Source organism: Anolis sagrei, chromosome 5, assembly GCF_037176765.1.
Source record: "Anolis sagrei isolate rAnoSag1 chromosome 5, rAnoSag1.mat, whole genome shotgun sequence".
NCBI classification, from domain to species: Eukaryota; Metazoa; Chordata; class Lepidosauria; order Squamata; family Dactyloidae; genus Anolis; species Anolis sagrei.
Window position 1 is genome coordinate 41303434 of NC_090025.1, and position 144179 is coordinate 41447612.

General features: G+C 39.5%; 1 protein-coding gene across 7 annotated transcripts; it reads left to right on the forward strand.

Moving 5' to 3' along the window:
* The first annotated feature begins 11690 nt into the window (after positions 1-11690).
* On the forward strand, positions 11691-82845 carry PCDH10 (protocadherin 10). 7 transcript variants are annotated; one of them, XM_060778937.2, is made up of 6 exons: positions 11694-14456; positions 19603-19661; positions 20294-20400; positions 34976-35281; positions 72429-72505; positions 82053-82845. In XM_060778937.2, the coding sequence occupies exons 1-5, from the start codon at positions 11748-11750 to the stop codon at positions 72461-72463; spliced, it is 3216 nt and encodes a 1071-aa protein (XP_060634920.2). In that variant the 5' UTR covers positions 11694-11747; the 3' UTR covers positions 72464-72505; positions 82053-82845. The 7 variants fall into 7 exon arrangements, 4 of the variants coding, with proteins under 4 accessions (XP_060634922.2, XP_060634920.2, XP_060634921.2 ...); XR_010909999.1 differs by lacking the exon at positions 72429-72505 and having other exon boundaries at positions 34976-35715; XR_010910000.1 differs by lacking the exon at positions 82053-82845 and having other exon boundaries at positions 34976-35715.
* The last annotated feature ends 61334 nt before the right edge of the window (positions 82846-144179 follow it).

A 144179-nucleotide genomic window follows, 5' to 3' on the forward strand; every position in this document is an offset into this window, starting at 1 on the left:
ATCAATGTACAGGCAGTCCCCTAGTTACAAACATCTGACTTACAGATAACTCATAGTTACAAACGGGGGTGAGATGACAGGGAGTGAGAGAAAGCTATCCTTAGGAAGGGAATTAAATTCCTGAAAAAGTTATCATGGTGAAAAGGTGTCTCAACTGAAGTTTCTACAACAAGCCAAATGTTTCAACAAGCCAAATGTTTCACAGGGACAAAAAGGGAGGTGAAATATTCAACAGGGACACATACGGCAAAACAAATACTACATGGGGTGTTCACCCTTCCTTTTGCTATCTCAATATAAACAATGTATATTCTTGGCTGGAGTTACACTTAAAATGTGCCTGTTCTGACTTACAAACAAATTCAACTTAAAAATAAACCTACAGAATCTATCTTGTTCGTAACTTGGGGATTGCCTGTTCTTACATTACTACTGTGCAGATGTCTCATGACTGATTAGGTTAACACTGATTCATTGTGATAGTGTTGTTGCATTTTTATTTCAAAAACTGTAAATTGTGTGTAAGTTTAAAGAATTAAGAAATGTAACGGAAATAGTTTGTTTGCTAAACAAAATGAGCCATCTCCAATGGAGGGATGAAGAAGAGAAGCAAGAAACAAAGAAAGGGACGTGAATAAAATGCACATTGTTTTTCAATACATGTGTGTTTGAACACACATAAACACAGAGAAAGGAGAACTATGAAGTTTTTTCTTTTAAAAAAATTAATCACATTGAGAAAGCAATCAGACACTGAAAAATGGCAGTGTGGGGAGAGAAAAAAATATTCCTACCTAAAACATGCAGAGATTCCTAAGCAGTTTGTTGTTTAAGTTAACCAAAGAAATATGACAGAAAACTTAGAAAAGATATTCAACAATTCTAAACTGAAAAAGAATAAAAAATCAAATTTAGATAATAATTAACAACTGATCATCACAACAGCTCTTTGAACATTCTGCTGCTAACAGCTAAATCTAGCAACAAACAAAAAGATGTGAAAGATAATTGACTATATATAATTTCTATGACATTTCATAATCCAGTCCTATAATTAGAGAGATTTCATATTAGAGTTGCCAGTGAGGAAACAGAGTTTCTTTCTTCTCTTTCTGCAACTCTCCTTTCCTATATGCCAGATTTGTGTGTGTGTGTGTGTGTATGTCAGGAGTGACTTGAGAAACTGCAAGTTGCTTCTGGTGTAATAGAATTGGCCATCTACAAGGACGTTGCCCAGGAGAGGCCCGGGTGTTTTGATGTTTTACCATACTTGTGGGAGGCTTCTCTCATGTCCCCACATGGGGAGTTGGAGAAGACAGAGGAAGCTCATCCATGCTCTTCTCGGATTCGAACCTGCAACCTGTCAACCTTCAGTCCTGCCGGCACAAGGGTTTAACTCACTGTGTCACCAGGGGTTTCCATATGCCAGCAATTCCCAACCTTTTTTTGACCAGGGAGCACTTTGACCAGGGATCACTCTCCAACATGAGTACCAAATGGATTACAAATCGGTTTTTGCTAAACTTTAGATTTGATTTGGTTATTTGGAGTGCTGATTCCTGAAATCACATTGGATACACCACATCAGTTCTAGTTTCTGATACAGAACATATGCCATCCAGAAGTCACCATCTGCTCACCCCCCCCCCCCCCAAAAAATATTAATAAATCTCAGCACTATAAAAGGGCTTTGGAAGACAATTCACTCTTGTTGCTATGGTGTTGTAACAGTGAGGCTGCCAACCATATTTTAGTTCTTGGGGACCACTAGTGGTCCACAGTCAACAGGTTGGGAACCACTGCTCAGGGAGGAAACATATGGGTTGGTTTTTCTCTCCTTTTTGAAACCTAAATCCCCAGATCAAATAGTTTCAGATGGCACCCAGCCACACTAGAATTAAATTGGACTGAATTTAAATTATCAAGAGGTACTATAAATTGACCCAGAGACCATACAACCTCTGAGGATGCCTGTTATAGATGCAAAAGATGTCAAGAGAGAATGCTTCTGGAACATGGCCATGCAGCCCAGAAAACTCACAACAACCCAGTGGTTCCGGCCATGAAAGCCTTTGACAATACATTGGCACATTTTTCTTGAGGATTTTGACTGACCCAAATTGTAACCATGTTTATCAGAGCATCGTCCACTAAGTGTTATCTAGAATTTCTTCACAAAACTCCATTGATCTGAGAAAGTGGGAAAAAGTCTTCCAATGCTCATGCCACGATTCTATTCTTCCTACCACTAAGACTTATACATTGACAAGTATGCCAGATACTTAGAAGCTGAACAAATGATGAAGTCCTCTTCATTCTCAAAGCTGTTGTGAAGTGATAAGCCCCATTCTGTTTAAATGACAGAATGTTTTCTAATTCTTTTCCTCTTTTACTTGAGTCATCCTTCTCCTTCTCTCAGTGATTTTTTTTCCTGAAGTAACATTTTTTTCATCCTTTGCCCCCTGTTCCTCATTGTTTATTGGTTAATTATCCTAGCTGGGCGGCCTTTGTGTTTTCTTCGTCTTCTTTAGGATGCCTTTTTATTACCCCATCTGGATTTCCTTTTTCTCCTCAATTACTAGGAAAAATGCCTCTCGCCAAGCTCCAAGCATGCCACAATAATAAGAGGATTTAGAAACAGATTGCTTTCAAGTCATATTAAATCACCACAAGCAGACATTTATCCAGATGTTAACAAACGACCATCCCTTTCTCTTTCCCCCCCAGGGGTACTTAAGATAGAAAGTCCAATCCCCTCTCCCATACACACACTTCTCCTTTATTGAGTTTCTGAAAAGGAGAATATGGGCAATTGCTTTTTTTTAATGAAAAGGAGATTTTTAACATAGTTTATTTCTCATTCTCAAGCCTTTGAGATGTGATAGTTGACCGACCATTCCAGTCATTAGCAATCAGCACAGCCAGTGGAGCATCAGGTTGGAAAAGACCATTTTCCAAAGCAAGAATACAGCTGCTACAGAACTGCAAATGCATGAAGAAAGCAATGGGTTAAAACAATAATAAAAATCATTAGATGATATGACAGCCCACTCAAAGAAAAAAATCTTGGGGTCTTAGTTTTTAGGCCTGTTCCGGGGGTTATTTGGGGGATTAATTGAGAAACTTGCATTGGGTAGACCACATCAGCTTTAGATTTTTAGATATAGTTATCATGAATTTCTATGGATGAGTAGATGGCAAGTGGTACTACATGGTGTATGTTCTATATCTCAAAAACTAGAGCTTATAGGGAAAAACTGGTGCTGTTTTTGGAATCACCAGAAACCAATCTAACATTTTAGGCATCCAAATTTGATTGTCCAGTGTTGGACTAAATATCCCATCAATCCTTATTTATTATTTATTTAAAGCATTCATATTCTGCCCTTCTCACCCCAAAGGGGATTCAGGGCGGAGCACAACATATAAAAGGCAAACATTCAATGCCAAAACATACTAGACCATACACATGCATACATCCTTGCCACCACAGGAATTGGACTGGAATTGGAATTGGAAGCAGTGTTTTGGACTGCAATCCCACAATATCTGGAAAGCCATGTGAGTCCAACCTGTGAAATAAACACAACTACTTATGGCACTGGAATGAGTGAATTGGGAAGATAACATTAGTGTACATTGGTTGGGCATTAACAATTGGATTTAGGCCAACCTGTGACCCTGATCTGAAACCTTCATCACCAGAAGGATGGAAGACAGACCTACCTCTGTTTTTGTAGGCACCTTCACATAATGTAATGCAGGAACCTCATCACACTAGAGCAGTGGTTCTCAACCTGTGGATCCCCAGGTGTTTTGGCCTACAACTCCCAGAAATCCCAATCAGTTTACCAGCTGTTAAGATTTCTGGGAGTTGAAGGCCAAAACATCTGGAGAACCACTGCACTAGAGCATGGATCCACTTTAAATCCAGTTTCTGTCTCCTGAAGAATTCTGGGGCTTGTAGTTTAGGGAGGGGACTTTAAACTGCTCAGCCAGGCATGTCCTGGGCCTCACTAAACTACAAACCCCAGAATTCTCTAGAAAGCAGAAACTGGATTTAAAGTGGATCCATGCTGTGGTGTAATGAGGCTGTAGGTGTAACTTACATGGGAGCAAAATGAGCACATTTTCCCCCAAATAGGAATTCTCTCCCCCATCTGGGTGAAATTTTCCTTCAGATCTCAAATGCCATGTATGCAATAGTTCAGATGTGCAACTGAACAAGAAGGCACCCAAAGACAGTGCAATACTGGATGTTGCTCATTTTTCAATGCCTCACTCTCTTCAATGCGAGGAATTTGTGGACTGAAGAAAAACGTAAATGTAGGGGGAGCACGCATGTTTTATTGGGAAGCTTTACCCATCCCAGCGAGCTACTCCAATCATGACAACTACGGGAGTGATATTGATGGACGTTGAGAAGAGACCGCCGTTGTGCTACACTTTCAGCTGTTGCCTTCCAAAAGCGACGCGCTGTTTATTTTGTCCCTGGCGCTTCATGCGAGCCTTTCTCCCCCTCAAGCCAGTTGTTTATGTAATGCGGCTTCCCCATAAACCAACAACAACGGCGGCGGCGTGAACGTTGCCTGGGAAAAGGGGGGAAAGGGAGGAAGACGAACACGGCTTCTGGGGGGAGGTGTAAGGCAGGAGCTTTTGAGGCAGGAGGGAGACATGCGTGAGGAAAGAATGGCGGGGAGGAAGACTCCGGCTCTTCTGAAGGAAACGGCGAGGAAGTTGTGACAGAAAAGAGGGCGGTTTAAACTGGAAGGACTGGGGTGTTTGTTTGCTTGTTTGTTTGTTGACGAGCTCCCTCCCCTGAACGAATCAATGCCATCCCCGCGACAGGCGAGGCTTTGCTGCAGTTTGGAGACGCTTCAACAAGACCGGCTGAGGAAAGAGAAGAAGACCATGAAGGGGGAAAGAAGGCGCAGCAATTCACAACTGTGGCGACGTTGGAAGAGAAAAGGGCCGGTTTTGGCGACTCGGAGAGAGATTGAGAGAGCCGTGACACACTCACATCACACACACGCTTTCTCTATAGTGGCACGACCCTCGCAATGGCTTTGTATCGCCGCCAGGAGGAGCCTGCTGCCTACATTTGCGAACTCTCTTTCTCCGTCCTCAGGCTTTGGGCAGCCGAGGAGGAGGAGGAGGAGGAGGAGGCTGTGCCGGGCTTGACGTTGGGATGGATACAGTGGGTTATTTACTAGCCGAGCCGTCCATCTTTCCAAGTAGCCAGCCCTCCGCCCCTCCCTCCCTCCTTCCCCCCTCCCTCTTTCCTTTGAAGCGTTCTCATTTTCAGTGTGAACCTGACCACGAATGGATGAAGTTTCCTTTCTAGGAATTTAATAAAAAGGAAAGGGAAAAGAAAAAGGAGGGGGTGGAGGAGAGACAGCGAGCGAAATGGCCTCAGGTTGTTCTCCACCAGACAATCTGTTCAGCCATCCAGACGGCGTTGGAGAGAGGCATAGATCAAATGGGAGAGGATTGGGCACGAAGGCTTCGCCCTCCCTCGCGTAGTTTTACATACACACACACACACGCAAGGCACGAGCTGTTGGGATGGAGTGTTTTATGATTACTAAAAAGAGAAAATGAAATAAATGCAGCCTCTACGGGTGGAACACACGCACACGTATTACACACACGCTTTCTCCAAAGTGGCACGTCCCTCGCAGTGGCTCGGTACGCTTTCGCAAGGCTCTTGATGCCCCCCCCCCCCCCGCCGCCGCCTCCCCCCTATCGGGTGAGCCACAGGTCTCTCGTCGATTCCTCCGCCTCGTCCTCTCTCTCCCATTGCGCTTGCCGCTTCTCCGCTCCGCCTGCCCGTGAATGGACTGCAGCTGGGAGAAGACTAGCCATTTCCCCTTCTCCGCTCGCCCGCTCTCTTCCCACCTCCCTCCCTCCCGTGTCTCTGACAGCCGTGTCTCTTCCTCCTCCCGCCTCTCCTCCCCGCTCCGCTCAAGAGAGGACCCATTCACAGGAGGAGGAGGAGGAGGAGGAGGAGAGACGCCCGTAACTGAGGCGAAGGAGGCACTGGGGAGGGCGGGGAAAGAGGCTGAGGGAGGGAGGGAGAGTGTGAGGCAGGGAGGCAGCGGGGCTCAAAGAAGCGCATTCTCTCTCCCGCCTGGCAAGGGAGGGAGCCTAAATAGGGATGCCGAGGCTTGTTTCAAGAGGCTCTGAGGTGGCACTGGGGAGGGCAAGGAAAGAAGCTGAGGGAGAGAAATTGAGAGGCAGGCGTGCAGCAGAGCTCAAAGAAACACATTCTCTTTCCTGCCCGGCAAGGGAGGGAGCCTAAATAGGGGGTGCAGATGCTTGTTTTAGGAGGCTCTGAGGTGAAGGGGACACTGGGGAGGGCAAGGAAAGAGGCTGAGGGAGAGAGCCTGAGAGGCAGGCAGGCAGCCAAGCTCAAAGAAGCACATTCTACCGCCTGGCAAGTGAGGGAGCCTAAATAGGGGTGCCGATGCATGTTTTGGGAGGCTCTGCTTCAACTGAGGCGAAGGAGGCACTGGGGAGGGCAGGGAAAGAGGCTGAGGGAGAGAGATTGAGAGAGGCAGTGGGGCTCAAAGAAGCTCATTCTCTCACGCCTGGCAAGGGAAGGAGCCTAAATAGGGATGCCCAGGCTCGTTTTGGGCTGCTCTGAGGCGAAGTAGAGACTGGGGCGGGCAAAGAAAGAGCCTGAGGGAGAGAGGTTGCGAATCAAGCAGGCAGTGGGGCTCAAAGAAGCATATTCTCTCCTCCGCCTGACAAGGGAGGGAGCCTAAATAGGGATGCCCAGGCTCGTTTTAGGGGGCTCTGAGGCGAAGAAGGCACTGGGGAGGGCAAGAACAGAGGCTGAGGGAGAGAGATTGAGAATCAGGCAGGCAGCGGGGCTCAAAGAAGCACATTCTCTCCCCCGCCTGGCGAGGAAAGGGAGCCTAAATAGGGATGTTTGCGGAGGCTCTGCTGTACTAAGCGTTGTCCCCCCTCCCCAATTTTTATTTTATTGCACACACTCCTGGTGAATTCCCCACATCAATAGCCTCTGCGGGAACCTTGGTGTACGCTGGGCGGCGAAAGTGGGCGAATAATGGAAAGCCCAGGAAAAATAAATGAATGGGATTCGAGGCAAGACAATAAAGGGATTGAGATTATTTATTTAAGCGACGCTCCAAGGAAAGACTAGCGATTCCAACAGGAGCGCTGCGCTTGACTGAAGAGGTTTAAGCGATCGGCGCTGAATGAATCAATAGGGAAAGGGGGAAAATGAGAGAGAGAGAGAGCCGTCCTCAGCCTTGGCGAGTGGGGCGCCTGAGAGGCAAGGCTGCCATGCATCCTACATGGCGTTTGCTTCTGAGTAGACTCGTAAAGGATGGCACAGGAGCTCGCCTATCAGTGTGCACGGACACCTTGCCTCCCCGCCTGTGCCCAGAGATGGAAAGGTCGTGTAAGGAGCACTTGAGCTCGGGAGTGACCGCTCCTCACGTCCCGCTGGCTCTCCAGTGCCAAGTAAAACCGTGCCCGGGTTGCCATGCTAGGCACGTTTGACCTCCGGAGGAGGAGACCCGCTCAGCATCGCCCTCTTGGCGCTGGTTTGGAAAGGATCCCAGGGAGCCCCCTGACACCCCCTCCCACAGAGTGTGCTTATTGAATCAGCAGGCAGAGGATCGCACTGCGCCACGCCTTGGGGAGGATCTGAATGCGGAGCTGCAGTAGAGACTCCCCCCCCCCGCCCCCGCCCAAACTTTGACTATCAGACGGTGCTCTTCTCGGGGACATCACCCTCCTCGATTATGACCCGCGAGGGGGGATTTGGGGACCCGAAAGGATGCATTCCCTTCGCACATTATCAGAGGAAAGGGAGCCTTCTGTCCTCAGGTGTCTGGCTTCTCCAGCAACTTGAGGAAGGAATACATCTGAAGTGGCGCCTTCGCCCAGGGAGCGCCTCCCTTCAGTTGCCATAGCGCCTTTCCTCAGAAGACCGGCGCTTGGAGTCACCGGAGGGAGGGAGGAGGGAGGAAGAGAGGGAGGCGAAGCTATCCGAGGGTGGGTTTCGAAAGCAGGCTTTCACCAGCCGAACTGGTCCCCTGACTTCTCCTCCCCCTCCCCTCCCTAGGGATGAAAACACAAACCATCTGGGAGTGGAAGCCTGGTGTGTATTGCTATTCTTGTGAGCCTTCAAGTCTTTCCTGACTTACTAAGAGTGTGTGACTCACTCAAGGCCACCCAGTGGGTTTCATGGCCGAGGTGGTTCCCAAACCCTGGTCTCTGGAGTCGTGGTTCAACACTCCAACCACCTCACCACGACGGCTTTCTACTCATTCACTTCTGACTAAACGTGTTTGGAGAAGAGCTACTCAGGCAGTGTTTTGAATGGAAAAAATGCAAGGTACAAACTTGGCTTCTGGAAAGCTTTCATAGCCGGAATCATAGGGTTGCTGTGAGTTATCCAGGCTGTATGGTCATGTTCCAGAAGCATTCTCTCTTGACGTTTTGTCTGCATCTATGGCAGGCATCCTCAGAGGATGCCTCAACCTCTGAGGATGTCTACCATAGATGCATGCGAAACGTCAAGAGAAAATGCTTCTGGAAGGTTGCTGTGAGTTTTCCGGGCTGTATGGCCATTTTCCAGAAGCATTCTCTCCTGACGTTTAGCCTACATCTATGGCAGGCATCTTCAGAGGTTGATGCATGCCTGCCATAGTTGCAGATCTTTATTTTTATTTTTTTGGTCGTGTCAGGAGCGACTTGAGAAACTGCAAGTCACTTCTGTTGTGAGAGAATTGGCAGTCTGCAAGGACGTTGCCCAGGGGACGCCTGGATGTTTTGATGTTTTAACATCCTTCTGGGAGGCTTCTCTCATGTCCCCGCATGAGGAGGTGGAGCTGATAGAAGGAGCTCAGCTGCCTCTCCCCGGATTTGAACCTGCGACCTGTCGTCTTCAGTCCTGCCGGCACAGGGGGTTTAACCCACTGTGCCACCGGGGGCTCTATAGATGCAGATGAAACATAAGGAGAGAATGTATCTGGAACCTGGGCAATACAGCTGGAAAACTCAGAGCAACCCACAAACTTGGCATTTTTTTCTGTTTCAGCCAAATTCCAGACATGAAACAATCAGGGCTACCCAACACCTTCCTAAAACAGGATCCCCCCAGACAGGAACCAGCTAGGCCTTGAAGCTGCAAGGCTTTGCAATGCTAATCAAGGTGATCAATTGCAGTTTCACACTGGCCGCCAGTAGGCGGTAGTTCTTTCTTCCACCCTGGCCCTTCCACAGATGTATGCTTAGTTTCCAATATGCCTCACAACCTCTACGGATGCCTGCCATAGATGTAGGTGAAACGTCAGGAGAGAATGCTTCTGGGACATGGCTATGCAGCCCGGAAAACTCACAGCAACCCAATGCCATTATCCCACCAAAAAATTGTCCTACCCACAACCACTTTGTTTTCTATTCATTTATTTCTGAATAAACGTGTTTGGAAAAGAATTATGTATGCCAGGAATAGGCAAACTTGGGTCTTCCAGGTGTTTTGGACTTCAACTCAGCTTATGCGGCTGAGGGGGAAAAGGAAGTGTCCCGAGGCTGTTAGGAATAGTGGAAGTCCAAAACAGCTGGAAGGCCCAAGTTTGCCCATGCTTGGTGTAGACAGTGCTTTGAATGGGGAAAGGAGGCAAAGAATGGTATCTATCCACAAGCCTGGCCTTCTCCTCCCCAGTTTGAACCAAATAATGCCATTTTTTCCCTCATCCAAGGGAACTATGGTAAAATATAGCTCCCTCCTCTCTCTTTGTGATTCAAGAGTTGGCTGCTGAATGTCACCAAAACGTGTGCGAGCTGAGCACATTGAAACTCATCCTTTGAACCTCAGCATCCTGCTTTCCAACCGATGAGGCGGGCTGTGATTCAGGAAAGCTGGGAAAGAACCCATATTTGCCAGCCTTGAAGGCTCCACAATGCTCATGGTCGTCGAGAACACAACCTTCCATCTTCATTACCAGCCTGTTTTCTTTCCATTCTCTGCCCAGGTGTTTGTTCAGTGTTGGAAACCGACTCCGGAGCCAAGCGTTTGTAACTGAGACAAGCACTCCAAAACATTGAGCTCCAGGCCCTGCGGAGAGAGGGGAAAGGAAACAAAACAGTCCATTTTGATCTTTCCATAGGCCTAAGGACAATCAGACGCAAGTAGGAGCATCTGCCTCAAGTTTTCCCTTGTTTACGATTTCCCTAAATAGCCTCCCTTTTGGAGAAAGGGTAAAAATAAAGGGAGGTTGCAAAGACGGAAGGGAAAGCCGTCGCCAGGTGGAAATTCCATCTCCACGGAGCAGTTTGTTTATTAGCGTCACGGTTTGCATTGATGACGGGAGGTGATCTCCTCTCTCAGGAACGGCAACAAGGGAATAGCAACTTTCCCTCCTCGGCAGAGATTCCCCGGCAAGCGCTTCGGGAGTGGCAGGGTTATTCTCTCCGCCAGAGACACAGCAACACACACACACACACAGACACACACACGAACTCGCACTGAGATAGAACGGGTTCTCCCGCGCTCCGCTCCTTCCCTCCTCCTCTTCCCCCCTCCCTTTTCCCATCTCCATGACGCAAGTTGCCGGACGTGCTGCGCATCCAATGGGCAGCCGCCCTGGGGCTGTCCCTTGGAGCGGATTGGTTGGCAGGAGCAGGTCGCTGCGCAAAAACAGAAAAGCCGAGCGCTCCGAGCTCAGAAACTGCCAGCAGAGATCACAGGAGCGGAGCTGGGACGAGAAGAGGAGCCGGCAAGGAAGCGAGCAAAGCAAGAGACTCAGTCAGGCAGGGATTGTGTTGGAAAGCGAGACGAGAGAGAGAGAGAGAGAGAGAGGAGAAGGACTGGAAGAAAACCGACATGGACCTTCACGAGCCAGGGGAACAATACTAATGAGGGTGCTCGGGCATGAACAGAAGATTCAGCAAGGATGGAGATTTCAGGGAATCTCCGACAAATGCAGGGAAATTAAAGTTTGGGCTTCCCAGTCGTTCTCTGCCTCTCCCGGCTCCCATTGGCTGTCACATTCGGTGGCTGGGTGCATTTGATTTTTAATCTTTCCATCCCTTTTTCCAAAGGTGCTCTTTTTTTCCCCATCCGGAGAGGGCATATGCCCATTGGTCTATTCCGGCATCCTTTCCCAGCTCTTGTTCCGACCAGAAAGCCAAACCGAGGCCAATCTCGAAAGAGACCACTGCCTGCCCCGGGATTGCTGCTGCTGCTGCTTCCTCTTCTTCCTCTTCCTCCTCCTCCTCCTCTCCAGCTGCCGCGGTGCAGTGCCAGGACGCTGGGAATAAATTAAGCCACCTACCTCTTTGCCTAGAGAGTTGGCCATTGCTTGGGAAGAAGATCGCCGATGAGGAGGGAGCTCTGCCTGGCGCTTTCCCTCACCCGCCGGGGCTGACTGCTCCGCTCTCTAGACCCTCGCCAACCACCTCCTCCTCCTCTTCCTCCTCTTCTGTGTGTGTTTGTGTGAATTTTCTTTTCTTTTCGAAAGGAAGGCGACGAGGGAGAGAAGAGAAAATGAAGGAGAAGGAATAGCCCTCGATCTTCCCCCCGCTCGCTCGCCCGCTCTCTCGCCCGCTCTCTCTCTCTCTCTCGCCCACCCCTCCCTCCCTCTCCCTCCCTCCCTCCCTCTCCCTCCCCTCCGAGACGGTGCTTCTGGAAGGAGGCGGGGGAAGGAGGGGGCGGCTGCGGGGGGCTTCGGGGTGGAAGGAGGGGGGATCTCTTTCCCCGCTTGGAGATGGTGGTGCTATTCCTCCCCTTGGCCTTCATCTGGATGGTGGCGGGGGCCCTGGCGCAGCTTCACTACACCGTGCAGGAGGAGCAGGAGCATGGCGCCTTCGTGGGGAATATCGCCGAAGACCTGGGCTTGGACATCACCAAACTTTCCGCGCGGCGCTTCCAGACGGTGCCCAACTCGCGCAGCCCTTACCTGGACCTCAACCTGGAGACCGGGGTGCTGTACGTGAGCGAGAAGATCGACCGCGAGCAGATCTGCCGGCAGAGCCCCTCCTGCCAGCTCCACCTGGAGGTCTTCCTGGAGAACCCGCTGGAGCTCTTCCGCGTGGAGGTGGAGGTGCTGGACCTCAACGACAACCCGCCGGCCTTCCCGGAGCCCGACCTGACGGTGGAGATCTCCGAGAGCGCCACGCCGGGCACGCGCTTCCCGCTGGAGAGCGCCTTCGACCCGGACGTGGGCACCAACGCGCTCCGCACCTACGAGATCACCCCCAACGCCTTCTTCTCGCTCGACGTGCAGACGCAGCCCGACGGCAACCGCTTCGCCGAGCTGGTGCTCTCCAAGCCGCTGGACCGCGAGCAGCAGGCCCTGCACCGCTACGTGCTGACGGCGGTGGACGGCGGGCAGCCCTCGCAGCGCACCGGCACCGCGCTGCTCACCGTCCGCGTCCTCGACTCCAACGACAACGTGCCGGCCTTCGAGCAGCCCGTCTACACGGTGGCGCTGCCGGAGAACTCCCCGCCGGGCACGCTGGTCCTGCAGCTCAACGCCAGCGACCCGGACGAGGGCCAGAACGGCGAGATCATCTACTCCTTCAGCAGCCACATCTCGGCCCGCGCCCGCGAGCTCTTCGGCATTTCCCCGCGGACGGGCCGGCTGGAGGTCAACGGCGAGCTGGACTACGAGGAGAGCGCCGTCTACCAGGTGTACGTGCAGGCCAAGGACCTGGGCCCCAACGCCGTGCCGGCCCACTGCAAGGTGCTGGTCCGCGTCCTGGACGCCAACGACAACGCGCCCGAGATCAGCTTCTCCACCGTCAAGGAGGCGGTCAGCGAGGCGGCGGCGCCGGGCACGGTGGTGGCGCTCTTCAGCGTCTCGGACCGCGACTCGGAGGAGAACGGGCAGGTGCAGTGCGAGCTGCTCCAAGGGGACGCCCCGTTCCGGCTCAAGAGCTCCTTCAAGAACTACTACACCATCGTCACGGAGGCGCCGCTGGACCGCGAGCAGCCCGGCGGAGAGGCCTACACGCTGACGGTGGTGGCGCGCGACATGGGCCGCCCCTCGCTCAGCGCCTCCAAGTCCATCCAGGTGCGCGTCAGCGACGTCAACGACAACGCGCCCCGCTTCTCGCAGCCCCTCTACCAGGTCTACGTGAGCGAGAACAACGTGCCCGGCGCCTACATCTACGCCGTCAGCGCCGCCGACCGCGACCAGGGCGCCAACGCGCAGCTGGCCTACGCCATCCTCGAGAGCCAGATCCAGGGCATGTCGGTCTTCACCTACGTCTCCATCAACGCCGAGAACGGCTTCCTCTACGCGCTCCGCTCCTTCGACTACGAGCAGCTCAAGGAGTTCAGCTTCCAGGTGGAGGCCCGCGACGCCCCGCGGCGGCGAGGACGGCAGCCCGAGGGAGAGGACGGAGGCCCGCCGGGGGCGGAGGATGAGCAGCAGCAGGAGGAGGAAGAGGCCGCGCTCTCCGGCAACGCCACCGTCCACATCGTGGTGGTGGACCAGAACGACAACGCCCCCGCCATCGTCAGCCCGCTGCCCGGGCGCAACGGCACCCCGGCCAGGGAGGTCCTGCCCCGCGGCGCCGAGCCGGGCTACCTGGTGACCCGCGTGGCCGCCGTGGACGCGGACGACGGCGAGAACGCGCGCCTGACCTACAGCATCGCGCGCGGCAACGAGGCCAGCCTCTTCCGCATGGACTGGCGCACCGGGGAGCTGCGCACGGCCCGCAAAGTGCCCGCCAAGCGCGACCCGCAGCGCCCCTACGAGCTGGTCATCGAGGTCCGCGACCACGGCCAGCCGCCGCTCTCCTCCACCGCGGCGCTCCACGTGGTCTTGGTGGACGGCGCGGTGGAGCGGCAAGGGGCCGGCGGGGCGGGCGGAGGCGGGGTGGCCGCGCCGGGACCCGGGGGCTCCGGGGCGGGAGGAGCCGGCCCCGGCGGAGAGCACCGGCCCAGCCGCGCCGGGGGCGCCTCGGCGGGCGAGAGCTCGCTGGACCTCACCCTCATCCTCATCATCGCCCTGGGCTCCGTCTCCTTCATCTTCCTCCTGGCCATGATCGTCCTGGCCGTGCGCTGCCAGAAGGAGAAGAAGCTCAACATCTACACCTGCCTGGCCAGCGACTGCTGCCTCACCTGCTGCTGCTGCTGCCCGTGCTGTAGCCGCCAGGCCCGCGCCCGCAAGAAGAAGCTCAGCAAGTCCGACATCATGCTGGTGCAGAGCTCCAATGTGCCCAGCAACCCGGTCCAAGGCGTCCCCGCCGAGGAGCCGGCCGGCTTCGGGTCCCACCACCACAACCAGAACTACTGCTACCAGGTCTGCCTCACGCCCGAGTCGGCCAAGACCGACCTGATGTTCCTCAAGCCCTGCAGCCCCTCCCGGAGCACCGACGCCGAGCACAACCCCTGCGGAGCCATCGTCACCGGCTACGCTGACCAGCAGCCCGACATCATCTCCAACGGAAGCATCTTGTCCAGCGAGGTAAGGCTGGTCCTTGCCCTGGAGACTCTCCCTGATGTAGGGCCCTTCCCCATCCGCCTCACGTCTATCTTCCTGCAGAAGAAAAGACTCAAAGTTCTAGGTTGCTTTGAGTTTTCCAGGCTGTATTGTCATGTCCCAGAAGCATTATCTCCTCACCTTTCATCTGCATCTATGGTTGAGGCATCCTCTGAGGATGCTTGCCAGAGATGCAGGTGAAATATCAGGAGAGAATGCTTCTGAACATGGCCATACAGCCCAGAAAACTCACAGCAACCCACATGCTTGGCTTTTGTCCCATTTGAGCCAAATAATGCCATTCCACACATGAAACACCTCCCAACAGTGGATTCCCCCCAGGCAGGGATCAGCCAGGCCTAGAGGCTGCAAAACTTTGCAATTCTAATTGAGGTGATTAATTGCAGCCTTCACACTGGCCTCCAGCACCCAAGAGTTCTTTCTCCTACCCTGGACCTTCCACAGATGTATACTTAGCTTCCAATATGCCTCACAACCTCTGAGGATGTCTACCATAGAAGTGGGTGAAATGTCAGGAGAGAATGCTTCTGGAATGTGGCCATACAGCCAGGAAAACTCACAACAACCCACAAGTTTGGCCTTTTTCCCATTTGAGCCAAATAATGCCATTCCAGACATGAAACAATCAGGGCCAGCTAACATCTCCCAACAGTGGATTCCCCCCAGGCAGGAATTAGCGATGCCTTGAGGCTGCAAGGCTTTACAATGCTAATTGAGGTGATTAATTATAGCCTTCACACTGGCCTCCAGCACCCAGGAGTTCTTTCTCCCACCCTGGACCTTCCACAAATGTATGCTTAACAACCTCTGAGGATGCCTGCCAAGAAGTGGGCGAAACGTCAGAAGAGAATGCTTCTGGAACATAGCCATACATCCCTCAAAACTCACAGCAAGCCACACACTTTGGCTTTTGTCCTGTATGAGCCAAATAATGCCATTCCAGACAAGAAACAATCAGGGCCAGCTAACACCTGCCAACAAAGGATCCCCCCCCCCTCAGGCAGGAATCAGCCAGGCCTTGAGGCTGCAAGGCTTTGCAATGCTAATTGAGGTGATTTATTGCAGCATTCACACTTGCCTCCAGCAGATGGGAGTTCTTTTTCCAACCCTCAGGTCTATCCTTCTCCAGAAGAAGGGACTCCATTCTAAGTTGTTTTCTGGGCTGTATGGCCATGTTCCAGAAGCATTCTCTCCTAATGTTTTACCCACATCTATGGCAGGCATCCTGAGAGTTTGTGATGTCTGTTGGAAACTAGGCAAGTGGGGTTTATATATGTATGGAATATTCAGGGTGGGAGAAAGAACTCTTGTCTGCTGGAGGCAATTGTGAATGTTGCAGTTGACCACCTTGATTAGCATTGAATGGACGTGTAGCTTCAAAGCCTTGGAGTTTCAAAGATTCATTCCAAACGTCAGGAGAGAATGCTTATGGAGCATGGCCATACAGCCTGGAAAACTCACAGTAAACGAGTAATTCTGGCTATGAAAGCCTTCATCAACACATTGGGCTCTAATGTCCCACCATAGATGAAGAAAGTCCCACTGGGTTCAGCTGTCAATTTCAGCCCAACAGGTGTATGTTCAAAAGAATAGCATTAAAGGGAGTGGGCTTGGCTGTGAAAGGGCACATCTACATTGTAGAATTAAAACAAGTGGGCACCTCTTTAACTCCCATGGCTCTGTGGTATGGAATCCTGAGAGTTGTAGTTTTACATGGTCTTTCACCTTCTCTGCCAAAGAGTGTTGGTGCCTCATCAAACTCCTGACCCCCATGACTCCACTTGTATTAAATGAGCCATAGTAGTTAAAGTGGCCTCCATCAAGCTGCACTAATCCTACAGTGTAGACCAGGCATGGGCAAACTTGGGGCCCTCCAGGTGTTTTGGACTTCAACTCCCGCCATTCCTAACAGCCTCAGGCCCCTTCCACTTAAGTGGCTGAGGGGGAAAAGGAAAGGACCTGAATGGTGGGAGTTGAAGTCCAAAACACCTGGAGGGCCCCAAGTTTGCTCATGCCTGGTGTAGATGCATATGTATCCTGGCTCTATTTTTCTGTAAGATGACCTCCCATCTCAGATGGAGAAAGTCCCATGGTGTTCAACTATACATTCCACCTTCATAGGCCAATCATAGAGGTGTTTATTAAAAGCAATTGCATTAAAGGGAGTGGGATTGGTTTTGTCACAGAGAAGTGTAACTGTTCTACATTACTTTTACACATTGTAGAATTATTGCAATTATGCTTTAGCTGCCATCACTCAATGCCATGGGATCATGGGAAATGTAGTTTGGAGATGCACCAACACTCTTTGGCAGAGAAAGCTAATGACCTTGCAAAACTACAACCCTCAAGGTTCCATAGCATCTAGCCATGGTAGGTAAGGTGATGGTAAACTGCATTAATTTGACAGTGTAGACTCACATTTGGTTCAACTATAAATGTCAGCCCATTAGGCCAATCGCAGATGTGTTTATTCAAACATACTACATTAAAGGAAGCAGGGTGATTTGATCCCATGGAATTTTAATTAGCACGGTGGTTGTAATTTACTACTTAAAGTAAACCCACTACTAACCGTAGATGTACCTGAATGCAGAAGAGAATAGGTAGTAGGCCAGTTGCCTTGCAATTTTGTGTCCTGGCAATCCTTATGATATCGTAGCTTGAATCTTTCTTTATTGATATCATCTATACACTGAAACTGTTGATTGCTATAGTAAACCCACTACCAATAGCAGATGTGCCTGAATGCAGAAGAGAATAGGTAGTAGGCCAGTTGCCTTGCAATTTTGCCTCCTGGCTATCCTTATGATATCCTAGCTTGAATCTGTCTTTTCTGATATCATCTATACACTGAAACTGTTGATTGCTGTAGTAAACACACTACCAATAGTAAATGTACCTGAACACAGAAGAGAATAGGTAATAGGCCAGTTGCAAAACTGATTATTATTATTATTATTATTATTATTATTATTATTAGTAGTAGTAGTAGTAGTGGTGGTGGTGGTGGTGGTGGTGGTGGTAGTAGTAGTATTTATTATTTATTGCTACTACTATGTTACTAAAAGTAGTAGCAGATGACTACATTACTCATCTTTGTTATTCCTCTAGCAGCCCATGCTCTTAATAGCATATCCAAATAGCACTGCATTGCTGTTCTTTCCAAGCTCCATTGAACACTGAGTCTTCTGGGTGAATATGCATAGGATGTATTGCCCATCTTTTAATGCAAACACAGGCCAGTAACTCATTCTTTATCATTCCCTTCCTCTATTTAATTATGATGCAGAACCTGCAGGCTAGTTGAACCTAAGCTACCTTTTGGTTCAATACACTCAGTAGCTTTTTGTCGAAAATAGAATGATTTGTGCATGGGAGAGCATTTTCAAAATGGTTGCAGCCAAATGACCATCCTATGCCCATTTGAATGAAGCTAGTACTAGGAGGAGAGAGTACCAATGAATGTCAGCTGCTGGAGGCTTATATTTCAGAGGAGGGAACCATCTCTGAGTATTCCTTGCATGAGAAAACCCTATGAAATTCATGTTGTCGCCATAAGTCCACAGGCGACTTGAAGGCACACACACACACAGAGAGCTAACCTAGCTTCTTCTACAACATAGCCTTGGGCAAGGTGCCAGCATTTATCTTCATATTGTTCAAACCAGTTGATGCCTGGGAATCTGAATGCCACTTCAAATAAGACCAAAAAAGAGGCAAAAACCCACCCCAAAACCTTTCATTCTATTTTATTGCTGCTTTCGGGAACAAACACAGCAAATCCAAATGTGTCTTTTAAAATACTTGCTCTATTAAGTACAGTATTTTTTTTAAATACATCTAGAAATCCCTGCATTTATGATTAAGGTGGCGGAGGAAAATTCTCTTGTGGTATTTGTGAAGATCTTAACTATCAGGCAGAACTGTTAATTAATTTGCGAATTAAGGATTTATTAATTAACTTTTAACAACTCTCGCCGAGTTGTTCCATACGAAGCAATGTGTTGTTGCAAGCATCTCAAAAGAATGCACAGGCTATTTACACTTTGCCCCGTTACGCAGATCTCATTATCCTGGTGTGTGTAAAGAATGATTTCAGATCACATAAACTGGATTTAATATACTGATGTGGAAAAAGTGGGTTGCTGGAGATTAAATTGTGTCTATACTCTTGCTAGTGGAAAAACTGCTTTGAGCCCTGTTAAGTCAATTTCTAGTGGAGCAAGTCCTGTTAAATTCACTTGGATTTATTTCTATGTAAGCATATATAGCAAGCATGGGCAAACTTCGGCCCTCCAGGTGTTTTTCCCACAATTCCTAACAGCCTCAGGCCATTTCCTTTCCCCCCTCAGCTGCTTATGAATGTTAGAAAGTTGAAGCTGGCCAATCAGAAACCATATGCAAATTAGTAAGTCAAGATAGCTCATGCATGGGCCAACTTGGGCCCTCCAGGTGTTTGGACTTCAACTCCCACAATTCCTAACAGCCTCAGGTCCTTTCCTTTTTCCCCTCAGCCGCTTAAGCTTGAGGCTATTAGGAATTGTGGGAGTTGAAGTCCAAAACACCTGGAGGGCCAAAGTTTGCCCATGCCTACTAGATAGGATTCCAGTCTTTTAATTCCATCCCCCATGTTGACTTTGAAAAAAAATTAAGCACTGCCTCACTGAGAACTCTGAAAATGTGTCTTCCTTATCTTATTTATTATCCTTTCCCCATTTTCAATATGTTGCATTATAATAGAGTTTTTCCCCCAGCCTGTAGATCTACTATTCAGAAAAAATAGCACTGACTTCATACTTTCCATTTAAGTATGAAAATTAAATTATATTGTGACATATAAATTGCCATTTGCAAATAAAAATTTTAATCCAGTGACAACTATTCCTGTTTATTGGCCTTAGAGACAACACACTACTCCTTATTTTTATGAGCAAAGGTGAAAGGGAGAGGTAGATAAGAGTCTAGCAATATTCCTTACATCATGTTTGATGCCTTAACTATAGATGCTCTTACATCCATTTACAACAACTGCAGATACACAAACTAGCTGCCTTTAAAACAAATCACCGGGAGTTAATTTTTTTTCTTTTCTGCATCATTTTTCTAGACTAAACACCAGCGTGCTGAGCTCAGTTATCTAGTTGATAGACCACGGCGAGTAAACAGGTAGGACCTCCTCTGTTTCTAAATGATGACCCTAATTTTGAACAAAACAAGATATATTTCAGCAAGCATGAAAGGAGAATATGGAAATGTGTTTACCGCAGAAGTCGAATAATAGCGGAGGGGTATGAAAATGAATTTGTTCAGACAGTACCATTAAGCAAAAATAAATCGGCGCTGAATGAACATCTTTGAATTATGGCTTTTGGTGAAGCTCTCTGAGATTACCTGAAAAGAGAGTGGAATCTCATTTTGTGCTGGTCTGAAACGTGCCTCACATACTCATGAGCCCCTCTGCGAGAATAAGCAGAGAATATTGACTTTTCTCTGAAAATCCAGCTTCCCAGGTTAAGCAAATTCAGTCTGGCTGTTTAGAACAATTGTGCGTAACACAGGGGAGTGTAATAAGGGCTGGTGTCTGTTCTGGTTGACTTATTAATGTTAAAAAGTGCAAGTCCTGCTTGTGATGGAAACAGGAGCTGAACAGAAACAGTGTTGTGAGCAGGTCTAGCTGCGTGCAGCACCGTGTGTAGCCATGTGATGGCAGAAGAATGTTTTATGAGTATCTCTATTCCTGAGTGTTCAAATATCAACCCCCCCTTCTTTTTCTTTTTCTTTTTTTTAAACGTTTCTAGTTCTGCATTCCAGGAAGCAGACATAGTAAGCTCTAAGGACAGTGGTCATGGAGACAGCGAGCAAGGAGACAGCGATCATGACGCCACTAATCGAGGTCAATCCTCTGGTAAGTCTGATAAGGGGAAATCTAAATATTTGATCTTTTAATAAGAGAGGCAGCAAGGGCAATTACAGATAGATAAATAAATAATAGCCCAGAAGTAATGAGATACTGAGTGTTTATCCTCTTACATGCATATAAGACTGAATGGGCTCAGGGTGATCGACTGCCTAGTTTACAGAGTGTGGTTTTTTTGTCTTTATTTATTCAGTTATTTTTGATTTCTTTTAAATGTGGCTTGTTTTTGAAAGCTAGAATTTTACTGTGTGAAGCCTGCAGGATTGCTTCTCCTTGCATATTTGTGGTACAAAGGCACTGTCAAGTTTGGATGTCTGGCTAAAGGTCCCACTGCAAAAAACTGTTGAGAAGAGTTGAGAGCATTTTGCAACTGCTGGAGAGCTGGCTGAGAAAAGTGATGCTTAAGAGGTGTGCCACTAGGGGAGGAAGAAGGGAGAGTCAGAATTGAGTGGCAGCTGGATGGTGAAAGCTTCCTGCAGGGCAGCTCTTTTCCAGTGTTTTTTTTTTTTTGGTGGAGATCACAGACAGTCTTGTATAGCCTTGTTTCTCAGGGATTCTACTTCCTAGTTGGAGACTCAGCATTTTTATATTATGAAAGGAATTATTTATCATATAATGGAGGGGATGTTTATGTTTAATCAAGAAATATATTTGATTATTTGACCTTCGTTTTCTAAAAACGGAAAATAATTTATTTATATATTTAATTATTTATCTACCCTATTTATACCCTGCCTTTCTCTACTCCAAAGGGGACTCAAGGTGGCTTACATATGGCAATTATTCAACACATAAAAAACTTTAAGCTTAAAAACAAATTCCATTTACAATTATTATATGTTAAACATTTAAAGCATTACATTCAATATTAAAATCACGCCATCTAGAAATCGTAGTCTAATAATAACAATAATAACTATAATAATAATTTATTTATACCCCACCAACATCTCCCCAAAGGGGACTCGGGGCAGCTTACATGAGGCCCAGCCTGGAAATACATTACAGCAAAATACATAATAAAACCAAAATAACTTAGGAATACAATAAAACAAAGCAAAGTAAAACAAAACAAAATAATGCAATGAGAAATCCATCACAATGTACAACATAAAATGATAAAACTGGAGGAGAAAATAAAAAAGAAATGTTTGTAACATCCCGTTGTCATTGTTCATATTCCAGGTCTATTATTGCACTGCACTATTCTCCGAAATCTTGATCCCAGATTCAGGTTTTTTACTTTCCTTCTGAAGACTAGAAGGGAGGGGGCTGATCTAAAGTCACTAGGGAGGGAGTTCCACAGCCAAGGGGCCACTACTGAGAAGGCCCTGTCTCTCGTCCCTGCCAGTCACACTTGCGAAGCAGGCAAGACCAAAAGCAGGGACTACCCAGATGATCTTAATCTCCGAAGTGGTTCATACATTCAGACGGGTAAGCTGGGCTGGAACCATTTCTGCTACACCTATTTGAGAAGGCCATTGATGCCTTTTTTGTATTTATATGACTGTAGTGCACCCTGCAGGTAAACAGGTTTCCATGACAGTTGTTAACCAATTTTGAAATGCAGTATTAGCTGTAAAAGCCTCTCTTCTTCTCCACTGTATGCCTATTCCAGAGACTTACTGTTCCTGTAAAAGTGCCTTCTAAATGGGGTCTCAAAGGTGAATGCTTTTCCTCCCCCTCATTTCCATTCTTCCTCCTTTAAAGCATCTTCTAAAACATGACTTGAACATGCCCAGGATCACTTAGAGACAAGGTGGAAGCAACCTAAAGATGTTGTTTTCTTTGCTGTAGGAAGCCTAGGCACGTTTCAGGGTGTTTGGTGGGGGGTGGTGGTGGTGGTGAAAGGAGCGGGAAGTCCATTCAAGGGCTGCTTTATATTACTGCAAGTCATTAATATGCAGACCTAATGAGACTTGAGGAGCGCCAAGAGCCTTTGAGCTTCCCCCGTTCTTTGCAGAGCTTCATGCTTACTGAACACAGTATTTATTTTGTGTCTGGGAACCTGACAACAGAACAGCTCTTGCCAGACGTTTGAATCAAAAGATGGCACCACTATATTTATTTGTTTCTGCCCTATATTTGGTGTATGATTTATGGTTGTCTTCCATTTAGCTTCCTTCCATCCTCCATTCTCTTCTCAGTTTCTTTGCACCATTTCTGAGGCGGCAGTCAATATTCAGAAGGTTATAAAATCCTTTGCCTCGTGTTCTTGTCTGTCTTTTCCTCCCCTCCACCCCTTTTCAGTTTGCCTTTTTTTTTTACACATTTTATTGCTGTACTCATCTCCATGAATGTTTCAATCAGCTTATTCCGTCAGCATAATGAACCATAATAACCAAATAGGAGAGAAAGAATAAACATCTGTACAAGGGCCTGAAATGGAAAAGCAAAATGCAGGAATATAATCATTGTGACGCACATCAAGCAAAAACCCATTTGCTTCTACAAATGTTACTAAATTTAGGGTTCTCGTGTGGGGTTTTTTATGATTTGTCTGAAATGAGGTTATTGATGATATTCTCAAGTTTGGTGGCTATGCTCACATTGGGATAATTCACAGATACATTTCATTTCACAACATAGAAACTCAGCTTTCTTTTGCTTGACTCTAGTTCTTTCCTGATTGAGCAACAAGTCTAGAAAGCTATCTGGGACCCACTTACTTTATATACAAGGTTTGTGGAATGACTGGTTGCCAATTACACTGAATTACAGATTTCTGCAAATAAAACAGAGATTTGAAAAATTTCATTTAACTCTAATGGGAATTAACATTTTGAATTGAAACTTCAATTTAAATTAATAAATGTGCTAACCAATTTTGATAAATTACTACTGGACAGGCATGTAGCCAGGGGGGAGGCTTGGGGGGCTTCATCCCCCCCCAAAAAAAATTCTCATGGTGGTTCGCGAAAAGGCCTTACTGGTGCATTATTTAAACTGTTATGTTTATTCATATCATGATCTGATAACCATACTCAATATATCCCATATGCATGAGGGTACTGGGGTAATTATACAAAAGGTTTGCTAGGGTAGACCCTCTTTCACTCAGACTCAGCCCCCTCGAAACTCAGCCCCCCCAAACCCCCCCTTGAAAAAAATTCACCCCCCCCCCCCGAAACGAAATCCTGGCTACGGGCCTGCTACTGGACATTCAGAACAGTTATTTTGCATAAAGGTTTTTGCATGTTGTGAATATGTTTTCATGGTTAAGTACTGTAGAAGATCTGTGATATTGGGATATATAGGCAGTACTCTCTGTCCCTCTCTTTCTCTATAATCATATTTATTCTTGTTCTTGTTCATTTTGTACAGAAAAAGTGGGAGCTAGAGTACATTGAATCTGAGGAGCTTGGAAAAATGTAGAACAGGCATGGGCAATTTTTCTAACTTGAGGGCCGCATGGTGAGCTGGAGCAGGGTGGGCGGGTTGGAAGGGAGGGAGTTCTCCCCAAGTCTCTTCCCTGCCCTTTCCTCCCCTTCCTTTTCTTTTTTGGAGGCAGAAAGTGAAGGAAAGATGGGAAACATTTGAATCTCAAAAGAGTTGGTCTTGGTCAGGATGAGGTGGTGAGAAAAAAATGCATCCATTAGACACCATATTGCCTACTCTTGCTATAGAATCCTAGAATCTTACAGTTGGAAGAGACCTCCAAGGGCCACCCAGTCCAACCCCCTGCCATGCAGGAAGGCACAATCAAAACACTCCCAATAAGCCTCTGCGGAAAAGCCTCCAGAGAAGGAGACTCCACAACACTCTGAGGTATCCCATGCCACTCTCCAGGAAGTTCTTCCTAATCTTTGCAGTCGAATCTCTTTCCCTACCATTTGAAACAATTGCTCCCTTGGATGCTGGTCTCAAAAGCAGCAGAAAATCAGTGTTTTCCCTCCTCCTCAATGGGGCACCCTTTTAAATCTTGAAACATGGTTCTCATGTCCCCTTTCTACCTTTTCTTCTCCTAGCTAAACATCCCCCCGGGAGGAAAGGAGGAAGAAAAAAAAAGAGAAGGAAGGAAGGAAGGGTGTAAGAGAAGGATGGATAGAAGAAAGGAAGGAAGGGAATAGAGGGAGGGAGGGAGGAAAGAGAGAAGGAAGGAAAGACAAAAAAGGAAAGAAGGAGGAAAGGGTGGAAAGGAATACAGGAAGGGAGAAAGAGGGAGGGAGGGGAGGGAGGAAAGAGAGAAAGAAGGAAAGATTAAAGGGAAGGATGGAAGGTAGGAAGGAAGGGAAAAGGGAGAGAGGGAAGAAGGGAGGAAATGATGAATGGATGGAAGGGAAGGAAGGGGAGAAGGAGAAAGAGGGAGGAAAAGAAGGGAGGGAAGAAGGAAGGAAGGAAGGAAGGAAGGAAGGAAGGAAGGAAGGAAAGACAGAAGGAAAGAATGATAGGATTGTGTGAGGCAGGCACACACACAAACACACACACATTTCCATGAACAATCTCTTGCATACAGACATAAATATATGCTCAGATCTATGGATGTATATTTAAATATATAGAAATAATTTGAATAATCACTGGAAAATATTCAAGTGGGATGCTATATGATGCTCAAATAAATTATAATCTGTTCATAATTTAGTTATTTCAGCTTCTAGCGTCACCAGTAGTCTTAATTCTGTTACTGCTGAAATGACCTAGTACGTTAAATAGTGCTTTTAAGCATATCTCCGTTTTCTCAGTTATTAACTTCCATATGTACATGCTTGTGCTTTATGAAGGTATATAGCTAATTTTACAGTCATAACAAATGACCACAGTACTTCTTTCCAACTCTCCAGCCATTCTTATTTTTAAAATAAGCTACTTTATTTGTAGGACATTATTATGCCTTGTCCTTCAACATTTTTCTATCTGTTTTCTCTTAGGTTTTGTCAGTATCACTCATTGTCAGCAAATACTTCTGTGTTTCAGTCCTGAATTTTTTTCATAATCGGACTCTGTTAGCACTCCAAAATTATCAATAGGTGAAGTCGCCATTTCAAAATTACTCTAAGGATGTGATCCTATATTTGCTGTACTGGAGTAAGACTCACTGAATGCATTGGCACTTCAAAACAAATGTAGATGGGATCATGCTATAGCTATCCTGCACTTATATTGGAAACTAACCTTCTTCATGAAACCAACATACAATCTAAATAAAATAAAATACATTTAAATAGTCATTTAAACATTAATGCAATGCCAGCAGCCAGTGACAACAAGAGTACAAATAAAAAACATAAGAGCCACAAATCCTATTTAAAATAGAAAAATGAAATATATGCTTCAAAGTCACAACATGTGAACCTTGCTTGGGATGGACAGCCCAAACTGATTCAGTCTCTCAAATGGTCAGGTAAATATTTCTTTTAGGTGGATTAATTACAGCCCATTTAAAGAATCCAATTCATTGAATTTTTAGGATTTGAAAATAACATTTCAAGAAGGAAAAGAGAGGAAAGATAAACCTCTAGAAAAGATGAAAGCAAAATCAGTAAATGAGTTCTCAAATGGAGTTCTCAAATAAGCTTGCGTGTTAGTGTGCTTTATCCATAGGTAGTAAAAGCTTTGGCTTTTCTTCTGAGACTTCCAGCATAGGTGCTAAGCATCTCTTTGTGTGTTTGTTTGTTTTTCATGCTGTATGATGTGAACACCTGTCTTCCAGGACTAAATCATTAGCTCATTTCATCTACACTGTAGAATTAATGCAGTTTGATACCACTTTAACTGTCATGGCTCATGCTATGGGAGTTGTGGTTTTGCAAGATTGTTAGCTTTCTCTGCCAAAGAGTGTTGGTGCCTCAACAGACTACATTTCTCAGGATTCCACTGACTTTTTGGTCAGCAAGTTCAGCAGCTCAGCGGTTTAACTAGCTGCGCCACTGGGGACTCCAAACTGCATTAAATCTGCAGAGTAGATGCACTCTAGGCCTTCATGAATTAAGAACCTAAAGATGACGATGGTGTGAAAATACTGAATTTCTACAGGACAAAGAAGGAGGAAGGACTCTTTTTAATCTAAGGCATACTTACAGTACAGAGTAAATGGCTTCTGGACTTAGATTATAAACTAGATTGGTTGGTTTGCTTAGGAATGCAAATAAAAATGGTACATTGCCATACACAAATTTCTCATATATGACTGGGTGTTTGATACTTTTTTTGTTTATGTTTGAGCACCTATAAAAATAATCATTATCAACACATCACATAGAGGTTTTTAAAAAAGGTATTGTGTCTGTGTGGATATATATGTACAGGTGTGTGTGTATACACACACATACACAGTTGTGAAAACTGTCAGTGCTTCTAAAATGAAATAGTGTGATTCAGTTATAGATAGTAGGAGTTTTCTATATTGTAGTTCCTGGCAGGAAAGAGGCAAATGCAAAGATAATTTCCAAAGGGACAGAGATTATGTCCTTCCGGAGCCCTGCTTTAAATATCCTATCATTAAAGCAGGCTGTGGGGCTGCGGGATGAAATTTCACAGGTGGGAACCATTTCAGGCAGTCTTTTATTTGTATTTATTGTATCCAAGTATTTATTTGTTTTTGTTATTAGTTGCTATCCCTGACTTTATTCACAATTCTAGAATTTGACACAAAGTTCATTTTTGGAAAATGTATGGGGAGAAAAGGTTGGATGGGAATGACACACCTATAGACTGCTGAAGGCTAACTTGTTAAGACCACTTTTACAAGTGAAGCCATAAAAATATAATCTGCTTCAGAAAATGGGTACAATTGGAAAATAAATCTGATAGATTTATTACTTACAATTGCATTTTTAATTGGATAATTAGAGAATGATCCTTTGAAGATTATTCAAAACCTCTAGAGGTCTTTACGCATAGGTTTTCCCCTTCTTCTGCTTAATTTAATCAAGAATTAATGAAGAATTAATAAATCTCAAATGAGGAAAATATGCGGTTTTTATGTAAACTCTGATACATCATAAAAGCCAAATCCTTTGACATTTGTGGTGTTTTAGCCCAGGATTGGGTACATTTAGGTGGGTCTAGAGACTCATTTTGTGCTTCTGGGACCTGCCAGAGGTTACATGGGCTACCAAAAATTGTGGAAGAGTACATCTAGGACTTCATCAGATGGAACTAGTGAAGATGGGGGGAAAGTGGGGAAAATTGCCTTCTTTGCATGGCATTTCATTCGGTTCTGTCTTAAAAGAATTTACTCACCCCCATTACACAAGATCACCTCCTCCAGCTTCTAACTCAACTATCTGTTTAATTCACCTCACATGGGTAGGCGATGACTCCTCCTATTTCAAGGATACCAGCACACTTTTTAAAACAGGCATCCTTTTTGAGACACCACTTTCCCTGGGATCCTTTCCCCTCAAGATCCTTCTACTGAAACAGGGTTAAGGCACCTTTTTAAGGCACCACTTTCCCTGGGATCTTTTCTCCTTCCATTAAAGGAGAGTTAAGACACCCCTTTTAAACACTTCTTTCAGTGGGACCCACACCATCTGAAGGAGCATTTGCAGACCACCCACCCATTGCTTTGAACCACGTCACTGACCCGAAACAACCCAAGAAATCTTACAGATCCAATCCCATATGTTTTCCCTCTCTTTCTCCCATTTCCACCTGCATCAGGAACTCAGAAGATGATTTCTCCCCCTCTAACCCATTTTTCTACACTTCTACTACATTTCAGGATGAAAGGCAACAAATGGCAAGTAGTTTTACATCGTGTGAAGTGCTCCATAGCATTTCATCCCTGAAATGCCTTAGAAATATGTGGAAATGGGAGAGGACCTGTGTCTGATGAGGTCCTAAGTAGTGAAAAACCCACTTCCAATTGGGTGAAAAGGCATTTTTCTCTTAAGCAGTGAAGGAGGACTCTGTGATCTGTATAAAAATAGAAATTTCTGGCAACTGGGATAGAAATGGGATGCTGCGATATCACTGCCTACATGTGGCTCCTGTGTGTGCTTTTCTCACCTCACTTTAATCTTCTGAAATTTGCATACCCATATTTTTTCATATGATTGCTGCCAATTTCTGTGTTTTACTCTTGCAGAAATGTCAGTATAGTGGATAGCTGTTTTTAACTTTATCTCATAGCTTTTGTATTGCAACTGTTATTATTCATTATAACGTTTAATTCATAACAATCTTCAAATGCATCATGTGGCCTATGATAGTAGATGCTATTCAGGGGAAGGTTAATAGTAGAAGCTATGCTGGGCTGAAAATGAGGAAATTGTTTTTTTTAATGGTCTATAATGCCATACATCATCTTCATTTTGATCTCATAGGGGCTTTTTAAAGTTTCAAATTCAAATTCTATTAGTGTTTTTAATTTCCAACCACTTTTGGTAATCAGAAAGAATAATGGATTATCTGAGAGCATGCATATCATATTATATATATGAAAGAGTGAAGACATAAATAGGGAATGGGATAGCTAGTTCAGTGAGCCAGTGTGGTGTAGTGTTTTAAATGTTGGATTTTAACTCTGGAGATCAGAGTTCAAATCCCACTTCTGCATGGAAACCAGTTGAGTGGCTATGGGAAAGCTACACTCTTTTAGCTCCAGAAGAAAACAGAGTCAACACCTCTCAGACACCTTTCTTGCCAAAGAAACACCATGATAGATTTACTTTAGGATCACCATCACTTTCAAGGTACACACCAACAAAATGAAGTGAGCAGCCATCTTCTCACTGTCCTTTTTGGCAGGGCTGTTTTTCAGAGCCAAAAGGTTTGCCAAATAGAAAGGGTAGTTATAACATCAATCAATGAGTATTTGTTTCTTTCTACAAATTATTTAGCACTACAAGATCAGAGACTTGCCTCAGTGAGCAATGACTCTGTAGCACACATGGATTTATTTTCTTTTGCTATTGTTTGTATGAATGTGTTTTGGAGGAGGTGGGGTTAATGGACTGCCTACAACGTTTGGATGTTTGGAATGAAACTCCTACATAAATAGCCTTTGAAACTAAATTCTGCAGATACTGATGACCATATTCTACTCTAAATATATTTTCCGGCATGCAAAGCTATAAATAAGATCATGATGCTTGCTTGCATTAATAGGTAACCCAGCAGGTGAGAAAAAATGCTGTGAGTAATTTGGGATATTTTCTGAACTCAATAAGAAATTGTGTGTGTCACAGCAAACTTGTATACCTTGTAAATATGGTAGTGTTTTTGAGCATTTTTAAAATACATGAGTTTTTGTCCAAAAACTGTGTGTTTATGAGGCTGACACTTAGGGACTTTTTTTTTACAACCTTTCATGTAACAATGCCATAATATTCTATTGTGTAAGTCTAGTTTTGTATTTGTTTTGCTGTAAAATGTGATTCTGGGAGACTGAAATGTCCTTTCTGTCTGAATGAGGAATAAATCAGTAGATGCTGATGATTAAAATATTTAATTTTACTTTACTGATTTTTAAAGCAATTGAAGAGCAAAGAAATATTCAAAAGCAACAATAAAAAAGAAGAAAAACCAGATTCCTCCAAACTGAGGACTTTCGTTTGATGTTATAGGCATGAATATCAATCCAGGTAAAATGAGTAAGATTGCTGCCTAAATCTTGTGGCAATAGAGCAGTGAGATCTCCAAAAATTTGGAACCAATTAAATTCCCAGCCGCTAAGCCATACACAGTCTGTTTACTGAATCTATGCATCACCAGCTGTGCTTCTACTGCTTCAATTTTAAGCCATTATGACACCATCAAGAAACACCTGTTAGAAACCATTTGGTAAAATGTCACAGTATTATAGACTTTTGGAACATAGAGAATGCAAAACTGGAATTAAAGTCTGCATATGTACCAGTGCAATTTTCAAAACAGATTCTCAATTTCTGTTTATTGTATTATGAGATATAACAGTCTGATAACCAGAAACTACAGGCATGACCAACTGTTTGTATTAACAGAAACAATTTCCAAAATTACTCAGACATTCTATATTCCTTCTAAAGATCTCTTTGTTTGCCTTCTCTTCACTTCTATGAAATAATCTTTTGATTTTTGCCCTTCACAGATGGAAAAAGTGAGGTAAACAGACAGAAACAATTGCTGTGAGGCATGTGACAAATTGCTTCCTAGATTTTATAAATATTTTGCTACTATCTCCTAAGAGAGCAATCCAGAACATGTCTTCTCAAAAGTAAATATTCTTGAATTCTAGGAAGGCACCACCAAGGATAGTCAGTACAAGACAGAACTGTAGCCTTATTCTGCTTTTTCCCCTCACCACCTCCCTGGAAATTTGCTTCACATATCTAGATTTTTGTTCCAAGTGATACAGCTGAGTTTAAAGTAATCCAGGTTTCAGAGCTTTCCCATTATTTTGACAGAAACTAGACTGATTGTGCAAATTACAGTATAGAAGTCCCTATACTGTAATTTGTCATCCTAGCATCTGTTTATTTTGTTTAAACAGATGCTAGGATGGCATTCAGAATATTTCAGCACTTTGGCTAAGATATAGTATCCAAGGCCCAGAATAAAGACTTTGTTTCACCTTCTGTTCCTGCTACAGTCTCTATAGCTGGTTTCCAAGTCATCCCAAGCAAGGTTTTGACATATACTGGATAGTGAAGGTACAAGAGGGTGGTAGAAATCTATAGTCCCATCTACACTGCCATATAATCCAGTTTGAAATGGCATTATATGGTCAGTGTAGACTCAAATGATGCAGTTTAATTGTATTTAACTGCCATATAATCCAGTTTCAAACTGGATTATATCAGTGTAGGTGGGGCCAATGATTCTATCATAAGGAATTGGATGCATGGACCTTAGCTTTATATTCAAACACATGGGATTAAATTCCACTGAATTAAATGAGGCTTAATTCTGAGAAGTCGGATATAGCATTCTGCTCTGGTGTTTGTTTTACCCTAGAGTTCAACCAATGTAATTTATCAGTACAATTCCATACATGTCTAATCAGACATAAAGCACATTGTTTTCAGTATTAATTTCCTCCCAGGTGAAGGTGTAGATTACAGCATTGAAGTGCTTAACTGGAGCTGAATCACACCTTTAATTTATAGTAGTACATTTGTACATTTACATATATTGAATTACGCTATTATTTAATTTGTTTGGTTCACTGCAGTTGGCAACAAAAATCAAAGGACTCTGCAGTTTAAAACCTCACATGAACTTGTAAACAGCAGGTAGTTTCAACTAAAAAAGCTCAGTTGGGAAATAGAGCTTTGTTCTTGCATATTAATTTTTTTTTCTCTAGAAGAGAAAAATATCCTTGTTTTTTTATTCCAAATGTTTTGGCATCCAGAAATTGATTTCATTTTTATTGAGGTTTTAATGAAACTTTGAATCCTTGATAATATGATTTTTTTCTTTACATTTGAGTCATTCTTCTGAGCCATCAATGTTGATGCTGTAATATCAAATATTTTAAACAGTAATATCTGCTAAAATTGACTGGGAAAATGTATAGATGAAGAAGTGTTGAAATTATTCTAGAATACTTTTTATTTTTTAACAAAACTCTCTTGTTCCAAACATTAAGTTGTCCATTTATTTTCCAAACTATTTGTGTATCTTCCATGACATTCTTCCCATAAAACTTGAATCTTAGCTATAATTTATTTCCAGACTTCTGAATGCTAGTTATTAGGGGTGTGAAAATCTTCATTTTTAAATTGAAGTTATATCCAATTAATAAGTTTTATATATACAAACAGATTTTAAGAAACATGGGGGGATGGGGGCACCCACATGAAATCTTAAGAATCAAAACTCACCCAATACTTTTTATTTGAATTCAATAATGCTTGGAAGTCAGTGTTATTTTCAGCACAAGTAAGGTAAGGCCAAAAAGGCTGCAATTCCCCTTTAAATTAAAAAGAGATAGGCTGCCTCTCACTATGAGGAGAGGAGAGCAGCAGGGCGGAATGAGCTGAGTGAGCTGGGACAGAGACTGAGAGAGCACAGAATTATGGGAAATGTAGTTTGGGAAGGCAAGGAGGCCTATGGCAAAGAATTCAAAAGGCTCTGCCTAAACTACATTTCCCAGAATTCTGCTCTGGCTCAGAATGTCCCAATCAGGATAAAAGAGAGATTTATCCATCTGTAGCAGCCATCCAGAGTTTCAAAAATTGTGGAGTATGCAAAGAGGAGGACTGACTGATACTTCTAGTAGGTAAATCTGTGCTGGGCTGGGAAGAAATCCCTGAATGGAAGTTCTATTGGTTAATATGAGAGACATTAAATGACATAGCAGGTGTGGCTTTAAAAATGTTTTTGTCATTTTTTTAAAAAAAACCTCCCAAATCAGTAGATGTATGAATATTTCTGAAAGTTGTGTGTGTGTGTGTGTGTGGGGGGGGGGGGGATCCTCTATTACCTTGTGTCATTGCATAGAAAATTCAAAGTGATATCTTTTGATAGTTTTTTTTTAAAAAAATGTTGTTTGTAAAATCTGTGGATGAGTGAAATGTTCTGAAACCTGATGGGCCAACAGTGGTAAATGTGTTCTATAATCATAGCAAGTTTCATGTCAAATAGATCTAACAGTGAAGGAGAAAGGAGCCTCTGAAGTTTCTCCATTGGCACAATTACGTAACAAAAAGTAACAAAAAGTAGTTAACTTGTTATAGTTACGATATGGACCCCGTCCAATTTTGGAAACACTTTAGAAATGATTTTTACCCTACCTCCTAATTTCGTAATGAGTATTAAAACATTTTTTTTCATTGATTGCACAGGCCTACTAATTATCAACAGAAGGTTACATTCAAAGCCACACTTTATATTTTACCTAACTTAATTTAAAAGAAAATTGTTAGTATAGCATGAGATTAATATGGGACAAATCCCATTGTTTATCTGGATTCTCAAGCACTTGTTGATAACTTTGTTGGATTTCTTATCTCCAGAAAATTTACTTACATGCTTCTTCTTCTTATATGCACCAAATTAAAATGGAAAGCCACACAGAACAGTAATCTTTGCTTCAGGGATAAATCTAATGACCGACCAGAAAATGTATCTCTCTTTCATTTTCCAATCCTCACAGAGAAGAACCACATAATTTAAAGGAAGTGTGGCAAATAACTCCTAATCCGTACAATTAGTGCTGTCTCAACTGAATGGCAAGACTTCCATAGGGCATTACCAGTGAGGCTTGGCCTATAGTTTTACAAATTGGCAAAATATAGTTTGTGGCAGTTTTTATTTAATTTTCCCCTGGAAGAGTTACTGAAATAATTTTCAAGTAACTCCTCCATAAAAATATTTTCATCTATCTATCTATCTATCTATCTATCTATCTATCTATCTATCTACACACACACACGTACATACACATGTACACACACACACATATTTCACGATCTCTTGTGGAACCCTTGGTGACTTCTTGGTTGAGAAACCCAGGTATATGGTGTTGAAAAACTGATGGCAGCTTGATCATATAGGGCTCAGTGTTTGGAGCTCAGATGATGGGCATATATGTGGAAATAAACTGAAAGTCATTATTGTTAGGCTAGATCAATATATTCTTCATCTTCTGAATGTCATATTCTACTGTAAAATGTTTCCTACCAGCAAAGCCATGAGAAAGATCTTTCTTTCCTCCCACAAAATTCTTAATTTATTCTTCTTCACATCATCTGACTAAACAAGGCCATTCTATTCTTCTTTAAAGATTTCCAGACATTGCTTCTTCTTCAAGAAATCTGACTCAGTTGTTTAAATATTCAGTCAGGCTATTGAAATGCCAATCCGAAGGTAGTCAATACAGGTCTTGTCTGTCATTCGAAAACTTAATAGTTTAAAGGATTTGTAAGCAAGCTGTTTCATACTGACAAGAACCTGTGTTTGTTGGTATAGAGTAAACATTAACACATTTGTCAATAGTATCTGGATCTGTGTCACATCGGACTTGAGCTATCCCCAGTGCCACTAATTACAGTTACACCATAGGATTTCTACAGCTCCAAATGTGGGTTACAAGGATGATAGAGAGATGGTGGCAAAAATCAACTTGAAATAAATGTCAATGAGAATTGGCTCTTTCAGGGGCTGGTCCTTACTACAAATTCTTGCTTTGTAGTCTGTCTGTGTAAGAAGATTTTCAGGGACATTTTTTTACATCCCTCCGCACTGGTAAAATCTGGGTGGAGAAGAGGACTTAGTTATAGACATTTCTTTCACAATAAGATTTTTCCCCCACATTGTGTGCCCCCCTTCCTGTCATAGTAATCCCTTGTTAACAATGACTGGGCCTCAAACCGATGGTGACAATTCCTACTATGACTTGTTCCTTGATGGAGGATGTTCACAAGAACATTTTTAGTAACAACAGTCTAACGTGTCATCTTACTATTATTTTGCTAGCTGTGGAGATCTGTAGCACATCTCTTTTTGAATGATGCTGCTGCCACTTTTCCTCCCTCTTTTTTTGGAAGACTAAATGATCAAATTTCTTTATTGATAGGATGGTGATTGGAAAATAAAACACTTTTGCCCACCATGCTCATATAAATCTATCAGCAGCTAGTGATGACGCTGAAGATTATATCTGCAGTTTTTCTCTCTTTCCTGCTTGTAGGCATGGATCTCTTCTCTAATTGCACGGAGGAATGTAAAGCTTTGGGCCACTCGGATCGGTGCTGGATGCCCTCTTTTGTCCCTTCTGATGGACGCCAGGCTGCGGATTACCGCAGCAATCTTCATGTACCCGGTATGGACTCTGTTCCAGACACTGAAGTGTTTGAAACACCAGAAGCCCAGCCAGGGGCAGAGAGGTCCTTCTCCACCTTTGGCAAAGAGAAGGCCCTTCACGGCACTTTGGAGAGGAAGGAACTGGACGGACTGCTGTCTAATACACGAGCGCCTTACAAACCACCATATTTGAGTAAGTACTGTTCCAAAGGCTGCTAAAGTGTATTCCGTTGGTGGGAATCAAGCTCCATTCCCCAGTGTGCTTGCTAGGAGTAGAGAAGTATGCCAGAGGCAATAGGGGGGAAAACCCTGAATCCCTTTGGATTGAGAATCACTGAAGAGAGCAATGTTGATTTTTTTAAAAAAACAAAACACCTATGGCATTTTAAATTTACCACTTCTAGGACCTTGTTGAAGATGGATCTGTAAAAACGAAATACCTGTGCTGATTTTTCCTGGAACTGATGCCTTAGTGATTTTTTTCCAAGTAAATAATTAGCAAGACAAGTATTTCTTCATATTTGTAGCTATCTGTGGTGCCTCTTGATTGAAACTTCTTGCTGCACCAAACTGTTTTATACCACGGATGGTTTGTTCCCCTTGAACAAGGCTTGGAGATCATCCTATGTGAGTCATATTTTCCTGCTCTTCCATCTACCTTTTGTTCCCTTGCCCATCTTTCAAAGGATGGAGCTGAATATTCTGTTTTAATGCTTGTTGACAGTGATTGGTATGGTGGTATTTATGTGTGACTAAGGGGAAAAGGTTGGGAAAGTTATTTCATTATTCATTTTAGATTCTTTGCCAAGTGGAATCTGTTGAAGTAATTCTTTGGTCCAAGAAGATATATCATTATCTTTACCAGCATATTTATTTTATTGCAAAACTATAAAAAGCCTTCTTTTGATTACAAGTGTGTGTGGTGATTCTTATAATCTGTGTGACTAGATCTTTGGAGATCTACATAAAACCAGCCAAACCAATGCCTTCATTTAGAAAGTTGCGGTGGCTGCAAATGTTAAAGGGATCCTTCTGAAGTCAAAATGAAAGCAGTGGTTATATCTTTATTCAAGTACATATTCACATGTTCCAGACTTCATTTTGCTTTTTTAGGGTTTTCATTTCATTGCTCTTTCAGTGTTCTTTCTTGGAGACAATCCATTGCAAAGTAGTAGTTTAGTTGCCTGGTCTGTTTCAGTCTATTTCAACTTTTAGACTGAAAGGTTGAGTAGAACAGAAGCTTCTAATTTCAACTTTGTGGTTTATATATTTAGTTACCACCTCCTCATGTTGAAACACATAACTAGTTACAAAACAGCCATCTGGGCTGCCTTTGAAACTTAATGATCTAGAGGAGAAAAGGCATTTTGGAAATATTCAGCTCATGAACCATCCCAAGTACATCCTTGATTCTGAAGCTGCTTTTTAAGCCAAGTGTCCTTTTCACAACTTGAATTCAAATGCTTCAGACCCATTGCATTGGATATTTTTTATGTGATTGCACCTAGACTTGTTTGTTTTATGGAACAATCAAATACTTCTCTTGAGAAGTATCGCAGTTGAAGAGGCATCTGTACACTGACAAATCGATATCAGAGTGTATTTTAAAAGGAGTTTGGAATTAGAAACCATCACTTTCATACAGCTTAGTATTTTTCATATGCCGCATACTGCAAGTCAACTCCTTCTAGTTTATTTTCTTACAAGCTGTGCCTTGTGCCTTTGAAGCTTTTAAACACATCCTAGCTGTATTGGTAATGTGTGTATGTATGGTGTAGATTGTGGCAAGTAGAAGTCAGTTTGGTTTGTGATAATGGGTTTGCACTGCATTTTGTCCTCTAGTTTAAATCTATATCTAATCTAGTAATACATGGCTGGTTTTGTTATATTTATTTGCAGTTTCTATAGCCTTGGCTTTCATATTTTTTAAAGTAGGAAAGAAGAGAAAGCAGTTAAAGAGTACAGTATTTTGCAAGGCTGAGAAAATATTTCACAGTGAATAGGTTGTTGACTGAATGCAACAAGGGGAGAGACCATTCTCAGTTTAATACAGCAGAATTCATACAAGTGGTAACCATAGCAGAGCTAGCAGCTGAGTAATAGTGACCACAGTATGATTAAGTTTCCATTCCCTTGGGGCAGATTGCAGGAAAAATGGTTTAAGAGACATTGAAAGCTACAAAAGGAATTCAGCAAACCCATAATTGAGAATATTGTAAAAGAGTGAAATCTGCAGTTAAAGCATTAATCACACCACTGGCTAGGTTCATGGGAAAACTGTGGGAGAGATGGAGAACTGTTGCATTTTGAAACAAAATACTTTTTATTTCAGTCTTTGTCTTGTTTTTAATTTATGGAAGAATGAGCAGCACGTTTGCTTTATTTGTCAGAACGAATATGTAATGACTATGGAAACGTAACTATAGTCTTCTTTCTCATTTAAAGAAAATGCTAATGATGGAATGAGGTAAATCTAGAATTTGCCTTAAACCCAATTCCTGTGTTCATATCTAATCTTTCGATCCAATTTGTTCCCAAATAAGCCAGTTCTTTTTGTGTTGCGAGAGGTAGGTCTCAGAAACATCTTGCAGAGCACTGGAAAGGGGCAGTGAAAAAACTACAAAGCATAAGCACAACCCACATGTTAAATATGTATTCAGTATAAGAAGCAAGCACCGGTGGGAAGGTGTGAGAAAGAAGTAGGCACTGGAAGTTATTTTCAAAAGAATTTTACTGCATTTAAAAAGGAAAGTTAATTTGGGGGGGGGGGGGGGGTTGAAAAAAAAGCAAGTTATTTTAGTTCCTTTCTTTTGGAAAAGAAATAAGTTGAAAACAGTGCAAAGGTAGAATATTCTGTGCTCTCTCTCTCTCTCTCTCTCTCTATATATATATATATTAGGCTTGGGTAACCACGGAAAAATTTGGTTCTAAACTTGTTTTGTTTTTAGGGGGCTCTTGCATTTCGTTTTTTTAAATAATTCCTAATTATTAAATTATTAATAATTTTCCTTTTAAAAATTTCGAAATATACGAAATTTCATATAATTACAAATCGATTCGTTGATGGCGGATGCGATTGCGCAATATGCTAAAAAAACCTCCAAATGGGACAGGGGGAACTTCTGAAGCTTCCCTCTCCCTCTGTTGTTGACTGTTGGTGTGATAAAACAAACAACAACTATAAAACTTGCACCAGACATGCGAAAATAATTACGAAATAATTACGAAATAATTACAAAATAATTACAAAATAATTATGAAATAAATTGAAAAAAATGTTTCGAATCTAATTTACTCCTCACACTATTCCTGCATGGCTCAATATTGGATCGTAAGCTAATTTAAATACGAATTTAAATTCACCTCTGAGGATGCTTGCCATAGATGCAGGCGAAACGTCATGCCTCTAGAACATGGCCATATAGCCCGAAAAAACCCACAAGAACTGAGTAAATACGAATTAATAATGAATTACGAAATTAACGAACGAAACCGCCCAAGCCTAATATATATATATATATATATATATATATATATCCATGTACGCACACATGCACACATACATACACACACACACACACACACACACACACACACAAATAGCCACAAAATAATGTATGCCTTCTCATAATGTGCAACTTTTTTCTCAGCATGCCGACAAGGGAAAAAAGATAGCAATATTATCAGTAATTATGGTATATTACTTTTAAAATAGTGTTTGTTCCTTATCACCTCAAAGTAATGTATACAGACAATTTGTTACTAGTACCAGTCTGTTGTTGTAGTTTGAATGTTAAACTGGGAGGCTAAGGTTTGAATCCCAATTTGACTATGGAAACACATTGCGTGGTCTTCAGCAAAACACACTTTCTCCACCTGAGACTTCCTCTGAACAAATTTTGCCAGGAAATTCCACAATAAGCCTGGATTAGGATCACTATAAGTCAGAAAGCATTTGAAGACACACAACAACTTTCCCTTGGGTATTTGGTGAAGTTTGCTTCCAGGACTCTCTGGAAGCAAACAAAAAACCCCATTATATACAGTGATGTAGTAAAATGATGTCCCTTAATTAAAAACATGGCAAAACCAAATTTTCTTTCTGGTTTTTTTTTTTGAGAGGGAGGAATATTTTCAAGCCATGGAAGAATCCATGGATATAGAATCTGTGGATATAAGGGGCCAACTGTATTTTGCTTCCAAGATCTGGAAAGATGATACAGTAAGTGGATGACTGCTCTGCTATCACTAGTAGCTGCGGGTTTAATTTCATCATGTTAACCACAAAATACATATATAGCAACATGTATTCCACATAGCAAGACTGCAAGATATATAACAGATGAATAACTTTACTAAGTAAATAGGAAACATAAAGTAAATTGGTAAAATGACCATTAATTGAAGAAAGTCCAGATTATAATTTGTTAGCATCTGAAAAATGAATATGTGTTCTGCATTATTTGAAAGGTTTGGTAAGTGCATTGAATTAATCTGTTTTACTATGGATCAGATCAGAGGGTTAAGTACTTCCTGAAGAAGTTCATAGGACAAATGTATGTATTTTATTATTTCTTATCAGGTAAGAATGAAGAGGCTGTATCTGAGAATGAGAAGTCAAGTGACAGATTGCTAGAACAAATTGACACATTAAATAAAAATAAGTTGCTGCTTATGCCAGATGGTATTCATCCAACAGATGAAAAAATGTTCATCAGAAAAGTTGACTTGGTTTCCAAGTAAACCCAGTCCAAAGTGTACAACATCCATGCTATAGCTAAAATTAAATTTAGAAAAAAACCACTTTAAAATACTTTACAATTTTGCAACCATAGAAAATGCAAAGAGCTTTATGCAACCAATTGAAAAATACAGGATAATGCTAGAGAGAAAAACAGAGAGTTCACCTCACATATTTATATATGGCCATCATGCCTCCTCTCAGCCTTCTCTTCTGAAGGCTAAACATGCCCAGGATTACCATTTGTGTTGTGATAGCTCCCTCCACAGCCATTCTATTGCTGGTGGAAAGTGGAAGGATCAAAGAAGCATTAGTCCTAGTTATCAAGACAAAATATGAGAAGAGGAGCTATGTGTTATCAAGGCACAGTCTCTTCACTGGTGTGGAATACAATTCTGTCTACATAGAGGATGTTCTGAACTGGTGGATCTCAACCTTTTATTAAACCAGGGACTACCTGACCAGTGATCACTTGACCAGGGACTACTTGACCTGAGACCACTTTGACCAGGGACCACTCTCCAACATTAGTACCAAAAGGGTTACAAATCAGTTTTTGATCAACTTTAGATTTGGTTTGGAGTGCTGATTCAGAAAATTGCATTGGATAGACCACATCAGCTCTAGTTTCTGTTACAGAACATATGCCATGGTCATCAACAGGGAAGGAATGGCAGGTGACATGAAAGGAGTTGAAATGAAATAAATAAAATAAATAAATAAAGAGGAAGGAGGCTTGCGAAATAGATTTTCATCCTCGCGACCTACTGGTGGTCGCAGCCCACATGCTAAGAACCACTGTTCTGGAAAAAATAATATCTTTTTCTTATCAGTGGAACCCCTCCACTATGTTTGTGGGCAGAAATGGGAGAGGAATTTAAAATAACAGCAAGTACATAAATGAGTCACACACTGACTGAGTTCCTATATGGCTGGGTGTAGCGTTAGTTCTCCATATGGAAATGCATTATGGCTTTTCTGTTATCAGCCTGAGTCAGGATCATAGAATCATAGAATCAATGAGTTGAACCCCCTGCCAAGAAGCAAGAAATTCTCATTCAAATTACCCCCAATAGATGGCCATCCAGCTTCTGTTTAAACGCCTCCAAAGAGAGTTCCTGCTGAACAGCTCTCACAGGAAGTTCTTCCTAATGTTCAGGTGAAATCTTTTCTGAAGTTTGAAACCATTGTTCCATGTCCTAGTCTCCAGGGCAGCAGAAAACAAGCTTGCTCCCCTCTCCCTATGACGTCACCTCACATATTTATATATGGCCATCATGCCTCCTCTCAGCCTTCTCTTCTGAAGGCTAAACATGCCCAGGATTACCATTTGTGTTGTGATAGCTCCCTCCACAGCCATTCTATTGCTGGTGGAAAGTGGAAGGATCAAAGAAGCATTTGGTATCTCTTTTACCATAAATCAACTGGCATCTTCCAGAGATTTCAGTAGATGATGGCTATGGGTATTGTGGGAACATACCCATGTGCTTTTCCAACCCTGTTTGCTCTTCACTATTGATGGAGGAACAGATTTCTGACCTCTCAGATTTATGTATGGGAGTGGGGATACACAAATGTAATGGGTTTATGTTTGCATATATAGCTAACAGGATGCCAGACACTTGTGTATTACAGTTTTAATTTCAGTCTGAAGAAGTCTAGATAACAGAATCATATAGCTTATTGAAAGCTGATTGATGCAATTCTTTAAAGTAGAAATGTGATATTCTTTCTGTTTCACTTCTTTAGTTCACTATCAACCAAGATTTGGAATAAGTTGGTTCTAAGAATGTTGAACCACAAGACCAATAACCTAGCCCTAGAGTTTTCTTAATGGTCAAACCCACTAGATGGGACTTTATAGATTAGGAAAATAATAGAACAATTTCAGTCATAAATCACTGTAAGACTTTGCTGTGTAAGGGAAAAGCACAATTGGTTCCCTTAAAGTGCTTGGCTAGCTTTTGGTAACCAAATCATTGCTTACTGTATTTTATTCAACACAACTTAGTGTCTTTAATGTCTATGTGAGGAGCAGTTACCATCTTTATATATAACCTTGGCTCTCATGCATACAAACTAGTTAAAATTCAACTACACACTGAACAAAACTTTACCTTTCAGTTCATGAGAGAAAAGATTATTCAATACTAACCAAGTTTAGTGAACTGCCAATACACTGAGTCTTCTCTATCCCATAGCTGTCTTTTGCTCAACTTGATTTTAAAAAATTCATTAATGAGGTCAGGAAACCCTCAAGAGTACTATTCAGTGCAATGCAAAAGTCAGCGGCTAAAAGTAAAATTGAAGAAAATCATTTAGCATTTGTGTTAGTGCTATAGGGGCTCTTTGACCTTATGTGAGAGGTGAAGAAAATGTGTCTTGGGGGTTCGATGTGATCCCAGTCCCATCCTGAAGACCCCAGAGCCCCATAATACAGCAGAGATGAAACCAAAGCTACCACCAAAATTCTGTGTAACCTGCAGCTATAGATTGTAGAACTATTTCCCTCTGTTTCTGGAAATACAACTTCATTACTTCTATATTTACTCTGTCCTCTTTCCTTTTAAAGGTAGCACCAACTGGAGGAAATGGGGAGGCTAAAAGCTTCCAGGGAGAAACAGGGAGCAGGAATTATATCATTCCAAGGCTATAAAAAGGTTTCTATCTCCTTTAATGGCAGTGCTGGCAGCACTGGTGGGAATAAACAAAAGCTGCCAATTCACTGATCCTAAAGCTGCTCCTGTGATGTGCTCAAAGCCAAATCAACTCTGACATGCTCAAAACAAAATCAACTCTATCTGAAGACAAGAAAGGACTGAAACACAGATCTCAGACTCCATGTGCACTTCCATGCAGCCATATAACCCAGAATATCAAGACAGATAATCCACAATATCTGCTTTGAACTGGATTATTTTAGTACACTGCCAGATAATCCAGTTCAATGTAGATTTTATACAACTATGCGGAAGGGGCCCATATTTTCTGTGCTCTGCAAGCAGTGCTTATATATTTGCCCACCAAGAGTGGGTTCTGGATTTATATTTAGTGTGGATAGCAAAATACTTACAACCCTATCTGTAAAACCATTGTAAAACATTCCTATCCCTTTTACACTTCAAGAATCAGTATCCGCAGAACTCCTTGCCAACTTTCTATTCCCACGGTATAATATCTGCCTCCTTCCAACTCTTACTCCTCTTCTGATAGCAACATTTATTCCATTGTGCTACAAGTGGAGAGAAGTTACCTATTATCATTGTCAATGGAGGAGGTCGCTATTTTTTATTTTAAAATTTAACATTCAAAATTAAAATTAAAAGTAGTGAGTAGCGGGCCCAGCAGAGGAGTCCAGATCCTCCAAAATCTCATGGGTTTTTTTGTTTGTTTTTTGTGGTGGTGGTTGGGGGGGGGGGGAGGGCTTCTAATCCTCTGGCTGTTACCCATCCCTGACATATTTGCTGTCTAAATCCCAATGATCACAACAGAATGTGATGTTTATTCACAAATGTGGGCTCTTCCACATAGTCATATAACCCAGGATATCAAGGCAGATAATCCACAATATCTGCTTTTAACTGGGTTATCTGAGTCCACATTGCCAGATAATCCAGTTCAATGCAAATTTCATAAAACTGTGTGGAAGGGACCTGAATTAATAGTTACTTGTTCTTAGAAGATTAAAACAAGAGGAATGTTTCATTTATTGGGGGCAGGGGAAAATATGTTGTAGGGATAGATTTAGACCATGTATTGAATATTAAACTTTAAAAATTTGGAATGAAGTTATTAAACAATTTAGAAGAAGAGCACCACTATGTAATGTGAATCAGGAAAGTTCTCTAAATGTTGAAAGAAACACTGCTTAAATAATTAGACATAGGACAAAGCTAGCAACCTGAACATTGTGTTCTTTTTTTTATTACAAATCAATAATATTGTCTGATAAAAGTCTGAATTGTGATTTAGTAATAAAAATAATCTATCAAGAAAAAATAAAATTAAAATAAAATAAAAAAATAATAAAAAGGAAGATATCACCCTACGTTTCTAATTTTAGCCATATGATTTACAAAAAACTACTGTGTACAGTAATTGACTCTATTTCTTTGTGTGGTAAGGGCAGTGGAGAGAGCTTGGCAATATGCCTCAATACTATATAATAACGACATAGATGATTCAGTGCCATTGATTTACATTTGCACAGTACTTTCCATCGAGAATGATTAGAAAGCTCTTAACAAAACTAAGAATAGGTAACATTAGCTCATTACTGTATGAACATCACTTCTATAAATGCTATATGTTGCTAACAGCTCAGGGCTAGACTTTGTCGCATTGAGAAGCTGATGATTTGCAGCTTGGCTTATAATTGCCAGCTTCTGAAAGTGATTTTATACTGTTATGGAATTTTATAGTTTGATTTGTAGGATTTTTTCTTGACTGAAAGATGGCATTATAATCTCATTGATTTTGGATATGGAATGTGGCGTCTGAATCATGGAAGATGGGTGGGAATTGTATGGCCCTCTAGATGTTGTTGAGCTATAGTTCCCAGCATTCTTCTTCATTCTACCTACCATCTTGAAGTTCAACTGCATCTTGAGTATCATAAAACATAAGAAAAATATCATTTACTCAAACTCATAGAGCAGAGCTCTTGTCTTCAACATACAGAAGACACAAAGGGGCTATTAGAATTTTTTGAGAATTCTATCGACAATATAACAATTTTAAATGTTTGCATTGTTAGTTCCATAATCACCCACATAATATATTTGCCATTTTTAGTGGAGATGAAATATGTTTCATTAATATTTTTTCTGGGTAGTCTACTGCAACTTGCTTATATTTTTGCTTCTACTCTGATACTGCTATCTTAAGGTCCCTGGTTCCAAAACATCCATCTTGACTTACGAAGACTTTCTTTCAAGTGCCTTCATTCTCCACAAGAAGAAATGATATGAAGACCAGAAAATTAAACCAGATCTCTGAGAAGCCCTGTCTACTTCTACATCAGCAGCTAGACCTATACAGAAACAAAAGCAACTGATAACTATTACATAACTTATTTCTGTTGTGTTTTTGTAGATATTTGTAGTGCCCACAATGAAGGTTATTCATTGTAATTCCCTTGTTTTTAAAGTTCTATTTCTTTTGATGATGATGATGATGATGATGATTGTGATGGTGATTATGATAATAATTGCATCAGTAACAACAATATAAAGCCTGTCTGTCTTGATAAGACACTTCAGTTCAGGTCTAGAACACAGGTTTTCATAAGAGTTAAAAGGACAATCTTGTTCAACCTATTGCCATGCAGGACTTCACAATGAAGCACTTCTGAAAGAAGACCTTCCAACCTCTGTTTAAAGACCACCAAAGAAAGAAGAGTTTACAACTCTCTAAGACAGTCTATTCCACTGCCAAACAGTTCTTCCTAATGTTTAGATGGAATTTGAATCCATCAGATTGGGTTCTTATTGTCTCGGAGCAGCAGAAAGCAAGATCATTCTATATTTTACATGACATACCTTTGGATATTTAAAGATGCCTATTGTCATGCCACAGTCAAGAGGTCCTAGTTTAACTAAGTGGCATTTTCTTTTTAGTTAGGATCAGGTAACGGACAATGTGAAAGACCCCAGAAAGTTGTTGGTAATCAAAATTTATAATAATATGGGATTAAATGGACAAATAGCTTGAGATAGTGTAGAGCAGCATACAATGTTCATGAAAACACAAATAATCAAGACTATTGTTGTTAATGTTATGTGATCAATGGTATAGTGTGTCTTGTTACATTGGGGTAGAAAACTAGAAGAATGGAAGGAAGCAGGAATGAAAGAAATGTTAATGTATCAGTACAAATGAAGGTTTATTAAGTAAGATGGATAGTATACATGGAAATAGCATTGATTTTACCACAGACATTTCTTATTCATATGAATGAACCTCTCACAAAATGAAGAGAATGTATGTAAGTTTCAGAATTGAAGAGGAGTGAATGAAGCTTATCCAACAAACTACTAGAATCATTTTAATAAGAATTTACCACAGTACTGCATTTTGTAATGAAGAACATAATTTTTAAATGCGACTCTGTAACACAATTGTTAGAATTATTATCTATTATAGTCTGCACACATCTACCATGTGCTTACTGTTTTTAGCTTGATTCTGATGTACATTAAACCTCCATACACCTCTAATATGTGAACTCGTGTTCTTCAGACTTATCTGCCATGTTCCTGAAAGGTTTGTATTGTACTTAGGCAGTGAATACAATTAGTTCTTGGTATCTGCTGGGATTTGGTCTCAGGACCCCCTGTAGATATCAAAATCCAAGGGTGTCAAGTCCCATTATATACCATGGTGTAGTAAAATGGCCTTTAATATAGAATGGCAAAAATCAAGGTAAGAGCTGTTCAACAGTGGAACTTACTGCTTCAGAGTGTGGTGGAGCTCTTTCTCTGGAGGCTTTTAAACAGAGGCTAGGTGGCTATCTATCGGGGATACTCTGATCTTTTCCTTCATGGTAAGGGGTTGGACTGGATGTCCTGTGTGATCTCTTCCAACTGTTTCTATGATTCTAAGGTTTGCCTGTTGGAATTTCTTTTATTAAAAAATCAAGCAATTATTGTTCAGTTCATCAATGCAGGATCTGTGCATATGGACTATATATGTCTCACAGTCAGGCCCGTAGCCAGGATTTCGTTTTGGGGGGGGGGGGGGCTGAATTTTTTTTGGGGGGGGAGGGTTGGGGGGGCTGAGTTTCAGGGGGGGGGGGCTGAGTCTGAATGAAAGAGGGTCTACCCTAGCAAACCTTTTGTATCATTACCCCAATACCCCCATGCATATGGGATATATTGAGTATGGTGATCAGATCATGATATGAATAAACATAACAGTTTAAATAATGCACCAGTAAGGCCTTTTCGCGAACCACCATGAGAATTTCGGGGGGGGGGGGGGGCTGAAGCCCCTTGAGCCTCCCCCCCCCCCCGCCTACATGCCTGCTCACAGTATATTGTCCATATCACTGCTTCTTAAACTGTGGGTCCTGGCCCCAAATGGGATCCCCTTTGTTAATATTGGGATCCTGAGAAATGTTGCAACAGTAAAACTTTTCTGAATATCACTTAATGGCTGCTTTAGACATTTACATTGATGATGATGATGATGATGATAAACTTTATTTAAATTCAGCTCTATCTCCCCGAGAGGACTCAGAACGGATCACAGTATACACATATTATATAGGCAAACATTCAGTGCCTTTTGTACAGTGAATAATGACATGCAATAAACAAACAAGGCAAAGCTTTCGCTTTCCATCTCTGGTATCTAGAGGCGATGCTCAACTCTGCCCATGGGGAGGTGCTCTTGTTCCATTTTCCATGCCAAGAAGCCTGTTGTCTGGTCATGTTTCCAGCATGGCTGCATAAGTGCCTTTTACCTTCCCGCTGAGACGGTACCTATTGATATACTCACATGCCATGTTTTTTACCTGGTAGGTTGGTAGAAACTAGGACTAACAGCAGGAGCTCATCTTGACCCGCAGCTTCCAGCTGCCAACCTTCCAGTCAGCAAGTTTTTCTGCAGCTAATGGTTTAACCCGCTGTGCTACTGTGGCTTCTTAATTATGTTAATTTGTTGTACAGTTACTGTAGACTTTGCAGAAGATGCTTCAGTAGTACTTTATAAGAAGGGAAATCAGCCTGTTCAGCAAGCCTTTCAAATGCCGATTTTTTTTTTTGCTAGTAAACTTATGGTTATTATTATTATTATTATTATTATTATTATTATATAAATCTATGTGGCTGAAGGGGGTTTTGAGTGGAAAAGTTTAAGTATCCCTAGCCCATACCACCATAAAATTATAGAATTATAGAATTCAGGGCCATCCAGTCCAACCATCTGCCATTCAGGACTACTCAATCAAAGCATCCAAAGAAGTCTACAACCCATGTACTTTGTGCATATGCAAGCACCAGGCATTGATTTATTACTGATGATAACAGCTTTAGTTAAGAGCTACCACCTAGCATACCTTGATAGGTGTAGAAGTTCCCACGGTCCTTTCAGTACCTGGCCCTAAGTTTTAGATGCACTACTAAAAATTGTGATGAGAACTGGACCCAGAATTAATGTAATTGTTGCAATACAAGTTAATATCATTCTCCGCAAAGTTAGCTTAGGATAGAACTCTGCAACTCTTTGGCACTTCTCAAATAGCTTCACATAGTGTGCATTGTAGTGATCTAGTCCTGATGTAGTTAAGTCTTATGTTGCCAAGGCGAGATTTCACTTCTTAAAAACAATCTTCATTTTTTCCACTCTTCTAGAATAGATGCAAAGGTTGCCAGTCAGCTCTTTTTAAAGTCTCTCCCCTCCTTCCCAACGAAACCAGACAAAAATGTCTGCAGGAGGAAAATAAAGCTGGCAGCAGTTGCATCTCATTCAGTCCAAGGTTTTCCTGACTGAAAGCCCCCATGAATATTTTATATATACCCTCATGTTTAATCAGTAACATGATTCTTTTTAAAATAAAAATACAATAGCTCTTTCTAGAGTCTTCTTTTGCTCTAGAATAAATCAGTTCTTAGGCTAAAGGATGTATTCTGCATGCATTGTTGAAGAGGTCAAAATATTCAGTACACTGGAAGCAATGTAATCCAGTGATCTTTTCAAAAGAAGTGAAATAATTTGCAGACCTTTCCCAAGGCTGTTCTGAGCTCTTGTATTATACTGTAAAATGAGTCAAAATTCTTTCCTTTTTAATAAATGGAGATTTTACGATACATTAAGATTTATAGCAGATACATTAAAAAGTATATGTAGAACAAAGAAAAACCAAGAATAAGATAAAAAGAGAAATAAAGAAAAGAGAGAAGAGGCTGAAAAGGTGACTGCTCATCTTCTTTTCAGTAATTATTTAAATATATAATCAATGTATACCTCTCTTATAGCTACTATTCTCCTCTCTATAACATTTACAAGTAAAATTTTTAAAATGTAAATGTCTACTTATTTTGTACAGATAGCCAATGAAGGGTTAATAATTCTATTGGCTCACTGTAGAATTAAAGATCCCTTTACTTGTAATAAATAAAATTCAGGTGTTGAGCAAAAATATAATTGAAAAAATGTGGTGACATGATCTACAGAATTTTGAGAACTGTAGTTTAGGGTGGGTCATTTAGAATTTTCAGCTACAGAGGTCCTCGCCATCTCAAACTACATTTCCCAGAATTCTACCCTGGTGTGATAACGCTGTATTAACTTCTTCTGGTAATTACTTGTGATGATCTGTGAAGCTCAGTTACCCTTCCCATGATTTTTATGTCCGTCCCTGGAAGAAACCAGTGACTTGTACATCCAAACTTGGCTAAAGCATATCTTTGGCATGAATCCATTGTTGTGGAGATTGTTTCTTTTTTTGCTGCATATCAACAGCTGAGAAGTTGTGAAGCTGACAGTTTGTGCAGAACGTAGCATTGGTAACCTGTAACAGAGAAGAAAGAACAGAGTTTAAATTTACGATTGAGTGCTAAAAGCTCACAGACTCCAAGCAAGGCTTTGGTAACTTTTCCAAGATCTGGGAACAGTGAATCACTGCTGTTCTGAACACTTAAGAGATGCTACTGAGGATGGATTGACAAGGAAAGGGGATAACTCATCCAACAGCACTAGTGTGATTTTGATGGGTTCCTCTATATGTAAACATTTTTCAAAATGTCACATTTGCATCAGACCAAGGATATGCTAGATTAAGCAAGCAATGTTCTTTCTATGATAAGAATATAAGTGTAAATTAAGTTTCAGATCATGGCTTAATGAGAGAAATGTATGCAATTTTGCAAGGAAGAAACTAAAATTTGAAGTTTGTAACATATATAGAGAAATATGTTGCACGTTAGTGTTAGCATCTGCTTAAATCTGAATTTGAAATTGAAATACAGACCCCAAGTTTGTTAAGGATTTTGGTTTGAAATCACATGAAAACCCATTCTTCATGTTAGTCCTTATTCCATGCAATTTAAATGGGAAATTGGTCACAGGGAGGAAGCTGTCACTCGGATATCCATGTGGATTCTATATCTGCACCATGTGAAACCATCTCACTTAAGTTGTTTGTTTGTCTCAGTGTTAGGTTTGACATTGAACATGTGTGCAGCAGGTGTTTATAACTGCTGTGTAGAAAGCTTTCTGGTTGCATTTCCCCCCAGAAAGATACTCTGCATTGATTGGACTGCCTGGGCTCTGCTCCTGCTGTATAAACAGCTCCCCTGAATTCGGCATTGGTCTACATGGGGCTGCCCTTGAAAACGGCCCGGAAGCTTCAGCTAGTCCAGCGCGCGGCAGCCATGTTACTAACAGGAGCGGGATGCAGGGAGCATACAACGCCCTTGTTGTTCCAGCTCCACTGGCTGCCGATCTGCTACCGGGCCCAATTCAAGGTGCTGGTGTTGGCCTACAAAGCCCTAAACGGTTCCGGCCCAAAATACCTTTCTGACCACATCTCGGCCTATGAGCCCACGAGGACCTTGAGATCGTCTGGGGAGGCCCTTCTCTCGATCCCGCCTGCCTCACAGGCACGTCTGGCGGGGACGAGAGATAGGGCCTTCTCGGTGGTGGCCCCCCGGCTGTGGAACGCCCTCCCTGTAGATATCAGACAGGCGCCCTCCCTTATGGCATTCCGCAAGAGCCTAAAAACATGGTTATTTGAGAAGGCGTTTGACTAAGTGCTACAACTATTGGCAATGATGATCGGAACGGAATATGGATAATGAGTTTGGTTATGATTCTACGATGAGACGACGCGGATGATTTAGTGTAATTGTATTATTGATTGTTTATGTTGATTTTGCTGTGATATTGTCTATTGTAAACTGTTTTTATAATATGTTGTACACCGCCGTGAGTCGCCCTAGGGCTGAGAACGGCGGTCAACAAATGAAGTAAATAAATAAAATAAATAAAAGTTAATGATTGAAACAAATTATTTTAAAAGAAGTTATCATTTGTGTTAGAAATGCTCAAAGAGGTATGTGCAACTTAATTAAATTTATTTTTAACTTGATTGATTTGATTGGAATTTCAGCTCTAACTTAATTCCAGAATTAATTTATTAATTAAGTTATTTGTTTGATGGAGAGTAGCATTCTCAATCTGATTTTTAATAAATCCAAATTGCTATAGGAATCCTTGTTTTTGGTCAGGTCTAATGGTGTACTTAATGTCAAAATTTGTTTTAAGTCGATTGGATTTCTGTATTGGCTCTCGGTGATGCCCACATATATAGTTGCTGCTTTACTGCTTGAAGAATGTGTTAGTGATTAACAAAGTCTTAACTGCACAAATTTGAGTCAGTCACTGGGTCCTGGGCCAAGTTTTGCTATATTCTTTCATTCTGTACTATTTCCTACTTTAGCTTCCAGTTGCCTATGACTAATAAGTCTGGTTTGGATTTTCTCCTGAATTTCAACACATAATATTTCAATTTCTCCTTCTTCTGCCTCTGCAGTTCAAGCTTTAATCGGGGTTATGATTATATTAATGGGTTTTCTATGAGGTTTTATTGATATGATTCAGTCAGCCTTCATATCCTTTAACTGCTTTTTCTACATCTTTGCTCATTATCAGTTATACCCTATTTCTTCAATAGAACTATTATCGAAAGGTAATGCCATTAGTGGAATGCCTAGTACCAATCAAAAAATTTTCCACGAGAAGGGATCATTTTATTCTTATTAAAATAACATCTCTGCTAGTAGTGGGTCTGTGTCTTTTTAAAATAATGAGACCAGTAATGTTTGTGCAAAGCCTGTTGAATCCTTTAAGTAACAACATTCATTCTTGTTGTGATTTCAGCTTGGCAGGTTTTCTAAATAAAGAAATATTTTTCTTGTCTTTAACCTGTGTACTAATACTTTGGTTTATTCCATCTCTGAAACATTTTCTGGGCTATCTCATATTATGAATTAATATAGTGCTAACATAACAGATTAAATGGTAGAAAATTAGATGCCTATAGCATGGCAATAAAAGGTGCAGCTTTAGTGTAATTCATACAATTATTTCTTAAGTTGGAATAAAATTGGAGAAAGTGGACATAATGTGGTTATAAATGGTGTGATATTGCTTCATTGTCATCATTTTCTTTGTCTAACTCTGTTTGAAGAAAAGGCAAAAGAAAAAACCCTAAGATCCAAGATTGCTTACTTAGGCCGGTTCCACACAGGCCTTTAACCCACGCACTATTAGGTTTAAGAAACCTAATTACACACGGATTAAAGTCCACATGCGTTTCCCCAAAACCCATGCTTTCCTGGGATGTGTGTGGCTAGATACAGACATTCAGACACTAAAGAAAAGCCCCCAGAAAAGCCTTATTTTTTTTTTAAAAAAATAACATACCTGGCTTCCATTATCCTGGTGACAGAGTCCTGGTACATTTAAATGATGTGCAAGGAGAAGGGGGCCATGAGCAATTTTGCTCTTGGTCCCCTTCTCCTGGTACATCATTTCTACACGCCAGGAGAGCTTTGCCACTAGGATAATGGCAGCCAGGTAAATTGTTTTTAATTTTAAGGGGTTTGGGGGAGGGGGTTACAGTCTTCTGGGTTTTCCTGGCTGATTCATCCCTGAAAACACGAAAGGGCTGTGCAGACTGCCCCCTCAGAAGTACCAGGACTTTCGAGGAGGCAGCCCACACAGGGCCCATATTGGATGAGACCTAGTCTTTCAGGAAGATCTGGGTCTAATCCAGTACCTAATTAATTTGGGCAAATCAGGATTTTCCTGGTTTGTTCCGAATTACTTTGCTTTTCAGTAAAAAATACACAAGCTCACATATCTTTTGGATGTTGTGTGGATGGGTCCTCAGTTATAAATGCACAATCCTTCTTTGAACTCACCCAATCCTACCATAATAACCAATAGCCACAGCAAGCAATGGAGATCTAATCAAGTAGTGTTTGAGGTGCAGCAGATTCACATTTCCAGTGAGCAAGGTTGTAATGATAGATTGTGATGGGCTCCTCCTTCTGATTGTTACAGCCTCGCTCACTGCTAGAAAAGGGCTGATAATCTCATTCTGTAGTATTATCAATTAAACAGACCTTAATGTAGTGATTGGGTCTTAGGGTAGGCTCTGGAACATTTATGATTGTGGTAATCATGAATACATAGCGTTACTAATTATGGAGAAGTTATTGGTCTGTAACTTTTTAATGGCAATACATGATGCCAGCCAGTAATTTCATTATGTTAGTCATTTTTCAGTAAATAAAGCTAATATATGAGTTTGGTTTTGCTGTAGCTGTTGCTTTAGTTCACAACCCCAAATTATGGTGCCTGTTTTACCTTTTTTACCATCTCTAAAGTGAGATGGTGATAAATATTTTCTTTAGATGTACCAACAAGGGACAAAGAAATGCATGACATCAGGTTTAATCGATTCAGGATTAAACACATTTTGCCATTACCTTTTCGCAGCTCACTGTAATAATGCTCTATAATTGTTGTTATGATGGCCTAATGTCAGTGATGAAGAGGATAACAAGTGGCCTATTTCAGGCATAATATGACCCATCACTGACATGGAAATTGCAGTGAAGAATATGCTAACCATATATTTAAACAATACAACCTTGAAAAGGATAGTGAATGTTGTGCAGAATGCAATTAAGTACTTTGTAATCTTGATAAATTGGAAGGACAGACTGAAAAGTGATAGGATAGCACTTCAAAGCAACATATAATTGGCTTGCTTTTACACACAAAAGAATTAAGTAGATAAAGAATCTTTTTTATAGAAAAAAGACTAAAGCAAAAAATAAATATGACTTGAAGAAGTCAAAGGAAATGCCAGCTAAATTACAGTGAGTATCTGATTGTTTGTATTAAAGTTAATAATAGCAAAGAAGATTGAAGACATCATTGTACAAAAATATGCAAAATCATCAATTTATTTTCTACATTTATGCCACACAAATACTGAGCTAAGAGCTGAGCTGCACAGTAGGAAGAAGCATGCCATGTTTCCCCAAGATGTATCACTTTAAAGTGCAGTAGCAGTTGACATACATCAATGTTTCCATTACATTAAAATATAAATAATCTTTTTTCTGTTCATGGAGGACTGAGATACCAGTGATACTTTAACATTTCCTTGGACTACCAATATTTGAGTGTTTTTAAATTAAAAACAAAATCAAATATGTGTATCCATGAACATCTGAATTTTAAAGTGATATACTTCTAAGTAGGGATAGTTCACCTATTCCTCAAAACCTGTGCTAGTCAGTAGGGATGTGATCAAAGTATATTTAAATATCGTTAGGGGATTAGGTTGCTTAGCTAACTAGACATCATTGCCTCAACTTCTGACAATCCCTCCTTCTACCCTACTGGCCCCAGTAGGCATCAACCACCATCACTTCTACACGGAAGTGATCTCCCCAAATATGTACATCTGCTCAGGCTGCACCTTTCATTCACCAATGGTTTAAGTATTTGATTATTTAAAATTAAAAACTTTTAAAATTTGACTATTTCAGGAATTTCTTTTAAAGATAGATTTGCAGTATGTTTTAAATATATTCATTCATTTGAATTTCTAGATACTTAAAGAGTTGGAGCAAGATTTTTCACCTCTGAGGACCCTTCTGCGGAAATTACCAGATTAAAAGGGGGATCAGGTGGGGTGGCTACATGATGCTAGCAGTAAATCTGAACTGATTTGCTGCAATGGACAAAAAGCAGGGTCCCCTTTATCCCCATTCTGGCTGGAATATTTTCAGCACTGTATATCCCTGCACTCAAGAAAATGGGATTTCCTTCCTTCCCTTCTGTGGAGACTGCTCCAGCACACGTCTACATTTAAGAATCCCCAAACAGCTCATCAGCTGGACTGTGAAAAAGACACACAATTGCTTTAAAGGAAGCACAAATGGAGAGCAACTAGAGCTCTCTCAAACCCTTTATTTTAAACTTTATAATATTAAACAGAGCTTGAATAAACAATTAAGGGAAAAAGAAATCTGGCAGAAGTTTTTTTTTTAAATCAATCTGTTATGTGCTGAATCTCATACGCACACATTAAAATCTGCTTATATTTATAGTACGTTATTCACATGTGTGCATATAAATTCCAGTGCATAAGTTTCTTTTTTTAGTCCCTTCCACCAGATGTCTCTTGTCTGCCTTCCATCTTGTTCTGATACAGAGGAAGACTGTGAGGATGGCAGGGGACCCAATCCCAGGACTGACAGCTTTATGTGGGGCCCAGGATTTTTTAACCTCCATTTCTAACCCGGATTTTCATGCTGTTTGTATGCGCCCTGACTTATTACTGGAATTACCTGGGGTTTTGAAAAATGAATTCTGGGTGGGCCTTTAAAGAAAGAATCAGGTGAAATCTACTTTTTCTTCTGTATGCCATACCAGAAGTTCTCATATAGATCTTTATGCTAGAAATAAATGCTTTTATTTGTAACTAATATTGCACAGGAAATGAAAATATATATATATAATCTTGCACATACAATTAAGATAATCCTCTTCCAGATGTTCCCAATCATATCTTTAACCCAATATCTTTCTACTTAAAGGAGGACTTTTTGTCTCCCACATATTTCCTTAGCAAAATGTAACTGTCTAGTAGTTTTGAGACAGCATGGCATTTTTCAATTGCCAGAACCAAATGGAAGATAAATATGTCTTGATAGGTATCTTGATAGGTATCACAACAGTTTTATGAATGCTTCTTGTTGTGATTATAATGATGCAATATTTAATTGTCCTTACAGCAGACTCTTTGAAATCATTGACATTCCAATTAGTTGTGACTCATTTATGTTTCATTAATTTTAGAGGGTCTACTCTAAGTATGAGTAAGTCTGGATTCTGTTACATTTACAAAATAGCATAAAATAAGATGACATATTTGTAAAGATGACATATTTCCTATGCCAAATGTAAGTTGGTGTCAGACAGATAAAAATCGCTTATCAAAGGAAGAGTGAATATAACACATTGGTATACAGTTCATCCATACTCAAAAACTAGTTCCTCTGGGCTCAGTGGATTATATCCCCATAGAGGTGGTTTGCAGATGGAGCAAATTGCAATCACTGAGTTCACGTCTATTGTTTTGAAATAACATATTTTCATTTTAACTGATTCTTAGGACAAATCATTGTAGGACTGCAGGATCAGACACATTCAAAGCTCTGACATTTCAAAGCCAAAACCTGATGCTATCACAGTGGATGGGGGCTGACAACAACAGTATGCATAAACATAAAACATAACTCTATAGAGCATATTGTAGTAAATTGACAAGTGAGACAGAGGAGGAAGGCTAAGTAATCAGCTGTTTCTATGGCAGCTTCTCTGAAACAAGTAGCAGCATTTGGACCAAGCAGATATAGTAAAAAGAAAACATATACAAAAGCTTCTAAGGTAAGGCTTTTCCTCTGAGATTTCTCAATTTGCTCTGACAAACAAGTCCCTTCCACATAGCTGTATAAAATCCACACTGAACTGAAATACAATGGCTTATTGGCCTATGCATTTTGACTAACCCTGTATATGGCAGTGTGTACTCGGAGCCTTTCCAGACAGGGCCCATATCTCAGGCTCTGTTGGACTTTAACCAGAGGGATCCAAACGGCACCTCAGGTAAAAGTAAAGTAATTTGAGACAAAGTGGATAAACCCTGCCTTGTCCTGAATTGCTTTGATACTCCAGTAGACTTGGGCCTTTCTGAAAGACCTGGGTCTAATGGAGTATGGGCCTTATGGGGACAGATTACTGGGACTGCTTCTGCAGTCTCATTATGTCCCCACAACCTTGCTTCTTCGGGCCCCATGAGCCTGGAGAAGCAAAGAGGGCACCACGCTTCCCACCTCACCCCCAAAGCTTTAAAAATAAAGGAACATTTGCCTGGGTTGTTGTAAGTTTTTTGGGCTGCATGGCCATGTTCCAGAAGCATTCTGTCCTGACATTCCACCTGCAACTATGGCAGAGGATGCCTGCCATAGAGGCAGGCAAAACATCATGAGAGAATGGTTTTGGAACATAGCCATATAGCCCAAAAAACTTACAATTCAGGAAAATGTTCCTTTATTTTTAAGGCTTTGGGGGTGGGGTGGGGAGAGGGGTGTATCAATGATGTGCCAGAAGGTGGCAGCAGGGGGGAATTTCTCCTCCTCCTCCTAGCCTTCTGGCATGTCATTGGTACATTCCAGGAAGCTTGCAGAGAGGCCTAACGGTGACCCAGTAAGTTTTGCTTTATTTAAAAGGCTTGGGGTGTGGTGGGTGGGGGGTGAGGCTCCATGCCAGTGCAGAAGTTACCACACAGGTGGACGAACAACTCCCGGGAATGCCCACTGAAGTGTGGGCAGAAATTTGATACTTTAAATAAATTTCTGTCTGGAAGTGCCCACAGATAACCCAGTTGAAAGCAAACATTGTGGATCATCTGCCTTGATAATCTGGGTTATATGGCTGTGTGGAAGTGCCCACTGAAAAGAGGAACTAGGGCCTGAGATCTTGAAGGCTTAATTCATTACACATGTATGATTAATGCTATTTTTTTATGCTGAGCTTCTGAGTGGGTAACAGTACCATGTTTGCAGCACTGACCCACCATCATCCCAAACACTAGATGCGCTACACTGAGCAAATTTCCAAATCTGATTTTTTAAAAAAAAATGGCAAGAGAATTATTATCATAGGCTATATCCCAATATTCCTATACTTACTTACTTTACTTACTTAGGTGATCCCTCATTGGCAGAGTACGATAGTCTTCCAGGAACAGTTTTCTGGTGGATCCGTAGGTGACTGTGGAGCCCTATTCTTGATCTGCATCTTCTCCCGCAGTGAGGGCATTGGTTTCCAGGTGGAAGGCAGTCTCAGTTGGGGTTGGCGTGATGCACCTTCCTCTTGGCACGCTTCTCCCTTTCGCCCTCAATTCGTGCCTCTTCAAATTCTGCAGCACTGCTGGTCACAGCTGACCTCCAGCTGGAGCACTCAAGGGCCAGGCCTTTCCAGTTCTCAGTGTCTATGCCAGAGTTTTTAAGGTTGGCTTTGAGCCCATCTTTAAATCTCTTTTCCTGTCCACCAACATTCAGTTTTCCATTCTTGAGTTCGGAGTAGAGCAACTGTTTTGGGACACGGTGGTCGGGCATCCAGACAACGTGGCGGGTCCAGCGGAGCTGATGGCGGAGGACCATCGCTTCAATCCTGGTGGTCTTTGCTTCTTCCAGCAGCACGCTGACGTTTGTCCACCTGACTTACCAAGAAATTTGCAGGATTTTCCAGAGGCAGCAATGATGAAATCATTCCAGGGATTGCATGTGACATCTGTAGACAGTCTCACAGGTGTATAGCAGGGTTGGGAGGACAATAGCTTTATAAACAAGCACCTATGGATGTCCCAGTCCTCAAACACTCTCTGCTTCATTCGGAAAAATGCTGCACTTGCAGAGCTCAGGCGGTGTTGTATTTCGGTGTTGATGTTGACTTTGGTGGAGAAGTGGCTGCCAAGGTAGCAGAAATGGTCAGCATTTTCTAATGTTACACCATTAAGCTGTATCTCTGGCATTGGAGAGGGGTTGGCTGGTGACTGCTGGAACAGCACTTTGGTTTTCTCGATGTTCAATGACAGGCTGAACTTCTCGTATGCTTCTGCGAAGGTGTTTAGAGTGGCTTGTAGATCTTCTGAATGTGCACAGACAACATTGTCATCAGCATACTGGAGTTCTATAACAGATGTTGTTGTAGCCTTGGTTTTGGCTTTCAGTCTGCTGAGGTTAAACAGCTTGCCATCTGTCCGATTGATGATTTCCACTCCGGTGGGAAGCTTCCCATCAACAAGATGAAGTATCATAGCAATGAAGATGGAAAATAAGGTTGGGGCAATAACCCATCCCTGTTTGACACCTGATTCAACCTTAAATGGGTCACTTTGGGAGCCATTGCTGTCCAAGACTGTTGCCATCATGTCATGGAGGAGCCGCAGGATGTTCACAAATTTGTTAGGGCACCCAATTTTTTGGAGGATGGTCCAGAGAGCACTGCAATTCACTGTGTCGAATGCCTTTGCAAGGTCAATGAATGCCATGTACAGAGGTTGATTTTGTTCCCTGCATTTTTCTTGGAGCTGTCGTGCAGTGAAGATCATGTCCACAGTTCCGCTGGAGGGTTGGAAGCCATTCTGGGATTCTGGGAGGGTGTCTTCTGAGAGGGGCAGAAGGCGGTTTGCAAGGATTCTTGCAAGGATATTCCTATAGAAAGAAATATGACTGTATAAAATTACTGGCATGTTGTTGGTTTTTATTCAGCATCTAATGGCTTAAAAGTATGTAGTTTTTTTCTATGTTTATACTGTGTTAAATTTCATCACTTCAGTAAGCATAACCTCCAGTACATGTGCATAGGATTGTAGCAGAAGAAGTCAGATTTACTTGGATGTTTGCCTCCAGAAAGAAGGATGAAATGTATAGCGCCCCCCCCCCCCCTCTTCCCATGGATACTAAATCCATGTATGCTGAAGTCTTATTATATGCAAGGACCTAGTACTGAAATAATATCTCTTACATAAAACGGCAAAATCCAGATTTGCTTTTGGGATTTTTTGAAAAATTCAAGCTATGATTGTGGGTGCACAATCCAAGGATATGGAGGACAGGCTCTAATGTTGCCCATGCATCACACAGATTTTTTTCAAAACAAACACTGTTAGGTGGCAAGAAACACATAATCATGTTTCAGGCTGAAACTAATGAGGGTGTGTGTGTGTGTACAAAATTTGGTTCATAAACCTTTTAAGCAAATTCATTTCAGTGTTGGTCCAGTATCCACAAATATGCTGTGACAGAAAAAGTGACCTATTTCCATTTAGATGAGCCATCTGTCCCCTTTTGATGGTGGAGGTAACAACATCAGTGTCAAAGTCACTCTGAATGGCGGGTAAGCTCTGAATAGTTAGTGCTCCATCCATTAGTGCCATTTCCATCCCAGTTTGCCTCAGAATCAGGGTTGTCAAAATAGATATGAGTCGATTCCAGCAGTGGCATTACACATGCAATTACACGCAGCAACATTAAAGCCAAAGAACACGTGGCAGTTTTATGCCAGCTGTGGGCAAGAAAGCTTTTGGTCATGCTTGCTCATTTTTTTGACCTCAAAGTATGGGCAAAGCCATTGATATAGGGCACAGAGATTTAATTATCTGCTGGATATATTTATTTATCTAGATAAAAGCAAGACCGTTTGTAACAAGGGCAAAGAACAGAATAATTACTATAGTCATTATTTCATCCACAGCCTGGAGACCTCATGTCACCACTCATTCTCCCCCTCCCATTTTACATGGCTTCCAAATAATTGTAAATTTCGAGCTGAGTTTTGTTATCCCACCTAAGGCTGGATTTATACTGCCCTATATCCCAAGATCTCATCGCAGATTATCTGCTCTGAACTGGATTATATGAGTCTATACTGCCAGATACTGTCAGATAAGCAGGTAATCTGCGATCACATCCTGGGATATATGGCAGTGTAGATCCAGCCTTAGGCACCTGCATGTGAGTTCTGAGTGTTGTAACAGAACAGATTTATTACCATTGAAGCTCCAGATCTCATTTAAACTTGGTTTGAAGTCATCGTGGGAGGAAGCCTTCTGTTTCTTCCCACTTGAAAGTTATTTTGCAGAAGTTAAGAAAGAATCTCAGCCCTTTAATGTGAGCAAGATGATAATGTATTCTCAGATACTGTAAAAGATATGATGCCATAATGGTGTAATGAAAAACAGAGCCGTGCCAGTGCTTTGTAAACCACAAAATGGAGTCCAAGTGGCAACAGAAACCACATTTTATACCTTATCATCGTGGCTTTTCCATATGGGTGTGAGATCCACCAGGACAGTGCTTCACAAACTGTTTCATGAAACCCAAAAAAATAATCTTTAAAATCAAATTCAAATCCATATGAGGCCAACTATTCATTTGCAAAGGAGGGGGGAGCATGGGTTATCTTCAAATACCTTTTCAGCTTATGCTTACACCAAAAACAAATTTAGAAGTTAGTTAGTTGGATGCTGCCCCAAATTTACATATTCAACTGTTGGACTTAATGCCTGTTTCAGAATAAATTTGAATACAAAATAAAACAATTTTATTCCTCACATTAGGTGTGAATCTAGTATTTTCTTGCACCAAAATCATGGTTTGTGATTACATTTAAAATGTTTTCTCTTTATTTAAAAATGAACCACATTATGCAAAACACTCAGGCAATGGGAGCAGATGAAATAAGGAAGAATGTTGTGAATTTGCACTACTTAGTAAACATCAGAACAGGGATACAGTTAGAGCTCTGTGTAGGAAAAAATGTCTTCTGAATGGCTCTATGACTGCTGGGAACTGCTGCAATAGAATCATAGAGTTGGAAGAGATCTTGTGGACTATCCAGTCCAACCCCCTGCCAAGAAGCAGGAAAATCACATTCAAAGCTTTTTTTCTTCCTTTTTCTAAAGGAGAACAAATCACCTACAAGGACAGATAGCCATCAGGCCTCTGTTTAAAAGCCTCCAAAGAAGGAGCCTCATATTAGAGTAGAGTCTTACTTATCCAACCTTTGCTCATCCAATGTTCTGTATTATCCAACACAGTCTGCCTCCCACCAGGATCCACCACTGTTTCAATACATTGCAATGTTTTGGTGTTAAATTGTAAATACAGTAATTACGTTACTATGTATTGAACTGCTTTTTCTGTTGATTTGTTTTAAAACATGATGTTTCGGTACTTAATTTGTAAAACCATAACATAATTTGACGCTTAATAGGCATTTCCTTAATTCTTCCTTATTATCCAACATTTTTGTATATCCAACGTTCTGCCCATTTATGTTGGATAAGCGAGAGTCTACTGTAATACTTTTTTGTTATGACTTTCATATACTAGTATATTGTTATTTTAATTTGCTGCGTATGCTTCTCCAAATTTTTTGATGTGGAGTAGTTTAATAATTCTGTGGTTTAGGCTCTCAAATGATCATGGAAGAATGGCAAGGAATGGTTCCTGAATTTAATGGAATATGGGAACCAATGGGGCTGTGCTCTGGATTTTTGATTTCATTAGGTTTCATTTCCCAGGTGACAATTTCATTGGCCAAATTTAGCCATCATCCACAGTAGGTAGCACAATAACTAAAGGCAAAATGAAAGTACAAATGCTATTGAATTGCATTGTTTAAACTGACTAGCACTAATTTCCCAGGGTTTGAAAAAAGAGTCTTTCACAGCGAGACCTGCAGATGCCAGGGCAACCTGTGACTTTTTTGTTCACAAAGCATGTTTGTCACTGAGCCAAAGCTTTTTTTCTTCCTTTTTCTAAAGGAGAACAAATCACCTACAAGGACAGGAGGAAGGGCATCCTCCTAACACAAGGATGAGTAATTCTTTTCAAAGGGAAGAGCCACACAGGAATGCATTCAGATTATAGCCTTCAGTGGCTATAAGTTAATATGACATTAATACATATGACCATTAAAATCACAGACATGTTTTGTGTGGAAATAAGTATAGAAGATACTAGCTTAGATTTCTTCTATTTTCCCAAACTGAAGGCAACTGCAGTATGGCTGTCCTTTTTTTAGATACAAGATGCAGAAATTAATTGCTCATTACCAGCCTCCAATCAATCTTTTGTATACACACAGGGTTGTTAATGAGGTGTGATTTTTCTGCGTATCCACTGCACATGTGGCCAGGCTTGACTACAGCTTTTGCTTTGCTGTTACGGCCGATGTGAATTTTAAATCAGAAAACTTTTCAGATTCCAGTCCCAATTGTTCTAAATCATTCAAGATCTGATTTAATATGGTTGACTTATATTTGGAAATTGAAACTAAAGCAAAACAAAATATCATGTTAATTGTACATGTACCATAAATATTTCAGAAGTGTTCCAGCAGCACAATGTAGTTGCACTGAAATATTTGAACAGGAAAATAACATTTAAAGGGAACATTTTAAATATACTTACAGTAGGTCACATTCAGTGACATTCTTATTCATATATTTATGTGTCAATTCTCAATTGTATTCCTCTCTCCTCTCGATAGAATTTGTACAAAATAACTCACAATAAACTAACAATGTTAAGTAGCTATAAAATACCATATAACAGGATAATAGGCACTGCTTTGATACTGAGATAAAATTCAGTACCCCGTAACCCACATTTTCATTCTATCTAAAGTAGATCCATTGAATTGACTGTTGAATTTTGAGTTAATGCATTTGTAAATCACATTTATTTAATGAATCTACTTTAACTGGCCTTAAATGTATAGTTCAAGTTGTTGTCTCTACCTAGTATGAGTGAAACCATGTAGCTTGTTGTCTTATTAGTTTTTCTTCACATAAAGTATAATAATTGAATTGTGACATCATAATTTTACTCTAATTGTAGCATTCTGCTGTACACTCTTTCTAATTGTGTAACTGGAGGTACAAAGAGTTAAAATGGTGCCAACTCTAACTAATGAAATAGGCCCTTAATCCAAGGCTAAATTGTAAGAATGCAGAGGTCATATGACTTCTAGGCTCCATCTACTTCCATATAATCCAGTTTCTGAATTCAGATTAACTGTATTAAACTGGATTATATGGCAGTGTTTAACTCATATAATCCAGTTTAAAAACAGTTAATCTGAATTCAGAAACTGGATTACATGACAGTGTAGATCGAACCTTAGAGTTTGGTCTATCTGTTGCTATTTTTGGATGTCTCTGCTTTGGAGTCTCAGCTGCTCTAGATTCCTCCTTTATTTCCCATCTTGAAAATTGTTGTTCTGGAGTGTTTGATTGGATGGGTGAATAGATAGATAGACTGGGGCAGTTGCATATGAATTCAAGTTTAGGTGCTGGAAAAAACCTAAATATTGCTGTTATTTGCTAAGACATTGAACACTCCTTCTATGCAGAATGCTGTAAGCCAATAAAGTTGGGTTGAATATTTAATCTTCACTGAGTTCAGACGAGGGCCTGTTCCATACAACTGGAATGTAGCATAATACATTTGTTTTTGGTGTATCAGTCTGTGATTGGTAGGCAAAGTTCAACTCCACTGCTTAGTTATTATATTAACTGCAAGGATACAGTTAGTTGTAAAATTAGGACTGGGGAGACCGATGTTCAAATGTTTACTCAGCTAAGTAGTCCACTGGGCCAGATGCTCATTTTGAGCCTAATCTATCTTGCAAAGGTATTGTATGGGAGAACTATGCAGCCCCTCTTCTTGAGCTCAACAGAAAATTATATTTTTTTATGAAAACTGTATGTGGTATCTTGTCCTACTATGTACCCTCTAAGGAAGACAGATGGAATCAGTGGAAATTTCATAGGTCAGTAGTGAAATCCACCTATTGAGATGACCAAAGTGCCCTAAAGTGCATTTTTGATTTGAGGGATTACAGGACTTCTCTTTTTCTTCAAGTTCAAATGCAGGAACATCTTCATTTGGGAGTGATGACTGTGGGCATAGAGAATAAAAATGCTTTCTCAGAGCTATTTCTCCTCTAGGAATGTGCCCTTGCAGCTTTTTAGTTTAGGTCCATTGCAGCAGGCAGGATTGTAAAGGAAATGTCATCACCAGAACTAGTGGTTGCATGTGAAAAAAACATTTTGAATTGTGCAAAGGCACTTTATTTCTACCAATGCTGATGGAAGAGATGAATATAGAGGCTGCTGTGTCCTTGTAGAATCAATAGAAGCCTTTAGACATAGGCTGGATGTCCATCTGTTGGGGGTGCTCTGATTTTAGCCCCTTCTACACTGCAGTATAACTCAGATTATCAAAGCCGATAATCCACATTATCTGTTTGAACTGGATTATATGAGTCTACGCTGCCTGTGTGTTCCTGCATGGCGGGGGTTGGACTGAATGGCTCTTATGGTGTGTTCCAGCTCTATGATTTTATGAATTTGGAAACTATTTTAGCTCTAGGAAGGATAAGATGTTTCCTAGAAATAATGGCAATACTTAGAGTTTTGTGGAAGTCTCATTCAGTGAGGGAAAGCCTATACTGCTGATTAGTTCAAAATAGTGGTGTTATGATGGCACACCAGGAAGATCTAATGAGAAACTAAATGTGTCTGGCTATTTTCCCAGTGACCATCGGTATGCCCTAAATTACTATAATCCCCCCAAAATAAAACTCTACAAACAAGATTAAGTTCAACAATTGTTTACTGAATAATCAAGGTATAAAAGTACAGTTTGAATAGTGAAATATAAACTCTGAGGTGACAAACAACTATAATTTCTATGAGGTAAGTACTCTATGGCATGTACTATCTATTCTATATAACATTTACTATAATCTATAATCTATGGGGCATGTATATCTGAACTATCTATAAGGCATGTATTATTTAATATTCTATGAAGCATATATGGCTATAACTATTCTATGAGGCAAATATGTGATAAGGATGGCCTGTATGGACTGCAAGCCAGACCAGACACTTTTCTGGCAACTATCTATAAACTATGTCCAAAAGGAATGGAGCCAAAAGGTCTTTCACCAGGCTCTGAGGCAGAATGGGCTGAACCAAAGAGCTCGGCCTATAGGGGGAGCCTAAGCTCCTACTCTAAAACGTAACAGAATGGAACAGTCTAACTCCAGGGAAATAAAACAGGAAAATAAACTAGACCGAGACATCACAGGTGTACTTGCTGTTATTGGAAGTTTTCCCATAATGCTGGGCATCAGAAGTGGCAGAGGGTCTAGATTTAGCTTTGACATTCTTCTCCCATAATTTGTTTCATAAATTGATATTTAGCACAAATATACCTTAGCACACTTGAAGTCAGATTTGGCTTTGACATTCTTCTCCCATAATTTGTTTCATAATTTGATATTTAGCACAAATATGCCTTAGCACACTTGAAGTCAGTTTGAGAAATTTGACTATAGAACTGTAGTAGTAGTAGTAGTAGTTTTTGTTTTTAAATACCCAGATATATGTTTTTTGCTTATAAGAACCATGTTTGTGGTATGCTTAGAAGACTAGGAAAGTGGTACATATACTTTAACAAAGCAAATAATAGAATATTGACCTATGAAATTTCCACTGATTCCATCTGTCTTCCTTAGAGGGTACATAGTAGGGCAAGATACCACATACAGTTTTCATAAAAAAATATTATTTTCTGTTGAGCTCAAGAAGAGGAGCTGCATAGTTCTCCCATACACTATCTCTGCAAGATAGATTGGGCTCAAAAAGAGCATCTGGCCCAGTGGACTACTTAGTTGAGTAAACATTTGAACATCGGTCTCCCCAGTCCTAGTTTTACAACTAACTGTATCCTTGCAGTTAATATAATCAGACATAGGATGCCAAGATTTCTTAAAATTGGAGCCATCTTAATGGTCTTAAGGATCCTTTTGTTTCTGTTTATGATGCTGAGTGTGTTCGTTTTTGGCTGGTTAAAAATATGTTTTAAATTTCTGGATTATTTATTCATACACTTTTTCATTTATGAAGTGGGAGCTGAAGATAGCAGTGGTGAGAAGATCTCTGATAGTGAAACAATGTACAGGACGGGGGGGGGGGGGGGGGGGGTTATGGCTTATGTAGTTTAGTAAGGGCGGGGGGGGGGGGGGGGTTGTAACCCAAGAATGGTCCCAGAAATGACACCAAGAGATGATGATGATGATTTTAATTTATATCCTGCTGTCTTTCCCTCCATACAAAGACTCAAAGCAGCTTGCAACTAAAAGCATGTCAATACAATTTAAAATATACAAATATTAAAACAGTATTAAACAACATTAATATTAAAACAATGCAGGTTAAAACCATAAAAGCATATAAAATCATATCACAAAACCACAGCAGCCCTTGATGGACTTAAACACCTTCTTCTTTAAAAGTCTGCCTAAATAAAAAGGGTTTAGCCTGCTGCCGGAAGGACAGCAGGGAGGGGGCCATTCTGGCTTCCCTGGGTAGGGAGTACCAGAGCTGCAGGGCAGCCACCAAAAAGGCCCATTCTCTCATGGAGGTGGGACCAAGAAAAGGGCCACTCCTCAAGATCTCAGGGCCCTGTCAGGTTCATATAAGGGGATGCAGTCACCCAAATAGCCTGAACCTGAACTGCCTAAGGTTTTACTAGGTCATTCCGTCCTTTCAGGAACAAAGCTGGGAAACTGAAGCAAGCCTCACTGATTCTCTAAGGATGCTATCCCACACAGACCCCCCCCCCCCCACCATTTCCAAACACTTGTGAAAGGAAATGCTGTATTTCAGAGCCCATTAGATGATGGAGGATGACTTCCTCCCTATGTCTATAATGTCTCATCAGGGAAGTGTTCCTGAAGTATCTGGGACCTTGGGGGGAGGGGGGGCAGGGCAAAAAAGGGCAGAGATCATCTTCTGAGCTCAGGAACTACTATACAACTAAAGAAAATGGGAAAACATACATGGGATAGTGCCAGTCATGTTGAATCTCTTCAGTGTCATGTAAGGGGCGTTCCTATGGGCTTCCTAACAAGCGTTGATATTTCTCTCCCCAAATCCTGCTTCATGAGACTGGCATGGTAATTTTTTAAAATTAATTAATCATTCAAAATACCAACTTTTCAAAGTATCACCACTTGGTTTTTCCTGTCATTTTTTCTTCTTCATAGTAACCTCCTCTACCCGGTTCAAATCCGGGGAGAGCAGGTTGAGGTCCCTCTGTCAGCTTCAATTCCCCATGTGGGGACGTGGAAGAAGTCTCCCACAAAAATGGCAAAAGATCAAACATCCAGGCATTCCCTGGCAGCGTCCTTGCAGATGGCCAATTCTCTCACACCAGAAGTGACTTGCAGTTTTTTAAGTCACTCCTGACATAAAAAGGTCTGTCTATAGCATTGCAATTTACATGGTATACGAAGCTATCTTATAATTTCATATGCATTCCCCATGTTTGTCAGGTCATGACTTATTCCTAAGAAAAATAGAACACACACATCCACATCCACCCTGTCCTACACCCTTTTTAAAAGGAGGGTTATTTCTTTCATTATACTTCCAGGTATGTACTTCTTTCTGTCGATGACATTGAATTTAGCTGATTTAAGGGCTCTTCAGCTTTGAAAATGATGTATGAGTTGTTATAGGGTGGAGGGACACTAGACAGCTGGGATGTTTCATAAACAATAATGTACCTACTGAATAATTGCTTGTTGAAGTATATAAAGGGTAATATTCAAGTTTTTTATTTACATAAAACACCATTAAAAATACTATTAATGCATAAAAGTTGCACCCGTCTTTTTGGGTCATGAAATTGGTTTCTTGCCTTTCTTCACTTGATTGTCACATGACTGAGTCTGGGAATTTCCCTCCTCAGAAGTAAAGTAGTTTTAAAAAAGAAATACAAATGGAGGAGTTAGGTCTTCTCTCTCCCATCTCCTCAAAAGTAAGAGAGGGAAAGCCCCAGACCCAGCTGGCTCCACACTATTATTTTTCCATGTAACAGTTACACCCCCTTTTTGTCAAAGCAAAAAAATGGGATTAAATGTGTGACTACCGTTATACTGTGAATTATAACAGTATCAGCAGTATAAATTCGCTTTTACTCTAGTCTTAACACTCTAGCTAGTAGTTATCTCTCCATCAAGAAAAAAGGTAGACACAAATTCAGGCACAGATATTATGCGGTCACACAAAAAGGTGATATGCCAGCTTTGGTGGCACAATTGTATGTCCATCTTTTTCGGTTCAAGTGTTAATTCTTCTGTATTATATCATTGAAAATGATATAGCTGCAAAAGTGTGCTTATGGTAGACTTTTCTAACTGTAGCTAAGAGTAATCTCTCCTCAAAGAAATAGTGTCCAGTTTTAATGACACCACTGTAGGCATAGGTCAAATGTGTGGAAGGGACTGAAATATTTTTATTATTATTCAGAAATACATATTGTTTACTGTCAATACGTTTCACAGTTCAGAACTTGCTCTGTACAAAACTTACTTTTCCTTTTCATTTAATTTTACTTTTTACTGTGCAGAAATATGCTGTTTTCTGCATACACAAATACCCATGTGTTAATTTTGTACAGAATAAAGCTCAAAACGTGAAAAATATTTGGTTACTGCACTTTTTCATAGCAAGAAAAAAATGGTAAAATTACTATCTGGTTTTTTTTTTCAAAGAATGAAATTACATCTTTTGTTGGTCTAGAGGGGAATGTTACACTGGGTGAATCCTCCAGGGGCTATTTCAAATTGGATGGGACTATAAATTAATTTTTGGTTTTGAAAATAATAATAATAATAATAATAATAATAATACAAATTTATTTTTGTATCCTGCCACAATCTCCCCAAAGGGACTTGGGGCAGCTTACATGGGGACCAAGCCCAGTCAAACAGAGTTAAAATATAACACAATAAAAATATATATATACAAAGCATCATAAAAACATAAACCATCGTACAACAACCAATACTCTAGCATAGTGGACATTTCAGAACTAAGGGGTGCGGTAAGGGCTTGTACAATACAACTGCATGAACAATGCTGATAGAAAAGTACAAGAGCTAGATGATGAATTAGGTCTAGAAGGACCAAGTCAATTAGAGTAATACAACTACAGGGGCATGGACAATAGTAAAGTGCAAGAGTCAGATATTAAGTTATGGCTAGAAGGGCCAATTCATCTAGTGAACCAATTATTCAAAGGCACATTGATTATATTGATATATATTTAAAAGTGGTGGGAGTCTCTGTGTATTTCACCAATCTTGATAGGTTGGGAAAGGAAGCCGACTCTTTATTTTGCCAGAAAAGGGGCAGTCCAGAGTAAACAGGTGGGCTGCCTTGGGTGCTATGCAGCCCAAGAGCGTCAATTTATTCACCTTTGGCATAGATGAAGGCAGAAATTGGTGTCTGAATAGTATAGCAAGGCTTCTTCCAGTGACTGTACTAGCACTGTTTGAGCTCTGTTTCATAGAACACAATGCCTCAGGCCCACACTAGTAGATATATAATCACAGTGGAGAACTTGGGAGGAAGTGTCACTTCATTTCGGTCTTCCAGCAACCACAAATGTAGTGCCAGTGAAAACAATGATTTGAAGCAAACTGTTTGAATGTTGATTCCTTTCCTCTCTTCTCTTTACACTGACCCATTTATCATTACAACACCAAATAAAATAAGTCAATCCATAAGATGCTCATATCACCGCACTTCCTTTAAAGTGCCACAGCTCCCTGCTTGTGTTGAATTTCTCTTTTCATTTATGTAAGTATCCTTCTCAGGCCATATGCTGAACACATATAGCTGAAACTTCATCTCACTTCTAGTGGAGATTGACCACGGGGCTTCTTGACATTGATTGCAAAATCCCTGAGGTTTCTATACACTGAAAAACACATTTTCCCTTGGATTCATGATTAAATATGCTTTTCCCCAGCCTGAGTACAAGTCCACAAGTGCTCTTCATCACACAAGAAAGACCTCTGCTTTCCTTTTTTTCCTTCCTTACATGCTCAGCATTTTTAACACATTTGGTTTAATACTAAAGATGGTGTGGAGGCGGTTGCTTCCATTCCTTGTGGGCTGCAGGCTCGATGCAAGAACCAGTGATCTGCTGCAATGTTTGGGGAGATGGTTTTGATCTTTCCTTCTGTTAGCATTTTGTTAGAGCCCCTTAAAGAATCACATAAATGTATATTGGAAAGCAGTGCCAGATATAACGAAGAAAAAATAACTTAATTTTAGATGATAAATTCTGAAGAGCTATATTCATTGACAATGGTTGAAGCAGTTGGGCCATGGATTCTCAAAAAAGAAAGAAAGAAAGAAAGAAAGAAAGAGCAAGGAGGAATAATAGAATCATGAAGTTGAAAGAGATAAGAAATGCCATCTAACCCAATCCCATGTCATGCAGGGGGAATTTAGGATCTTATCACATTGGACTTGGACTCCATCTTAGAGGCAGGATGGAGCCCAACGGAGCCCATCACATGATCCAAATCTACGTCCAGTGGGGCTCTCTCCTGGCTACATACTGGAAGTGTCCTAGGATGGAGCATTGAGAACACGGAAGGCTTCCCATGTTCTCATTGATTAAAATGGGGTGAGCACGGGGCGGGGGGGGGGGGGGGGAGAGCTGGGCACTGACACTTTTTCCCATGTGATGAGGAAAGCGGTGATGCGGGCAATGAAGGGTAGCAGTTTTCCCCACTGCCTGCCAGATTCACCAATGAATTCCCCTGCTGTCACCCACTTTTTGGACCTCAATGTGCCAAGGTCCTAAGTGTCTTCCTTTACCAAGTTACATGTTTGGTTTAAACCACTTTTTTGCCCTTTTGTCATTAGACCTAATTGGAGCTAGCACAACGTGGGAAGCTTCCCGTATTCTGCGGAAAACATCCCATTACGCTTCTATCCCAGACTGAGGCTGAGTGCCCGCCCTGATAGTCAGAGTGGATCTCAGTCCTGAAGATGTTGTGGAAGCATCCTAGGATGCTGATTTAGATTCCCCCATGTGATGGGGAAAGCATTGCAGAGAGGAAAATGTGCGTGGGGCAATGGATTCACCTCACTGCCCATTTTTTTGTCTTGGAGGCGAGGAAAAGCAGGATGCTTCACCTGAACTTTCTGATGAGGCCCATGGCTGCATTTTTTTTCTGATTATGGATATCCATAATGTATGGGTGGATAATTTTAATATGCATGTCATTTTGTTGTTTTTTCATGGAAACATTTTTATGCATTGAAATGTATGACACTGGTGTTGTATATGCCTTAGTAAATATCCATCTATAGGACCTATGCTCAGTAACTATATTCCTTCTTTTCCTGCAAACTACTGATGATGGTTTCATCAGGCATCTTCTCTTCTGTATTATGGTCAAGATGAGGTCACTATTTTAGATACATGACTACATTTCACTCTCTGAAATTAACAACATTTCTATTTGATTTTGTGCTTTTAAAATAACATTGGGAACCTGCACTTAAGAGGAACAGTAGGATATAAATTTGAATAAGAAATACATATAAAAATAGTGTTCAGCATTATGCTTACAGCTCCCTTAGTGTTATATTATATACTGTCCTCTCACTATATCTTTTAAAACCTCTTATTCCTTTGAATAAACTCTTGAATAGATAGCAAAATACAGTACATGTTTTTGAGACCATAGCATAGTTCATCCCTTTAGAAAAAGTGAATATGTTATATTTCAAACAAACGTGCTAAGGATAATATTTTATGACTGCTTTCCCCCTTCCTAATCCTTTTCATTGCAGATGTTTATTTAATGTATGTGTGTGTTTGTATGATAAAATTCAGTGCAGTAAGATGTATTAAGCCATCATGTGGAAAGGATCAATATGAAGTTATCTTCTTCACTACATTTTGGCAAATTTAGCAAATTTACCGACGACTGTAAAAAAAACTTGAAGAGGTATGGCAAAAAATATTTATAGTGTGATCACAAGACCTACAATTCTTTATTCTTTCATAAACTCTTGTAATGACCATGATGCTTTCCACCTCTCTAGGCCTTGCCATTTGTGGATCTCAAAGTGGATTATAAAAGAATAGTGATTTTAAGACCTGCAGATCCTCTGTGAGATAGGTAAGCAAAGCATTATTATTCTCATTTTACAGACAAGGGAATCATGGACAGAGAGGTTTAGTGATTCTCTCCTTTTCCTTTTCCCCTTCTGTCACCTGAAGGCAGAGCCACAAATAGCTCAGATGCATTTTCTTGATATATTCTGCTTTAACCACATTATCATCCTTCTTTCCATAGAACCTCTCTGACTCCATATCCCCAACTGTAAAGCAAGGATAATAATACCGGTCCTGACCAATTTCTTTGCAACCACTTTTTTCAGCCTATAGAAAAAAATGAGAAAGTTAATGCCGGCCTTACTTTAGAGAACAATCTTTATCTTCTGGAGTTTGGAGAGAGAGAAAACTACATTCTGTGGAAAGGAATGCATTCAGCAAAATGTACTGATGAAATTCTGAATTGGGAATCCCTATATATACTATGAAACTTATCAAGGGGTACTACAAATTGATCCAGAGACCGTACAACCTCTGAGGATGCTTGCCATAGTGCAGGCAAGACATCAGGAGAAAATGCCTGTAGAACATGGCCATATAGCCCAAAAAAACCTACAACAACCCAGTGATTCCAGCCATGAAAGCCTTCGACAATACATTGAAACCAGATCAAGCAAGGTTGAAACATCTTTGGCTTGTAATAATCTGTGCAAGTTCCCAACTTCTGTCTCTTCCTTCCTTTACCCTATAGATAGATAGATAGATAGATAGTAAGTTAGGAATGATTAGAAAGAGAGATCGCTTTTTAAAGTTACTGACTTTTTACAATAGAAATTGTTACATTTGAGTGTTAATATTTTTATTTTATTTATTAAAATCTATGCTTGCCATAGGTGCAAGTGAAATGTCAGGAGAGAATGCCTCTAGAACATGGCCATATAGCCCAAAAAAATCCTACAACAACCCAGTGACTTGGTTTTGCTTGTAATGGCTCTGGTAGTTCTAAACTGGGATACGTTAGTTCCAAAACTCACATCTGAGCAGCATCAGCTCAGTGTATGACGATTTTACCTCATCTCAGCATATATCATTTTCAGTAAGATTTCTGTGGCTGCTGTTTGTACAAACTATGTGGCAGACCAATTGTAATATGTTATAAAGCTCACTTTAAAATACACAAAGGAGAAGATGAATGAAATGCACTACATTCCACTGCAATATAGAATGGGGAAATATATACTTTCTCTTGTACAATTAACAAATCTGTGTTTCAGAGAATCCTAGTTAATACATTGTCGTGATTTCTGATTCCATTCAGAGATTTCTCTCCTGTGAAGGACCAGCATTTCACTGCATAATAATTGCACTTTTTATCTTTTTTTCTTACTGCAATAAAGTGACATGCAACAATTACATGTTGAAATATGAGTGAAGCTTAACTCGCCTGCACACTTGCCCCCTTGTAGCTATGGGACTTCACTTGGCTGCAAGTGTGGGTGAGTGAACTAAGATTGTGACTATTATGCAATTAATCCTAATTTTACCAGTCCAAAAATGGGGGCGTGACTTATGTAGTGAGGACTATTATGTGAGGAAAAACTGCCAACAGTGTTTACTGAAACAAATATTTCTTTCAGATTGCATCAAAATGATCCAAGTATTTGGGAATGAACAAACTATGTGAGTCTATCATTTGAATTGACAACCCTTCTTTTCTGGGTTGGTTCTAATTCTGGAAAGACATGTTGGAAAGATTAAACAATCAGAATCTGCTGACAAAATTTGATCGTTATCTAAAATAGCCTTGGCCACATGGATAAGCAGTCCTCCATAGACAACATAATCATCAAGACATTGTCACCCCTATGTACATTAACAAAGGCTTCAGAAGTTTAAGGATGTTATCCCAATGGGAGGAAGCAAGGGGAAAATATTTGGAAGAGTGGGAACTCATATTACCCAGGCAAGGTCTGTTTTCAGGAATGGCCAGTTATCTGAGGATCTTTCCTCGTCTTCTTCCCGCTTCCCTCCTTTTTTTTCAATCAAGAGTCTTCTCTCCATTTTTTCACACTGACAAGATGGAATCCCACAGGTGGTTGCCAGAAGTGGCCATGCGTCATAGGATGGTCAGCATGTGAAAATCGAGAGAAAATGGAGGAGGGGGGAGTTACATGGGATAAGATCCTAAGTCTTTGGGGACTAAACTAGTGTAGAACATGAATCCTCCATCAGACTTGCTGTTGTTTTTGGCTGTTTCAACATTATTTTCCTGACAGGGAGCATTCTTTTAATTTACAGTGCTCCACACAAATACATTTTCTGCATGAAGATCGCACTTATTTTTATCATTTAGTTGCTTCCTTTTTATGTGTTTCCTTCCTTGCTTGATCAGTCTACATTGTTTTTTTACCTGGTGAGGAGCCAAGATAGCTTTTAATGTACTTTGTAAAATCTACAATTACAAACACAATGAATTGTACTTATCAAAATAATAATTAGACTACATCATTAATAAAAAAATCCTCAATAATGATACACTGTATTAAAATATTAGAAACTGTACTCATCCATTTAGAGCATCTTTCTATTTTAATCAGTCAGTTAATGGAATCCTGCCTGAGTAGAAAGTCTTTATCTGTGAGCAAAAGAACAAGGAGATGGCCAGTTTAACTTTCCTCAAAAATAAGTTCTTAAGTCTTGGAAGAAAGCCATATCTCATGTCCACACCAAATATCCCTCTGACAAGGTCAGGACCAAGAGAAAGGTCTCTCCTGCAGAGTCAAAGTTTGGCTGGATTTGTATTGGATCTTTATATGGATTTTTAGGTCATATCCAGGACTTTGAATTGTGACTTGAAATGGACTGGTAGCTGGCAAACCTTTTATAATAGGGGGGGGGGGGGGGGGTTATGTATTCTTTCAGACTTCTATTTCTCTGACCTCGCTCTCTTTGTCCCGCTCTCTTCTCCTCTGTTCCTCTCTCTCTCTCATTCCATTCCTCTTTTCCTCTCTCTTTTGTGTATTTATATCCTTTATAGCTGATTTCCATTATCAATGTGCTTGTGTTATATATTTTATATAATCTGTAATTATATAAACTTTTACTGGAGTCATATTAGATTGTATAGCAGGAAGCTCACAAATGAATTATGCCTATTTTATGTTATTATTAAACTTTAAAAAGGCCAAGTTCAGGGTTGCAACTTCTAGAGAAGTAGCCGTGTTCTTTTAGAAATCAACAAAGAATCTTCTGATATTTCAGAGCAGGAAGCATTTAAGCCAGCCAAGACAATGTGCACCTGACCTTAAAATGGCTGTTAGAACAAAGACACTTATAATACCTTATCAAAAACCTTGCTATCTGTCACCTGATTGAAGATAGTGGATTTTTATTCATTAGACATTAATTGCCTGAATAATGCTAGGATATTTGGATTATCATCAATACTTGTTTATGAAAGGTGCATATAATTATTCCATCACAACCCTAAAACTTCAATCTCACAATTTACCTAAGCACCATTCTGATGGATTTTGTTTCTTTGCTGTCAAATTTGTTGGAAAGAAAATCTCAAGAAAATAGCCTCTTTTCTCTTTCTTTTAATACATTAAATAGCACTGCGATACCAAAGACAATCCAGAATTCACTTTGTACTTTGTGTTCCAATAAATAATGAAAGGAGACTATTTCTTTTTAAAGCTATCTATCTTTCATCTTCCTTCAGTTTTTCTATTCCAGTAATTTACGCTGTATGGTAGTTTAGGTTCTCACAAGAAGTTCAGTGGATTTTCTTTCTTTGAACAAATGACCCTCATACCATATAACAAATTCTTTTGAAAGTTCCAGGAGTTTCAAAACTACATGCCTTGAGGGAGGGAGAACTGCTACTAACAAACAAGCCAAGAATTATGGAACCAGTTTCATAGTACTGTAATTTGGATTCTAGTCAATATACTTTCATTCACTGTGGTTAATAATAATCACCAATAATAAGCCAATTCTATGTGTTTGGTACATCTTCCATCTAATTCAGTAGTGTTAAAAGTAGCTTCTGAGGGTTTCAGGTAGATTTCTTTCCTTGCTCCACTTTGGGATTCCTTCTAGGTCTTCTAAAACATGTGCTGCATTACTGGGAACCTCTCTCCTATTAAAGCTTAGTATTTTTTAAAATGAACAATACACTTTGATCCCTAATAGAAAATAGATAAAATAGTATATGTTTACTCTTGTCATGTTCCTTCAAAGTGTTTTCTTGGAAAGATATGTTCAAATGAGGTTTGCCTCCCCCACATAATATGACTTGTTCTCTTAATGCATTTCATGACTAAGTATGGATTTGTAGTCTGACAGTCAAACTGCTATACCATGTTGACTTTCAAATAGCTTCATTTATAAAAACAATAATTCTGTCTACATCTAGGGTATTTGAACATTTCCATTTTAATCAAAGGGATTTATTATTATTATTAACTGAACCTACTGACTTCAATAGATACTGAATTGCAAGCAGCTAAAACATATAATAATAATAATAATAATAATAATACTGTTGCTCAGATGATTCATTGGAACTTGTTCCACAAATACCATTTGCCTGTGACAAAGAACTGGTGGAACCCCAAGCCTTAAAAAGTTACAGAAAATGAACACGTCAAACTACTCTGGGACTTCTGAATTCAGACTGACAGAGTTTTGGAGCACAATACTCCTGACCTCATGATCATGTTAAAAACCAAGTATGGATCGTCGATGTTGTGATCCCAAGCAACAGCAGGATTGAAGAGAAACAACTGGAAAAACTGACGAGGATATAAAGATCGAAGTGCAAAGGCTCTGGCACGAGTCTTAAATATCTTGGGTATATACCTCTAACAGATTTTTTAAAAAGTTGTCTTAAAATTATAGAGTTGAAAGTGACACATAGGTCATCCAGTCTAACCACGTGTCATGTAGGTACAAACAATGAAAGTACTCCTAGCAAATTGTCATCAGCTTCTGTTTAAAAACCAGTGTATTGGTCTATTGATTTCAGTGGGAGGGAAGGAATTATTCCAGTCTCAGGTCTGGCACAGAGTCAGGCCTTTTTTAGGAGAGTGAAGGGATTTAGGATCCTATATATGGAGGCCTGACTTGCTAAACTTAAGGACATTAGGGAACTTGAGTTCTTTTTGAACACAGCCCAGCAGACCATTCTGGATGCACAAACACAAGTCAGATGAACATACAGAGAATGACTATTAGGAGGTCACTTCAAATGTGGAGAAAGCTGATGCTTGGAGGAGTGTCACACTTAGAAGGAGGAGGAGGGCCAGGTATCATTCTGTGAATCTGGAGGTATACGTTTGATTTGAAGTTCTCTACCTAGTAACAAGTTGTGCCAGAATAACTAACTTTCTTTCTTTCTTTCTTTCTTTTGAATTACAAGCTTGGGAGATGCAGGGAATGCTGTGGATGTAACATATCTTGATTTCAGAAAGTTCTCCATGTTATTCTTACAAATAAACTAGTAAAATAAGGGCTAGACAATACTACTGTTAGGTGGATTTATACTGACCCCAAAGGGTGCTCATTAATGGTTACTCCTCATCCTGGAAAGTAGTGAGTAGTGAAATGCTGCAGGGTTTGGTACAGGGCCCAGTTCTGTTCAGCATCTTTATTGATGACTTAGATGAAGGCTTAGAGGGCATGCTTATCAAGTTTGCAGATGACACCAAAGTAAGAGGGGTAGTTAAGACTCTAGAAGACATTATCAGAATTCAAAATGGCCTTAGCAGATTAGAGAGTTGGGCCAAAACTAACAAAATTAATTTCAACAAGGAGAACTGTAAGATACTACATTTAGTTAGAAAGAATGAAATGTAAAGATAAATGAGTGAAGCCTGGCTTGACAATAGTCCATGTGAAAAAGATCTTGGAGTCTTAGTGGACATGTAGTGGACATCACATGGTTGGCTCATGTTTGAGCCAACTATGTGATGCAGCAGCTAAAAAAAAGCCAATGGGATTTTTGGCTACATCAAAAGGAGTATAGTGTCCAGATCAAAGGAAGTCATGATGCATTCTGCTTTGGTTAGACCTCACTGGAATACTGTGTCCTATACTGGGCACCACAGTTCAAAAGAGATATTGACAAGCTGGAAGATATCCAGAGGAGAGCGACTAAAATGATTAAAGATCTGGAGACCATGCCCTATGATGAGCATCTTAAAGAACTGAGAATGTTTAGCCTGCAGAAGATAAGTTTGAGAGGAGACAAGATAGCCATATTTGAAAAGATGTCATGAGGAAGAGGGAGCTGACTTGTTTTCTCCTGCCCTGGAGACTAGAGGTCAGAGCAATAGGTTCAAATTACAGGAAATAAGGTTCCACTTGAACATTAGGAAAAAATTCCCAACTGTAAAAGCTGTTCAACAATGGAACTCACTGCCTTGGAATGGAGTGGAAGCACCTTCCTTGGGTGCTTTTAAATAGAGACTGGATGGTCATCTGTCAGGTGTACATACTTTGATTTTGCTTTTCCTGTGTGGCGAGGGTTGTACTAGTTAGTCCATGTGGTCTCTTCCAACACTATGATTCTATGATTCTATATCTATGATCTGTAATGCTTTCTGACTCAATTATTGGCAGCAGTGGGTCCCTGCACTACACAAACAGTGCCATGTATATGAAGATACCATAAACATGTAAATGCTGAATTGTCCCTATTAATTTAGTTTGTTTGATGATGAACCTTGTACAGTATTAGAATCATAGAGTTGAAAGAGACCACATGGGCCACCTAGTTCAACCTCCTGCCATGTAGGAAAAGCACAAAGTACCCCGGATAGATGGCTATCCAGCTTCCGTTTAAAAGCTTCCAAAGTATTGATATAACTGTAGCATTTTCAAGAAAATATTTCAGCAAAGATAGTTGATTTTTTTTCTTAGTTGCAATCACAGTTAGGTTGACCTGGTGTATTTTCTGAATTCTGTGCTCTCGATCACAATCAAAATAGCTGATCTCTCAAGCTGGCAATATATACATAACACAAACTGTCAGATGTAGATATAGATACCAGTTTGTCTAATGAGCTGCTCTTTTACACTTACTTTTTAAAAAACAAACTATTTTCAGCAGTCCTTCATATGCTTGAATTTGAATGCTGAGATTAATGCAAAATATATGGCAGCTGTCTGAAAAATTTATCCACACATATGTATGTATATAATTTTCGCTTTTTTTTTGCATGGTATTTTATTGAAGGGTAATAAGGGAGTAGATAAACAAAAACAAAAGTGTTACTTTTGGATTTAAATAAAATATATAGTAAATTGATGTGAGAACCTAGAAGAATAAAAAGAAAAGAGAAAGAGAAAAAGAGAAAAGTAAAAGAGAGAGAAAGCAGAAACATTACATGAAAATGGTAGTATGCAAGTGCAATGTATATATTAGCCTCCTATCTCCTCAAATGTAGCCATATTTGAATTAGTACCATCAAGACTTTGTCCATCGTACTCAGTCCCCTTCACACCTTCATCCTTTTCATCATCATAAGTGTTTCATAATTTGAAGAAGTTTTTAATTAAAGTCCACTTTGTCTTCTCTGGCATGGTCTTCTATCGATTTCTGAGATGTTGTGTTAGGCTGTATGTATATAATTTTCAATCACATAATTCAACCTCCTCCCTTATATATTGGTTGGTGATTGTGTAATGGTTCACTTTGAAAACAAGTTCCTTGTTCTTGCAGAAAGCTTAAATTTAGCTTCAGATAGCAAGATAAAGGTGAAACCTATTAGTTTGGAAATACTATTTATTTATATTATATATAACCACAGAATGCTCCTTCTGCATCCAAAAGTTACGAAAGCACTAGTCTTATTTTATATTGGAAGGGCATTAGAGTTATACACAATACACAATAATTCAAATATTTGATTCACACCTGGAGACTCCATTAGCATTCTTACTTTAACCCACATCCAATTAAAGAGAACTTTAGAAATTATGTACAGATGACCCTGCTGTAGAGGTAGTTTTGTGAGATATCCTGTTACTTTTAGCCATTTAAGATTAGGAATGGATGCATCTACACTATAACAGACATGGGCAAACTTTGGGCATCCATGTGTTTTGAACTTCAACTCCCAGAGATCCTAACCAGCTTACCAGCTGTTAAGAATTAGGGGAGTTGAAGTTCAAAACACCTGGGGGGGGGGTGAAGTTTGCCCATGCCTGTTCTATAAGGTGCATCTGGAGACTTCACACTTTTCCAGTTGCACATCTAGTCCATTCCTGACTGTGCCTTTTGTATGTGTGTTTAGCGGATGGAATCTGTCCTGTTTCAAACCTTGGATTTTATTTATTTATTTATGTTTGCAGATGTGGGCAATATTATATGCATTGAACTAATTGCTTGAACACCATCTCTGTCCTAACTAAAAGATGTTTATAGCATTTTGGAGTACATTTTAAAAATATGTGCATTTTTCAATCTCGTTTTTAAATATATGCTTAGGTGGAGTGGCGTGTTAGGCAATCATTCATCAATATTTAGACATTTCAGGAATTGGGGGCAAGATGGACCCCACAAAAATATCAATTAGAACCAATTATATGACCACTGTCAGTACATCATCATCTCCAAGTGTGTCAGATATGGATGACTCCAAGCCTTCATTCTAGAGGACTCAATTGACTATCTACCACCCAGCATCCCACATAGTTAGGCTTCAGCATGCTGAAAATGATATCACATTACTTTCAATCACTATTTTGATTAAACTTTGTGGAATCTGCAGTTTTAATGTAAAAATATCAATCAAAAGAGGGCAAAAATATATTTGAGTATTTGGGGACTTTTGTAGCCCAGTAGGAGGCTTTAGGAGACATGAATCAGGTCCTCAATTTTATAAAACCTTGTTCTTTCTGATCTGGAATTTGGTGTGGTTGTTTGGTATACTGTATATACTCCCATCTCTGCCCAGTAATGACCAATATGGCAATCGACAAAAGACAGAAAATGTTTAACAGAATAAGCATACAGATGTTTATTTTCATTTTGTTCATAAACTATGATTTCTGAGGTTGGTCATGCCAGCTAATAATAAGACATAGGTTGTTTTAAAAAGGCTGCCTTTTTGTAGAAATAATGAAACATATCTGGAGTTTTCACTCATTTAAAACCACAGTTATATATAGTCCTTGGTCCCTTAGGAATACATGTTTAAATGGGCACAATCCAGCCCATGCTAAATATTTAAAATTGTAATGCTTACATTGCTTTTTATTACATGCTATTGTAACTAAAACTAATATTGAGGAATATTTATATAGTATTGTGAATATGCCCTATTAATTTCACCAAGGAACAATTAATCATGAGCTTAATTATTTCCATTTGAATGAATGCAACCTTCAAATGCCAATTTCTTGCCAAATTGTGTAAGATAGTTCTATCAATCATTTTTTTTTACAATGGAGTGTTGAAATATCATGTATTAAGCTTTATCTATTCAAAATTATTTAAATAGAGCACTGAATATTGATTAGTACTATGTGCTACCAATGTGTTGAATGTGACATAGAATTATTGCTTGATATCTTAGAAGTTTCTTTCTTTTCCCCCACAGCACGGAAAAGGATATGCTAGTCAATTCTACGGGACTTACCTGAAGCAGCATGATTTGCACAAAAGTCGACCAACAAAAGCATCAACTTTTCAACTTCATTATCTTGGCCATCTGATTCTGTGTTAACTGAAGAATTACTGTGCTGTTGGAGACATCTTGGCCAATAATAGGACCTAACTGCTCTCAGCAGGCCTGAGAAATGAGTTGAAATGTATGGAACTGTAGAAACTTCAAGGGGCAACTGATTTTTTGCCTCTCTGATCAGTGTGTGCCTGTTTACAGCACTATATAGCTCTCTCTTTCTCGTTCTCTCTCCAAAATGTCACTGAGCCCTTTAGATGTTTATATTCGCCACAGGAAGCCAATCGTACAGATTTTAAAAAAGGAAACATGCATTATAAATGCAATATCACTGTTTTAAACTTGACTGTTTTATATTATTTTTGTGTGATCAAGTGTCCCCCAGACTATTCCAACTTTACAAAAGAAATTGTGAATCATGTTCTTTTCACCTGTGGGTCATGAAAATGTTGTTAATCTGCAGGCCCACAAAATATCAAAGACATTCTGTAGTTTATACACCGTGTTGCAAAGTGTTTACTGTACTATTTCAAAGCTTCTAAATAAATATAAAATATATATATTATATTACATATAATTTTCCGGGAAACGTGGTACCATTTAGTTGATTTTTAAATGAATTCATACAGTGCGCACCATACACTAAAGTGAGAAGGTAATTCAGGGTCCTTAAATTATCCTTGCCTAAAAATAAAATAAATCTTTAATAATACTTCCCCCGTTTTTGTACTTTGGTCAATCCTGTTTGTCCTTGTTAAAAAAAAGAAAAGAAAAGAAAAATAAGCTGTAAGCAACAACATTTTTTTTCTGAAAGTTGTACTGAATTTTCAATGCCAAAGATACAGCTGTCAATAATTATGAAAATGAGCACTGACTATGTACTATCAAAGTATATATATTTCAACCACCATTATTTTGATTCTATTTCTATGGTTTTTAATTTGGAGTCAAGAAAACTTTTTATAAAGGCTCTATAAACTCACATGTATATGTTGTTAAAAAGTACACTTGGTGTCTGTGCATTTTGCAATGTATATGATGTAAGTGAAGATAACTATTTTAAGGAAATCTCCCCTACACACACATACACACACACACACACACACACACACACACACCTGATTTACATCATCTTGTTTTATGCCAACATATATTTCCATGCTGGTTGAAAATTATTTCTGAAGAAAGACCAATCATAGCTGCATCCTTTTATTTGAATTTATCCCTTCAAAACAAAAGCAATTTGAAATTAAGAGTAGCCTAAATACAGTTTCACTGGTAACCAGGTTAATCCTGCATGTGTTGTTTTATAGTAATTTTGTGTTTTGGAGTATCTCAGAAAGATATTTTTATTAGAAAAAAAATAAATTGACAAAATCTGAAAATGTTGCAAAGTAAAGGTCACCTTTACTTTCCGGGCCTCTGATTATAAATACCATTGAGGAAAAGTGAAACGTAGAATAATTTCTTCTATCTTTATTTACTTCCATACACTGCTGTGTAAAGTCATGTCTGATAACATTTACTTCAGTTGAAGATCATTAGTGGGCACACTTCCCTTTTTTATCAGTTGAAAAGAATTGATTTTATTTTGGATAATTTGGAGTTGAACCCAAGGAGCATCAAAGTGCATTCTTATACTGAATATTGTTCACAGGGTAACGTATGACTCAGTGTTATTGAGAATGGGAAAAAATGTTCCTTAAGCTTTTTAAAAAGTGAAAATACTGTTGATCTAGAACTCCATGTCTATGGGAAAGAATACAGGGTTAGTCAAAATGCATAGGCCAATAAGCCATTCAATTGAATGGCTTATTGGCCTATGCATTTTGACTAACCCTGTACATTAAAATCCCAAGTGTGCAGGATTCTCTAGTAACCGCAATAGAGTGGAGAGTCCTTTGTATGCATATTTTTGGACTTTCATATGAATGCATATGGAGTTAAAATTGATGTCAGGAATCCAGCACAAATCTTTGTTTTCCCTGGAAAAGAGCTATCCAAGGTGCTGAATCCTATCTCTTAAACAGGTTCAACATTGTGAATAGCTCTGTTAAGTTTGTTTGAACTAAACTGGCAAAATCATAGCTCTCCTAATTACATTCAGCACTGTGAATCGATTTGTTAAAGTTTGCTTGAGTTAAAACTGGCAGATTCACAGCTCTGTTGCTTTCATAGCCTCCAACTTCCAGTGTATGTATCACAGCCCTAATACCTAGTATATGTTCCAGATCAGACTAACCTCCAAAATAAAAAGTAGAGTTTATTCTTTCAATACTTTTCTCTTAAATACCGATTGACTGGGAATTGTGTGTATACATTTCATCAAGAGTTAAGGTGTGTGCGTGTCTGCGTGATGTTCCTTACCAAGTTTTAATCAGAAAAAGAAAATAATTTGCCATTGATTATTTCTAAATTATTTTTTAAATCAACAGGTATTTCTTGGGATCCTTTTAATAATGTGTATGATATATATGAATCATAAGAAAAAGCACAGAAAAATATTCATCAGTTGGAGCAAACACAGCGGTAAAGTCTTCTTTAGCTTTAGGTAACAGGAGTATTAGTCACCTCTATGCCTTGTTAGTTTCACAGGAGGAGGGGGTGGGGAAATGGGCTATTTTAGTAATGAAATGTGTAGATGATATATCATTGGGTAAAGTCTGTCAAGTTGTTGCTGCTTTTAAAAGAGGAAACTGAATGCTCATTTGGGAAATTGTTTTGCTTTATTTTTACAGCCTCTATATACAGAGGTGTATATTGTGAATTAGTATTGTTTCTTGTCCTGTTGAGAAGGGGTGGAAATCACATTTTGGTTTTTTTTAAAATAGACTATTAAAATGTCTTTATTTACTGAAAATCTCCCTCACATTTTGCATGCACTTTTTGGAGAAAATATTTATAATAAGTAAGGTTTTATCCTGTCTGTACAATGGACTAGGAGAAATACGCCTGCATATGTATCAATTCATTTCATGCTTTAGCCATTCCTTCTTCTATTTATGTATATGAGCAGAGCAGTACAAGTGAGGTCAGTGGGACCCTTACATGTGGAAACAAGATTGACCTGTCATCGTTTCATTACTACAAGGGGAAACCATTCACAATCTGTTTGGTTCTCTCCTACTTGCTAGTGGAAAGAAAAGCTAACAGTTGTCTTTTAATGTGATAAAATTACTGGAAAGTGACTTGTGGCATCAATATGACCATCATGAATATTTCATTTGAATTTATTCCCTTTACAATTTTTGATATTTGTTGGCTGGAAAATCTTATTTTAAAACCTAGATTTTAATCTGATAGATCATGATACAAATGAAATTATTCACCACATAAAACCTATGTGGTAAAAAGAATCATATCACAATCAAATAACCAGGTCAAAACAAAAACATATGAACCATGCCTTTTTTATTCTGTTCAAGACATCAAGTATATGCCTACAGCTACTACACAGGCAAAAATGAGTTCAAAGTAGATTAATTGTTGAGTTCATTCTCAATTCATGAATTATAAAGATAAAGGAAAACAAAATGTTCTGATTTGCTTGTGGTAACCATTTAGAACAGAAGTAGGTTTGTTCCAAGATTGTTAATTCCTTATATTACACCTGAAACCATTTAAGGAAGCTTTCACATCAGCTTCCAAACTTAGATGAAAAAATTCTGAATGACATTTAAAAGCCCCAGGTATAACCATCGAGCAACATCATCTATTTAAAAGAAAATAATGTTGTACATCTTTCTTAATGCCATATGTTTCCACACAAGTTCTACGGATGTGCTTCTGCTTGAAACCAAATCAATTTGGATTTGAAGGCAATACAAATGGGAGAACACCTAAGTGCTTTGAAAACTATTCCATACATTAAGGAAGTGTTCTATGAAATACCTGCAACACTATAATTTGGTAGGATAACATTTGGAATTGGTAGTTTGCATTTAACATGTACTTTAGAAAATGATTTTCCTTTACATATTAGATAATATATCAAGCACGTTGCTTTGATCTTTCACCACATTTGTATACATGCATAGCAGTCAGGTAATATAAGAGTTGTTTCATTTTTAAAAAAGAAAGGTGTGCATATTAATGGCTTTTTACATTTCTTAGAAGAAAACAATAATAATAACAACTATTTCTTTTCTGGATCATATTTAGAAATATAAAACCATATTTCTCAGTTTTGCAGCCATATATACAACCACAAATGTATTACCTCAACCAGGTCACAACATGAGCAATGTATGTGGTATAAATTCTGCTCTCCTTTGTTCAGCTTAGTAAGTATTTCAAAGTACTCACTCATGCAAAAATGAGCACTTCCTTTGTCTCCAGCTATGAATGATGGAGAGGCCACAGTTTTGACAGTTACCGGTTTATCTCATTCTTGCCAGCATAGTTAAATAGTAACTATTTTTGCTTGCTTCATCAGTAGAGATACTAAAATAAATGCACCATCACATGTAATGGAACTGTCTGATATTGAGTTGGATGTCCAACTAAGATGAGAACTGACTGACAAAAGTGGCTGTCTAGATTTTATGAAGTTCCAGCTTTGACAGTTAAATTGGTTCAACTGATTCTTGCTAGCATAATTAAATGTAACTATTTTTGCTTGCTTCATCAGTTTGGATGCTAGGTAAATTCACTATCATGAGTTCAAGAGCTGCAAAGTTAGATTTTTGAGAACTGCCTAACAAAAGTAGCTGGCTAGATTTTATGAAAGAGTTGTTACTATTCCGGTGCAGAGAAGCCAGAAACTTAACCAGACATAAGTTATGTCTGTGAGCCCAAAGTTCCTAAATGGAAAGTGGCATCCATGCACTGCCATTCTTAATAAAGTACAAAAGAGGTATGCACAGGGAATTGTTTAGATTTCATCAAAACAACCAGAAGAATTTGGGGTTGGTTGCAGAGTTGGGTTCTATAATAAACTAGAATAAATGTCTTCCAAGCGCACCTCTTTGTAGAGTGCTATTCTCATCTCCACAGCTATGTAACTGCTTAAATGACTGTGACTGCAACATTAACCTCCACCATTGCATCTGAAGTAGATTTAAATCCATGGCAGTTCATGCTAAAATAAATCAGTTGGCCTTAAATGTGATTAGATTCTGCAGCCTATTAGACTATCTCCATTAATTTCATTGTGCTTTGGTCAAGAGCTGTCCCACTTCTTAGTTTGCTTTTTACAATCCTGAAAGTCATAACAAACATCTAAACATAAGTCTTTATGCTTGCTCCAGAAAGTATTGGTAGAAAAAGATTAAATGAAGAAGGAAATTATTTAATCTGCCCAATGTAAAGAGTCCAAAAAAGACCTCAAACATCCCATACAAGCAAGGCTGGGAAATCTCTTCAAGACCTATTCCATCTTATTTTTCTTCTTTACTAATCTGGAATTAAGTATTGGTATAAAACTGATATACACAAATATAGATACTGGCTTTGTCCCCCATACACAGTTCAGATCCATCACTGGGTATCTGTGCCTTTGTAGATACTATTCTGGGTCATAGGCGAGAACAAATTTGGACAGCTTTCATGAACTGAAATTGTGTTAGAATTTGTCAATTAAAGTTCAATCATTAGACTTGAGCTGACTAGAAAAACAAAGCAAAGTTCTGTGTTTATAGTTTTCTTAAAAGAAAATACATTCAGCTCAAAGTATCCCATGCTTTCTTTTCTTTCTTTTTAACTCCAAATCATTCGACTATGTGAAACTTAAATAGTCATTTCGTGCTTATTCCATCACAATTATAGAACATGGTTTTATAACAATCTTACCATTAAGATGTTGTTTTCAGATTCATTTACAGACCTTCAATAAAGCCAGTCTTTTTAAAGATATTTGCAAAATATTAATTAATAAGAAATCCTGATCCATCCTGTAAAATGGTTTCAGAAATGCCAATGAATTTTCCATAATTTTAATGAAATTGTCTTTTCGTTCCAATTTAAACCCAAAATCTAATTTCTAATCCAAGCTACAGTAGTCCCAGTAAAGCAATAAATTTATATACATATTGATTTTACTATCCTTTGATTCAGTGGGTCTGCTTAGGTCGGGTGTGTATTTTGACCTATAGTTTCATGCTACTATATTGGTTACCAAGTATACTTTGTCCATGAAAGATGCTGAATAATAACAATGATAGCTACATGGTCAACCAGATTCTTCCCACAGCCATGTATGTCAAAGGGGTGTATATGAATTATGGAACTGAGGAATGTTTTTCACCATGTTTTTCTTTTTTGTGTGAATTAAAGAGTTTTTGCATAATGGGGAGGATCAACTGCAAAATACTGAAATGCAGAACATGACAATAATCCCTCTCCGAGAATTTCCCTACACCTGAAGCCAAAGGGAAGGTGATATGGTGTGTCAATGCAATGCCTCACAGTATCTCCACCCCCCCCCCCCTTTGATAAAAGCCTTGTCTGAAAGTATTGCAGTGTAAGAGCACATCTTTCAATCAGTTATTGCTTATATATGAGGACTTTTCTCAGGCTCTGAAAGATAGAGGGTTGATTGAGGTCATCCAATACCTTGCAGGTGGAACAGACATTTCATTTCAAATTCTTCATGTCCAGATCCACTGTGTTGCATTATTTTTTAGTGCTTGTGGTATACAGTAATGAATTACTTTCCAAGGACTATAGATAAGTTCTTTATAATCCCACTGTGTGATCTTTATACACAAACTACTTTAAACACTGCAAGCATACTAAAATAATTTCAATGTCTTTACATTCTTTAATATACAAAAGTTCTTTGTTATCCCATGTAGGATTTTTTGTATATTAAGAATGTTTTCTACACAGGCTTTTCTTCTGTGTCATTACATAATTCTAGCAGAGTATGGAGATAGAGCTGTCTGATAGTTGTACTCGTATACTGGTCAATGTTATTGCATGTAAAACAAATATCCACGCACATTAGAAAATGGAACTCCTCTACATGTTTTGCTAATTTTATTACTTTTTTTATTTGTTTTTACTTTTTTTGCAAAAGTAACATCTGTGCAAAAAATATTTCGAGTTCAAAACCATCAAAAGTTTTTACAATGATAACAAATAAGAAATTGTGGTCTATTGACCATTATATGAGAACACTGTCACTAAATTATGACATTAACCTTCCATAGGAATACATTCTTCAATTTTCCAGACAAATAACACTAATGAACACATTGGGATCTGGATGTAAATTGAATTGCTATTCCCAAATATCAGTATTCAATTTCACTTTGCAATTCACACTATGGTATTTAATTCAGATTCTATTCCTTTACCTGAGATAGAATTAAAATAAAATATATATAATACATGCTCACTTACTGAAAATTTAATATTATCTTTTTTCTATGCTTTGCAGCCTTGGAACAGTAAGAACAAGTTACAGAAAGCCTTGTGGCTGGTTTTGCTCTATTAACGGTTAATGTATAACAGAAATTAATATGATGATATTGTCAGAATTCTTGCAGTAAGCCAAAGATGAAATATGGATTCAGGCTATAGATCAAATCCAAGTTATCCATCCATCTGGTTGGCAAGTTCAAGACCTGTACAAGAAATGTATTTGGATTGTTTTTTGTTAAGCTGTGGGCAAGACATCTGCCCCGAACTCCTCTAGGCAGGAGAATGAACAAATTGGAAAAATACTTTGACAAGGGGTGGAAATAGATGGATGAGTCCAAAAGAAATGGAGGATTCATCTGTCTGAATAATTTTTGGATTTCCTTTTCACATATAGAGAGTTAGCATGGTGTAGTGGTTTGAGTGTTGGACTGAACCTTGCTCAGTCATTGAAAACCAGTCATACCCAGTGTGAAGCACACATCTATCCACATCATATCAAGAAGCTCTCATATGTTTGCCTTAATCAGACACAACTTGAAGGTACACAGCAACAGGAGCCATGAGCAACACATTTAAGAGGGCTAGTCCAAGTAACATATATTGCCACTGTGAAAAATAATCTACTTCCTCAGTCCCCCCTGATTCTGTGTAATGGCAAGTCTCTGAGTTCATACACCCAAAATGCAGTGTTTTTGTTTCAATGAATGTCTACTTTTGATTATGACTACTGTATGCGGCTAACTCTTAAGGTACTACAGAAATAAAGAGCTAATCATTCCTGAAACAAGGATACTACTGGCCATTGTAATGGATTTATGACTAAAATGTACAAGTATAACTTAGTGAAGTTAGTTATATCACAGCATGAAAAAGAAGAGCAGTTCAATATGTTCCAGTTATTCAAGAGATATTCATGTGTATAACAAAAGATATTCATGTGTATAATCATCTGTTTGGTTGTCTGAAGAACACATTTGCAATGAAAAAGAAACTGTTAGCTGCATAACATTTGGTAAGTCATCTGTCTTTCATTTATTCACCCTTAGGTCAAGTTCTCCAATGATGTCCAACAATTCTACTGCTTTCTGTTTTTGCATCCCAGTTTGTTATGATTATCAACAAGTCCTATTTTAATGTTTTAGTAACAATAACTATTTGTACTTGTCCCTTGTTCTTTTTCCCAGTATCTGGTTAAGATCTTTCTGAACTGGGAGTGCCATCCTTCACCACTATCTCTTCATTGTATAGAACTCCTTTCATAAATTCAGAAATGGTTTACCATTTTTTTATCTTTCCTTTCCCCCCAGCCCTTCCACTCCAATCCCCATTAGTGGGGAACTTCCATACCCCTTTAACCATAGTTAGCTTCTTCCTCTTTCCTACCCATTACACTTTCCTACTCCCCCCAATTTTCCTCCTCTTTTTTATTTTTATTTTCTCTTTTCTTTTCCCCTAAAAATTCAATAAAATTACTTTAAAAAAAGAAAAAAAAAGAAATGGTTTACCATTGCCCCCTTCTGCACAGTTCTAGCCAGCATTGGCTAAAGTGCAACTGCCATTGTCCCTGAGAGATCCTATACAAAAGTCTCCATACATGCTACTATGGCTTCCCACTGACTGCATGAAGGGCTTTGGATCTTCAGGAAAAGCTTGGAGATTTTTTCAGTATCACTGCTATTGTCACCATATCTTCTTGCTTCACAGGAACATACAATCCCATTACCACAGAAAGATGAGGATTATCACAGATAATAGTATTGCGCCATATAGTATCGAATTATAGAAGAAAAATGGATGAAGCCATTTGTACCTTTCTCAGGGTAAAACTAATAATTACATAAACAACACTTATCAGCATACATAACAGGGGGAAAGTTGACTGTTTAACAAATATGTTAGGTGAGTTTGATGCAAATATAAAATATTAGAGAATACTAAGAAGTGTTTTGTCCTTTTATCTTTTTAAAATCAAACACTTAATATTCTAAACTGGTGTGGGTCAAGGGCCTATTTTCTATCCATTAAGCCTTCCAGGGTTTGTGCAGAATGCTAGACATGCTGAAAGGAGAGGGGGAATAGATGTGGCAAGAAACTCACCTCTCTTTTTGAGGAACAGAGCTTTTTAAACATGAATCAGAGTAGAGAGAAGGACTGTAAATTTTATTAAAAAGTGACTTACCATTCCTGGGGCTTGGAGAAATGACAATTTATATTTTTGTTTTCTTTGGGGGCAAAAAATGAGGCCATCTGGGAACGATGAAGGAGTTCAATACTTCAAAAACAGCCCACCCATGGTATTAAATATAATTGCACCTAGAATCAGTAAAACACTAGCAGAAGAGATAAGAAATATTTAGAACGAAAGACTACCAATCTTAACCCACATTTCAATGCAGCATAGAAAAGAGAAAATATCCTTTTAAAAGGAATGTTGTTTTGTGTCTACTTATAAAGTATTTCCCATGTCATTCCAAACTATCGACCTATCACCTTTTTATCTGTCTTGCAGATGAAGCTGAAATTACTTTTAGCTTTTAGAGCATATAGACACAGTGGTAGTGTAAACTGAGTAAACATAAGAAAAGCAGTAAAATATAATAAGACGAAGTCAATAACAAAGTATTCTATAGATAGTAAACTGTATAGATGTTGCTGTAGCTAAATGCATTCAAGTAGACTTTATGGTGATCCCGTCAGTCTTCTTCTCAAGATATATTCATAGATTTACCTTTGCCTTTCTCTGAAACTGTATGACTTGTCCACACTTCCCAGATAAAAGCTAGAAGATACACAGGCAAACAAATTCAGGATGTGATTGAAATATTAGAAGTTGTTAATGTATAAGAGCACATAAGCTAGGAGATGCTGCCGGGAGCTTGCTTTTCCCTGAGATGGGCAATATTTCACCCCACACCCCTCTTTCCTGTTGAGTTAACTTAGTGCAAATTCAGTTTGCAGAAACTGAAAATAAAAGGAGGAGAGAGAAACTGGTACATTTTAAAAGCTCCTGAAAGGCTGAGCAAAACAAGATTAATTGCAACTGTCCCTACCAAACCAGGACAGTTGGAGAATAGAGGTTTGCAAATCTTCAATTTAAAATCATAAGTCATATCTAACTTGTAAGATTTGTATATACCAGGCATCAGCAAACGTTTTTGCCTAGGGGCGGCATTGTGGGCCTGGCCAGGAGGGCCCGGCCAGGAGGGAGGGATGGCAAGCAATGCTGGGTGGGGAGGGCCAGGCAAGACATGTGGTGACCGCCCCAATCCTCCTTCCCTGATCCTCAGGCTGTCCTCTTGGCATTATGCCAGGAGGAGGGTGAGACAGGCGGTGGCTGAGAGTGCTGTGGAGGGCTCTCAGCTGCTGCGTGCCTTCCTCCCTTGTCTTTTTGGCCTAAGGGTGTGGTGGGCCACCATGTCCTAATGTCAAGAGGACAAGGTAAATAAGGAGGGCCTGAGGTAAGGGCCCTGGGGGCCACACCTATCCCCCAGGCCTTAGTTTGCTCATGCCTGTTATATATGAACAGATATTTAGAAACAATCCCCATACATCCCTTTGTCCCACCCTGGTCTTTCCACAGATATATAAACCCATTTTCCTACTTCCAACAGACCTCACTACCTCTGAGCATGCTTACCATAGATGCAGGCGAAACGTCAGGAGAAAATGCCTCTAGAGCATGGCCATATAGCCTGGAAAACCTACAACAACCCAATCCCCACACATTTCATAATGAATACTGAAACATTTTTTTCATTGATTGCACAGGCCTACTGGAGAGTGTGCAATCCTAACCAAACCTACTAGGGAATAAAAACAACTGAGCACACTGAGACATAGTCCATCTGTAGTGTACACCAAATTACTCAAACACTATAGTTTCAATGCCAACCAATATCCGCTAAGGTCATCTTAGTCCCTTTTGTTAAATATAAATCATGCCTTTAAAATTGTGTCAATTTTTGTAATGTTGTGGTGTTTTCAATCTAATGTTTTAAAAAGAATTTTCAATTTAATGGAACCAGATATCGCCAAAAGGCAGGACTTAGTTATGCCAATGATTTTTGGGGGAATTTGAAACAAACTTTCCTTTTTTATGTAGATACATTTGCTATATAATTTCCCCTCATCATTTAAACCTACCTGTTGGAAAACATAGTATTGAAATATTGTTTTGTGTGTGTGTGTGTGTGTGTGAGAGAGAGAGAGAGAGAGAGAGAATACTATAAAATGGATAAATGTCTCTTGAATATTAGACCTCTTCTTGAAATTAAAAAAAAGTTTCCTTTTCATAGTATAAGTTTGAAATATTTAGCATTCTGCTCCCCTTGTTCTCATTTCCATTAGTCTCACTTAACATTGTTTGTTCAAGTTTACCAGAGTAGTTTTTTTTTTCTCCAGAGAGAAACCAAAAGGTGTTGATTTCCTCCTGTTTTCAGCCTGGGTACCTTTCTGTTTGCTCATTCCCACCTGCAGGAGCTGTTAGCACTTCAATTGGAACCATCTCTGTGTGACTGCTTGTCACTCTTCAAGGGAACGCTTTTCCTTTTGTTCACTGTTTCTTGCTTTTAGATCATTTCCCCCAGAATTCTCAATCTTTAATAAATACATAATCAACAAAACACTTTCATCTATTCATTAGATTTTCATAGTGCTTCCAGAAATGACTTTTCTCTCTACATAAACTTGTCAGCAAATCTGTTTACATCTTTCACAAGAGAAGGGGGGAACCCAAACCTTTGTTCCTTTAACTGTTCAGTAACTCCTTTTAAGATGCCATTCTCTATTTTTTTCCATGTACTATAAACCTTCCACATGCATGGTCTTTAACTTTTGCATATTTGATTATTTGCGGATTTCATTATAAATATTCTCTCTATGGATCTTTCAGTCCTCCAGGACGATGTCCATGGAATCATATTGGAATTTCAAGAAGAGAACACCTCTGTAGGAACCTCTAGTCCTCCAGTTAAACTTGACCATAAAGTCATGCAAGAGGACCTAGAGATTCCAGAAGAGATTAAAAATAGCTTAATTTTTTCTTGTTTTTTTTCCATATTGATGAATGTCTTGCATCCCTGCCCCAGCAAATGTGGACAGCTGACAGTATTCAGTTTAGCCAAATAGGCACATCAAATACATGTCCTAGAACTCCAATTTACTTTTCAAACCACTGGTGATGGCCCTAGATGACTTCTAAAGAATGTGGACCTCATCACATGGAGGTCAGGAAGCCAACTGCTTACTGTGGTTGGTTGTTGACTGCCATTTCACAATATTTCCCTGCTGTCCCTGGCTTCCTCCCTGGCTGTCCACAGCTTCTTCTATGGGGAGTCAGAGAGTCACCTGACTCCTCAGGGGTCAGTATCTCTGTGCTGTTGGCACATTGTGGATACGGATCCCAATGGAGCCCTGCTGAAAGTAGCCCTGCATAATTTGATTGGCTCCGTCAGACTCCATGTTGGCAATGTGCCAACAGCATGCAGAGACAGAGGCCCCTTCCACATAGCTCAATAAAATCCCACATTTTCTGCTTTGAACTGGGATATATTACAGTGTGGACTCAGATAACACAGTTCAAAACAGATATCGTGGGATTTTTCTGCCTTGATATTCAGGGTTATATGGCTGTGTGGAAGGGCCCTGAGAAAACGATCAATGTGATGAGGACCTGTGAGACTGCATTAGCTTCCATAGGACCCTGAAAGTATTCATTTCTCCACTTTTATCCCCACTAGCCTCCACTATTTCACGATGAATTGTCAATAATATCATATGTATTTACAGTATTTCTGTCCTGCCTTTCTTAGCCCGAAGGTGACTCAAGGTGGCATACATATATCATCCCATTCAAAAACAGAATCCTATCTCAGATTAGAAGTTTTTTTAACTGGTCATAACCCATTATTACTTTGAGAAACAGTAGAGAAGAATTGTGCTGTTGCACGCTGGGCCTGTGACAATGTCTATTTACAGGACGTGCTTTTAGGATGCCCAACGGGACGCCTGGGGTGCCTCGGCTGAGAGGCCCTTTAGATTTTCCCACACAAAGTTCTGTAGAGGCTTAAAGTAAGTCCAACAAAGTTCTTTATTATGACTAAAATCTTTGAACAAATGAAAAAAATGCCATATAATATTGTAAAACTGGTGGCTTCCTTGATCTGCCAACAAGGGGCAGGCAACTGAGGATAAACTGCTTCTTTCTTCTTTAAGGGAAATTTTTAGACCCCTCCCTGGGCAATCTTTACTTCACCTTTGCTGGTGTGAGGCCCCCACTCCTGGCTCCAATCTGCATTATGGATAACCTGAGTGGTCCTTGCCAGGCAAAGTCTCTGTAGATTTTCCAAGATGAAAAGGAGTCCTCTACTTTCCAGCGAAGCTGACTGTAAGAGCTGTAACTTTTCTCCCCAGAGCTTTGTGAAAATTGAAGCCTTTTACAGGTGGGAGAGAGAAAAGCTCACAATGTCCTGTCTCTAAGGCTTCCAACTGTAAACTGAGCTAAAAGTCAAATTTTCCCTCCAAACCTGGGAAAAGGGACAGATCTAAAGGCTCTAACAATGGTTGATGGGTCATTGGCCCTATGGTTGCAAACTGAGGGAAGCTATCTTATTGCAAAATGTACGGCCCAAGTAATTTAAAGCAAACTAGCCATGCAAGAAAGGAAATTCTAAACTCCTGTCAGGACAAGAATACCTACTCAATAGAACTTAGGACCTGATTTTAAATTAGTATTTGAGATGCCTGGATTTGTAATAATATGAAGTATTATGAACAAAAAAATTTTCCAACCAGCACAATACTTTAGATTTTAAGAATGTATTTTGTAGTACAAAGGAAAGGTAGAAGGTAGTCCAAGATCACTTGGCAGAGTTCTGGATGATATGTAGTAGAACATCATAGATTTCTGACTCTGATAGCAATTAAAATTGAGTTTTAAACATTTGTGTAGCTGGTGTCATATACAAGGGGAAGGTTTCTGAAGCAGTGGCCAATAGGTGAAACCAAAAGACTGCAGGGAGCCCTGTAAAAAGCCAAATAAAAAAGAAATATGCATCCCTCACTGCATTAACATGTGGCCCCATTTGTTTTAAATGAGCATGTGAGAGAATATTGAAGACAATATTTGTAGCAATAAACAAGCAAGAACCACCAGTGTGCATTCAGTTATCTATTTGATGACCTCCTGGACAAAGGCCCCCCAAATGCACCACAAAAATAAGAGAAATAACTTAGTAGAAGGGCATTGTCTTTGTACACATATTACCTTCTCAAGGTCAGAATTATAGTTTGTATATCATTTGCTGAAGAACTCTCCCTTTCTTGGTCAGCCCTACAGACATCCTTTATCTTTTATGCCACAACCCAACACAGGTAAGAACTGGATCCGGGAATTTAAGTGGAAATGAATGTGACTCAACCATGTGGAAAGTTTTTCCCTATGGTACATGACAAGATGATGTAATAATCTCATCTTCAACCAACTGTTTATTTTGGCACATGGTGAATAATTTGCAATATTTTTCATTAATCTAGCTGGAATATGATTGAAATTGATTCCCAGTCTAGTTCTTTTCCTGCATAACTTGGAGCTGAGTTTTACCATACAAAAAATCCTTGCAGATACAGCCATGTAATGAAACAAGAAGTTGTAAAATCATCCTCAGTAGGCACTGTAAACAGACACTGTTCAGGAAAATAACAACAACTCTCAATTAGGAGGTGATATGCAAATTGAATTGCTTCATAAAAATCCACCCAAAGCTGAGAGCCATAGTGGAGCTACTATGAGACTATTTCAATTAGCATCAGAACATTTAATGTTAATCCTCGGGGTTTATCATTACTTCACAATGTCACTCCCCAACAGCATCTAGAGTTTTAAATCAACAACACAAAATCAACTAGTTACTGCACTTATTAGGTTGGAACAAAACAGAGCGGTGATTATATTATTTTAATTGTGCTTAAAGTCATTATTACATATGCAAGTACATTTTTCTACTCTCCAGAGTAATTTCCTCATTACACTTTGTGATTCACCAGATTACACTATTGTGAATAGTGCCTGAAACCAGTGTCCAAGTGATATCAGGAAACTGCTGGGCTCCTTTTGCTGAGGTCAATTTAATTACATTGTGCATGACAGCAACCATGCCATTTGGGTATTGCCTTTGCCACCAGCAATTGACACCTGAGTGTTAATGAGCTAGTAATTAAGAGCTGGCACAGACAGGCACATTTTCATGTTGGAGACCAGGATCACCATGTGCTGCTTTATTTTTATGCTAACAACCTTTTGTTATATATTTCCTAGGATATACAATTTTTGTGAAATATAAACACATTCAATTTGCAAAGTCTCTCTTTTTTGGAAAGTCAGACTAAACTATTTTAAGCATCTCATGAGTAATGAAACTCACATAAACATTTCTAACCCATAGATTGTTTTTTGCTTGTTTTAGATTTTGCTCAGCTTAGCATTTTAAAGTTTATTTAAAGGTTAATAGCTTCAAATGATGATCTACCCCAAAGGCCTAATTAATATTGGATGTCCAATGTGACAGATTATGTTTGGTGCCAGAAATATACCCAGTTTTCAGTTATAACATTCTACATTGTAACATTCTACAATTCATTACAACTATCAGACATCATTAGCTTGTTATAACTTCCCTTCTCCCCTCTCCTCTTCCTTGTGTAATTACCATCAAATATCCATTCTCAGGACTGTACAAAGTCTACTTCAACTACAAAAGATGGTCAGAATGTCCTCCCACCAATCCACTTCCAATTTCTGCTTTAGAGGACATTTTGACCATTTCCATTGACACACTGATTCTATGATGTCTCTTCCAAGACCAGATTTTTGAAAATTACCTTTCAAATTCCAATGCCCATTAGAATTTAGGGAAAGTATAATTCATTTTCTTTTCATACTCTTACTACTTGTTTGTTATATTGGTCATTGGTTCTCATTGCATTGCTTTGGGGAAAAATAGGATTGCTAAGAGGGCTAGATAAATCACAGTCTCAATATTAATAAAAATATATTTAAATTCCTTCTAGTATTTGTAAATTCATTAAAATGCTGTTTATTATACAGTTTTCTATTTGGTGGTTGGTTCCGTGCCAAAATTCCCTAAGTAGCAATGGTGTTATGGTGCTACTTAATACACAATGGTCGTATAGAATTTAAGTGACCATCTCCAATTTTCTAAATTCCATGTAAGTTAGCAAGGTCATTAAACAGTGAGACAATATGATAAATCAGAAGAAAGAACCACAGTAGTCAAGCACAACATTAGCAGAATTTTAAAATGTTTGAGGAGAAAGTTACTATCTGATATCCAGGGGAAAATGTTGAAATAGGCAGGCATTGGGAGGATATTTTAAAACTCTGAATGAATGGAGACACCCTGAAGCCTTCTGATTTATACAGAGTTGCCCTTTAGCAATGGGATTCAAGGTGGCTTAAAACACACAAAGAATATTTCCTGTGGTAAAGTTTGGGTAAATGTAAGGAAATACTTGGATTATGACTCTCAAGAACAGGCATGGGCAAACTTCAGCCCTCTGGGTGTTTTGGACTTCAGCTCCCACAATTCCTAATAGCTGGTAGAGATTCGGTGGGTCCTGAAGGATGAGGGGTGGGGAGGGGGTTGCCTCCTCCTCCACTTTACCAAGGGCAGGGTACTGCTTGGTAGCATGTTTCCCCAACCCCCTTTTCCCCAGACAGAAACAGCCATGGAGTGAGCTGAGAGAAGAGTATGCACCCCAAAAGAACAAATCTGACTTGACTACTTCCTTCTCTCTCTGTCTATGGCTCCCCAGATAGCTGTTGAACCTCTGCTGGACTTAAGGAAAAGCTGGAGACCATTTGTGTGTCTTCTGGGTTCCCAGCAAGGGAGACTGGGGGCAGGGAGGGATTGCCATGTCCCTGGGAAGACATTTTAACCACCATGGCTCAATGGTATAGAGTTCTGGGATTTGTAGTTTGGTGAGGCTCCAGGATTCTCTGGCAGAGGAAGTTAAAGTCCTTGTAGAACTACTATTCCCATGACTCAAGTCAGGGGGGCACTATGGTTTTTAGCTTTGAATAGGTTTTTATGGATTTTAACTATGATTTTTAAAATACCATTGATATTTACTTCTGTTTTGTAGTTTTGTAGATTTTAAATTGTTTTGAAATGGTTGTAATGTAAGCCATTTTGAGTCTCCTTGTGGGGAGAAAAAGCAGGGTATATATAAACATAACAACAACAACAGCAACAACAACAACAACAAATAATAGCATTGAGCCATAGTAGTTAAAGTAATGCCAAACTGCTTTAATTCTACAATGTGGATGCACCCTATGATACGGCACCATTCAAGCAAGCCAAAGGAACATCAGCAGCAGGGAACTTAAAGGAAGAGGCAGCCTTAGTTTGCTCTACAGTGTTCCCTCACTTATCGCGGGTGTTCCATTCCAGAACCACTCACGAAAAGGTAAATATTGAAAAGTAAGGATGCTCTCCCCCCCCCCCCTCAGTTCACCTTCTCTTTCCTCTTGTTTTTCCCCTCCCTCCCTCCCTTGGGCATCCATGTCGCCCTCTACTGGCAAGAGGGACACTTTTGCCTGTATGGCCCTCCTCCTCCTCACTTGCCTTACTTCCTCTGCTGCTTTCCCTCATGAGGCTGTGGGAGAAAGAAGAGAAGGAGGAAGAAGATGATGCTGGGGCTGAGGAGGAAATGGAGGGAGCCGCTGGAGCTGGTGCCCCTGGGCCTGGCAGGGGCAAAAAAATCTGGAGCAAAGAGCTGGTCAGGTTACACTGGGCCACCACAGAGGAGACCTGGCTGAAGTGTGGCAGCTCCTGCAGAAGCAGCACGGGCTGATCGAGAGGGACAAGAGGAGGAAAAATAGCGGAGAAAATTCCTTCTCCGCTGCTTTCCTTCCTATTGTCCCTCTGTTTTATGTTGTTTTGTAGTTTTATGTTGTTAATGTTTTATGTTGTTTTGTAATTGTTTTTGTACATCAAGGTACAGTATCTCATTGTTCTTGATTGACCTGTAGAGGATTCAGCAGATTTCTTAAAAGAGGGCTTGTGAAGGAGGTGATTCGCAGATCTGGCATGAAGGCATCCATTACAGCTCAAGGAGGCTGTGAAGGCGCTGTGGAGGAATAGAATTTAGATACTTCCTTCTATGAGATTCTGGCATGATTTGTATTGGAAATGATAAGATAAAGATGTTCCTGACAAGGCTTTGAGCTGATAAACATAGGGATGATTGCTGGAGCAAAAAAAGTTTTGCATTTGACAGAGAACTACCCATGGTTTTGGGGAGCTTAAAATAGATTATTAGGGTTTTTTTTTATATTTTCTGGTGTTTAAAAAAGTTATTCTTGCCTTCATTGGAATCAGAACTCAGATACCAAAACTAAAGAATCAACACAATACCACAGTCACAAATCTACATTTAAGGGGCCTTTTGGAGGCCCAGTAATGCAGTCCAGCAAGGAAGAAAGTGAGGATACAAGGACAGGGTAGGTGGCAAGCTTTGTAGGGGTTGGTGTTTTGGGCAGCCTGGAAAAAGGGATCCACCAGATTGTGATTTTGAGAATTTTGAACTCCCACCATGAAATAAAGATACCAAACAGAGAAAATGATTCTAAGGAGCCATTTCCTAACCTATTTATTTTTAATTTCTGGAACTGTCTGTGAATGAAAATACCATTACGGGGAATTAACTCTTAACTCTTAAGACTTAACTCTTATCTTATTAGACACATAATGAGAACTGCCCTTGCACCAGGTAACCACGCCCCGCCCCCAAGTCACACAAGTACCATAGATGCTAAAGGCCAGCAGAATTTCGTTGGCTGCACTTCTCGATGATCATCACTGAGGGTGCTCCCTCTCAAACCACATAGTTTTTCAAGAGTGAGAATCCTCATTCCAGCACTTATTGCAGTCCCCTGTCCACCCAAAACCCAAGGGAATAATTATGGGAGTCAACCCTTCACCCCTAAAGGGATGTTCCATGGTGCTGACTATCTCACCTCTTCAGTACCACCCTTTTTCCTACCAGGCTGGCTAACAAGCACTTTCTCCCCTCTTTTAAGTCATGAACCAATAATACATCCCTCTCTTCTGAAATGTGTACTCCATTGGCCCTATACAACTCTGGCCATTTAAACACCCTCTCCCAGTTTGCCCCAAGGCAAATATCAGCTCCCAATTGACCTTCCACTGTACCAAATCAAGCTTTTTGGGATTACAATTCCCCCACCACCTCAAACATGCCGATAATGCAGGCCATCAGTGCTTGAGAACAGCTGAATAACTGTACAGTTGTAACCCCCCTTTACAACACTCAATGATAACAGCAAAAAAATCGAGTTAGGATTTCTAACTGAGGCTTCCATTCTCCTCATCTAATGCAAGCGAACTAGCCTTGCAGCATGCCCTGCAGGTCAATAAACTAACAGTTTTCTAAAAACCAATGGAGAGAGTTTGTTCCAAAGCTGAAGGGGCCCCCATAGCAGCTTCCTTTTTATGTCAGGAAACTGACTCAAGGCAATGGCTTAGCAAATCTTCAAGTCACTTTACAAACCCACGTTCACCCCCATCAGATGAAAAATGCATTAACTTTATTGAATCTTTAGTTTTGGGATTTACTTCTCATTTCTCATTTTCATCCTTGGGAAGAGTTTGCTTTTCGACTGAACCCTCTGTAGGACATCCAGCCTTTTATATGCAGATTGGTATAATTATCCTTTGAAATACTCTCAATTCCCAGTGGCTTAAACTGAGAACATGAAAGGGCAAATGTTATCCTGAGCTGAAGGATAGAAAAAGTGGCACATACATCAATCCAAAATGAGATATAGAAATGAATGGCTCTTCTTTACTCAGTGATGGCAGCTTTTGACAGATTATTGAAGGAACTGTGCAACCACAGAGACTGTTTTTGAATAGCACAGAGAGAGAGAGCCACAGCCCACTATAGTGCCCCCCTCCTTTTCTGTTAAATACCAAAAGGTGAATCGGTGTTAAGTGAAACAAGAAGAATATACCATGTCCAAAAACAGACTGGCAAAAACTTCAGCTTTCTTCCCTAAAGAATGGCATCTGGCCCCAAGTGGCAAGATAGGATGTGATCCGATGATAGAATCATCTAGCTAAGCTGTCAAGCAAGGAGAGGCAGCTACACTAGGCTGTCCATCTGGGGACTGAGATAGAAACAGCGGAGCTGCAACTCCTTGTCCATTGAGATCCAGATGACAGACAGCCGGCTCTCCAGCACAGAAGGGGAGATGATTCTTCAGCTGTCACACATATCAAGCATCTGTTTAATTCAGTCAGACTGACAACATGGGAGGAGAATAAGAAAAAAACAAAGCCAAATTATGTCACTCTAAACCAGGCATGGGAGAACTTCAGCTTTCTGGGTGTTTTGGACTTCAACTCCCACAATTCCTAACAGCCAGTAAACTAGCTGGGATTTCTGGGAGTTGAAGTCCGAAACACCCGGAGGCCCATAGTTTGCCTATGTCTATGCTAAACCATGCAGTTGTGGCTATTGGAGTCAACTGGGACTAATGCTCCGTTTGTTTTGGCTGAAGTATGTACAAAAAGATTAGGGTAATAAGGTTGTGACTGAGGGCCACTCTTTAACCTCTTCAGAAATTTTGTCACAACAACTTGGTTTTATATTCATATATGAATACTGAAAATTGAGAGGAAAAGAAAAAAATACATCATTTGATAAACAACAGGAAGTCACTGTGAGAATACCCAAGGACAGGAAAGATCAACCATCATCAGAGTAAGCCTTTTTATTCTGAAAGCTATCAAGAAAAGAGCACATTTCCTGAAAGAAGAACCAAGAAAATAAGATTCTGACTGTAAATAGGTCAGCTGCTGTCCTCTCCTTTTCGCCTTATCTTTTACTCATGTTGTATTTTGAAATGGTCATATCACTGGTCAAATAAATTATTATTATTATTATTATTATTATTATTATTATTATTATTATTCTGACACAAAAACACAGTATGTCACAGCAAACAAGATCTATATGCTGGATTTCGTATCACAAAATCACAAATCGAACCCTTCCCAAGCTTCTAGGACTGTGTGATGTATTTTCAAATGATGTGTGCTGATCCAAGTAAGGTGGCCTTTTGCAGTTGACAGATTGTGATTTTGTCAGTGTTTATTGTTTTCCAAATGCCAGCTGAGATCTTTTGGCATGGCACCCAGTGTGCCGATGACCACTGGGACCACCTGTACAGGTTTATGCCAGAGCCTTTGCAGTTCGATTTTGAGGTCTTGATAACGGCTGAGTGTTTCCTGTTGTTTTTCCTCAATGTGGCTGTCACCCGGTATGGCAACATCAATAATCCAAACTTTTTACTTTTCCACAATCGTGATGTCTGGTGCATTGTTCCAAAATTTTGTCAGTCTGGATTCAAAAGTCCCACAGTATTTTTGCATGTTCATTTTCCACTACCTTTTCAGGTTTATGATCCTACCTATTTTTTACTGCTGGTAGGTGGTACTTGTGACATGTTTCAGTGAATCATTTGGGCCACAGAGTTGTGTCTCTGTTTGTAGTCTGTCTGTGAGATTTTCTTGCAACAGCTGAGGATATGATTAATGGTTTCATCAGCTTCCTTGCATCTTGGGTCATCAGCTGATTTTTCAATCATGGCCTTAATTGCATTTGTTCTGATGGCTTGCTCCTGGGCTGCAAAAATCAGGCCTTCTGTCTCCTTCTTTAGTGTTCCATACATGAGCCCTAACCAGGTCTTCTCCTTGTCAACTTTTCCTTCAGTTTTGTCAAGGAACTGTCCATGCAATGCTTTGTTGTGCCAGCTGTCAGCTCTGGTTTGTAGTGCAGTATTCTTGTATTGGTTCTTTTTCTGCTGTGATTTGAGAAATTTCAAATTATTGACTTCAATTAAAGCAGGTTCTTGGCTTTCCTTTACATATTCTGCCAGGGTGTGTTTTTCTTCTTCAACTGCTTGTTTTACTTGAAAGTGTCCTCTGCCACCATACTTTCTAGGCTGATAGAGCCAGTCAACATCACTGCGAGGATGTAGTGAATTATGAATGGTCATGAGGGTTTTTTTGTTTTTCTGTCCAAATTGTTCAGTTCTTCCTGCGTCCAGTTTATGATTCCAGCATAAACCTTATGACAGGTATGACCCAGGTGTTTATGGCCTTGATGGTATTGCCTCCATTGAGCTTGCTTTTGAGATTTTTTTTTTACCCTTAGAATGTATTCTTTGCTGATCACATGTTCATGTTTGATGTTGTCCACCTGTAGTATGCCCAGATATTTATTAGGCCTGTTTGATCAAGAAAAAAATTGTTTCTAAAATCGATTTGTAATTGGGGTGTTTTTTTGTTTCGATATTTAAAATATTTACAAAACTTTCCAAAAAAATGTTTTGTTATTTACGAAATTTCGTAAATATTTACAAAACATTTTGTAAGTGTGAATGTTGCAGTAATGGTCACCTTGATTAGCATTGAATGGCTTTCATTTCTCCCACCCTGGACATTCCATAGATAATTAAACTCCATTTGCCTAGTTTCCAACAGACCTCTGAGGATGCCTGCCATAGATGTGGGCAAAATGTCAGGAGAGAATGCTTCTGGAACATGGTCATACACTCATACAGCCCTCCTCTTCCTCCTCCTCCTCCCAGCTGTGTTGCAGGAAGCCGATTGGATGGCGCGCGGAGGCCGGTTGTAAGGGTGAGCGCGCGCGCGCCATCCAATCGGCTCCGGCTCCTGCGCCCTCCTCCTCCTCCTCCTCCTCCCAGCTGTGCCAGGAGGAGGAGGAGGAGGGCGCAGGAGCCGGAGCCGATTGGATGGCGCGCGGAGGCCGGTTGTAAGGGTGAGCGCGTGCGCGCCATCCAATCGGCTCCGGCTCCTGCGCCCTCCTCCTCCTCCTCCTCCCAGCTGTGCCAGGAGGAGGAGGAGGAGGGCGCAGGAGCCGGAGCCAATTGGATGGCGCGCGCACGCTCACCCTTACAACCGGCCTCCGCGCGCCATCCAATCGGCTCCGGCTCCTGCGCCCTCCTCCTCCTCCTCCTCCTGGCACGTCCTGGCTGCAACACAGCTGGGAGGAGGAGGGCGCAGGAGCCGGAGCCGATTGGATGGCGCGCGGAGGCCGGTTGTAAGGGTGAGCGCGCACGGGCCGGGCGCCCAACAGGCAGGGGCGGTGCTTGGCTCACTGGGTGTGTGCTCGCACCGCCCCTTCGCCCCACCCGCCCCATTTACTGCTGGGGTGCTTGGGAGCGCCGGATTGGCTCCCAGGCACCAGCAGCAGCACTCAGCAGCCTCCATCCCATTAACGACACGAGCTGAAGCTCGTAAAATATATGGGGCTGCTGTTTCGATATTTTTAAACCCTTCCGGGTTTAAAAATGTGTTTTGAAATCGCGTCGGATATGGTAAAAATAACGAATTAATAACGAAATAACGAATTAACGAACGAAACCGCACAGGCCTAATATTTATTATTATGCAAGAGACAACGGGATCCCAGCTGAACTGTTTAAAATCTTGAAAGATGATGCTGTCAAGGTGATGTGTGCCATATGCCAGCAAATATGGAAAACACAAGAATGGCCATAAAAACTGGAAATCAACTTATATCCCCATACCAAAAAAGGAAAATGCTAAAGACTGCTCAAACTTCCATACAGTGACCCTTATTTCTCATGCCAGTAAGGTAATGCTTAAGATCCTGCAAGGAAGACTCCAGTAATACATGGAGTAAGAGTTACCAGATGTACAAGCTGGGTTTAGAAAAGGCAGAGGAATGAGAGACCAAATTGCCAATATCCGCTGGATAATGGAGGGAACAAGGCACGGAGTTTCAGAAAAAACATCTATTTCTGTTTTATTGACTATTCTAAAGCTTTTGACTGTGTAGATCATAATAAATTGTGGCAAGTTCTTGGTGGTATGGGCATACCAAATCACATTGTCTCTCTTCTGAGGAATCTGTATAAGGATCAAGTAGCAACAGTAAGAACTGACCATGGAACAACAGACTGGTTCAAGATTGTATACTCTCACCCAACCTATTCAACTTGTATGCAGAACACATCATGCAATGTGCGGGGCTTGACAAATGCAAGGCTGGGGTAAAAATTGCTGGAAGAAACATTAACTATCTTAGATATGCAGATGACACCACTTTGATGGCCGAAAGCGAGAAGGAGCTGAGGAAACTTCTAATCAAGGTGAAAGAAGAAAGCGCAAAAGCTGGGTTGCAGCTAAACATAAAAAAAACCCCAAGATTATGGCAACAAGAATGATTGACAACTGGGAAATAGAGGGAGAAAACATGGAGGCAGTGACAGACTTTATATTTCTAGGTGCAAAGATTACTGCAGATGCAGATTGCAGCCAGGAAATCAGGAGACACTTCTTGGGAGGAGAGCAATGTCCAATCTCGCTAAAATATGTATTTATTTATTTATTTATTTATTTCGGGCACTTCTACCCCGCCCTTCTCAACCCCCAAGGGGGGACTCAAGGTGGCTTACAACCGGTACAATTCGATGCCAACAATTCAACAGATAAAATGCATAACAATAGCCACAATAATTAAAAAAATCAATTAATACAATAACAACTAAAAAGCCAATCTAGTGGCCAAACGTTCACCGAGTTCTAAAATCCGTAAGTCCATTCAGCATTACTAAGTCCTTTCCAAATTCTGGTAGTCATTACCTTGTCAGTCTGCCATATTACCCAAAGGCCTGGTCCCATATCCATGTTTTCAGCTTCCTTCTGAAGGAGAGGAGGGATGTTGATGACCTAATTTCCCCGGGGTGTGAATTCCACAGGTGAGGGGCCACCACTGAGAAGGCCCTGTCCCTCTTCTACCAGCCTCACTTGTGATAGAGGCGGGGCTGAAAGCAGAGCCTCCCCAGAAGATCTTAAACTCTGAGATGGGACATAGAAGGAGATATGTTCGGACAGGTATGCTGGGCCGGAGCCGTATCGGATTTTATAGGTCAAAACCAGCACTTTGAATTGTGCTCGGAACTGGATCGGCAGCCAGTGGAGCTGACATAACAGAGGGGTGGTATGTTCCCTGTACGATGCTCCGGTGATTAATCTAGCTGCCACCCGTTGAACTAACTGAAGTTTCTGAACAGTTTTCAAAGGCAACCCCACGTAGAGCGCATTGCAGTAATCTATTCGGGATGTAATATAAATAGTGAAGAGTAGAGACATCACACTGGCAATGAAGATCCGTATAGTTAAAGCAATGGTGTCCCCCCATAGTCACCTATGGATGTGAGAGCTGGACCATAGGGAAGGCTGAGCGAAGAAAGATAGATGCTTTTAAACAGTGGTGCTGGAGGAAAGTTCTGAGAGTGGCTTGGACTGCGAGAAGATCCAACCAGTCCATCCTCCAGGAAATAAAGCCCGACTGCTCATTGGAGGGAAGGACAGTAGACGCAAAGATGAAGTACTTTGGCCACATCATGAGAAGAAAGGAAAGTTTAGAGAAGACGAAGCTGGGGAAAATGGAAGGAAAAAGGAAGAGTGGCCAACCAAGGGCAAGATGAATGGATGGGATCCTTGAAGTGGCTGGATTGACCTAAGGAGCTGGGGGCGGTGATGGCTGACAGGGAGCTCTCATGTGGGCTGGTCCATGAGGTCATGAAGAGTCGAAAACGACTGAATGAATGAACAACAAACAATTATTATTATATTAACAATTGCTTAACAACGTATACCACACATAGAGATCTACTTTGGGAGAGAGAACCAATTGCCCCATATTTTTGTTCAGGATTCTTATGAAGCACATCAGTGTTTAAAAAGTGACTTATTGGATTATCCTACCCATAATCTCAGAAATATATCTAGGAGATCCTAGCTAGTTATAGTCTCTACAGTACATTTCCTTCACTCAGTGCATATTAATCTGTATAAACAAAGACCTTTTTGAACTTCCTTCAAGGCTATTTTTTAAACAATGTTGGTGTCATGGAAGGCTTAAAGGATGAAATAGGAAAGTAGCTGGAAAATAAATAATAAGGAGAAACAGGGAAATCTGGACTTCAACAAAGTACATATAAGTTCAGTGCCATCTACTGCATACAATGTATCATGACATTTCCTCATTGCAGTCAAAAAAAGCACCATCATAAATTAATAAATCAACAAATGCATAATAATGTGCCACAAGATGCCATCTGTACATCTGCACTTCTATGTCTTTGCTCACATGGTGTTTTATGACCAGTGTGGAACAGTAGGTAAATTGGATACTTGTTTTCAGAGAACAACATGTGCACCAATGAAATGCTGAAACCCTGTGCTGACCATCATTAATTCACATAGTTCCAAGAAATAGCCTATAAAAAACTCTGACTTCCTGTCTGATGTTCTGCCAATAGTCATCCAAGTAATTTTTCCTGAGAGGCATACATTTTTAATTTAATCTGTAAAGAAAAAGGAAGATGAAGAGGAAAAAGAGATAAAGGGCGAGAGAAGAAATGCATAGGATATGATCATGAACTAGGCATAAACATTAATTTAAGCTGACTGTATGTCCAAAAACCCAATTAGACAGACTGCCTGTAAAATATCTTTATGTGTGGTTACAGCAGTAAGACTTCTGACCATTAAGCAGTACATTGCGAAAAAATATATTTTCATCCTAGGAGTACAGGTATTTTAGTTACCATGGCATTACATTGGATCCAATCATACTGAACATAATTTAAGTTCCAAGCTATAAACATATAGTTTGAGAATACATATGTGTCTGCAAATATCAAATTGTTTTTATACTAATACAAAATGAATACAAGGCAGAACACTGAACACATTCACATCATAAAAAAAACAAGGAAGAGTTATCTATATCATAAATCAGCAAGATTCAGCTGAAGTGGGCAATTTCCTCCAAAAGAGGTAGTATATCTAATAAGAAATATCAGTTTCTGCTGAATCTTTGATGGGGACTGAATAAGATCCAACATTTGGAAAGGTAAAGTTTTCAGAATCATAGTATTCAGTAAATAAATCTAAATCAGTAAGTATGTCCATAATTAGGTTGCTGAAACAATGTATTATTTTTTCAACATCTCAGAACAGGAATACGGACAACCTGATAATTCCAATTGTTGGAAATTTTAACATCAGATTATAAATGGAACCATTATACTGTTGATTCCTCATAACATCCAGATCAGAAATGCCTTATTGTGTTCAGAACAATCTGATTAATTCAGAGTATCCCAGCATGATAGCAAGGACAACTGTATTGAATGCAAGTAATAAAATTATTAACACAACACGTATAAAACAGGTGCTGCAAAAAAGAAAGGTGAATAATTACCAATGAAAAAGTAGCCATTCATGTTGAAATATATTGAGTTTTTTTCTCAAAATTTTCCGAAATGGAAGAAATAAGCAATCAAAATAGAAGAGACAAATTTACTACCAAATGTTCTGTTTTTTTATGACAGTGGGAGGGAAGACAGAAATTCACCTTTTACTGAACAAATGGAAAACTTAATAATTTCCCATCCTGATACCAGTAGCAATAGTCTAAGGAATAATTACATAAAATGATTACATAAATTATATACACACCTTTGTTCTGTCATAGGGCAGAAGATAGGTTTATCTCTCTTGTGGGCATCAGTGTGAATAAGATGTGAAGCTACCTCCATGAATCTGAGACAGATGTGAAAAAAATGTGTTTCTAATGTGTGATGCTATTTTTCAGAAATATAATCAGAGCAGCAAAAACACAAGAGGTTATTAATAGATCATATGAATTATTTTATTATGTGATTCTATTATTGTAAATAATAATAATAATAATAATAATAATAATAATTTTATTTCTTACCACCTCTTCTTGTGTCTTGATGTGGGTTACAGAATAATTAAAACACATAAACAGTGCAACAATTCTTAACATGCATTTCTATAAAATACATATTAAAATATACATAACAGAGATTAAACACAAGACGTCTATTTAAAATTCATGCTTAAAACTGGCTGGGTAGACTTGCCAAAAGAGATAGGTCTTTAGTTGGTTTTTAAGTTCCAACAGCTCATCTAGCTGTCAGAGCTATTTTTTTATTATTAATTTTTATTGATTTATCACATTTATTACACACTATTGCATTTTGTAACAGCTCATCTAGCTGTCAGAGCTATTTTGGCAGGTCATTCCACAGTTTTGGGGAGGCTGATGAAAAGGTCCTCTGGGTGGTGTTTGCCAGTTAGATTCTGACTGACTGAGGCAGATTGTATGGGAGAAGCAATCCTGTAGGTAGCCTGGGCCCAAACCATATAAGGCTATAAATGTCAAAACCAACACCTTGTTGCTTTGTCTAGAAACTAATTGGTAACCAGTGGAGTGACTCTAGTATAAGGGTGATATTCTTAATGTTCCTGTGACCAATCTGGCTGGCTGCTGTATTTTGAAATATTGGAGATTCTGAACTTGCGATAAAGGTAGCTCAATGTAAAGCACATTACAGAAGTCTAATCTTGAGGTTACCAGTGCATTCACTGCCATCTTTACGTCCTTCAAATGTAAGAAGGGGCTCAGCAGGTGTATCAACCGGAACTGATAGTAATTACTCCTGACCGTCGCATCTACCTGGGCTGACATTTGGAGGCACAGATCCAGGAGCACCCCTCCCCCTGCTCCCTCCAGGAGCACGGGGAGTGCAACACCACCCAGTACTAGTTGACACACCTCCACCCCCAGATTAGGACCCTTGATGTAAAATGACAGCCATATAGTACAACTGGGATTAGCCTGCATTCCAAGTAGTTAAATTGTCTTAGTCCTCCTCTCCATACACTAAAGTGCAAAGTAAGGAAGTGCAAAATATCACCCTTATACTACAGTCACTCCACTGGTTACCAATTAGTTTCTAGACAAAGCAACAAGGTGTTGGTTTTGACATTTATAGCCTTATATGGTTTGGGCCCAGGCTACCTACAGGATTGCTTCTCCCATACAATCCGCCTCAGTCAGTCAGAATCTAACTGGCCACCTCAATGCAAGCTTTTTGTATACTAGTAGCAAAAGTTAAGGAAAAGTAACAGTTCTGCTACATACATAGGGTCCCCTGACTTAGGGTCTGTGGGAACATTTGGGCTGATTCACATATGCAACCAGTTGCAACTGTCCCCATTGTCATCCAGTGTTTACTGGGCTTATACAAGACAGGGACACAGGGTGCCAGCCCCCATGTTTCCACTCCTGCTCCATGTCCTGGCCATAACATGGATCCTACCTGTCCACCATCACGCAGGAAATTCCTCCTCTCCTGTTACCCCTTCTTAGGCATTCTGTAATTCTGTCTGATGTCAACAGTGGGCAGGTAGGATCAAGGCTTGGAGGGTATCATGAAGCCAAGACAGGAGGTTGGTCAAAACAGCAAACAAACTGACGAAACAGATGAAGAGACACAAATTGAAGGGAATAACAAGGTGAGCCAATAGTCCGGCTTGAGATTCAAAAACCTATTTCCACAGTTAACAAAGTCTGAGGTCAATACAAAATCCAAATACCAAAGTCCAAGAGACAATCCAAAATTCATCAATTCCAAGATCACCAACAGCCTGGGGCTACAGCTCAGACTGTTGCCTATTGATAGCTTGGTTTTTCAGCTATTTGGATAGATCTGTGACTTCCCTTCGCAGATCTATGAAAGCTTTTCTCCACCTGCTCAGATATACTTGCTTGTTTTTGCTCTGCAGGATGGGAAGTGGTAGCTTCCTCCAAAGGATCACCTTCCAAGCTTGGCTGTGGAAGCTGCTGGGCACTGCTGGACTTCAACTCAGATGCTGGATCTTCCACCAGCTCTACATCCCCACCCTCGCAATCAGAGGGTAGGAAGACAGTTAAGGTGGCCATTCAGTGATGCCAAATGATGTTTGGTGCTGCTGGGTGGTGGGGAGTCCCTCCCCAACTTCCCTGCAGTAGGGGGAGTCTTTGTCTGGACCATACCCAGGCCAACCCAGCATTTGCTATGATGGATTGACTCGGGTATGGAAAAATGTAGATCTACCCTAACTTGAACGTAAAGGTTTGTTAGTAGGGAAACAAGGGGACTTGAAGTGACCAACACTTTATTTTTATTTTTATAACCTTTTCGGCGGTGGCCCCACGCCTGTGGAACTTGCTCCCCAGCGAGATCAGGTCGGCTTCTTTCCTCCTTTCTTTTAGGAAGAAGGTTAAATCATGGCTCTGGGACCCGGCCTTTGGATAGTAAGCATGACTGCACCTTGGATGTTGAACTGGACTGAAATAGGTTATTTGGTTGATGATAATGATTTTAATGTGCTTTTAACTTAATGTTTTATTTACTGTTTTAAACTGTTGCAATTTGTGTTTATATTTGTATTATATTGAGGCTTTGAATTTTGGCTGGTTTGTAAGCCACCCTGAGTCCCCTTGGGTTGGGGGTTGAGAAGGGCGGGATGGAAATACTGGAAATGAATAAAGAAACACTAAGTACTTGGATAGCATACTGAGCAATCACAGAGGTCATCATCTATAGCATTACAGTGAAATTCCTTGCATTTTTATTTATAGCAATTTTCTAAATATGCATTCATCTGTATCAATAAGCATGTGCAAATTTGATTCACACTTGTACTCTCTTTTGTCTTTTCATTCATTGAGGCACATCGGTTTAGGAGATTCTTAAACAGCCACTCTGTGGCAAGTAGTCGTGATAATCCAATCCAATACAGTCATAATGGTGCTTGTCTTCTGAAATATCTCCTTACTTTTCAAAGATTTTGGTGGATATACTGAATTTCCTGTGTAGTGCTGACAAGGTGAGCATAAAAGTTTCTATCACTCTTTATTCCACAGCCAAGTTTCTGCTTAAAAACCTTCTCTACTTTTTCTTAACTTCCAGTCCTAGGTTTAAAGGACCAGCACACCATATCATCACAAAATGAAAGTGAGAAACTGTTCTGTTCTTCACAGCCATTTTATTTTTATAACTGTCTGTGGCTAGGCTTTGAGTGTCAAGCCTAGTTTGAAACCTTATTTTATGTTGTCCAAGAATGCCATCTGTTTTAATTCCTTATCCCTTTACTGTGCTGAATATTTCTCTTACAGTTTGTCTTTACTGATTCAAAAGAAAAAGAAACTGTTGTTTATTTTTTCAATCAAACCATTTTTTAAAAAAGTGCTACCACTACCATCAACAAAAATAAACAAGCAAAACCTCATAAATTATGAATTACAGCTGAAAAATCCTTACAACAACAGAGTTGGAGAATGGATGAATGTATTCTGTTTGGAAACTATATATATATATATATATATATATATATATATATATATATATATATGAGATGTGTACATATTTATAACAGGTCTGTATAGTTTAAGACCAGCAAACTCAGTGTTACCATTGGATCAGCATCCTTCAACATTTACCAAGGGCCTGTGTCCTATAAAGTTATGCTATCCTAAACCTCCTTCTTTCCTCCATTATATTACTGAAGTCAGCATGAGAAGCAGCCAAAATGAAACTCACACTTACAATGCATGAACCAAAACCCATGCCAGACTAATATACCTGCAATGTTTTGTGTCAACCATTTTAATCCTTCACCCTTTCTCAGATCCCATATACACTGCCAGATAAAATCCAGATTATCTTCTTTGAAATGGATTATATGGCAGTGTAGACTCACATAATCCAGTTCAAATAAGATAATTTTGGATTTTAACTGGCAGTGTAGAAGGGGCCTCAGAGGAACCTTTTGTTTCAGATCAAAGCTCCATTATAATCCTTGCAGCATATCCATTCCTCACTCCCAGCTGACTTATTAGAATGTCCCAGACCAAGTAGAGATGATGCACCTCAGGGTTTCTATGAACTGTCTGGGAAGGTTTGAAGAACTTAAATCTTTTCAGGGAAAAAGTTACAAATGAACTCTCATCAATGATTTGATTAAAAGGAGATGTCTCCCTAAATTGGGATGAGATCGTTTCTCGAAGCTGTACTCTCTCTTTCCCTCTGCTTCACATCATATTTTATTCACTACATTTCCCCAATCCTTTGTTGCAGCATTTTCAGGGGATCACAGGGTATGACACATATTCAGGTTGACACTGTTTCAGCCTGCTGTGTCAAGAGAGCAATTTTCTTTAAAGCATGCTGAAGCTTTGGGAAGTTGGAATTGGTATATGTCATTGGTACATGTGTTTAAATGCACAATTCCCTCATGTAATGGAGGAAGGAAACCTTATGTCAAGACTCAGGAAATGACATGTAATCAAGCATCTTGAGTTAAAAGGTAGATAGAGGCTTCAGCTTTACCTATTTAAAATTGGTTTAAAATGTTAAAATGTTTTTGAAAGTGGTTTTAGAGATTACTTGAATTTAGTTAGCTAAGTTCAAAAACTACTCAGTTTAACTTGGCTCCAAATCTAGTACTTGATTTTAAAATCTAATTCATCATGCCTTCTGTTAACTACCATTGAAAATTAATAGAAAGGTATTTTTTTATTAATTTGTCAAAATTTGATGACACAGGAAGTGGTCCCTTAAGAAAGGACTGCGACATTTGAAATACATTGCACTAGGTTTGTTTATGGTGTCTATGATGACGATGATTTATTGACTTTGTGTTAAAAGCTTTGTATACGTAAGCATAAAACTGATAAAAACAGAAGGAGCACAAGTGGCTAAATAATTTTTGATCAAAACCAGGCAACAGCAACTGCACTATCTGTAGCTTTAAACAATTCTTCCTTTGTACATGAGGCAGGGCATTGTGGACAAGCAAACAGGTGCAGAGTTGTTTGTTCTGCTCCACAGTCACACAAGATGGAGGATTCTTTTAGGCAGTTCAATTTTGCCAGGTTGTCTTTTGATCTGCCCACTCCACTTCTGAGTCTGTTCAGGGACTTCCACATTGACCATTCTTGGTTTGCCCCTGGATGAAAACCCTCATGGGGGACCATCCAGTTGTGATTTCCTGGTTTATCTGTCCAGAGGGATGCTCTTGCTGTTGCTTGGGGAATATTAAGAGGAGTTATTATACATACAGTAATAGAAGATTATACATTTCATGTCATAGTCTACATAGGGACCACCAAACACAGCACCCAAACACGAATCAAGGAACATGAAAGGCACTGCAGACTACTTCAACCAGAGAAGTCAGCCATAGCAGAGCACCTGATGAACCAGCCTGGACACAGCATATTATTTGAGAACACAGAAATGCTGGACCACACCAACAACCGCCATGTCAGACTACACAGAGAAGCCATTGAAATCCACAAGCATGAGGACAATTTGAACAGAAAGGAGGAGACCATGAAAATGAACAAAATCTGGCTACCAGTATTAAAAAAAACTCTAAAATTACAACAGCAAAACAGCAGAGAGGAAACAACCAGGCACATCTTAAAACCTCTCAACAAAAGATTTTCCCAGGCTCAGCCAGGCCCTCAAATGCTAATGAAGGTGGTCAGTTGAAACATTCACACTAGCTCCAGCAGGGAAGAGCTCTTTGCCCCACCCCAGCCATTCCACAGATATATAAACCCATTGTCCTAATTCCAACAGAACTCACTACCTCTGAGGATGTTTGCCATAGATGCAGGCGAAACGTCAGGAGAAATGCCTCTAGAACATGGCCCTATAGCCCGAAAAAACCCACAAGAACCTATTAAGAGGAGTGGTGGTTCTCATGAAGCTTTTCCTTGATTTGAGTCTACTGGGAGGAGGCTGATAGCCATGCAGTGTATGGCTTTCACAGTGTTCAACGTTATTTCTCTCATGATTAGCAGCAAGTTCCCATCACACATCCGGAGGGTGGGGGCAATGCCAGCTAGCTTGTAGAGTCTATCAACAGTTGTAGGTTTAAGTCATTCTGTAATTGTTCTGCATGATGATGATGATGATGGTGATCATTTCTTATTTCCACATGAATTGAAGATTTTAAAGGTGCTACCATTAACTTATTGTTTCTTAATAAATGAACTCAATTTGCAAATACAATTGCCTTTTTCTGTGTAGACCAAGCCTAATAAGATTCAGAAGAATAGCTATACAAGATTTTGTGCAAGTTCATCCTTTACCATTTGGAGATTTCAAAAAAAATATCATACTTCTCACTCTAAGCTTGTTGTGGGCATTGTCAGGAAGCGCAGAGGTGGCCTAAGTAGGAATCAGAAAGCACAGTGGGATGGAAGAGGCGTGCTCAAATTCAGATATAATAGTCACATCGCCTGACTCACTACATGACTTTGGGAATCATTTGTATGGAAATGGACTATTGAATAGAGGTGTCCACAAGAAAGAAATTGTAACTTCATAGAAAGTTAATGTTGGAGTTATGGTGAATGAAAAACAAATTATTAATTCTTTTTTGTTTTTGCTTTCTGACCACTTGGCATCAAAGTCACAGAAAGTGGAGAATATGGTGGCAGAGGCAGATGCAACTTAATATTTTCCACTTCTTGCCATACAGGTGTCAACTTTAAAAAAATTCAGCTCTTGTGTGAGATAAATAACAAAACACACTAAATTCAGATTGGAAAGACTGGGTTAAAAATATTTACTGCAACTGAAAGCTAAAACTGTCAGTCAGAAAACTATCGTCCTGGTAAAACTATTCACAGTGACTAAAGTTAGACATGCCAGTCACAACACTACAGTGCTCTTCTCTTCCCACCTCTCCCCAAACTGTTATTTTCCTTCAGGTATCAAATTCTGGAAACATACTATGTTTTTGTCTTCCCGATGCTTCTATATATTCAACTTAGGGATGCTTGGATTCTGATTCAGTCCACTTCAGGGGAGTACTTCTTTGATGGATTTGGTTCTGAATGTATTTGAATCAATCCAGTTCAAAGTGGATCTGGGCTTCACATAAGTACAAAACAGAATTAGCACAAAAAGGAGTGTGTTCAAATTCATCTAATGAATTATAATAACAAATTTCTACAAATTGGAATGGAACTGACTGAATCATATCTGTCTGCCCATTTGTCTGTCTATCTGTCTGTCTGTCTGTCTATCTATCTATCTATCTCTATCTATCGCTATCGATTTATCTATTTTTATCAAAATCCACAGATAATAGACAGATGATAGATAATTAATTTTACACACAGTAATAGAAGATTACACATTTCATGTCATTCAAACCTATTTTGGGAACATTTGTGAAAAAATGGGATTATAGCTGAGAAAGTCCTCACATATGCATTCTTAATTTCATCAAGAAAAACACCCAGTTCGGGTTTTAGTGATCCAAATAGTTGTCACTAAATGTTGGAGCAGAAAGCAAACTCTTAGAAAGACACAAGAGAAGGCACATGTGAGCTAAGTCTATCAACTTAGCTCATATGTGCTATCTTATCTGTATTAGTAGCTTGCTTTTCAGTGTAAAATCATTCCCTAAGCAATTGGGCAATTGATGACAATTTCCCCGCTTTCTATTTTTTCTTTCACATTGGGTGGAAATACAACATTCTGAAAATTGTTTGAATATTTCTTACATTGTTGTCCACGCTTGATTCAAATAGCACTGGAGGAATGCATCCATTCTCAAGATATGTCTTAAGATTTGTAGGACATTAATATTTAAATTGCCTCCAAATGACCACTCACCACAAGGTATAATAAAGAATTGTCTTGAAGTGTTTAGTAGCTGCAATACTAAAGCAAAACATTACATTATTTTAATAAACAATGTACTTCCCATGGTAAAGCTGGCATCAGTCATAATTATGACTTTTAAAATCTGTGTCTCTTTCCTTTAGTTTGATTTAACATTTCAATAAAAGAAAGAAAACAATTTAACATTTGGGCCCAAAAAGGCATGAGTAATAGAATTCATTTGTTCACAGAGCTTTTCCTAGTCATCATATCCTTATGGATTAGGAATAACAAATTACAAACTCTGATGCCCCCTCCCCAAAAGTAACAAAGAATTTATTTAGCTTATATTACACAAACCATTTTAATAATAAAAATATAGCAAATTTGGAGAAAAACAATTGTAGTGGGGTATTGGTTATCAGTAGGAATGGCTAACTGAAGCTAGTAAAATTAAATCAGGACCAATTTAAAATGGAATAGGCGGTTAAAATCTATCAATTTTGCTAAAAAAAATACCCAACCTGTTTTAGAATATATTGATCTATATTGTATGTTTCAACGTGAAAGGTACTGATTGCAAACAAACCATTTAGGGCCCTTCTGCACAGTCCTAAAGCTCGGGCTAAAAATGGATTAGTCTGAGCTGTCCAGATGACATTTCAGGCTAATCCACTTAAACCTGGAGTAAACTGTATTTATTCACCTTACCCCCACTCAGAAAAAGTGGGGTATAAATAAACATAATAATAAACATAATAAACATAATAAACATAATAATAATAATAATAATAATAATAATATCAATCCCACCACATCATAAGCTCACCTGGTGAGAACACAAAAGAAAGCCTTCTCATTGGATGTTTCCACCATAAGCTTGAAAGCACACAATAAGAAAGAACTATCAGAAAGATTTTTCCTAGAAAAGATATGTATCTTCCATTCATTTCTGACTTATGGAGACCCTAAGATGAATTTATCACAGGGGTTTCTTGGCAACATTTGTTTAAATTGGATTTCCTTCCTCTCAGATTGTGATTAGCCAAGGTCTCTCAGGGATTTTCCATTAGAGCCATGAAAAAATTTGGACAGAATTTGTAAGTCATAATACTTTCAGCAAAATTCGTCTTTACAACTCAACTTACAAACCAGAATTTGAGCTCCCCCCCCCCCAAAAAAATCTAGATAGAACTAAACAGGTGCCACCCAAACTTCCATAAAAAGTTTGTTACTGTTTCTACTATTCTGACAGTTTGTGTTGCAAACACAAGCAATCTCTCCATGGGGGGGGGGGGGGGGGATGGGGCTGAGCAGCGGGCAATCTGCTTTATTCTAGCCAAAGAGGACCCAGGCAATCAAAAATGTCCACACTAGAATCTGAGGGCCAGTGGGGACATAAAGGCTCATGTGTTCTTTCTCAAATTTCTCAGCCAATCATCGGATTGGTTCTTTCCATTCTCCTCTGCTCTTGTGGCATTGTTTGGCACTTCAAATCCCAGAAATCCCTGTGTTAGTTTTGTTTTTTAAAAAAGTTTTTTGTCATTAGTAAAAAATCAGTGGGTGAGCAAAACATTCTGAAACTTGGGGGGGGGGGGGTATGGTAGTTAATGTGTTCTACAAGTGTAGCAAGTTTCATCCTGATAGTCCTGAAAAATTGAGAAATCCCACCCCCAAGTTACTGAACACAGCCTACTGCATCACATTTCTTAGCCAGTCACAGAACTGGTTGTCTCCATTCTCCTACCCTCTTGTGCTGTTTGAGACTTCAAATCCTAGAAATCTGAGTTGCAGATTTTTAAAAATTAGGAAAAACCTTAAAATTTAATTTTAAATATAAACTTAATTTTATTTTTTTAAGATTCTGAAACTTGGGAGGGATATGATCATGAATATGTGCTACAAGTGTAGCAAGTTTCATAACCCTAAGAATGACAGAGAAACAAGCCTCAAAAGTTTTTTGATTGCCACCAGAAATTTGAAGATAGCATTTCTGGAAGTCTGGTATACAGTTAGCTGACAAATTTGTTTGCTTTATTGTTTGATGAGACAGTTTTTTAAAAAGAGGGACATGCAATTATGCTGTAAGGGAGCACAACGCATTTTGACATTTTGCCAGAAAGAGAGCATAAAATAAACCCCTTTCATGAAATAACAGCAGATGTCATCATTGGAACTATAGTGTTGAACCACCACAGTATTATGCATGGTGATTCATCGTGTGCATTGCTGCAGAGGTCTGCATTCTTGACAGCAATATTTTATTCTTTGCATGACCTGCCTGTTTAATTAGTTGCTTTAGATATTGCTTTTCATTTCATATAGAAGACTAACACTCCCAATTAGTGATTGCTAACACTTGAAAGTGAATTTGTCCAGTGATGACTCATACGATGAAAGAGAGAGTTGGCTGAGTCATTAAGATTTTCGTGGAACATATTATTGCTACACTAGTTCTAGAAAAGCAGACTGGGTGATAAAAAGTCTAATGAAATAAATCACTTTTACTATATTTCTATGTGCCCTTAAAATGTTCCTAAATCATCCCACATTTACTTTGAAATCCTTCTTTGCTGAGAAGATATTATTTGCCTATTAATTACTTCACAACCTTTTAAAAATTGCTTGTGAGTCTTTAAAATATTCATTAGTTGTTTCAGTAGTCCATGTGAACAGTGGTTGACTACTGAAGTTTAGAAGTTTAGTGATATTGCAATATATGGATTTTAAGTGGGTGCTTCAGAAGCTGTGGATGTAAGATCTAAAGGTATCCCCCCACCCTTAATGAATACTTTGAGTCAGTCATTGGTAAAATTCTTTCTAATTATTTTTAATAACCCTGGTAAGAAAACAGAATACTTATCACCCTGACCATCACTCTCAATAGAAAGAAATAGCAATAGTGTTGTATGTCAGCCTGTTAACCTGTGATTGTGCCTGATGATCAGATTGCTTAGGATGATGGGAATGAAAATGATGTTCATGTTCAAGCTGATTCCCCTGATGGAGATGGGGATGCTATTCATAAAGATGTTCCTGAAGGGAATGGGGATGATGGTCTGTTTCCTGGGTCTGGTTTTGGAGATATATGTGGTCTAAATGCAGTTTAGATGATGGGTCACAGAGACCTGTGCTTTTGCAAGAGGATTCTCAAGGTCTTGAGCTCAGGAAAAGCTCTTAACAGCAGTTCCCTGGTCAGTTATCTCCAGGTGGAGATTTTAATGAAGGGAGTGGCAGTGAAGCCTTGAACAGGAGAAGTCTTTTTAGACAGCAAAACCAAACAGGTCAGCAATTATGGCACTTGGCCAGATTATAGCAGAAGTTAGAAGTAAAACCAAATTTGAGAATTTTTGTTTTTTGAGAAATAGGGCAGGGATTTGTGCCAAGTACGGAATCTAGCTTCAGATGAAGCAACTTTGGATCCACATTAAGTTCCTCATGCCAAGTTCTTGGACACCTGTCTTTGTTCGATTCATGGATTAAATGCCTTTACTGTTATTTGCCTTTAAAATCAAATGTCTAGTTTCATGGACTTTTTTTTTGAACTATTTATCTTTAGACTAACTGCTCTGAATTCTACAAAGTGCTTCAGTTAAGGCAGATGTCTGCAATGTGCACATCCTGCAAAACGGATTTCACCATGGGATCTGGGATATATTGGAAACTGCTGTAGTGTATTAAAAAGGCTTATCCCAGACTTTTCTGCAACTTTCTTTAAAGCTATAACTTCTTTAATGTGTGCTGCCATGTGCATTGACAGTGTGTGTGTTTTAACTGCCAGCTTCAAGTTGTCTTGAAGCTGCATTAACAGGGGTCCTAGTAAATGCAAGATTTTGACCATGACTGACAAACCACAGAAGGAGTTTGGAATGGATTTGTGGATTTATATGTTGAAGATATTCTTGTATTATTTACTGGCTTGTTCATCACCTGAACCTTTACTTCATAACCTTTTGTCTGTGAAAACCAACTAAGTCCTGAAATTGATCTTTCCCCTTCCCCTCCCAGTAGGACGTGGCAGCCATTAGCCTGTATTCTTGGTTAGTTTGTTGATATTAAATAAATAAATCAACAAAATAACCAACTTAAATTTCCACCCAGTCTTTCCAACCAAATGAGGCTAAAGGTAGGAAACAGCAATAATAAAAATGTAATAAAACACAATGAGATAACAATGTAATATAAAGTACGAAATATACATAAAGAAGCTGCATAAAAGCATCAATAAAAATGACCTTAATATTAAAAAAATCACCTTTGGACTTAAGCTTTTGGCATAAACATACAGTATGCTTGCCTGATGATATAAGGTCATCAAAGTTAGTACTAATTGGGCCTCCCTTGGCTATCATTGGCTTAGCTCTTCTGGTGCTCCAAAAGGGCAGAGTAGGCATGGACACAATATAATTTAACTTTTGAGAGATCTTCTGGCAGAAAGAGGCTGAAACACAATTGTTTCTTTCCATAGCCAGTGTTGTGTTTCTAAACAGCAATCGCGGTTTTGGTTAGTCCTGAGAATTTACTGCAAAGTGGCCATGAAGAGTTTCCCTCAGCTCATTTACAAGCCAGCCAGCTGAATCATTTGTAAGTTGAAGAGCATCCGAGGGAGTTGTCAAGACTGAGCATGGTTAAGACAAAAGCAACTTTTCTATTTTGGCTGCTGATGGTTACAGTTTTACTCAGTTTTTCTACCCATTTGAGCATATGTGAATAGGAGATGAAGAACTTTCCTTCTATCCACTCCTCCCCTCCACAAACTGGCAGCTCAGTACTTCAGTAATTAGCAAATTGGCAGAAGTGATGAAGGATTAAGTTGAGGGAAATGCATTATTGCTTGAAAGGGCAGTAGCTGCCCTTGGGCATGGCTCAAAATGATTGGAAGCCATTGGCGAATGTAAGCTATATTAATCTGTGGCTGTGTATGAGTGTTTATTACTACTTTCTTCGCTTTAATACTGGTTTATTTTTAATTTTTTTGCTTTCATATTTTCACAACACTCTTTACAGTGTCCCTTCCTTTTTCAGATTAGAAAATGAAGATAGAAGGATCAGACGAGTGGATGAAGTAAAATATTATTTAACTCCAGTTAAATATTTAATTCCTTGTATCCGTTTGACAAATATAAATTGAGAATTGGGAGGAAGGGGAGTGAAACCAATGAAATCTAGAGTTCCAAATATATAATTGTAGTTAACATTTCTCTTTATGTTAGCGAAAGGAACTTATTTAAGTTAGCTCTTCTGGGTTTTAACGAGATTGTGGAATGATATATGTGATGACCTGAAAATTTAACTGCATAGAGATAATAAATTAACAATATCAACTGTCACAAATGTTTTACTGGTGTGTAAAGTGATATTGTAGGACCCCTGAGACTGAGAGAAAGAAGTCTGTAACATATATTTGTAGCAAGAAGGCCGTCATGAGTCTGGCATGTTAATTGGTGTTATAGTGGTATTGTATACAACACAAGTTAACACCACAGCTTCATGAAGACCCCATTACACATTTTATCACAATTTATTTTGGGCTCCTAGCCAGTACAAATTATGGTTATGTATTCATAGTGACTTTAGCCAATATCATTCCTCCCTTTGGCCCCTAATGACTATAATTAGACACTCACTATCTCATCACCATACCCACAAATTTGAGATTTCTATTACTATTCATACAGACACATTTGCTTATTTGTGGGCTTTGTCTATAGGATCTTCACTCCATACATCTAATGACTCAGTCTGTGAAAGCTTATCCTACAAAATTGCTTCTCCTAGTTCAGGGGCTCCCAACTAAGGCCCATGGGCCAAATGTGGCCCTTCAAAGTCATAACCCTTAGAATTAAAATTGCCCTAAGTCTGAAATGATTTAAAGGCACACAACAACAACAATCCTAATTAACTTGACAATCTCATCAGCCAAAAGGCGACCCACACTCGTTTACAATGGTTAAAATTGTTCTTCATTTTAAATATTGTTTGTTCTTTCATGGGTTTTTCTTTTTACCACAAATAAGATATGTGCAGTGTACATTCATGTTTTCTTTCAAGTTATAGTCCAGTCATCCAACAGTCTAGGTGACCATGAACCAACCCTTGGCTTAAAATTTTTTAGGACCTCTGTCCTAGTTAGTCTCATTGGCACTACAATATCCTTTTGCATACTGATTGAGAGAACAGCTATGTCTTTGAAATATATTGTCAGAATATCAATGCAATCCTAACTTGTGTGGTTAAGGATAATGTAAAGGTTCTTGTGCCAACTAGAACAGTAAACTGAATTTCCATTACCATGATCCTCTTCTACCAGTGATCTCAAAGATCACCCAGCTGAAATATTAACTAGCACAAGATCTAGGATCATCCAAATGAAGACCCCCCCCCCAAATAAGGAAGGAGAGGTCTTTGTGTTTGTTAATGTGCCTTGGAGCCCCCAGTGGCACAGTGGGTTAAACTGTTGAGCTGCTGAACTTGCTGACCAAAAGATTGCAGGTTTGAATCCAGGGAGCGGTGTGAGCTCCTGCTGTTAGTTCCAGCTTCTGCCAATCTAGCAGTTTCAAAACATGCAAATTTGAGTAGATCAATAGGTACCACTCTGGTGAGAAGGTAATAAAGCTCCATGCAGTCATGCTGACTACATGACCTTGGAGGTGTCTACGGACAACGCCAGCTCTTCTGCTTAGAAATGGAGATGAGCACCAACCCCCAGAGTCAGGCGCAACTGGACTTAATATCAGAAGAAAACCTCTACCTTTACCTAATGTGCCTTAAAATGTCTATGCATCCTACATTTAAGAGGAAAGTCCTTTATTTAAAGAACTGTTCACCCCAGATCTAGTTAAATAATAAAAATGAACACGAAAAAGAAGAAACTAATAAATGCTTTGAAACTATCTTTTAGCTGGGAGGCAGTCTAGTTACCTAATGATTGTCATCATTCTGGTGGAGTGCCTTATTTGTATTTTCATAATCAAAAACTGCTTGTTTCAATCCATATTAATCAACACGGGCAAACTGTGTGCACATTTCTGTCCTCTTTTGTCCTTCTAGTTTGTAAGATAGTGATATGCTTCTTCTCCCTTCCCCCATAGCAAACAGGATCTTTACTGCCAACTAGTATTGCCAGGGGTTTTTTCTCCCTGCAAAGAAAGAAAAAGTTCTGGAGTGCTCAGAAAAGCCTAAAAAGATAAGGCAGACATCAGTTTGTTGAAAGGAACAGGACTCCCCACATACCACACTGTCTCACAGAACATTCTGAAATTGTTTGATCAAAGTAACTTCACTTGATAACTTTAAAGAGGCTGCTCCGCAGGCTTCTATTTTTACAGAAAATGGTTATGTTGTTGCACACAATAAGGCAGCTGCTTGTAAAGTGGTTGCTATTGGAAGTAAAAGGCCCTTAATCTCTTCCCCCCCCCCATGCCCCCCTCAAACCTTTCAGTAAAATACCTGCTTTGTTGGAAATATATGCCTTCCTTTCGCCATCACTGTTTATGAACAGAAGTCACATAAACACAATGGCAGTCAAATAACAGTTCAGGAATGACATTGTGTTCACAACAAATCTGTGACAACCCCCCCCCCCCCCCCCCCAGCTGACTGAAAATCCTTTTCTCTAACATCTATTAGTATTTCTCTCTAGAAAGCAGGGTGCGAGGTTCAATAGAAACAGAAAAATGCTATTTAAAGACATACTCCATACATGCCTCAGTTAGGTCATCTAAACTTGAGCTGGTGCTGTTAGTGTACTTGCTTGTTGTTGCTATAAATGTGTCTTTTTTTTTAAAAAAAAAATTGTCACTGAGGGTGACCATGGGCATAATGAACATGCCTAGAATGCAACTTCCTATACTGCTCGTTTTCTCTATATTGTAAAGGTATGAATGTAGGGAAGTATTGTGAATAAAGGCAAGTGCTCCACAATACCTTCATACCTGCTGTGTGGAAACAACTACTCAGCCTATACAGTTAAAGCTGGCCACCTACCGGCCCTGTCAGTCATGTGGATTGGGCACAATACAGATGGAAAAAACTGAATTGTGAAAATGGAAAGAAATTAGGTGGACAATTTCACAGCATAATGTTAGAAATCTCTGAGCACACCATTAAGATATGCTTACTAGGGCTGGGCAATTCGTTTCATTAATTCGTTAATTCGTTAAAAATTCGTTATTTTTTTAATTACGAAACGATTACAAAACTTTTTTTTAACCCGGAAGTGTTTTTAAATATCGAAACGGCAGGCGCCAAAAAATTTTGTATTTCCGTCCATTTCGGAAATACGTAAGATGGCCGCCTGCCGATGCCGCCGGCTGAGCAAGCGAGCGAGAGGGCGAGCGAGAGGGGCGAGCGAGCAGCGAGCGAGAGGGGCGAGCGAGCGGCGACGGTGAGAGCCATTCAGCTGTGAAACTCTCTGCCCCAGAGGGAGTGCGGTGGAGACTCTTTGAAACAGAGGCTGGATGGCCATCTGTCAGGGAAGGGCTTTGGGAGTTTTAGTTACGGGGATTTATGGTTCACCTGCAATCAAAGAGCGTTCTGAACCCCACAAGCGGCGAGCGAGAGGGGCGAGCGAGCGGCGAGCGAGAGGGGCGGGCGAGCGGAGAGCGAGAGGGGCGAGCGAGCGGCGACGGTGAGAGCCATTCAGCTGTGAAACTCTCTGCCCCAGAGGGAGTGCGGTGGAGACTCTTTGAAACAGAGGCTGGATGGCCATCTGTCAGGGAAGGGCTTTGGGAGTTTTAGTTACGGGGATTTATGGTTCACCTGCAATCAAAGAGCGTTCTGAACCCCACAAGCGGCGAGCGAGAGGGGCGAGTGAGCGGCGAGCGAGAGGGGCGAGTGAGCGGCGAGCGAGAGGGGCGGGCGAGCGGAGAGCGAGAGGGGCGAGCGAGTGGTGACGGTGAGAGCCATTCAGCTGTGAAACTCTCTGCCCCAGAGGGAGTGCGGTGGAGACTCTTTGAAACAGAGGCTGGATGGCCATCTGTCAGGGAAGGGCTTGACATTTGGGAGTTTTAGTTATGGGGATTTATGGTTCACCTGCAATCAAAGAGCGTTCTGAACCCCACAAGCGGCGAGCGAGAGGGGTGAGCGAGCGGCGAGCGAGAGGGGCGGGCGAGCGGAGAGCGAGCGGCGAGCGAGAGGGCCCGCCAGAGTGAGTGCCTGCCTTCCCTCCTTAATAATAATTTAAATTTAATAATAATAATTTTAATTTCTCCTCCCTATTCTACTAAATTAATAATTAAATTTAAAAAATATTTTAAAAATATTGAAAAAAAAGGGCGCCATCTTTACAAAATGTTTTGTAAATATTTACAAAATTTCGTAAATACCGAACTTTTTTTTTGGAAAATTTTGTAATTATTTTAAATATCGAAACAAAAAAAAACCCCAATTACAAAACGATTTTAGAAACAAATTTTTGCGTTGTTACCCAGGCCTAATGCTTACTAATGCTGAACCAAATGAGTAGGTCATTTTATGGACATTCATTTTCTGTGTCCATTTCTGGGAACCACAACTCAAGAAAATGTTGATTGTCTTGGAGATTGGTGGACCTTCTTGCTTTGGAGGTCTTTAAATAGAAATTGCCCAAACATCTCTAGAGACTGTTTTAATTGTATATTTTCGCATGGCTGGTTACTGGACTAGTTTGCTGTTCTAACTCTATAAGTCTATGATCTTCTTCTCAGTTACTAGTTTCTATTCATTTCTCTTTGATTTCAGAAATTATCTTTTCAGACAGAAAATATAATTTTCTGACAGAATTCATCAGAGGCTATACCCTCTTTATATTGGATTAAGTTTTGGAACTACACCAATTTCATTACCTTTCAGCAATAGGATTAAAAACAAACATTTGTATTGTATAAATTGTGTGGTATTTTCTGATCTCAAAGCAAATGAACAAATTTTGAACATTTCTGTATTGGCTTATGGTACTTGTGCAAAAAACAAAAGTATAGAAGAAAAGAAATGGGTATCAAATTTTTCAGAAATTGTTCACAATTTTTATGGCGATATTTTGCTCACCTATCTCACAGGTTTGGTTCTGTCTGGATTCTGTATGGACTGCAATTCTTGGAGACTATAGTATCCCAGGACTGAGTATGGAATGGAAATTTTCCACTCTTCATTATCTTGAAAAGATTGACTAAAAATTCCATAGTCATCTGAGAATGTAGAAATGATTGATTCTATGAAATGGCTCAAAATTGTTTTCTGAATGGAAGCATATGTGCATTTTCGAGGGATTTTTACTGAATTGGTCCTGTGTACTTTGAAAGCAGCTCATTTCCATTTGGGGGTTGGTCCTTTTTCCATATGTGTTGAACTAAATCAGCATAGATCACAACAACTGTTCATATTGGCTTTTTATTTAAGATATTATTAACATTCTAGACAGAAGAATTAAATTATACACCATGAAAACAGATAAATGAATTGTATTATTTCAAAGTGTTTTCAGGATTGTCTAGGTAATATATTTGAAGAGCTACTTCTTATTCACATGGAAAAGATGTTTTAGGGAAAATAGCTTTGGAGATTTTTGAACATAGCAGGTAACATATCTGGAATCACTTGGTTACATTGTCTTGTCAGTTCTTCTCTGTTTGTATTTTGTCTAATAAGAGGAGCTGGCTTTACCATTAAGGAGAGTGGCAGGTGATGGATGGTGTGAAGGAAGCAGCTCTCTAGCTGTTCTGCTTTACTGATGGACAAATCTATCTGTTTCAGGTAGATTGCTTTCCACTGCTTAAGCTGGTCTACTGCCCTCAGGTGAGCTGAATAATGCTGTCTCATCAATGGTGTTGCAAACAGATACAGCTGCCAGTCCAATCAGCCTCTGTAGTTGACATAAGGCTGATGCCATCTTGTTCTTTGCCCCAATTGCTATGGGGTGTAATGATTTGCCAAAATAAGTGCCCAGAAGAAGAAACAATTTGATTTCCAGAGTGACGTGCAGTAAAATGTGCATGTTTTCTGCAGAAAAGTGCATTTCTACATAAAAAACAGTGCCGTGTTTTCTGCTTAGAAAGTGCTGTTTCTTGTACATAAAAGGCTGTTTCCTTTCCAAAGGTCAAATTTTGCAAATAGTAACTATAGAGTTTATGTGCCCAAAATAGCATTTTGTTTGCACAGAAGATATTTCTATTCATAATATCATTTATATGCAGAAAATGCTGTTTTGGGTACAAACATTTGTGAATTTTGAACACAATACATCCTGAAGATTCTTGTTAATGTGGGATCTTTCTCTTCAAGATATCTCAATACTAGAGAAACACATTTTGACATTCCAAGAATAGTAGAATTTTCTACTATTCCTTTTTTTAGTCACCAAAATGTCTTCTCCCAGTTCTAAGAAAATAAGATCTGCTTCTTGAATTAGATTATAAAAACTATTTTGCTGAGCATTCTCTTCTTACTAGTGCCCATATAGTTCTGAAATGATGGCATCAGGACATCGGTTTCCTGCAACATCCAGTATTCAGAAAAACACTTTCTCGGTAAAGATGCTTTATTTTAAAATGGTTGATAATTTCATTTGTTTTGTTTATTGAACTTCAGCAATTTCTTCATAAATGCAATGGAAAGAAGTTGAATTTAGCTGTGACATATGAAAGAAATTGAAACAGATTTCAATTGTCAATAAGTGTTTGTCATTTAAAAGTCCGCCTTTAAAACACTGTGTATTCCATGTGTATGATGAGGTGGCAAATTTGGGTTGTGATAACTTTTTCCGCTGGGAAGTTCCTCTACTTTAATAAGTTGGATGGCAAGTACAAACAACATGGTCCAATACATGCTGGGACCAGCTGTATGTAAGGCCAGTGCAGATGGCTGAGAACACAGGCTTCCTAGTCACATGTATGCATGTATTCATGTTTCTGAAAATACAATCTGAAGCCTACTCCAGACCTTCCTGTTCCACACAGGAAGGCTAACAAATGAGTGGGTGATGCTGCTGTTGTATGCTGCCTTTCCATCATACTTGTTACATTTGTCTTATTCAGATTTAGTGCCTGAATAGTAGAGATGTGAATCAGATTCAGATGAAGCATGCATAGTTGAGCAGAATTAAGTTGTTTTTGGCTATCTGGTAAGTGTCTTCCCTCCAAAGCTACCAGAACCAAAGCCTAGAATCTGCTCATCCACAATTTGTCAGGAAAATTGTTTTGCTGTGGCTACAGATGGAAAAGAAATTATAGGCAAAATGGCTCCATATTTGATAGACGAGAGAGAAAATCATTTCCTGGTGAAAAAAACCCCATAGATGTGTCATGTGAAATCATTCTCTATACCTATGATCTCATGAATGGGAAATATATGGCCAGTTACGTTGATCTGTTTGATGCGTATGACATTAATTAGGTCACGGTGGGCAAGGAAAATTCAGTTTTTTTCCATCAATATAAGCAAGGCCTGATATGTTAGCCATGCAGATCAAGGATTGTTGGAGATAACTGAGTCCAAAAGAAGTCATACTCCTCCCAGGACTTTACTTCATTTCATTTATCCATTAGCATAGTTATTAGGGCTTCCTAATACAATGGCAGCTTGACTTTTGAGAAACAAATGCCATCATTTCAAAAAACAAAAAGAGTAGTCGGACTTTGAAAAAGGCTGAATTGATTGAAAAACAAAACCACAATAGTGAAAAGGTGTTTAATGAACAGTAGCTGAACATCAGAAAAGAAGGTCTATATAGCTTGACAGATGACCTTTTCAATTTAGCTAACCTTTTGATCATTTTTTAAAAAGTTATCACTTATGAAGATAAAGGTCAGAAGGCAACTCTCCTGTCATATATTATCTTACTCCATCCATAAAATTATATTTGTTTGGACAATCTTCCTTCTGCTATAGTGTGTGTGTTTTCACTCTTCAGATCAATGTCCAATGGACCAGAGGATGTGTGTTCAGCGGATGCCTTGAGTACATTTGTTTCTTTAAGGCTGGCAGGCAGTGCATTCCTACAATGACAAAGACTGTCAAAGAATTCAACAGTTACAGGTCTTGGATAAAAGCATAATGCAAAGTGAAATTGAGAATTCCAGGACTGAATCAAAAATGAAGTAAGCAAAATGCTTTCAAACAGAAAGATAGATCAGAAGGCAAGCCAAAAGCATTCAGATCCACATTTGCTTTTCGTACCAGCTGATATCTTAAATAACTTCTCTTACAGCAAAGATTTGGAGGCATCAAGAACAGGAGGATAACTTCCCAATAGAAAACTCACACCATATTGAATAAAAATTGATATGGAAATTAGATCATCAGGTTTTTTGCTTCCCATTTATTTGTATTTCACTCACCTGACCTTGCCTATGATAGTGACATTTTCCCATGACTGCTGGGTTCTATTGACTATTGCATTTTAATGTCTATATTTTTGCATGGAATATTATTCTTTACACATGCTTCCCAGGCTATTAAGACTTGATACTGTTTAAGGGCCAGTGAGAGCTTTAATGTATACAGGGGACTATCTCACAGGAGAAAGAATGATATCTTTTATTCACACTCTGTGTGAACCTTTCCAACAGAACATTGATCTTACCCTTCCAGATTTTTTTCAACTGAGGAAGAAGAAACAGACACCATTTCAGAGTTAATATAAAATGATTTCCACAAAAAAATGGGAACCAATGTTCACAGAATTATCATTAGTCCACAAATAACCATTTATCATTTAAAAAACAACTGAACCATCAAAGCAAACAGTAGGATGTTTGTTCATATCTAGCTTTCATTTGTTTCTAGATATTTGACTTAAATCTTATTTGAACGCTGCAGAATTTCTGCTGAGTGTTAACACAGCTAGTGTGGTACTTAAAAGTCAGGCTTGACACTAGAACAAAGAAAGAAGCATAGCTGTTGCTTTTCAGCACACTGACTCCATGTGGATCACTTAGTGTGTGAGCATATTAAATTGTAATCAACAATAAAATCATTTATGTTAAATTTTTATTTATATATTATGTATATATAGTGAGAGAATAAGATTTGGGAATCGATTCTATATAAAAGACCAGCCTGCTGCAGGCAAGGACAGACATATATTTTTTGTCATTCCAACTGAGGTGCATTTATCTTCATCCACTTTACTAGCAAATGTGAAAGAAAGAAAACAGAGTGAACAAAATCCATTAGCATAGGTGCAATCCATTAAGCACTTCCTAAAACATTCATATAATGTAGCTTTTGCTAGACAGTCTTAATTGTTTGATATAAATCTATCTATCTATCTATCTATCTATCTATCTATTAGGGCTGGGCAATTTGTTTCGTTAATTCGTAATTCGTTAAAAAATTCGTTAATTTTTGAATTACGAAACGATTACAAAACTTTTTTTTTAACCTGGAAGTGTTTTTAAATATCGAAACGGCAGGCGCCAAAAATTTTTGTATTTCCGTCCATTTCGGAAATACGTAAGATGGCCGCATGCCAATGCTTGCTGGGAGCTCTCCTCTCTCGGCGCCGGCTGAGCAAGCGAGCGAGAGGGCGAGCGAGAGGGACGAGCGAGAGGGCCCGCCAGAGTGAGTGCCTGCCTTCCCTCCTTAATAATAATTTTAATTTCTCCTCCCTATTCTACTAAATTAATAATTAAATTTAAAAAATATTGAAAAATATTGAAAAAAAAAGGGCGCCATCTTTACAAAATGTTTTGTAAATATTTACGAAATTTCGTAAATACCGAACTTTTTTTTTGGAAAATTTTGTAATTATTTTAAATATCGAAACAAAAAAAAAACCCCAATTACAAATCGATTTTAGAAACAAATTTTTGCGTTGTTACCCAGGCCTACTATCTATCTATTTACTATATTTATACTCCACTCTTCTCAACCCCAAAGCAGACACAGAGTGACTTACAGATTATGGCAAAATGCAGCACTGCAAAATACAACAAATAATACAACATATCACATTATAAAACAATTAAAACAGATAAATGCAATAAAACAGATAGAAACATAGTTTTAATGCAGCAGATGTTCCATCAGGAGAAGAATGATACACCAAACTGGGGTGGCAGCGTTCGCTCAAGAGAGGGCCCAGGTGAATCAAGGGCCACAGCTGGAAGAAATAAATGTCAGTATCTCTGTGTTGACCACAGGATCCCAAAATGAAGGCTGGTCAAGATGGCCAAACAGCCAGAGTGAGACCCTAGATCAGTGGTTCCCCACCTGTCGGTCCCCAGATGTTTTGGTCTTCAACTTCCAGAAATCCTAACAGCTGGTAAACTGGCTGGGATTTCTGGGAATTGTAGGTCGAAACACCTAGGGACCAACAGGTTGAGAACCACTGCCCTAGAAGTTGAGCCAGAGGTAGCAAGGGAAATAAACATGGCCCCTTCCCTCAAAGCCCCCCCCCCCCTCTCTGCCACCTGTCTTCCAATCCACCCCCTTTCCTTTCACTAAATGCAGTTTCTTTCCAGGTTGCCTCAAAAATTCACAGAATTATTCTATTCATAAACCTTACACCACTTCTTTAAATTGTTATTTCTACAAAATCTGTTATGGGAAGGAGGGCACAGTAGTTGTGCGGTGTCTTATTACTTGCACACTAGGCTCTCTGAAAACAAGCTTCTCCTTAGCCTTTTTTGCTCCATTTCTCTCAGGAGCATATGCCTTATCTACTGCTTTATCATTCATGTTTTTATATTTTTTATTTTTATGTGCATTCTGTGTATGTGTTTAAAACTGTATTTTGAAATAAAACAATATGCTCTCAAGAACAATGTTTGCTCTCCGAATTTAAAATTTAGAATGTAGAATTTTTGTTGGCATTTTATGTATAGATACGTTGTACCAGGAAGGAGGCTGATAATTGTTTTGTCTGAAGCAGAACACCCATACTCAGTGTCAAAGAAGCTAAGTTGCAGGTATGGAAAAATAATCAATGCTATCTATTTCAATGTTGCTAACACATTTCTGATATTATATGTCATAGAGTAAGAATACTAGAGATTGTCAGAATTTTTACCAAAAGATAGTGTTATTATTTTTAAATTAATCTGCATCTTTAGCTCCTATATGTTCAAAGAAAACTCAGCATATATGGTCAAAAGATCTCACCACCACCACCACCCTCTTCCCACATGTGTTTATGGATCCATTGCTTCATGTATTCCTTCGGAGCAAGATTATCTTTCAGGAATAGGTATTTGTTAGACAAGTTAGTTAGAAACAACGTATTCAACAATACTGTTAGCATTGTTCCAGATCTTTTCATATTTTTTTTTCTCATCCCATTGCTGGAATTTTTCCTCACCAGTAGATACCCATTAGTCATTTGGTTATAGGATGGGAATAAAAATATACAGCCATTTGGTTATAGGATGAGAATAAACATGTACAGCCTGAATATATCCAGTGCTCTGGCAAACAATAAGGCCAAATTTAAAAGAACATTTCTTGCATAGCTACAGTATTATCAAGGTTTATGCATGACCTGAAAAAGACTGCAACAAAGTGGCTTTAGATGAGAGACTTTAACCATGCATAAGTTACTGGTGCACTTTATATAGCTTTGACTAATTGGGGGTATAATTCATAAATGCATTATACCTCAAGAGCTGGCTATATCATAAACAATGCATGGTGTCACTTCCAGATAAATAATCACAGGAAGATTTGATGTGATTTGCAGCTAACTGAACATGAAAGATTCTGTTTTTCTTATCTCTATAAATCAATGCTCACTGTGCTTTAAAATACCATGAAACAAATAATGCTGTCTGAACAGCTCTATGGTGAATTCATGAAGGTTCAAACTTGACTCAATTCATGTTCAACAAAACTATATACAATAAAAGTGGGGAAAAGGCAAAGGTCATCCTAGGCCTACATCACCTTTTCATTACCTTGTTGTTATCCATGTCTTTAGGTGGGCTGTGCATCATGCATTGAAAGCAGGCAGACAATGGATGGTCTAGATCAGTAGTTCTTAACCTGTGAGTTGGGGACCACCAGTGGGCAGCGGGGATGAAAATCTGGTACACAAGCTTCCTTCCTCTTTATTTTATTTTATTTTATTTTATTTTATTTTATTTCAGCTCCTTTCGCACCACTGCTACTCCTTCACTGTTGCTGACCAGCCCTGTCCCCTTGGATAGACCACATCAGCTCTAGATTATTAAATATGGTTTTCTATGGGTGAGCAGATGGTGACTACTGGATGGAGTATGTTCTGTATCAGAAACAAGATCCGATGTGGTCTATCTAATGCAATTTTCTGAATGACAACCCAAATAACCAAACCAAATCTAAAGTTGACAAAAAACCGATTTGTAACCCTTTTGATATTAATGTTGGAAAGTGGTCCCTGGTCAAAGTGGTCCCTGGTCAAGTGATCCCTGGTCAAAAAAAAAGTTGGGAACCACTGGTCTAGATAGTGAAGGAGAGGCAGAAGATGTTTTTTCTCCCACTGCAACTGGAAAGCTAAACAAACTATACCCAATAGCCTATTTCCAATATCAAATTGACATTGCTTAACATGCTGCTGCTGTTTTTCTCAAATAAATATCTACAGCAAAAACTTAAATTAATAAGGTGTGTGTGTACATGTGTGTCTTAACAGCAACTTCACCTTCACAAAACTCAGTAATGAAGATCAAAATTCATGAGTGAGGTAAGAGAGTTTTAGTTACCCTACATGGCTTGGGTCCACATTACTCATGAGATTGCATTTTGCACTATAATTTGCTCCTAATGTTCAGGTCATCTGGGAGACATTTATTTCAGATGGTCCAAACCAAACCAGCATGCTGTTAACCAAGATACATTTTCTTTGACTGCCCCAAACTTTGGAATGACTACCTGGAGGAGATATGTCATATGAATCTATGACCCAAGTTCCAAAGAGAAGTAAAAAAAATGATTGTCTTTCAAATGTATTGATTATATAATAATAATAATAACAATAATAATAACAACAATAAATCATCTTTAATTATATACCATCCTTTCTCCCCAAAGGGATCCAGGGCAGTGAGTATATACTCTTTTAACTAATGTTATGCAGGATTTTTTTTTAAAAAAAAACAACAACAAATGAATGCTATACGTCCAATCTATTGTTCTACTTTAATCTGTTCTCTTCCTCAATCCATAGAAAGAGTTAGGTTAGAAATAATAATAATAAGAATAACAACAACAACAACAACAACAACAACAACAACAACAACAACAATGACACCTGTATATTTTTTTAGGCCTCAGTAGTTTCTCGCCCAACAACTCAAGGATGTTTCTTTCCTCCAGAGGTCAATGAAAGAGAGCACTTATTAACTCTTAATAAGGAATTCATGTAATTCAGAAGTCTTCCAGAAAGTTCAGATCTGTTAAGCTCCTGAATGGACCATTTGCTAACCAAATTTGCTTTGCCTTACGATCTGTGACAGAAGTGAGGTTACATTTTTTGTATGACTTGATAGCCCCCAGACCAACATTTACAAGGTTAGGGGACCACACTAACCCAAGAGACCTTGGAGGTCCATGCTCACTTTTAGAAATGTCCTAATATGCCCTATATGGGGTACAAGGGTGAAGATGTTGTTTTTAGGATGAGAATGTCATCACTACCCTCTAGAGTCTGACAATTCAGACAGAGAGGAGGAGGCAATCTGCAGCTCTTAGAGTTTGAGAAGGCAGACTTCGAGGCTGAGGGGGCTGTAGAATTTCCTGAAGGTTCCACACATAGTTCGATGAGAGATCGTCTACTCTGAATAAAGAAGACCCAACATTTCAAATATCCCCAGTGAAATGATTATGTGGCAACGGTTAGGAAAGACATGGTCTTGAAACAATACATACACTCTGCTAAGCAAGATAGACCAACTGTTTTAGTCAATACAAGAGAGCTTACAATTGAATTGTGGACTGACCCTTTATCCTACAATTTACATTAATTATTTACCATCTCATCAAAAAAAGTCCTTGTTAATGCATACATATATGATTGTGTATGTGTGTGTATTCCTTTTTTAAAAATAGGAATGTATAGGTAATTAAGTTATGAAATTGTAGTACAGGTTGACTATCTTTTATCTCAAATTCTAAAATCTGAAATAGTCCAACATCCAAAATTCTTCATATGGGTGGATCAAATAAAGACATCTTGGCCTTCTGATGGCACAGTGTACATAAACTTTGTTTAATGCACATTATTAAAATATAGTACAGTATATACAATTACCTTCAGGCTATTCATCAAAAATGTATACAAAGCACACATGAATTTCATGTTTATACTTGGGTTCTATCTCCAAGGTATCTGAATATGTCTTTGCAAGTGTTTCAACATCTGGAGGAAAAATCAGAAGCATGGAACACTTTTGGTTCAAACCATTTTGAATAAGGAATATTGAATCTTCATATATTGAGCAAGCCAATTAATTTCTCTAGATTGAATACCATTTAATGAGAGAAGGTGTAAGTGCAGCACTTTTCTTTATTTTGCAAAAAATCTGCATCATTTACAATTTCACTTTGAAGACATCATCATAATCACAGATGTTCTTTTCCTCTATGCTGTCATTGTCTCTAGTAATCATTTACTTCTCTAGTTTAATGTTAGCAGCACTTTCAGTACTATAACAGTATAAAAGTGCAACGAAGAACAAAAACTGCATGTATTGCAAGCCGGCAAATAAAAAAAGTCAGCAGCATTTTTGTGATGTATGGCAGTCCCTTCGAAAGCCATATCATGCTATTTGGTGACCCTGACACCTAGGCTAAGGCATATTACAGCCAGAAAAATCTAATCTTGTGATACTTCTTTCAGATCAGCTAGATGCCTTAAAACGCTGCAAAGTGAAATTGAAAATACATCACTGCTAGATATTGTCTATGTAGAAAAAGTAAAGAAGTATAGAATCATAGAATCATATAATAATAGAGTAGGAAGAGACAACATTGGCCATCTAGTCCAACCTCCTGCTATGCAGGAAAAGCACCATCAAAGTACCCCTGACATAACGATTCAGCCTCTGTTTAAAAGCTTCCAAGGAAGGAGCTTCTACCACACTCCAAGACAGACAGTTCCACTACTAAATAGCTCTTACAGTCAGAAAGTTGTTCCTAATGTTCAGGTGGAGTCTTTCCTGTAATTTGAACCAATTGCTCTGAGTTCTAGTTTCCAGGACAGCAGAAAACAAGCCTGCTCCCTCTTCCTTATGGCATCCTTTCACATATGTATACACGGCTATCATGTCTCCTCTCAACCTTCTCTTCTGCAGATTAAATATGCCCAGTTCTCATAAGGGATGGTCTCCTGACCTTTGATTATTTTAGTTGCCCTCCTCTGGACACCTACTAGCTTGTCAATATCTCATTTGAACTGTGGTACCCAGAATTGGACACAGTATTTAAGGTGAAGTCTAGCCAAAGCACAATAGAGAGGCACCATGACTTTCCTCAATATAGACACTATACTAAAGATCTATGAAAATTCTGCTGGTCATGTCTTAATCCTGGAAGAAATTGATACAATCGGTTATATGAGGGGTTAATCCCATTCTACATTTTCTGAGAAACTGTGTATGCTTAATCCAGTTCTCACCACCATACACTAAGGGCATGATTTCTTAAAAAGTCTTATTTTTGGTGAAGGATGGGACTAAATAGTTTTAACATTTTTTTCTTATTGTGAAAAGGTCTTTTAAAATGACCTCATTTTGATTATGTGCAAATTTTTCATGTGGCTGTTTTGCACAGAAAACAGTATCAGATTATGTCTAATTTTCTTATGTTCCTACTGTATTTTATATACATAGAAATCCAATTGTGGGAAAACAAATTGGGTAACTCACAAAAACAAATAGGAGGGTTTCAACCTTAGTTATATTTAAGGGAGACCCACAGTGGAGCTTCAGCTTGTCATCACTTATTTCAATGAGCCTACTCAAAAGTGGCTTATGTTTTCTCTGTACGAATTAAATATGCTCAAAAGATAATGTCATCTTGGATTGTAGTGGCCTTTAAAATCCAGACATTTTCATCAGATGTCTATCCACTGATATTTTGAGGGTAATAACATACTCAGAGGTCAAAGGGATTTTATTTAAAATTATTTTGCTCTCTCAAAGAATATATAGTGCTGAGATAAAAAGTACAAAAAAGAGACTTAATTCATGGTAATTTCTTCTGCTAAAAGTAATATTTTTATGACCCAGAAGAAGAAAAAATAGTGCTCAGACATATTTTAATATAATAGTTTATCCAGAGAATATTTTAATGCTCTTAAAGGATAATTTTACCTTGTCATTTCTGCTACACACTGGCATACCAATTATTAGCTGCAAAGAAAATATTGAAGTGAAGAAATAGCCTGCATTTTAAATGGAGTCAGGGGAGCTCCTGAAACAATCTTAATATATGCTTTCTTAAAAACCAGTAAATTTATAGACATTTTCAGAGTGCATTGTCACATTTATTTGTTTCCATAGAAGAATTTTGCCATAGTGAAAGACTATGTTCTACAGAGGAAGAGAGGGGGAGAATTACTAATAATAATAAATGGACAAAGGACTACTCAGAAAAGTATACAGGGAAAAAAGATATATGTATTTATTGATTTGAAGTCCAGGTGCAGATTTTCCGTTTCAAGTATAAACTTACTTCAATATTTTTTTTAAAAATTTCAAAATGTATGCAGACTTCTTGGGATACAAGATGCTCTCAAAGAGAACATGTTCTGTATGTTTGATATTGCTTGGAAGATAGAACGCAAGAACAAACACTCACCTTTATGGAAAGCTGAGATTAGTAAAACAATTCCCCATTTGGAATACACTATTATCTCCCAAGTAAAAAGCTACAAACATATTTCTAGAGCTGATAGTATGTCTTGTCTGAGAACACTCTGTACTTTTTGAGAAGTTTGTAACTAGGATGGTCATATTATAGCATGCTTCTGGTAAAGTTCCAATGTCCCACCTTTTCTACCTCAATAAGGACTTCGTGTCAATCAGAAGAACTTGAGTTAAATACATCAAATGGAGTTAAGGTACTGTTCCCACTTTTCTGATGTCAGAGACCTAACTAGCAAATTTGAAAATTTATTGAGCCTATTTCTCTGAAAACTGGATACCATATTATAAAAGAACTGACTAGTTCAATATGATAAAAAAAAATCTTTTATGGGGTCTAAGACCATGGATGCCTGTTGGGAGGCAAAAAATAAAACTGAATTTATTCAGATTTTTTTCATGATATCAGTTTATCGGATTCTTTTGGCATTTTTGAGCTTCATTGGAATATAGAAGTTTGCAAAAGAAGCCTGGAGGGGATAAAGAAAAACTTACAAAACCCATCTCATTCTGGATGAAGTAACAGATGTCCTTTTATTCAGATGTGTTACAGTATGTTCAGTGATGAGGACAGTGATCTATTCTTGCTTTTTATTAGAGCTGTGCAGAATTGGCTATTTGAGATTTAGGGAAATTTGGTGATCTGGCAGTCTTATTGCTGAAAACAGACCAGGCAGTACCCAGCTGCAGCCTTAACTGGAATGGATCATGAGGAGCTAGATCTTTTGGCTAATGGGGGTGATGGGGCTGAGTGGCACTCTACCTGAGGTGGAGACGCCATGGGGGCAACCTCGCAAATCAGGCAAGAATGGGTGCCTGTGAGTGGCAGTTCCTCCTCCTCTTTCTTCCCCAAAACCTCTTTCATCCCTTCCCAAAGCCACCCCCTACCCAGCAGAAGTAAATCAGGCAAGAGAGAGAGAGAGAACTTTCAACATTCAAAATTGACTTTGTTCTTTAACATTTATCTGCTTTTCTTAACTTCTTTGTAATCCTATAACATCTACATTACATATAAGTACTTCTTTTCATACATCTTTGCAATAGGTTATGGGCCCTGACCTGCGTTCCTGACCTGTGTTCCAGACCTGTGTGCCTGACCTGACAGAGTTGAGGGGGTGTTGCCGGAGGTTTACTAAGATCCAGACCTGGAAACTTGCTGACCAGAACCGTGGAGTTTAACCCAGTTGACTTGGGAGGTTGCTGGTGGATGGAAACTGGAACAGCCTGACTGAAAGCAGAGGAAGAAATTGCTAAGTTGCGGTCGCTATCCAGTGAGAGGACGGAGAAAAGCTGCAGCCAGTGTGGTGAGTTACAGAAACAAGGCAGAGAAGGGAGACCAAAATGATCAAAGGTTTGGAAACATTGTTACTCTTCTCTTAATCTGCTCCACCTAGTCTATATTCTTCTTAAAATGTGGTGCTCAGAATTTAATCCCATACTCTGTATGAGGTATTCAAATAAATTCATTGCATTACATTTATAAATGTAGTTTTCTTTGCTACATACATTTGTATATTGTATATTTGTATATTGACTTTTTAAAACAATCAGAACTGCATCACAAACACACAGAGAAGTTTCCACAAAATTCAGAGAATTGGAAAAAACTGAAAGTTAAATTGCCTCCCATCTATTTGTTCATGAAATGGTAATTATGTCAGTTGACATGTGCAATAACATATTATGCTCAGTAATTCAATTTTTTTCCAAAAGGGACATTAAAAGAAAATTTAGCTAATGTAAAAGAAACCTGGGTAATCCAGTACTAATATTTCAGTTTAAGAGTAAAGTGCTGCAGAGGTAGATGACAGGAATCATCTCTGACACATAGGCATGTATGCACTCACATACAGACAATTATGACTGCAATCTTATACACTCACATCTGAGAGTAATCTTCATTGCATTCAACATAACTTCTGAGGGGATTGGGATTGTACTGTAAATCATACGTGACTTAGGAAGCTATCATAATACTGCTTTTTAGGTAAGGTATAGAGCTTTTTCCTTGAAAAAATTGTAGTTGACATTCAGCCTTTATCAAATATTCTCTTTCTTATCCTTTGTTCTGGCTTTTACAAATAAACAGACTGATATGGATTTGGCAAAGCTTTTAACAAAATCTCAAGATAGATTTCTATTGTTTACTGTGAATAAAATGCAAACTTTACCCTTCATATGCTTTGAAGTATGTTTTCATTTGTTGAATATATCCCATGGCAATCCTAAGCAGTAATATGTATTTGAAGTTCTTTAGGAATGTGTAGTTATATCTTCTGGAAGTGGCATGCCCAAAGCCCTGGTGCATTATTTCTATAAAAATACCTTGCTATAACTGTCAACTGTAACATTTTTGTATGTATATAGATAGTTGACACAAAGAGCTCTTGAAATCTATTTAAATCATAGCATTCTCTTAACCTATGCATTACTTTGCTTAAGAGATATAGCTCTAAGTAACAATACATTTGTCAGGTAGAATATACTGATGGGCATTGCCATGACTAGCCCTGATGGGCACCAGCATGCCAATGGGAATCTAGCTTTGTTTCCAGGTTTTTAAAATTCTAGTAGCCCTCTGCTGATGAGTGCTCTGCATTTCTCTGACTTGAGTTCAGCTCTGCATGGGATATACAGTGATCTGCCGCAGCTGATTTTTTGACACACTGTTTCTAGCTGGATACGTGCAACAGCACACATTGGGATGGGGGTTACATTTTGTGGACACCACCCACCCTCAAGACAGTTTAGAACTGCATTTAATAGTTCTGTAGAATCACCCTCTGTTAGCATCTAAGGTGCCACAAGATACCTTTGCATACGGCTATTTCAGACTAACAATGCTATGTTTTTGATTAAGAGCTTAATGTTTGCTTCTGTGTGCTGAATGTGAGAGAAAAAAGAGCAAAAACACCAATGGACCCAAACTATGTTGCAGAAACTGATGAAATATTTGTTAATCATGGAGGTAAACCCTTTCTTACTGAAGCAATGACAGTGTGTGAATTGATCAGTGTTATCCAGTGCATAGCTTTCAGGGAGGAAAAATGACAGTACTTGAATATGTACATTCAGTAATCAGACAGCATATGAAACCGACGAAGCTCAAGCACTTCAGAGTTGCTTCAGTGCTTTTATTCATTGTGAAGACCATCTGCAGGGTTATTTCCACTTCACCGAACAGTGAAACTGACAAAGGTAGTGGAGAACTAGGAGATATTAATAGACATTATATTTAAACATTCCTAAACACATTTACCATGAAATGAAACCTTGGCAGACAGAGTGACTATGCTGTTTGGGATATTTTGGGAGCTGTAGACCAGAAAAAAAACCTTTTCAAGCTCTTGAGTAGGTAGACTCCAAGAAGACATACAAAAAATGTGTATGCTTGCAAAGGTAAAAGGATTTATCAACTGTTCTCTTTTGGATACTGTATATGGAAATGGGTAATTACAGTATTTGCTTTCAGATTATGTCTTACCTTTTTTAAAAGAAGCAATTTAATAATTCATTTTTTTAAAAATCAAATAAACATATCAATATTTATGAAAAATAGCAACTGTGCAGTATTTTTGGTGTCACATCCAAACAAAACTGCATACCAATACTCTTATCACAGGATGAGAAAGGATGAAAATGGAAGTTGAATGGTGATCCATTGGTATATAGCATTTGTCCCTCATAAAAGGGATAGAAAGCACCTGTGGAAATTGTTGTGTGTAACTTCCTGAGGAAATTATAGTAAAAGTTATGTGAATTTCTACTCATTCTCTGAATAGGACTTTGCTGATAAGGTGTACCTTCATCAAAACTAAATGTGTTTGAGTAGAATTGAAGGGTGTTATTTGTTACAACATTAGACATAAAAGCCTTACGTAATTGATAGGTGTTATTTGTTACAACATTAGACATCACTAACTCATGCTGCTTGTTACATTTAGTCACTTTTCATTAAATGTAGAATTGCTAAGAGTGACATAAAGCAACAAAAAAGTCAAAATGCAGGAAAATGGGCAAAACTGCCCTTTAAAATGTAACTAACAAATCTTACTAGGTGCACAAATAAGCCAGATTCATCACCACTTACATTTTCAGAAATGCAACTCTGATGTACATTTTTATATTTAAAAGAAGACCTATACCATTACAAGAGATAGTACTACTTTTGTTTTTAAACAGAAATTAGATGCATGTCTCTAAGGGTTTTGT

What these genes read in the sequence shown, in the direction of transcription:
- PCDH10 (XM_060778936.2), top strand. Translation starts at nt 11,748, where the DNA reads ATGGTGGTGCTATTCCTCCCCTTGGCCTTCATCTGGATGGTGGCGGGG. An exon ending in GAAGCATCTTGTCCAGCGAG is followed by an intron (nt 14,457 to 19,602) that starts GTAAGGCTGGTC and finishes TCATTTTTCTAG; the next exon opens with ACTAAACACCAGCGTGCTGA. An exon ending in AGACCACGGCGAGTAAACAG is followed by an intron (nt 19,662 to 20,293) that starts GTAGGACCTCCT and finishes AAACGTTTCTAG; the next exon opens with TTCTGCATTCCAGGAAGCAG.